Source organism: Trifolium pratense, linkage group LG7, assembly GCF_020283565.1.
Source record: "Trifolium pratense cultivar HEN17-A07 linkage group LG7, ARS_RC_1.1, whole genome shotgun sequence".
NCBI lineage: Eukaryota > Viridiplantae > Streptophyta > Magnoliopsida > Fabales > Fabaceae > Trifolium > Trifolium pratense.
The window spans coordinates 2,176,593-2,307,245 of NC_060065.1; the positions used below are offsets into that span (position 1 = coordinate 2,176,593).

Consider the following 130,653-nt stretch of genomic DNA (forward strand, 5'->3'; position numbering starts at 1 on the left):
ATATTAAAATTAAGCTTTATAATTCTTCCATATATAATGGATCTACTACGATCAGAACCTATGCAACTTGTTCAATTAATCATTCCAATTGAAGCAGCTCATCGATCCATTTCTTACCTTGGTGATCTCGGTCTTTTTCAATTCAAAGATGTATGCATCATTTTATTCTTCATAATAATGTTTTGGATTATACATTTTCAATTATGTTGAAATTTCATTTTCATTTTCATTTTTTCTGATTTAGTGTTGTTCCTTTTCTAAATTGACAAATCTATTTTAAATTAATTATGCAGCTTAATGAAAATAAAAGTCCATTCCAACAAACTTACGCTTCCCAGGTACCTATTACATCTATATTTGCATGATTATTTAGAATGTCACATTTTACATAATTGATTTACCGCACTCAATTGAAAAACTTACCATTTTACCTTTTAGGTTAAAAGATGTGGGGAAATGACTCGTACATTACGATTATTTAAGGAACAAATGATGAAGGCAGGTATATCTCCTCCAACACGGTCAACAAAGGACAGTGGTCTTGATCTAGAAAAATTGGAGGTTGCTAAATTAATGTTTATTTATTATTCGGTAAAATTGTAAAGAATGTGTTATTATGTAACAACAATTATTTTAATTAATGGGTATAGGTTAAATTAAAAGAACTTGAAGCTGAGCTACTCGAGATTAACGCAAATAACGAGAAGTTGCAACACACATACAATGAGCTTGTAGAGTATAAACTTGTTTTAGAGAAGGTATACTTTAATTTGATTTTCCCCTTTTGGGTTTCAGAAGACAATTGAATTGAATTAAATTTGTAATTAATGTCATATTCATATTTTATAATTTCAGGTTGGAGAATTTTTCTCTTCAGCACAAAACAATGCTGTAGCTCGGCAAAGAGAGCTTGAAGTTCAACCAATTGTTGAAACTTCTATTGACAGCCCATTATTAATGGAACAAGTATGCAACTTTGTAGTTTTAATTATATTCACTAGTTTTGTTCCATATTAATTACCTTGTTTATGAGATTCTTAGAAAGTTAATTTATGTTTTGTAGGATGCAACATGTCCAATAAAGCATATTAAACTGGGGTTTATAAGTGGTCTTGTCTCTAGGGAAAAATCAATTCCTTTCGAAAGAATTTTATTTCGTGCAACTAGAGGAAATGTGTTTCTAAAGCAAGCTATTGTTGATCATCATGTTCAAGATCCTTTGTCAGGAGATAAGGTGGTTACGTATTTCAAACTCTAAAATTTAAATTTTCTCATTAGTCAGTCACTAATATTTTGTTAATCTGTTTAACCTACCTTTTTACAGGTTCACAAAAATGTATTTGTTATATTTTATTCGGGAGAAAGAGTTAAAAGTAAAATTATAAAAATTTGTGATGCTTTTGGAGCAAATCGTTATCCTTTTTCAGACGAATTGGGTAAACAATTTCAGATGATGACAGAGGTAGACACATTGTCGGACTATTTGAACTTTAGCAGCCATTATACAAATATAGTTTCAATGTGGATAATAATGAACTTGTTTAGGTGTCAGGAAGAATTGCAGAATTAAAGACAACAATTGATGCAGGTTTGCTTCACCGGAGCACTTTGTTACAAAAAATTGGATATCAATTTGAGTCGTGGAACCTTCTGGTATATATGTTTTGACGATTTTAACTTTTTTCTAAATGGCATATATTTTGGTTTTTCACCACTAGTTGAATCTGGTTCGGGGGTCAGTTCTGACATCAAGTGATTCCAGCCTCTCCCGATTGCAGTTGCGGGGGATCGAACCGCGGTCCTCCCTACCAAGTTCAGCGTCAATCACCACTAAACCAACTAAATGACATATATGCATATTCTTGTTTCACTTTTTTAGTTTTACTTAGCTTTTGCAATTAATTATTATTATTTTGAATCTGACATTTTCTTTTATAAATTTTCATCTATCTATATAGTTAAAGAAGGAAAAATCCATTTATCGCATTCTAAATATGCTAAACATTAATGTGACAAAGAAATGTCTCCTTGCAGAAGGTTGGTGTCCTATATCTGCAGCAAGACAGGTTTGTGGTTGAAAAATAAAATGGATTTAATTTATCATAAGCTAAACATAATTAAATTTATGTGGTATGTGTTTTTTTACCCTATCTAAATAATTTGAATTTAACTTGCAGATTCAAAAAGTATTGTTGCAGGCAACTATGGAATGTAACTCTCAAGTGGGAACAATATTTCAGGTTTTGCAAACAAAGGAGTTACCACCCACCTATTTTTACACTAACAATTTTACTTGTTCTTTTCAAGAAATTGTAGATGCCTATGGGTAAGTTAATTACTTGTTCATATATACAACACTTTTATATTTATTAATTTCATCTTGAAAAATCAATTGTCAATTATACTTGATAGAATTGCCAAGTACCAGGAAGCAAATCCTGGTGTATACACAATCATCACGTTTCCATTCCTTTTCGCTGTAATGTTTGGTGATTGGGGTCATGGCATATGCTTACTACTAGTCACTTTGTATTTCATAATCAATGAGAAAAAAATTTCTTCTCAGGTAAGTAATTAATTCATACTAGTCTGAATATTTTACCTTTTGTACGAGCCAAGTTTATTGGATGTTCTTAATTGCAGAAACTTGGTGACATATTAGAAATGGTTTTTGGGGGAAGATATATTATTATGATGATGGCGCTCTTCTCGATTTACACCGGATTGATATATAATGAATTCTTCTCCATTCCATTTGAACTATTTGGACCAACTGCATATGGATGTCGTGATCCTTCGTGCAGGTGATTTTAATTCAATTTCTTCAACATATATATTATTGTTTTATCATGATCATATTCATGTGTCTTAGTATTTATTAATACTTTTTTTTCTTTTCTTTTAGGGATTCTACTACAATAGGTTTGATAAAAGTGCGCGACACTTATCCATTTGGTGTGGATCCTAAATGGCATGGTACTCGGAGTGAACTTCCATTTCTTAACTCTTTGAAAATGAAGATGTCAATTCTACTTGGAGTATCCCAAATGAATCTTGGAATCATATTGAGTTACTATAATGCCAAATACTTTGGAAACAACATAAATATCTGGTAATAATTAACACAAAGCAACACAACTTGAGTTGAATAATGCCCGCGCGGTACATACACCATATTTATTCATGTTTTTGTTTGATTTACCTTTGTTTCTTCAGGCACCAATTTGTTCCCCAAATGATATTCTTAAACAGCCTATTTGGCTACCTTTCACTCCTCATAATTGTAAAATGGTGCACTGGATCACAGGCTGACTTGTATCATGTGATGATATACATGTTCCTAAGTCCAACAGATGATTTAGGTGAAAACCAACTCTTTGTTGGCCAAAAGTTCTTTCAAGTAAGAATTTTTTATTTTTTATTTTTTGGATACACAACTGTTAGTTATATTATATATACTGAATCAAATCAATGTGACATTTAAATTGTCTACTATATATTTAAATGTTATTAGGTTACATTACTACTTTTGGCACTCATTGCTGTACCATGGATGTTGTTACCAAAACCCTTTCTTTTGAAGAAACAACATGAAGAAGTAAGTACACTCTAAACTATTTTTATTTTTATTTTGTTATCAAACCCCAATTCTTATTTTTATTACTTTGCTTTCTCAGAGGCATAAAGGTCAATCTTACTCTTTGCTCTACAGCGGGGAGGATCCTCTTGAATCAGAATCACATAGTATTCACCTTGATCACAAGGAGTTTGAATTCAGCGAGATTTTCGTGCACCAACTTATACACACAATTGAATTTGTGCTTGGAGCCGTGTCTAATACAGCTTCGTATCTTCGTTTATGGGCTCTCAGGTCTGATTTCATTATTTGCAGTTTTGTTTGACAATGAATGAAATTCAACCAATGATTTAAATTTTTATTGGTCTTGTTCCAGTCTAGCTCATTCGGAGTTATCAAGCGTTTTCTATGACAAAGTTCTGCTTCTCGCTTGGGGGTAAGTAAGTAGTTCTTTCTAGTTGTGTTATGCATGTAAGTGGTGAGTATATTTTGAAAGCTATTTGATGTATCAATTAAAATCTTGTTTGTTTGTGTGACTTATGTAGGTATAACAACACCATTGTTCTCATTGTTGGAATTATTGTTTTTATATGTGCAACTGTTGGTGTCTTACTAGTAATGGAAAGTCTAAGTGCTTTCTTACATGCTTTGAGACTTCACTGGGTAGAGTTCCAAAATAAATTTTATGAGGGAGATGGTTATAAGTTCTCCCCATTTTCATTTACATCGCTTACCGACGAGGATGGAATATAGTAGTTGTTAAATACTGATCAATTGTTATAGATGTAAATATATATATATCAATTTATCTCAACAATCTGTCATGTATATATATGACACTAAACTGATCCTACATACCACCTGATTTTAGTTTCAAAGATCATGTATATTTATTTATATTGTCAACTGTATATTAAATTAATAGCACATAATTAACTTCAAATTACATGTCTTTCTTGCTTGTTAGCCATTGCAACACAATGATGCTATGCGCACTGAAAAAGAAGAAAAATTAGTTCCCCATGGACTGTTCTAGTTTTCAAAAGATGAATGACATTGAATAACTTATACAACTTCACTGCTTACTTTATGCATAGTATAATATGCTTCAATTTTTTTTTATTATGAAGAAGGCAAATCGACTACTCTTCTTAATACACACTACATTTAAACCTTTAAAATTAATAAATTTCTTAAAAAGTTAAAATTTGGCTTCCTACTAAATAAATCAATCAATGGAAGAAAATGTATTCACAATACACATTATTTTTTTAAAAAAAACTCTTAGCATTTAACTAATATAATTGTTTCAATTCTATGTTTGAATTTGTTATTGGCGGAGTTGCGGTGTCAAATTTCTACGGAAGCAGATTTTCTGATGTAATATTCCACACAGTTTTCACGCAGTTTTGATTGTGGACCGTTCGATCTGTTATGTATGGTTGTGATTATTTTGATGGATTTTATAGCTAATTTGATCAGATCTGTCCGATCAAGAAGCAATGACTGAGATTGAAACTGCGTGAAACTGTGTGAGCAAATTCGGATCCAAATTTCCACTATAGATAATATGTTACTAGTATCATGTTGTTTGCAATCCTAATTTTTACGGAGCCTTCTTTGAATTTATAGTAGATATAAGTAGGGCTGGGCACAACCGATCCAATCCATCTTTAACCGATCAGTCCAAATCGAAAACACATATTCTGATTGATTTTTACGGACCCGCATGTTGAACATTTGTAAACCGTGGATATTAAAGATTCAAATAGACGGATTGCGGTTGTTAGGTTTGGGCCCAAATAAAATCGAACCCGAACCGAAATTATTACTATATTTATAATATTATATTATTATTTCTTACTGTTGGGCGAAATATGCATTATCATCAACTCAAATTCTATTTATCTGGTAATCTTCACCAAGAACTTGTATAATTTTCATTTTTGTTTATCATTTTGTGGTGATTTTATCATAATTTTTTCTTATTAATTTGTAAAATAAGTAATATATAACTTTAAAATAAGAAATATGAATATCAAAACCGTTGAACCGAACTGAAACCAAGTCAACCCGAAAACCGACCAAACCGAGTAAGTAATTGGTTCAATATTGGGTTTATATATGTCAACCGTGGGTCCGATTGGTTCGAGGATTTGAGAGTTGAACTAGTCAATAACATAAGAGTTGAACTAGTTTTTTAACAAATAAAAATGATTTAACTAGCTTATAAATATAAAAAAAAATTAATTTTTGCAATTAAAATAATAAAAAGAGAAAAAGTGATACGCCATGAGCACAAACATGCTTCAAGTAACCGAAAAATCAGCGGTGGTGCGGACAGCAATTTCTCTGTTCCCCCTAAATATTGGCCCAAACCAAAAGACAATTTTAGTTTGAACGAGTCGAGTTGAAGTCAAGTAAAATTGACTAGGAAGGATCAAATTATCGTGTTTCAGACAGAAAAGAAAAGAATTGATTAGGGCGTTAGAGAGAGAAAGAAGAAGAAAGATGGAAGAAGAAAAGAGTTACGGTGGAAGTAGTAGCGGTTCAAATTTGGAGACATCAAAGGCAGAGAGATCTGTGTGGCTTATGAAGTGTCCTGTTGCTGTTGCTAAATCATGGCAGAATCATCCTCCATCTCAACCTCTTTCTAAAGTTGTTTTTTCCATTGATCCTCTTCTTCCTGAACACGATCCTGCTCATCTACAGGTTTCTTTTCTTTCTTTTTATCTTCAATCTCTCTCTCTTTTACAATTTTACCCCTTCTTTCAATTATGATTTCATGATTTCATGCTATTTAGGTCGATTTCAACTCTATGTTTTTGTCTACTAGCTTTGTCATTAATGTTGAAGCTATTCCAAACATTGAAATTTTAAATTGATTTGCAAATAATTAAATGTTTTTTGTCTTTATTAATTAATGACTTCGAAACACGGGGATTCAGTTCTAAACCTAGTTATTCTTAGTGCTATTGCAGCCTTCAGCCACCAATTTGGATGCATCATGTTACAATGGAGATGTACTATTGTCCAGAATTGCTTACTAATTTCAAGGATTGCTTATTAGCTATTATATATGTTATGTACTATTATGCCATTTTAATTTATTGACTGTGCAAGAGTAGCGAAGAAGATTCAACTTGTAGATTCATCACCGTATGGTTAATTGCTTCTGATTAAATATTTTTGGCTTTCAGACTTTCACTGATTTATAAGTCCTTCACAATTATTTCAGTTTACAATGGAGATGTCTGGCACTGAATCTCTGAATATGCCAAAAACTTATTCTTTGAATATGTTTAAAGACTTCGTTCCTATGTGCATCTTCTCTGAGACTAACGAAGGTAAGAATTGCAATCTCTGCTTAATCTCGGTTGTAGTCCATAATCATCAATTGCAATTTCAAAATTGGGGCAAAACCACGGTTCAGACACGTTTGATGTCTAGAATCTTGTAGATGATATAATGTTTATTTTTTAATATTTGGTTAAACCAATGCAGACATGTCAAATAAAACTTGTGATGTTGCCATCAGGATTATGGTTCAAATATTGTGTTATTGCTGATTAGGCTGTGTCGATGGTCTTTAAAACTAGTCTTTTTAGTGATATATTGTTCTTTATTGTACTGATGTTTGTTCAGTTAAAGCCCGGTGTAATTAATAATTCATTTTCTTGTTTGTTTTAAACTCCAAATCTAATTTCCTTTGTCTATAGACACACTCAAGCATTCCTTCGACTCTGTCTCTAATTTCATATTCCGGTCTTCCATTTCCTTCTTTGACCTTTTCTTCCTAGTCACGCCTGTTTTTCCTCCTTACCATGCTTTAGTTATAAAACTAAACTCTGAACTGAAAAATTATTCTCTGTGGTGAAATTGATGTTTATGTTGAGAATTGACACTTGGAAAAGTAAATCTGACACATGGGAGATCCTTTATTTTAAGAATTTCAACCAATATTCTTATTTTTTTTTGGTTACAGCAACCAATGTTCTTTTATTTCTCTAGAGTTTCTGATAACTGTGAGTTGTGGTATATTTGATAATAAAAAAATGTTCAGCTTTTTTTCATTTAGTTGTCACAATAAAGCTCGGCTTCCTTGAGTTACGTAACAGTTTTTTTTCTTTATTTTAGGTGACAAGGTTGCATTGGAGGGGAAAGTAGAGCATAAGTTTGACATGAAGCCACGTCATGAAAACATTGAAGATTATGGAAAATTGTGCCGAGAGCGGACAAAGAAATCTCAGATTAAAAATCGACAAGTGCAGGTAGCATTTCATGTTTATAAATTGAATTATCGCTTAATTGTTCTTATTATATGTCTAATATAAAATAATTGATTCTTTGGTTTCTTTGATTCAACTGGAAGGTTATTACCGATGATGGTGGAGCGCACATGAGGCCAATGCCTGGAATGATTGGCTTAGTTTCATCCAATTTTAAGGTACTTATTTTGCACACATGTTATGATCCATTGCACATGTTGACTTCATATCACGGCTCTAAGTGTGATATAATAGCCACTCATAGGTGCATTCATTAGATTATACAGCGACAAAATTAATGCAAATCACAATAAAAGTTCATTGTAATTGCTCCTTGGTGAAGATTTGTTTCTTCAAATGTGCGTGCGTGGAGTAATTCTGCGGGGCTTTTTCTTATTCTTATGAAACTCTTGTAGGATAAGAAGAAGACACAGCCAGTCAAACAAACTGATACAAAGAGAACTAGAAGAGACCGTGGAGAGCTGGAGGATATAATGTTCAAGCTATTTGAAAAACAGCCTAACTGGGCCTTGAAGCAACTTGTCCAAGAGACCGATCAACCTGCGGTATGTTTTTTTGGCCTTTTTATTTAGTACCGCGTTAGAGTCCTCGCACACCCTCATCTTGTTTTATCGTGTAGATCTGACATACATACATACATATATGAATGCATTAAATGTAAGTTAGTAACATGTTGTTTCTATTGCAGCAATTCTTGAAAGAGATCCTGAATGAACTGTGTATATACAATAAACGAGGTGCCAATCAAGGAACTTACGAGCTGAAGCCAGAATACAAGAAATCTGTTGAAGACACGGGCGCTGAATAAGCGCATTGTTTTTTTACCTTGTATTGCTCTAACTTTGTGAGCCCTCGCTGAGAAGAAGATTGGAATTCAGTTTCTTTTTCTTTGTTGAGAGGGTAAGAGTCAACATGTTAAGTAAAGAAGTTGACACCATAGCAAACAATTATATGACAACAAATGACCACAAAAATGTTTAATTTCACTCTAAATAATGTGCGGTTCTTGAATGTTATATAAATGACTACAGGATATCTGAATAGAAGGCGTCATGCCTGTTTTAGTTTTTGGAGGCCATTCTTTCTCTGGGGTTACAATTTACAGCAAGTTTATGCAATCTGAAATCATTTTCACACTGTTTAGTACACATACCGAATATTAGTTTCATTTTTTCAATAACATGGTTTTTCTTTCATATACAAAGCTCTTACCTCTTGTGTTTTTTATTTCAAATTTCTACATGATTTTCAAAGTAATTTATTAGATTTATTTTCAATTACATTTCAGATAACGTGTTAATATTTTTTTTACCATTTTAACTTTCAAGATCTCCATTTTTTTCAGGTAAGCTTCAAGATCTCCATTTATTATGAAATTATATATTTATTTTTTTTAATGGAAAAGTTATATTTAATATCTAATATAAGGACCACAACCCAAACATTCTCCGAGCATGGACTTTAAGTATCCTAAAATGTTCAAAGATGATTTCTTTTGGTTTTTATATGTTCCAATTAAATTGGTTTTTATAGATCAATTCGTAAAATATCTCTACAAATATTTACGCCAAGTGTTTTTATTAGATGCATGTAGATTTTTTATTTTACAATGTCAATGTATATAAATTAAATTCAACTTTAAACTAGCCCATATTATATCTTCAAATATTCTATTCCGAAAGCTTCTCTTCCCACCCCCACGTTTCTTTTCTACTCGAATACAAATAAAATAACTAAATCCAACTCCAACAATCAAGTTTATATAGGCTAAAAAGAACCAATATTTAACTATACCAATCTCAATAAACTTAGAAACACTAAAAGACAGAAACATATGCAAAACATGTAGAGTTCTCAAACAAAGCATCGAGAACTTGAATATTAGGACGCATACATAGTTATGAAATGGTGATTTGTTCTCAATGTGATCAATTGCATGAAATCTATATTGTATCATATATCTGAAGAATTTTCTCTTCATGGAATATGACTGCCACTAGCAATGTCTAGATATATTTGCAAAGAAGATTGTAGGTAGCATATTAGTTATTCAAATATCGCAATAATTTCATCAAACAATTATGTCCACTATTTATTAGCAAAATGTTTAAATTATACTTTTTATTCTTTATTTTTATTTTAGATTACAAATTCATCTTTTTTATTTTTGGTGCTTTATTTTTGTCAGACGTTACTTACTTTGCAATCAAACTCTAGAATATCATGACTCCTTACTCCTCTAACCAAAAAGTTAATAAAAAAAAAAACTAGGAGCTAATTAGTAGCATGAGGTTTTGCCACAACGAGATTAATTAGTTGAAACCTTGTGGTAACATGTAGTGTTGAATGCATTATTATTCATATATCACAAAATTAAAAGTAGAGGGCATATACATCAAGTGAAGTTTTGAATGGGAACACTAAGCAAAGAATAAAGAGCCATTAATGTGAGGTCACACCAGCATACGTTTTTAAGTATTCAACTATATGAATCTTCTTTGTCAGCTTTAGAAGATTTTTAGGCATCCTTTTCCCTTTCAATTTAAGATTCCATTACCATCTTCTCAATGCATGAACTGTTAAGAAAAATATCAACTTCAAGTAGACCTTGCATTGCATGATGGGTGTTGGTGGGTTGGATGTCCCATTTTGGGACCCTTCTACCACCATCAGAGACCCTTTAAAGAAATGGAAAATATTTTAGGACTTTGTCACTCCCATGAACGTGGATTCCAAAAGAGACATACATACCTTACTAAACAAACAGAGAAATACATATATATAAAACACAAATTAGATGACAAATTAGGATTAAGCTTGTCAAGTCGGTCCATTTAATTCGTATTTTTTTCCTGTGAGAATTGAAATTTTGAATTCATCACTACTATTTGAACTGTCCCGCCTAACTGCTATAAAAGAAGTCAAAATGGAGAAGATCTCAACTCTTAAAAAAGGGAGGTGTGATGTAGAGATGAGTCTACCCGTCAACTGATTATTATAAAAAAATTTAAAACTTTTTTTTCCCAATTTTTTATAATAATTTTCCACTTTTTTTTATTTATTATAATTTACAACTCGTTTTTCTTATTTTTCTCCAATATTTGGCCCACAGAGTAGACAGAAGAAATTAATTTAAATATTTTGATTTGATGACTTTAGTCTAATGTTTTAATAGATTCCGTTGGCAGAACTCATCAAATTTTACATAATATTTTACCCTAATGTTTTAAAGATATTGATATTGAACATGAAGATATTGATATAAGAAGAATCTTATATAAGAGGTGACTCATTAAGATAATATCTTTATGTAGTATACATTTACATACCGACGTTGATGGATAAAAACCATACATTCCTTTGGTAAAGTATTAGTAAAGTCTAATGACCACCAAGTCAGAAAATGAGAGATATATTGATGACTTATATATGCATACCCTATTGTAAAGGCATATGCTATAGCTATATCCTATATATAATTGCTAGTGAGGTGTGCCATTCATTCAAGAGTAGTAGTTTCAAGAGGATCAACTTTGCATGCAGGGGTCCAAAAGCTGGTCTTATGACTTTTATAACTACATGTGTATATGCAAATAATGTTAATTAATATGTAATAGATAATCCCAATCAGAACTAGCTAGGACTAAATATCCCCATATATATTGAGAATGACTAAACATGAGAGACCAGTATGACCGAAATTCAAACTGATTAAAGTGCACATGATGAAATTCAATTCAAGTGGGAACTATAATTAGTTTCTCGGATTATCTCAACTGGTATATTGATTTTTATTCTATCTCCAATTCCTTCTTTTTCAACATTTTAATCATAGATGCTTATTAGCAATACTGTACCATGCAAACTTTTCAAACAAATTAACCAAATTATTCGTGCAATTTACAGTCATTGGATATTATGTGTTTGTGTTTCATAGACATTATAATTAGATGCTAATAATGTATACTACTTTTTTTTTAGCAATATAATGTGTACTACTATATTAAGTAATTGACTGCATGCTGCATCTCATTTTCATTCCTAAGCCACGCCTAACTAATTCGAAATCACAATTTACTACTAATTAATAAAGGCATAAAAACATTAGTACGTAGTAATCTGTTTATTTGGAAGAAAAAAACAGAGGGGCCCTTAATTAAGACATTACAAACGGAAAAAGAAAATGGGATTAGGTGGTGATGGAAAGTTGATTTTTTTTTTTTTTTTGTGTTAATTATTTTTTTTTTCTTTTTAAACAGACAAATGTAGTAATGAGTTGTTAATATTAATATTTTTTTTCCTTCACCGAGATTGAACCAAGATCTTTTACACCTTAACATATTTAATCCTTAGTTGAGTTATCCACCTCACCTTAATTTCTGCATTAACTTGAAATCAATGTATGATGGATGTTATTTGTTGGGTAAATGATTTATAGTTTGACCTTAAAAATTGTAGTGAACAAATTAGATGTTACACATTGACATGATGAGTAAGGCCAATATATACCGGTGTGGAACTTGTTTCCCCTTAAAGACTAAACAAGATTATGTTACAATTCTTGCAAATCTACTTACGTGTTGGTTATAAGTTGGCTGTGGGCCATGTATAAATCTATTTTTATGTGTCTTGTTTTTATTGGTTGTTGGGTAAAATAGGCAAATCACATTTTAAACAAAAAAAAAAAGGATAAAACATTGTGAATGTTTTAAAAGTTAAAAGATCAAAACGTAAAATAAAATTTACAGCAAAATAATAATAAGATAAATAACGTAAGAAGGTTTTTCTCCTAAATTGATCCATATCTACATATATATACACATTTATATGGATTATAGCATTAGTGGTGGTTTGTCTAGTCTATATGATTTATTTGTCACGGAATGTGTATAATGAAGATTTCAATAGAAGGTAGTGGTTGTCATTTTGCTTTTGTATCTTGCAGGCTATTTGGAGTTGGTTAATAATGTGTTGTAGGTTTTGTTTATTGGCTTTTTTTCTTGTTTTTTGTTTCGATGTTGCATAGCTTTTGTGATTAACTCTGTTTCTGGTGGTTATATTATGTTAGTTGTATTTCTTCTAAGCAGCAACATTTTGCATAATTTTCAACCAAACTCCAATATAACAAATAAATATGGATTAGTTTGTAAAAAAAAAACATTTTGCTCTATTTATTTCTTTCTTTAAATTTGCATCATCAAAGATTAATTTAAAGGTCTCAAATGCAGTGAACGTATGTATGACTGTAAGATTCTTATTTTACAAATCATTTTTTCTTTCTTTTTTCTTTTTCTTTTTGGGACTTAATGAATAACTTTTTACTATACTTAAGTCACGACCAAAATTTAGGTTTGTTAGATTATCTGCACATTGATTAATAATTATCCTCATGATAGATAGGATTGACCTCAAAACACCATTCATTCCGATCAACAAGAGATAGATAATCCTCTCAAGGTCTCAGGTTCGATTCCCACTGGTGTCAATTTCGGTGGGCTAAGTCCATACAGAGCAAAAAAAACTCTGGCTTTAAATGGGGCCCCCGCAAGTGGGCGGTGGGATTGGTCTCCTTGAATTAGTCGGTCCTAAGGTCGGATACCAAGTTTTCAAAAAAAAAAAAAAAAAAAAAGAGATAGATAAGATTGACCTCAAAACACTTTTAAATAAAATCAATTCATACAAAATTAATTTTTTTCTATTGCAAGAAAAATAAAATATCACCACAACATCAAACATATACTAATTAAATACTAGTATTTGATATCTACCGTGAAAGTGATCCGTAGATTCCAGACTAGGATTGTCTGTTGTGCAATGTTCACGCGTTAAATCTGAATTGTTGATTAAGATCAAACGGTCCAAACTACTTCAATAGTAAAACAATTTCAACCTTCAATTCATATCGGACGTTGACAGGCTGTCAAGTGGATACCATGAGGAGGAGGTGGTGTGAAGATCCTAGTGCACACAAAATCTTTAAGTTTAGCTGTCGGATGTGTAATTATGCGAGCAACCAAAAGTGTGAAGGAAGTTCGTTCGTGGAAATGCAATTAACATCCCAACTGGCTTGGTCTGGGTGGTATCCTACCGGTTCATGTAGGCCGGAACAGACCCACAAACTTAATCTGCTCAATCCAGCTTTTGTTAATTTGTCACATAATTCAATTACTACTGGTTTACTAGTAAAAGCTAGCATATAATTATAATGATTAATGACCGTGAAATTATATAAAATGAAAACTGGATTTATTGTTGATATTTCCAAGTGTGAGTTGAGTCTCATATTGGATGGAAAAGTAGACATTGAACATTAAATAAGTAAGAGAACTCATAAACCTAATGCCTTAAGGTTTTAGATTAAAATGACTCACTTATGTAGTTGTTCAAGACCTAATATGATAGTCCCCAGATCCCCTCATGACCCAACATATGTATACTTCTAGGATTTTGATCCTCTCCTGCCTATTCTCTCATGTTGCTCATCCTGCTTTGATCTCAGCCATTCATTCACTTTCTTTTCTCTCACTCTCTTCGTACTGCTATTCTTACTTTCTGGGTCAATCCACCATTAGATTAAGAAAAGGAGAGAAGGCTGCACAAAAATAGCTGGAGATGATCCAAATCCATACTTTTAAGGTTTGTTTGGATTAACTTATTTTTAACCTTATGAAAAATATCTTATGCAAATAAATAAGGTAATAATAACGGTAGATCTTTTAAGTTATAAGATATAAACTCTATCAAAATAATAATAATAAACTATATAAGTTAATTTATTGAGTTTTCCAAACAGAACGATAATATTATAAAAATAACTTATTCACAATCGTTTATGAAAATAAGTGAGTATGCAAAACAAATTGTTTATCCAAACCGAACTTTATAAAAATGGTGGTCGCGTTTTAAAAGAGGATGAGAGGGACATGATGTCTGTTAAAAGCAAGGAAGCCTATATTCATATAAGCACAAGTCCGCATATTATGCTTACTTTAGAAGTGGAGAGTATTTCACTAACTTCCTCACTTTAAGAAGTGGAACACTTCATTCACTTCCTTTAATCCATTAATTTCATTATAAATGAAGTGCTCACTGCCAAATTTCTGCACGCAGGTATTTATATTTGGTACGGCTTTGTGTAATTTCTTTATGTGAATAAATACTATTAAAAGAAGCTAGCACAAAACTATCTTATTGTTAGAAATGCTCAATATATGATCATATTTTAAATACAATGTAATACTTGTATATTATTGAACAAAAAGAAAGGTATAATTAGAAGACTAAGCCCGCAAATGTCTAGTAGATATATAAGGATTCAGCTCAAACAAATTTAAATACAACTTCATTGGTAATCCGTGAGTGAAGATTGAAGAATTTATACCTAGACATATAGTGTGAGCTTTGAGGTTTTCTCCGACTCCGGTGAATATGAGAAACCAAACTGTTTTGAACTAGGTTTGCGACTCATACTTGTCAAGTCCACTCGCCCAAAATTGCAAGGATTGGATTCAAATAAGAATTCACATTTCTCTATGATCGCATATAATCTTCGTCTTCCATAATGCCCTCGTGGCCGACAAATGGCTTTAATCGCCTAAAACACTTAGATGATTTATGATCTTATCTTGATCAGAGTCGACTTTGTTTAGTGTACATGGATTGGGCAAATTCGGTCAATGCGGTCAAATCCACCCAATCCAACCCAAAAAAAGTGGTTTGGGCAGGACAATTGGGTGAATATGGATTTCAAAAGTGAAAAACCGATAACAAAAATCGGGTTCTGGGTAAAACCGGACCCCACCCAAAAAACTCACTGACCCACTGGTGTTATGTTTTTTTGAAATATTTTTTATAAAAAAACTAAAGGTTTTGTCATTTGATCGTTAAATATTTTTATAGTGAAAATAAGTTATACTACTTTTTAAGAAAATAAAAAAATTAAATAATTTTTATAAAAAATATGATAATGTTTATAAGTTATACTAATTTTTATAAATATGATAATTCATTTTAATAGTGAAATAAAATCACGATATTTTTCAAGAAAATACAATGAGCGACTTATTTAACTTATTTTTATGAAAAAAATATGATGATTCTTCATTTAGATATTTAATATTAAAAAAATAGAAAAATAAATTGTGTAACCCACAACCCAACCCAATCTAACCCAGAAATTAGTGGATTTATCCAACCCGGGCCAATATTGTAACGGGTGGTTATTTTACTTGACCCAATCCAGAATATCTTATGTGGTTCGGGTTTTGGTTTTGGCCAAACTCAACCAAATCGGCCCACGTATACCCCTACCCGTGAGTGGAGAGGGGTTTTGTATCTGCAGGTGATCCGATGCTCAAGTCGGTAAAAGTGTAAAGCAAAAGTTTTATGAGTTAGAGAATAATGTACATGCTCCTTCTGCATAAGAAGACTTTTTATAGCCTCGACGCAGAGCCAAAATCATTAATGGGAGGACGGATCCAACAACCTTGCCATTAATGGTTGTTGGAAAACGGCTGGATACCATGATTGACGGTAAATGTCAATTATTCTGATGTCGGCCGTTATAGAAGGCGTAGCTTCTTTGACCGTTGAGTAGAGGAAGACACGATTGGGCTTTCAGATGATTTTGGCCGTGTTTGGCATTGGTGAGGCGATCCTTGGTGGTTGGGCTTCAGGCCCAATCCAAAACAATTTCATAAATGCCTCATCCTCATCAGTGACCGAGAAAGCTTTTGAATGTTGAAATGTTCGGAGATATATACCTCCACCAACTTTAACCTTAATGGATATCGACCGACGATTTTGATCACTAAATCATCAAAACCCATCTAAATTTTTATACTCGTGTGCGCTATCTATCAATGGCGGCTTGGCCCTGTTGCTCCTCTCGAGTATAGTATTAGTACATATACTATCATCATTAATTAATGGCGTGTCAAAGTTGCATTATGATACTTTAATTATATGGCTCGCTCTTGCTAACTAGTTAGTATCTTTTTCTGAATTAAATAATGAATTTAACGAAGTGCGGTGAGGGTTGTCATGTCAGCGAAGGAGGGTGTGGAATGAATACATCAAAGAATGTGGGAGACAACCCAAAAACATTTGAATGCTACCAATAGTTGATATAACGTCTTTTTATGGTCATTGTAGGGTCACTCTTTTCCCTCTTCACTATATTTATACCCTTACACTTCTCATCACCCTCTTCATTCACACCACTTTCATTTCCTTCTTTCCTTGTTAATCATCTTATCTTAATTAGTATTATTATCAAGTAAGTAAGTAAGTAAAATGGCTGATAATTCAGGTGGGAGAATGTGGTGCTCTATTCCAGAAAGGTTTCAACTGCATGTGGCCATGTTGGCCCTGCAGTTTGGATATGCTGGTTTCCATGTTGTCTCAAGAGCTGCACTTAATATGGGTGTTAGCAAACTTGTTTTCCCAGTTTACCGCAATATTATTGCTTTTCTTCTCCTTCTTCCTTTTGCTTACTTCTTGGAAAAGTAATTAACTATTATCTATACTCTAACAAATCAAATTAAATCCATGTACATTACATAACTTCAATACACCACTTAATCTATTGTCCTCTTTTTTTGCTGTCCAGGAAGGAGAGGCCAGCTATTACTTTAAACTTTCTTTTGCAGTTCTTTCTTCTTGCCCTCGTCGGGTATGTACAATTTTCCCCCCACATAATCGACAATTAATCAACCACTTAATTAAAAACTCTATAGAAACTATGATTTTAAATTGCAGTTGCGGTTATACTAAGCAGAATTTTATATGCCGGAATATAATATACAACAAATATGGTCAGTTGGTCACAACTGCAGTTGCAGACTACACATAAGGCATGAAATTTGCATTTTTACACATGCAGGATTACAGCCAACCAGGGTTTCTACTTGCTTGGCTTGGACAATACATCTCCAACTTTTGCATCAGCAATTCAAAACTCTGTTCCAGCCATTACATTTCTCATGGCAGTCATACTCAGGTAATTAATTCATTAAGAACTTAATTCATTTCATTACTAATTAGCTAGCTAGCTAGCACACAAATAAAAAACATAACATATATATACAATTTCAGAATAGAGCAAGTGAGGTTGAACAGAAAGGATGGAATAGGGAAAGTGGCAGGAACATTGTTCTGTGTAGCAGGGGCATCAGTGATTACACTATATAAAGGTCCAACAATATACAGTCCAGTTCCACCACTACACAACAGTGGCAGTAGCAATAGCATGGAAGAGAGTTTAGTAGTGTTTGAATCAATTTCATCAGTTTTGGGAGATGCAAAAGGAAAAAACTGGACCCTTGGATGTTTGTACCTAATAGGACATTGTTTGTCATGGTCTGGTTGGCTTGTGTTGCAAGCACCTGTCCTTAAGAAGTATCCGGCTCGTCTCTCTGTCACTTCCTATACATGTTTCTTTGGACTTATTCAATTTCTCATTATTGCTTTGATTGTTGAAAGAGATGCTCAGGCTTGGATTTTCCAATCTGGTGGTGAAGTTTTCACTATTTTGTATGCGGTACGTTACTAACTTCAATCTATATGCCACATTTTAATTATTCATATACAATTAATCTTGTGAAGCATACTCTTTATTTAGTATAACAAGATTATGTGAAATTTCATCATAATATAATATATGAAGAAGAAAACAAAACAGTCCTAATTATATGATCAGAATTAAGTTCAAGTAAAATATTTGTAATTATATTGTTTGTGTATGATTTACTTCCCTCAAAATTAATTTTACCTAGTTTGTAAAAAATAAGTACTCATAATTGAAAGATATTAATTAAAGTAGTGCCTAAAGAGAAGTTAAGCTCTCTTTTTCATATGGGTCTGAGATCACTTTTTTAATATTAAAATATTGAAATAAAAATTAATATATGTTATAAAATTATTAGTGATCATTTATTTAGTAAGCTTTTTGAGTAACTTTAGATGAAAAAATGGAGTACTTATTAATCACTATCATAAAATATTAAATGAGATCCACTTAAAAATCTCAAACTGGATTTCTTGATTGAGTATGCATGCTCTTATAGATCATACATCAGAGTTTCCAGCTTAATAAAAGCTGGCCATGCACTTTATAGTTAATATAATAAAATTTATATACAATAAAGAATTTCTCTAAAGTTGTATGTGCATGCTTTTAAGATATGATATGTATTATGAAAGTTGTTAAGCAATAATGTTCTAGAGATATAATGGTAGGTCATATGTGTCTTGTGTGTGCGCGTGTGTTGATAATGATAATCAAAATGAAATGAGAGAGAAATTAAAGTTCAATTTTGTACCAATTATAAATTATGAAAAAGAAAAAAAAAATTAATAATATATAATGTTATATAATTTGCAGGGAGTGGTGGCATCAGGAATTGCATTCGCTGTACAGATATGGTGCATTGACAGAGGAGGTCCTGTTTTTGTTGCAGTGTATCAACCTGTTCAAACTCTTGTTGTTGCTATTATGGCTTCTCTTGCTTTAGGAGAAGAATTCTACTTAGGAGGGTAAGGGTTGGTCCTAGTCCTAGCTAATACCTTATCTTAATCATTTGTTTTAGTTGTTCATTAGTCTCTTTTAATTTCATCTTATCGTTATCTAATTTGCTTCAACTCTTAAAAAAGTTAAAACACATAATAATGCATGCATGATATCTTTTGAAGGTCCACATATTTTATTATAAATTAAACTAATACTATAGTATATATTGAGTCTAAAATGACGACCAAAAGCATCAAACAGATGAATAATCGCCATTTTGAAAACGACAAATTAATTTCATTTAAAACAACAAGTAAGCTAGAGCTAAGGCACTGTTTGGTTTGTATCTTTTGGTGAGTAACACACTCACACATGCACCTAAACTAAATATTCTTAGACACACATACATATTTTTTAAAAAATTAAATATAAAAAGATTGATTAATAATAATTGTTGTGACTAAATCATTTATATTTAAAAAAATTTCTTTGATGTGTGTGCGCCTAAATAGTATTATTTGTGGTTGTGCCTCCCTTTTGGTGTGAACCGACTTAACCAACAATGGCTAGCTAACTACTTTACAAGCACATTCTTAAAAGGAAAAAAAAAATACTATTCGGGTATAAATAATGTATATGATCTAAAATTTAAATCAAATATATCAATTTTAATTATGTCTTGTCTTTAGTGATAGAAATATTAAAATTAGAAATACTAGAATTCAACTTTTTACATGTGAAATTAGAATGAACAATTTATTTTAATGATTCCACGTTCTACAGGGTCAGAAAAAAGTTTAAAAATCACCTTTTTTTTTCTTTCTTTATACCTTTGTTAGAAAAGAAAAAGAAATGGAAACCTTGTAATTGATGTAAAATTGTGATGTTATAGGATAATTGGAGCAGGATTGATAATTGTGGGGTTGTACCTAGTTTTGTGGGGTAAAAATGAAGAAAAGAAATTTGCAAGGGAGGTGGCAGCAATCACTTCATCCACTCAGCAGGAACATAGTAGTAGTAGTAGCATCATCAGATCCTCAAGCCATCATGCCAAAACATCATCACTTGCTCAACCACTTCTTCCTTCATCAACGGAAAATGTTTGATCAACAAAACTATAACTTCTAGCTGACTCATCATTTTCTTGGAAAAAGAAAGAAAAAAAGAAGAAGGATGAAGAAAATGATATACTACTATTACTACTTTATGTCAAGAGAATCTTTGTGTGTGTATGAATGGGTTTGTTTTTGGTTAATTCAAGATGCTTTCTTACTGGGATCGATCATACTATATATGTTAATGTAGAATGAGGTTTTTTTATGGGAAGATACATGTCACTTAAATTTGGGCTTAGAGAGCCTCAAATCCCATTATGCCTATATGTTAATTAATGGTTTGATTTACAAAAGGATATTATTAATTTGTTTTCTTAAGCAAAATTTATTTATGAGAACACAAATGGGACTCTAATTTATTAGTACATAACAAAGATTAAGAGTTTAGATACAAATGGTTAATGAGTTAAATTAATAACGAATCATTCATAAGAGAATTAGTCCAAATCAAGATAAAATAATTTGGGTAGGATTTATTTATCTTCGACTGAACTATAATTTATCATGCTTACTTCACCCGCAAATTGGAGGGTTAGGACCAAAAATTTACTAGATATTCAAACAAAATGTAAGTAAACAAAATCCAATTTTCTTCTTGTTCTACATGGTTTACTTCTTTTTTTTTTCTCTTTCAAAAATACCTTCCTTAGTCTCTCCTCATGCCTAAGTAGTGTCATGGATCTCACCAGACATTTATTCTCCCGACCCCGACATTTCTTTTATACCCGCCAAAAATCTCATTTTGCTCTTTGCGGTTTGAAAATTTTTTGCTAAAAAACTTCGGTTTATATTCACCGAAGCTAAATATTAGACCATTTCGGTAACTGCAAACCGAACATTAGCATTTTCGGTACCTACGAACCGAAATGTCCTAGATTTCGGTATGTTGTTATCGAAAATTTCATTGGGTCGCTGGAATTAGGCCATTTTCGGCAGAAGTTTACCGAAATAATTGTTTCAGTACCTGCAAACCGAAATATCCCAGATTTCGGTAAGTGGTTACCGAAGTTTATCAGCATGTCAAATTCCTTCGGTTCGTATAAACCGCAGTACCCCCCAAGGATAAAAACGAAAATTCAGAGGGTAGAAAAGAAATGAGGGGGGGGTCGGGAGAGAAATGATCATTTATTAGTGCCTGTTCATTCTTTACTTTAATTGGGCCTATTGGGCCTCATAAGTCTCTATTAGGTTTCTCCATAGGTGTAAGAGATTTACTTTTGTCATCCTACTAGTTACTCGTGCGCCCTACGACATTTCCATTTTATCCTACCGCTATTTAAGTAGCGGACGTTATAAAAATATTATCCGCTATTTAAGTAGTGGACTTTATAAAGGTAGGGTGTTTTTGGGGTATCCACTACCTAAGTATTGGACGGGAGTATTTTAGTAAATTCGTAGGATTCGCAAGAAAATGAATAGAGTGGCAAAAAAAAAAATCTCTAGGTGTAAACCCGAGAAAATTATCCATAAGTGGCATGATTCTCATGAAAACTTGATACATTATTAAAATTAAAAATTGTCTAATTAAGGGAGAAAGTTGTCTTTAATTACGGGGAGAATTATTTTCATGAAGTTCCTAATAACTTGCCCTTATAAATAATTTAACTTCTCTTCAAAAAAATAAATAATTTAACTTAAACCTTAGATAAAAAAAAAAGTAAATTAAACTTGTGTTAAAAAAAGGCTTTATGATTCTTATAAAAAAAAAAAACTTTATGATGGTGGTCACAGTCTCAAAGGTAATGCAAGAATCATTATAACTTTAGATGAGAATGGTAACCAACAGAGAGGACACCCATATAATATCTGAGACATGAAAACTACTTTAAATTGTTTGAAAGGCATGAGGATGAGGCCAAGCATGAAGATTTTGATAAGCATAATTGTCACTCTCAAATCATTTCGGTCGGATTTAATCAATATCTCTAATTTTTCATCATTGCACATGTTTAACGACTTTTACTTAATCAGGTGCGTCCTGATATATTAATGTCAAGCACAAAAAGTACAAAATTAACTTAACTATAGCCAAGTTGTGTTACAAAGGACAGTGTGTCTGTGTGTCATGCTTTAGCAATGGCCGACAGTATGTGATTGGTTTTCTTTTCTAGCAAGTTAATTAATTCACATTTAGCTTTTGAGTATCTTAATTATGTTACTATTAAATAGATATGTTGAATCTAATCTACCTTAATGATAGACATGTGGCTACCATACATAGTACTCCCTCTGGCCTTATTTATAGGTAAAAGTATGTTGTTTCACACATATTAAGAAATTGTTATTTTTACTAAATTGTAAATTTGATGTAAAAATATGCAGCTTATTTGGCTTACTTGTGTTTGGGTGATATGGACAGAGAGAAATCATCGTTTGTTCCAAGGCTCAACATGCACACCTCATCTTTTGTTAGACAAGATCAAGCTTTTCTCATTTAGATGGTTGAAGCCGACGAGTATTACGTTAGCTTCAAATCCTCATAGCTGGTGGTCTAGTCCATTGTTATGTTTGGGCCTTGTTTGATTTGTTATGATTGTATCTGTTTGACTCTTTTGTAACTGTTATAGTCTAACTCGGTACGTCTTGTGCTGGGGAGGCTGTTTATGTTAATATATTTCATTTTGGCTTCTTCAAAAAAAATTACATTGAGATTTGTATAAATGTCAAAAAGTGAAACAATTAATTAGGGGTGCTTTTGGAATGATAACATTTAATAAAGTTATTTTTGGTAAATTTTGCTTATATTTGAGGCCATTTTTTTTCGTTGACTTTTGTTTATAAATAATAAGTCTGAAGGAAGTATGTGTTTATAAGGGAAGAGATTCATCATTTTTTTCACCACATTATCCGGTCCACTAGACTGCCTAATCTGGCTTGGGGGTCAGTTCTGGCATCCAGTGGTTTCAGTCCCTCCGATCGCAGTTACGAGGAATCGAACTGTGGTATTCTCTGCCAAATTTAACATCAATCACCACTGAACCAACTAACGATTGGTAGAGAATCATCATTTTATAAATTCGATTTTGTAAAATTGAGTTAGATCTAATTAAAATTTTAAAATAATATCAAAAATATAATTGAAGCACCTGCTATCTCGTATAGTCGCACTCATTAAAACTCGAATATGTGTTTATAAGTGTACTAATGTATACCATTATTATTTAACTAGCAAACCCCAAAAATCAATAAAGGGTGTGAAATTATGAATCATTGGGATCCATACATGGTCCACTGTCAAGATAATCCCCATTCTTTTTAAAACTTAATTTGAACCAAAAAGTAAAAAGGCTAGTGATGACAAGAATAACCAACAAAAACATAACAAGTTAAAACAATGTACTAGTTAGAACACAATAATCCTCTCAATAATTCAAAAACATATTAGGTAAGTTGTAAGCAGTTGCAGTTGTAGTGGTTTCTATGTGGCCATGTGGGGATTGTTATGATTTAATTATTTTCCATTTAAATCTTGTGCTTAATTGGTTATCAGTTCCAATTAAGCTAGTGTAGAGTAGCACTATGGTATGCTCAGCATCAAGAAGAATAAGATTTTTCAAATGTTCCCTAAAATATCAAGCATTTTGATGCATAAGAAGGGTATGATGGACAAGTTTATGATGTTATCAATTCCAAGCATCACACATATAACTGACAAGAAATTGTTCTACTGTATATAATTTTGCATAATATAATAGATTAAGAAGAAGAAATTGTTCTATTGTCACGGTTGTGTATGTTGGCCTTGGCTTAATTCAACCATTTTCTCGTCTCTCGCAGCCAATTCTTTCCCTTTGTGACATTTAGCCACCAACAAATAAACCAAGAAATTGATAGCATTGAGACATGTTAGAATCCAATAGAACCAATCCAACCTGCTATAATTAAGATTATCACTCCTTAACCACCCTTTTTGTTGTCCCCCGGTCGCAGCTATAACAATCTTCACCAATGCAGTACTCAACCAACTTCCAATTCCAACCTCGGACAAAAACACAGCACTACTAATACTTTTTGTTCCGTCTGTTGCCTCATCGTAGAAAAACTCCAATTGTCCTACATAAGTAAAAACTTCAGCAGTACCTATTAGAAAGAATTGAGGCAACAACCAAAATACACTCATGCTGTTTGTTTCTGGATAGTGTTCGCGTCTTGTCTGTTCAACCAATGCAGCTGAAGTCATAGCGATGATTGAGATGAAAAGTCCAACTCCCATCCGTTGTAGAGATGTGATGCCGCGGTGGTGGCCAGTGAATTTTCGAAGAATTGGGATTATGATTTTTTCATAGATGGGTACAAGCATGACACCGTTGATGGAAGTAAAGACGGCAACTGAGCCTGGTGGGATTTCAAAGTGGTTTCCTAGTTTTCGGTTCATGAGTTTGGCTTGACTTAGAAAGTAGGTTGTCATTTGAGCCGCAGAAATATAAAGAGCTATGGTCGATGCCCATACCGGAAGGACATTAATGAAGGATTTGAATTCTTCAACCTGAGTAACTGTGCATACAGACCATCTGTTGCTAATTGTGTCTTTTTCTGTGATAACTGCTGCTTTATCAAAAAACCTGCAAAAATACTTTGCTCCAATATAAACTCATGTACCAAGACAAAATTAAGGTTAAAATAATTTGCTACAATAGTTTCGTCAAATGTTTCTAATATTTTTCTTTCATCGTTTTGCTAAGTCGACGTCTTATTGCTATAATGTAATGTTATGTAAGAAACATTTGACAAACTCGGGTGAAAAACTAAATAATCTAAAATTAAATAACTAACCTGTATTGTCTAGTGTGACGAAGCTTGCGTGCGCCAATAATGTCAGAGTAAGTGGTTTCAACCTCGTAGAGAGGAGTTTCATTATCTACTGAGACTCCTCTCCGATGTTTCTTGATAGAGGCTACGATAACCTGAAAAAACCTAGTGAAAGGGCTTCCCATTGGCTTTTGAAAACGATAATGCGGAACACCAGCAACTAGGACAATAATAGACAATATCGTAGTAGCTGTTGGTATTAAAAAACCCACACCCCACCCTACTTTTTCTTGTATATAAACCAATAGGGTTTTTCCAAGAACTGCACCCATGGTGATGGCAAAGAAAAACCAATTGAAGAATGCATATTTCTTTTGTAGTTCTTTTTCATCTCCCTCATCAAATTGGTCTGCACCAAAGGAGGACACACAAGGTTTTATTCCTCCTGTACCCAAGGCAATGAGGCCAAGTGCACCATACAACAATGATATTTGGTAATTGCTTGCTTCCTTGCCCGGTTGCGGGCGCAATGTGTGGAAGGAGGCCGAAATTGTGAGCAAAACCATCCCCTGAAACATCAACATTTGCATGTTAATTATGATTAAACAAATAATCTATTTTCTCATAATTCATTTTTCTTCTAGTTAGTCTCTAACATAGAGTGCAGTACAATTCGACAACAAGGGGAACTAGTCTCTAACATATAGACGGATATTGTACAAGCATGAGTCATACATAAAGCGATCGAGTCATCAGTACTCATCAATATCATCGAGCTTTATAAATAGAATTAAAGTTTAGGTTATGTTTACCACAGCATAGATGGCAGAGAAAACAACGATGGTTCTGAAGCGACCCAAGTAAGCATCTGCTAGAAAAGCTCCAAAGAGAGTGAGGACATAAGCAGCTCCAATCCAGTCAGTGACATGAGTATTAGCATCTGGAATCGTTTGATGCATTTGTTTTACCAAGTAATGCGCTATGTTCACTAGAATTGCAAAGAACGCCAACCTCTCTATCACCTCGTTCACTAAAAGTTTGTTAATAGATACCAATTATTCAAATTATGTGTAACAATATATAATACTAATACATTGTGATTATTCTATCTAATTTCATACTTATGATATACGGAGCTGCCTTCCATCCTCCTGTTGTTCGTTTATCAGCAATCTTACCATGCCTATCCACGCGATCATCGCTTACCAAGTAACTCAAATCCATTTCTATTTCTTTTCCTGTTTCATAAGATTCAGAAAAATAAGAAACATGTATGAAAAATGCATAACTATAACTATATATAATAAGGTAAATGACATGTATCATGTATATTCAAATCAAGTAAACAAGTATGCCAAGTAAACAAGTATTCAAATCCATTTCTTATTTGGTGATGTTGTTCAACTGCATAATGCATTTTTGCGGTCTTTGTACTTTTTATCGCCATTTGTATTTCTTATACAGTTTGCTATGAGGAATATCCATGGGTTGAACTTGAAGGTCTATGTTTGATTGAAGATGTATATAATGTTAGTCGGAGGAAAAGTAACACCAATTTTGCAAAAATAATTTTTTGCCAAATAGTCTAAAGGCTAGACTCAGACTCACACTTTAAGTGTGAAGAAATGAAGAATTCATTTGAACTTCAGCTCATGCAATAATATTCCTAATGACTATCAACTGAGTTATACTTAATCGTCTACAATTTATATATGTTAGCGGACTATATAAACTACTCCTACAAAATTATATGGTCCAAGTGATGTTTGGGATATAATTCTATCATTCCTTGCCATTGTAATTAATAAAATATAAATAAATTTATCTCAACGAAAAACATCAAATAAAAAAAAGATCAGAGGGTATAATGACATGATCACTTTACCTTGAAATTTATCTCGACGAAAAACATGCGGAATCAAAATAAATGGAAGATGAATACTTACCCGTGAAACGTATGGATTCTAATTCTAGTCAAAATTATCTCTTCACTTAATCTTCCTATTTCAACTTGTGAGAAGCTATTGTTCAAAATAAGTACAAAAGTTTGTGAAATACTAGTAATATTGTAGTTTACAGTGTTATATATATTTTCTTTGAATTAAGCTTTTCATTTTTTGGATAAAGCTATTTGAATTAGCTTTTTTTTTTTTTGGCAGAATTTGAATTAGCTTTTTTCTTGGGAAAAAGAATACTACAGTTATATCTATTTATTTATGCAGGACAGTGCTATTAATGAAAAATTAAATACAACGATGTTAATTTATCGCTTTTCTTTATTTCAGTTGACTTTGTTTTTTTTTCTCACTTTGGTTGATTTTTTCCGTAAATGAATCGAGTATTTAATTTCTCAAGAATTTTATCATTGTGCACATATTATTGTACTATATGTTGAAATATGTCTTGAAATCTCAGTTACAATAAGTCATAAAAATCTGGCATGAATCTGCCTACTACGCTAGGCGCAGACCATGTTTCTGTTTTCAGGAGTCAGGTTCTACCTCCTGCGCGATGCACGGGGGGTTGCGCAAGGCGCAGACGCGTGATGCAGTTTGCTGTTTTGACAGATTTTTGTGGAAAAATTAGTTTCTTGTAGAGCCTTCTGACTTGGATTTGTTTTAATTTAAAGCAGATTTGTTTCTAATATTTAGGCATATATTTTTCTATAAATAGGGAGTGTTTAGAGTTTGCCACCATATATACACTAGGTCAAATTGAGTCTTTTGACCACATGAAGTGATTCGAGACTTGGGTAGAATTAGGATTAATTCTTGTAACCTCTTGTTGGGAAATTTTTTGTAAAGTGACTCTTTGATTCTAGTGGAACGGAGGGGCTCATTGTTGGATCGAACTGGGTAATAAAATATTGAGTTCTTTCTTCTCCTTTATTGTTTTATCGGTTGTTATTATTATTATTATTGCTTATCTTCTTGATTTTGGTTGCCGTGCTTTTGCTCCACACAACAAGTATTTTATTGGTGTGATTTTTCGACGAATTCACAACACTATAGATAGAAATTGTGCATTGAAAATTGTATTTTTATTTTAGGGTCTTGCTAACGAGTGCTCCAGGGGCACGTCCCCGGGGCACTCTTTAAGCATTCTATTTAAATAAAATTTTTTATTCAAAAAGTTAAATACTACGATTTCCAATGCATTTACTTTACAAATTTTCATAAAAATTTACTTTATCTGTTCCAAAATAAATGACTTGTTTGACCACTTTTACGTTTGCCGATGTACAACTTTGATTGTTAATATCTTTAATTATTTATTATTAAAATTAAATTATAAAAATTGTATATTTTGAAAATAGCCATCGAGACAAATCAAACAACATCTCATATGTTAATATTTGCATGTATGTATTAGTAGAAAAATAGTACTCATATGAATAGTACACTAAGTAAAAAAAAAATCATTTATTTTGGGACGAATGGAGTACCATTTAAGGTCTTAAAGAGTGTCCCTAGCATTTACCTTTTTTTTTGTTTTTATTCTACAGTTGTTTTTTTAAGATACATTTTTTGTGTGTAAATCGAATATAATCTCTGCACAGAATAATCTTTCGAGTCTTGTGAGAACCAAATAAGTGGCAAAATCTCTCTAAGAGTTTTACCATTAATTTTTGCCCAAGCCAAAGATCGAACTTGTTACCTTGGTTAAGTTAGAAGAGACTCGCGACATTTTACCTAAGGGCACATTTTATAAAAAAAAAATTGATAAAATCTTGTTTTGATTATTCTGTTCATTTTTAAAAATACAAAAGAAAAAATGTAGGGACAAATTAATATATTTTTTTTTCATGTTAATTAAGTTGTCGTAATCAAATTGACATTGGGGTTAACTGGTTAATGAGCTTTCTCTAGAATAAATTGTTTGATATTAATCCTTTCGATTTATGGTAAAAATAATTATTGGTCAGACTTTATTTACCGAGCTTAACAAAAACTTTCAAATCAAGACTAAAAAATTCTTAGGGACATCAGCATTATGCAGAGCCGGGGTTTGAACCCTGGACATTCCACTTATTCATCTTTAAAATGTGAAATTTCAAGTCACTAGGCTTCGTGACAAAAAAAAACCTAAAAAATTCGGACTCAAATTACTAAGTTTGAAATTTGAACATTCATAGGCTTTAACATATTTAACGGACCGGCCCATCCTGGTTACCCAGCTATGGTTGGTTATACGTGTCACTTAATGGGAGCTACTTTTGTCACTCTACTGGTTACTCGTGCGCCTTATTTTTACAAACCAGCTACTTAAAAATCAAAAAATTTGGGGAAAAAAAACTGTCAGCTACTTAGTTTGAGTAACCGTGGCAAGACTAACTCCCTCAGTTAATTAGCTTCTCCCCACCCAGACCAGACCCCAGTTGGGAACCTTTTTCACTGTTCTTCCTTCCCTTCCTGTCCTTTTCATTTCTTTGAACGGTGGCTGCGTCCCTCACTCTCTCGCCAGCAATTCCATTCTACTGCCTTTCCTGTAGTAACTAGTATCTCCGAAGATTCACTTCAATATTCAACAACAACATGCCATTCATTTCGAATAATAGAGATAAACGGTTTCTTCATGTTCTTTTTTTCATACCCTTGGTTTATTATGAAGCGTGTTTCTGTATGGGTGGAAACACCGGTCGCGGATGTGGTCATTGCAGTTGCTTGCCACATGCATTGTTGTTGTCGCGGTGTGAAATAATTTTAAATTTTCATAAATTTATATAAAGTGGCACCAACATGTCAATACACTATTTTCCTATCATAGCATAGTCTCATTTCCTTGGTAAATATCAATTGGGACCATGGTTGAAATACACAATTTAGACATTGTTAAAAGTAAGATTTTTTATTAGCATTTGAAGTAGATTGAGATTAGAGGTTCAACAATATTAATAAGATTTGAACGAACATGGTTGAAATTGTTTGATGCTGCTACGATACGATCGTAAACGTAATTGAAGATCACACCGCAATTAAGATGGGATGTTGTTGTGGAGGCCCAGACCAGCAATATTGTAGCCGGCAATTTGAAACTGTGTTAGCAACCAATGACACTAAAGCATGTATGGTGTCCAACATGTGATTACGTTCAATTATTCAATTTTCTAGCTTATTATTGGTGCTAGTGTCGTGTTGATGTTTGTGTGTCTATACTCTATATCATTGATTCATAGATAACAACTTTTCTAAATGCAATTGGAATTGTCAAATACAGTTTGACACCAAATACTACTATGAATGAGGTTGGAATAGGGAATACTACTCGACAATTTTGGTTTAAAACTCCTCCTTACGCAAAAGGCCAGACAATGTTGTATGTGGGGGATCTCTCTTACGCAAATGACTATCCGTTTCATGAGAACACTAGGTGGGATACATAACATGGGGAAGATTCATTGAGAGAATTGCAGCTTATCAGCTATGGATTTGGACTGCAGGAAATCATGAAATTTATTTTGCTCCAGAACTTGTATGTCTTCAATACCTGACCACTATACTCACCTCTGTCTGTTTTAATATACGCTTTTTTTACTTGAGAAAAGAAACAACCCCTTGAAAACTCCTTATTACTTTATTGTTGCAGGAGCATGTATCAAATATATATTGCATATAATATTCTGCGTTTTAAAATAAACTGCACTGCTTGACTTGTCAGTAATGTAGATTCTTTTCAATGGTGCAGTATGACAGAGCCCCAGCCAAGCTACTCAGCATACCGTGAAGCCAGTTTTGGCCACGGGATCCTTGATATAAAGAATAGAACTCATGCCTATTTTGGTTGGAATCCTAGCTAATCAAGATGGATATGCAGTGGAGTCTGATTCTATATGGTTGCACAATAGATACTGGAGCTACCCAGTAGAAGAATTTTTGGCAACACATTTGGTAGAGTAATTGAGTACAACTAGTGCGGAATTCATTTGCACGGTATAAAGTACCTAGAATCTCTCTTTATTCTGGATGCATATGTGTTACTTATATGTCATGCGAATATGAATAGTGGTGAGTGTGACCATTTTGTGGTCATTCATATCAATTTCTCCATGTTAATAGTAATATTTTATATTGTAATGAATAATTGATATAAAATAGATCCTCTCCGGACATGAGATCCGGATGGTAGGGCTATTTTAGATCCTTGGTTTTGGACTGTAGGTGGTTGAATCCCGCTAGTGGTATTTGCACACACTTCGACGATCAGACCAGTAGGCACCGAAGGCGAGAGGTATTTTAGTATTAGATGTGACATATCTGGCCTAGATCATAAGGTAGACTTATATAGGTGGAGAATCAAGATTTTAGAGAGTCTAGAACATTCTATTGTACACTTGTCTTAGGGACATATATGCGCTATTGGCCGGTGCGGCATGATAGACGGTCCACGTGTCCCCAGCGAGTGATAATCATGTGCATTTTAGGGCATGTCAGTCGTATGGTATGCTCAACTAAGTGCGCTTTGGGTGACCCAGTCCAATTTGCGAATGAGTCTTGGCCAATCCATATTAGAAATCATTCATCATTATTTATACAACAAAATAAAATCCTTATATTTGAGAGTTAGATAATAGCTCGTTATATTTTGTTCATTTCTTCATTATCTCGAGTCTCATTTCCATAATAACCTAATCCAACAATACCAATCTCCCAACTTCAGATCCTCTCCAATTCATAACGTCTCAACTGATCGTAAAGCCTTCCAACCCAACGGTTGCTAGATACAGTTATCGACATGCGTCATTCATAACAACTCCTCCATCACTCCCAAAAGACTCCTCTTTGGCACCAATAAATACACCCTTTCACGAAAAATGCAAGGTAGACATTCTTTCCACCAAAAAATCTCACTCTTTGCTCTCTTAATGACTTGAACGTCGAAGTGTTTACATGTACCACCCTCAATATCCAATTCAGTGGAACACTGCTCCAACTCGGCCACCCTTCTTGATCATCGAGATCAACTATAATTTTTTTATAACCATTCAGTTCTTAGAGGAAGTGACTCTAGTAATTGGAAGTTCATCTCGTAAGTTCATCTCGATTTCTTTCATTTTCCCCTTTCTGACCTTAAGGCACACGATAGGAAGGTGTTGACTTAAAGCTTTTATTTTTGGCTTTCACAATCAGTATCCGGCCCACTGGACCGCTTAATCTGGTTAGAGGGTCAGTTCTAACATCAAGTGGTGTCAGTCCCCTCTCGCTCGCAGTTGCGGGGGTCGAACTATAATCCTTCATACCAAGTCCAGTGTCAATCACCACTGAACCAACTAACGATTTGTGGTATTGACTTAAAACTTTGTTTGAGAGTTTAGAGGGGGAAGTGAGGGGATTTAGATGAATAGTAAGAGATCACATTTTATTCTTTAGTAAATGCTAAAGTGCATCCGAGACGATGGTTAAGAAAATAAAAATGGTAATATAAATTTGAAAGTAGTGCATTTAATATCTTGGAATTTTTAAAAAACTCTTGTGTTTTTTTATTTTTTTTAACCGTTGCCTCGAAAACACTATTTAGCGGGACCTTTATTATTTAGGAAAATGTTAAACAGTGCCCTCGGGGTGGTTAAGCATATAAATAAGGAAATTCTGTCTTGGAACATGTACATTCAATATCTTGAATGTGTAAAATATTCTCTTACCAACATTAATTTTATACTTTATTTCCTTTTTGAGTATGCTTAATAAGTGTTCGGAGTACTGTTTAGCATGACCCTATTCTTTAATACGTACTCCGGAGTGTAAAATACACACGAGAGTATACTGTATGTAATGTGAGAATGAAAACCAAAAAGTCTTCTCCAATATTGTGAGTGTGACATCATAACATAGAAAATTATGTCCTTGAGTTATTACTTACGTATGAGTAATGGCTATGGAGTGAGTCAAGTCAAGGAGTCAACATTAAAAATCGGGAACCATTTAAAAGTTTGCACGTCAGTGAAAGAATGGTGAAGTATGAGTATGAGTCACCCAACCCAACATAATTGGTTCAAATTCAATTGAGTCTTCCAATTTTCACTGGGAATTGATTCACCAACTTGTAGCCAAGTAGATAATGTCATTCCAACATAATTGATCGGACTTACTAGTTACTAGTAATCGATCTGGGTTTAATAACACTATTTTTGACATTAAATATGAATATTTATCATATTTTAGAGAGAAAAAAAATGGTGAGTAGCTGGAACCATGAATTATAAATTTAATAAATGAAAAATATATAGAGAAACTGAAAGATGTTCATAAGCTCCTTTTATATATATTGCTCCAATTATATATTACATTACACGATGCAATGTTAATAAGTATATTACTAGTATTACACATTTCATATAATAATCCACAATATTAAGCGCATAATTTATTCACATATGAAACACAAACAACAAAGCTTTAGAAAGTACCCCCAAATTCTTTAAGATGGTCACATAATTTTTACATATTATATAATATAACAATAATATTTATAGAATTATATATTAAAATGAACTAAGATTGACATCTAAGTCCCTAAATGACCACTACATGCATGCACATACACATATATGTATATAGCGGATAGCAATCTGGGTGGCATGTGAATTGAAAAGAAAGATGATGGTGATGATGTAGGTTGATTGTTACTTTGTTTTGCTCCTAAGGCTGAGATAGAGATGCGATAAAGGGGGATTATCAACTTACATGCACCATGGAGTTTGCAATGAGTCCCAACCATTTCCATCTGCCATGTTTGCCTCTGTAAAAATCCCAGAATTTGCATAATTAATAGGAAAATCTATTGGCATGGCATCATCAGGCCATATGGAATCACTTAAACTCGAAAAACCACCATTCGTTGTTTCCAGAGATGGCAAAAAATCCTCAAAGGTTGGATCAATTGGATTAGGGTTGCCATCCAAGGGTAAAGAGGGTGTGCAATCATTGTTGCGTAATGGTTGAGAAGCCATCGGTATTGTAGGGTTAGGGTTGGCATTGAAATCGGAACTCGTGACCATGTCTACACTGTGATTAATTTGAGGCGGGTACGAATCTCCAGTTTTGACATTTTGAGGGTCGGGGAGAGATTGTTGACCCTGAGATTTCTTAGACATAGAGATTTCAGGTAGATTGAGCTTGGCCCTTGATCCATAAAGCTTACGTGCGGCAGCGTCATAAGCCAAGGCAGCTTCACGAGATGTTTTAAATGTTCCAAGCCAAAGACGAGCGCCACGATTGGGCTCACGGATTTCAGCAACCCATTTACCCCAAGTTCTCTGTCTCACACCCTTGTAAGGGCAACTCGCGTTTTCAGGGCCTCCTTTACCTTTCATACAACCTTTTCTAGAGTTGGCCTGTGCTGGCTTCTTCGACTTTTTTCTCTCCTCAACTTCCATGTCCGATTTCATCATTATGATATCGGGTAACACAGTTATGAGAATGCTCTGGGTTATGGAGGATTGAAATATAATAAGAGAGTTACATGGAAAAATAGCGAGGTGACGAATACAATTTATATTTCCAAAGCAAGGAAATTAATGCGAATAAATGCTAGATACATGTACCTAAAACGTGGCCGTTGTGGTGAGGTTACATTGCTACCTGGCACAATGGTCCAGACGCATCGTGTCCAACACGAGCCTCACTGTTCATTTTTCTTGTATACACTTGTCTCGGGCGTTTGTTGGCATGCAACTCAGGTGTCAAACGACTAAGTTAAACAAAACTCTCGCTTAATTTTGTTTTTTATTTTTTTTTCTTTCGTTTCTTCAAGAAATTATGTGATGGATGAAATTAATGTAAAAAATATTGCAACAAAAAATTAGGTTATTGATAAACAATTAATTTGCAATAGTTATCGACAATTGCCACCAATTTATAATTTGTTGGTGTTTAAGTTACAAGTGAATAGGTCATTGTGAGTATAACTCACATACACTGTGTTTGGTGCGGGAGAAAGAGGAAGGAAAGATTGGATATGGATGGAAAGCCCGAAAATCAAAATATGTTCTACTGTTTGTTTCAAGAGAACAATGAGAATGGAAGGAAAGTTATGTGGGACCCATATTATATGTGGGCCATATATACTATGTAAATAATATTAAATATAAAATAACCCCTTATCATAAAGGACATTTAAGTCATTTACAAAATAACTATCTTTCTTTCCTGTCACTTTCTATTCACTTTCACTCATACCAAACAATAAAAAAATCATCTCACTTTTCATTTATTTTCTATTTATTTTCATTCATTCAACATTCTTTCCTCTTAATTTCTTTCCTTCCGCTTTCTTTTCTCATCCAAACAAACCATTAGTTTTATCTATTAGTGCAATCTTTTATATTCTCTTTAACATATTGGCCCGTCTTATGTTCGGATTATTTTTTAATAAATTTTTCCGATAAAAAACATTTTTATGAGAAAGAAATATTTTGTAAGAAATCTTACAAAAAAATAAATAAATTGCAAGTCAATCAATAAACACGGTTAGGATGTATAGATGGTTGATAGTTTTTTTTTTCTTCCCTTTCACAATCAACAATCGCAGGTAGGATAATAGATATTTCTTAAAATTGAGTTTTAGGTCTAACTCATCCTTACAAAATCGGCTTGTATGGTAAGAGTTTCCCTCACTTTATAAATACATATTCAGGTCATCTTGCAACCGATGCGAGACTTCTTTAACACAACCCCCTCGCGCTCAATGCTATTGGGTTTGTGTGAATATAAATGGTAGGTGGCCCGATAGCGGATTGTCCAACGGATCTTGGAGAGACTCTGATACCATCTTAGAATTAGTTGGGCCTAACTCATCTTTACAAAATCGGCTTGTAAGGTGAGGATTGCATCTTACTTATAAACACACATTCATGTCATCTCGCAACAGATGTGGGACTTAACACACACCCTCAGCCAGCACTATTGGGCTGGTGCGTGGATAGAAACAGTGGGTGGTCTGATAGCAGAAACCTGATAATAGGTGGCCCATCGTGGATATTGGAGAGGCTCTGACACCATCTTAGAATAAGTTTTTTTACCTAACTTATTCTTACAAAACCGGCTTGTATGGTAAGGGTTGCCCTCACTTTATAAACACTTATGGGTATCATTCACCATGATCTACATCTTTCTTCTTCCCTAATTGATACCCTCACGTCATATACAGATGCCGATTGGGGAGGATGCTCAGATACTAGAAGGTCTACGTCGGGATATTGTGCTACCTTGGGGATAATTTAGTCTTTTGTTCTGCAAAACCACAATCAACCTTATCCCGCTCTAGTGCTGAAGTAGAATATCGTAGTGTTGCTAATGTTGTTGCTGAATCATGTTGGCTTCGAAACTTACTGTTAGAACTCCAATGTTCGATCATGAAAGTCATTCTTGTCTACTGTGACAACATTAGTGTTGTTTACTTGTCATGTAATCTTATTCAACATCAATGCACAAAACACATTGAAATAAATATAAAAAATACTAATAATTTATATTTGTGATTTATTTTTTTATTTTCCTTGAAGGAGATTTATATATATTTGTTTAGGTTAAGTAATTTATATTGTGATGTTGGTAAGTTGTTATTAATTTGGGCCATATAGTATAGTATTATTATATAGCACGTTGCTAGCTGAATCTGGCTCTTATCTAATTTTATCTTTAAGCAAATCAAAACTCGCTTTTCCACAAAAGCCATGAACTGTTTCACTTTTTTTTCTCTCTTTCTCCTTTTGTCGTCTCTTTCATTTTTGGTCTCTGCTTCTGAGTCTGACACTTCTAAACTCTTCCAAGACTGGTGCAAACAACATGGCAAAACATATCCTTCGGAAGAACAAAGACGTTACAGGTTTAAGGTGTTTGAAGACAATTATGCTTTTATCACACAACACAATCAAATGCAAAATTCCAGTTATACCCTCTCTCTCAACGCTTTCGCAGATCTCACTCACCATGAATTCAAAACCACTCGTCTTGGTCTTCCACCTTCTTCTTCTTCGTTGCTAAAATTCAAATTCGACCGTTTTCAAGATCATCAATCTGATGATAATGATGATGATGTTCTACAAGTTCCTTCTGAGATTGATTGGAGAAATAGTGGCGCTGTTACTTCTGTCAAAGACCAAGGAAGCTGTGGTACATGTTTTCAATTATTATTATTAAAATTGATTTTTCAGTTTTGTATATATGTTCTAAAACCTATAACTTGAATGTTAATCATACAGTGTTTTGTTTGTGAGGTGTGGTTATTAGAAATGATATTTGGATAACACAAATGATGTCTCATGTCTCACAGTATATATTTATGAAGCACGTACACAGACACTGCGGACACGACACGAACACCGACATGTCGACACTGATAATAATTTGAGCAAATGACATAATTAAGTGTAATACCGACACGTGTCCGACACGGGATATGGCTAATCTGAGGAGTGTATGTGCTTCACAGGATATAATTAATGGTTTTGTATCTTTATTTGAGTGTATTTTTATACATGTACATGTACACTGTTGGATTTGTGATTTTCAAATAACACTACTCAAATTGATTTCAACTTATGAGAGAAGCTACTTTTTTCTTTAAGCATTAGAAAACTTTATTTGAAGTAGCTCTAAACGTATGTATATTATGTAGGTGCTTGTTGGTCATTTTCGGCAACCGGTGCTATCGAAGGGATAAATAAAATTGTGACAGGTTCTCTTGTGAGCCTTTCTGAACAAGAACTGGTTGATTGTGATACCACTTATAATAGTGGTTGTGATGGTGGACTCATGGACTATGCATACAAATTTATCATTGACAACAAAGGGATTGACACCGAGGAAGATTACCCGTATCAATCTCGTCAAGTACTTTGCAAAAAGGACAAGGTATTTGCTTGCTTTTCAAACAAAAATTATTGAATAATTTTTGTAGTTTGTCGAATATTTGTAGATTGTCTTATCGTTCACTTTAACTCTTCACTGTTTATTAATTTTGTTGCTATTAGCACTTGCATTTACCTTTTACTTACATAGTTACATCTAATCCTACAGTTAAAAAGGCGTGTTGTTACTATTGATGGTTATACTGATGTGCCTTCAAACGATGAGAAAAAACTACTAAAGGCTGTTGCAGTTCAACCTGTTAGCGTAGGCATATGCGGTAGTGCAAGGGCTTTCCAATTATACTCAAAGGTTGAGCTCAATGATATTCGTAAATATTAGTAACATAGGTTCATCAATTACTTTTGCAATAAAATGTCGATCTTATTTGTATTTCAGGGTATCTTCACTGGACCATGTTCAACTTCTCTTGATCATGCGGTGTTGATTGTAGGATATGGTTCTGAAAATGGAGTAGATTATTGGATTGTGAAGAATTCCTGGGGAAAAGGTTGGGGAATAAATGGTTATATACACATGTTACGAAACACTGATAATTCTGCAGGGTTATGTGGAATAAACATGTTAGCTTCATATCCAACCAAAACCAGCCCCAATCCTCCTGTCCCACCTCCACCAGGTCCTGTAAGGTGTAATTTGTTTACTCGCTGTTCAAGCGGGGAAACTTGTTGCTGTGCCACAAAATTTCTTGGAATATGTTTTTCTTGGAAATGCTGTGGTTTAACTTCTGCTGTGTGTTGTAAAGACAAACGTAGCTGTTGCCCACAAGACTATCCGGTTTGCGATACAAGAAGGGGCCAATGTCTTAAGGTTTGTATTAATTATCTCCTTTCTAATGTTAAACAAACGGCATGATAGATTTGTCAACATATATTTTCTAAGAGGAATGATAAGGACAATCTCTCTAACACACACTCTATTAAACACTCAAACATTGGACAACACCACCACTTTTTTCAGATCGTGCAACTAGAAACTAGTTCAGCTGTTAAAAGTTAAAACTGTTACCTTTGGAAAGCGTTCTGATAACCTTCTTCCTCTCTGCCGTCTTTGTTCTATATACTGATAATCAATTTTGTGCCCATTGTCTGCAATGTTTCCCTTAAGAGACAGTGCTTGTACAAAAGAGTACTGCTCATTTTTCTGGGTGGATGCCAAAGGGTCCAATACAATTGCAACCTCAAGAATGGTACTGCTCATTAGAAAGAAGCAGCAATTGCAATTATAATTTGAATTTACTCGATGATGCTTGTCAAAAACAGTAAATTCATAAGAATGTTCTACCTGTGATATTTTTTATTATGCAAAACATATGTCCACTCTATGGGAAGACAAAAAGTTAAATATTGTGCCTTTGTTTTTCGAATCTATCACTAACAGATCCACTAAAGAGTCTCAGATCCAGCCAGAAGTGTAGCACTGAAAATTAGTAAAGATTTTGTCTTGTTACGATAAGAGGTGAACAAATAGAGTGATAGAGAAACTTAAGAAACCCATCAGCTTAGAGTGTGTCAGAGAGGTTGTCCTTATCATTCCTCATGCTGTAATCAAATCTATTTATTATTCACGAGTTTCTGGTTACCGTGTTCTTGGCTGCAGTTTTTTTATTTATGCTTACTGACTTCAGTTGATAACTTGCAGAGAATTGCAAATGGGACGACGACAACAATGCCATCTGATAAAGAAGATACTTTCCATCAGAAAAGAGACTGGAGATCTCATTGAGTATTTATCGTTTACATCATTCATTTGTATTGTTGAATCCTTCCAACTGGCATTCATTTTGTATTACTCCGAGAGTCCGAGTCATTATATTTCTAGCAGTCAAATGGGGTCCGAAAAGAAACAAATCATAGTATGGGATATTGATGGGTTAGAGAATGCTCGTATGATCCGAATGTAATACTAGGGAGGATGCATCTGTGTTTTTATATGTATTCCTCACGGTTTTATTAGTAGAGTTGTGAAACCAATACTGTATTGTGTCTCGTAGAAATAATTTGTGCTAACTTATGTTACTTCTTAAGTTAGCTTAGAGTTAAACATGCCTTGTTGTGGATTGCAAGATGGTGAATATGGGATGAATTGTATTCATTGATGACTTAATTGAACTATAGTTCGTTGTGCACCTCAATCCTGAACAACTTGAATTTCATCATCCAAAGAAATGTTTGCCATCAACTTGGTGTTCTTTTTTTTCCAAATCAATTTTAGATCAGAAACCATTGTTTTTGTTCAAATGAAGAAAATTTTGCTTCTCTGTTCCAAATCAAAGAAAACATGCAACAAGCCACTTTGTGAAATTTTGAGGTATAGTTTAATTCTACTTGGAACCTGAAGTGCTTGAAAAGAGTATATTTGTGTAGTTGAGTAGACTAATTACAAAAACAGAGGAGAAATCCATATGAATGCTCAACAGGAGCTCTAATACATGGCATAACTTAGACTACAAAATTTGATTGTTCAAATTCTTATTAAGACCATGGTTGCAATTAGTGACCACAATTTAGATAGCATAATCTCCACCAAATACCATTGTGGAATAACAAACAAAATAAAATTAGTAACTTCAAAAGCACGCCAACCAACTAAAACACAACGATTAATTCTTCAATTTTTGCACAAAGTCCTCATAAAGTGTATTTTAGAAAGAAAAAATTACTCCCTCTGTTTCAAATTACTTGTCATTTTAGAATGAAAATAAATAAATTAAGAAAGTGTATTTTTGCACCTTATTTTCCTATTATATCTTTATTTTAATTCACCAATAATTTTTTTTTTCATCAAAAAATGAAATTGTGGTGGTTCATAATTCCAATCTTAAGTTTGTTCATTCTCATAGTATTGTCATTGCCATACTCATATTCAATTAATATCTTCTTTTGTCTATTGGTATTCAACTTGGTCTTTATATGTTTAAGTGAAGGCCGTCACAATCAATCAACCAAACAATGCTCTAGCTAATCACACTCAGCAAAATTTAAGACCTAATGAATTACATGAAGAGAGTGCAATTCAATATACTAATGCAAGTAATGATTTATTGTCTACAATCGAATCAATGGAAAGGGAAAATTACATACCACATAATACAATTGAAAGGGAAAATTACATACCACATAATACAATTGAATTGTTTGCAAGATGGATAATTATTAGAACATTGCCTCCGGCTAAAAGTTTTGATGATCAAAATATTATGGATTGTCCTATTTGCTTGGAGAAATTCAAAAAAAGAGAATTTGTTCAACCTTTTAAAGTGTGCAACCATGAATTTCATACCTGGTGTTTACTCTCATGGTTACAAAAAGAAGAAAAAACTACTTGTCCGGTTTGTCGCCAAAGCTTGTATTGCTAGTTAACAGTTAAGCATTTATTACTCTTTATTAAAAGACGATTATATCATTTACTCTTTTTTATTTATGCTTAATGACTTCAGTTGATAACTTGCAGAGAATTGCAAATGGGACGATGACGACAATGCCATCTGATAAAGAAGATACTTTCCATCAGAAAAGAGACCGGAGATCTCATTGAGTATTTATCGTTTGTATCATTCATTTGTATTGTTGAGAAGTAACTTGTGTAACAAATAACTGTAAACTGTCTAACTGTCCATATAGTTAGTTATTTTCTGTTATTAGTTTGTTAACTTTCATAACTGAATGCTAGTTAGTTAGTTTCATCTTGTGTATAAATAGCTAGTTCATTCTCATTGTGCCTAAAACTTCATCTTCTCTCTTTTTTATCTTTAAGCAATCAAGATTCAACTTTCCCACAGAAAAAATCATGAACTATTTCACTTTCATTTTACGATTCTTTTCTCTCTTTCTCCTTTTGTCGTCTCTTTCATTTTTGGTCTCTGCTTCTGAGTCTGACACTTCTAAACTCTTCCAAGACTGGTGCAAACAACATGGCAAAACGTATCCTTCAGAAGAAGAAAAACGTTACAGGTTCAAGGTGTTTCAAGATAACTATGCTTTTATCACACAACATAACCAAATGCAAAATTCCAGTTATACCCTCTCCCTCAACACTTTCGCAGATCTCACTCATCATGAATTCAAAACCACTCATCTTGGTCTTCAACCTTCTTCGTTGCTAAAGTTCAAATTCAACCGTTTTCAAGATCATCAATCCGATGATAATAATGATGTTCTTCAAGTTCCTTCTGAGATTGATTGGAGAAATAGTGGTGCTGTTACTTCTGTCAAAGACCAAGGAAGATGTGGTACTTTTTTTATCTATCTACCCTTTTCAAAAATACTAGTTATTATAATATGTAGATTAAATATTTCTTGAGTTTTGAACTTAATCTGCGATTACCGATTGTTAGTTGGTCAAGTGGTAATTATCTTTTGCTATAGAATTAACTACATAAGCACTTACATATTAATTCTTGCGTTAAATAGTGTTTACCCCTTTAATGTTAGGGAATTTCGGGTTACCCCTCAATAAACATGTCATGTTATCATTGAGAGACTAAAATGAAGGAATCTTTACATTACATTGTTGAAATTGCAAAAATAATACTACAGAGTGTAAACCGAAATTCGATAACATTAGGTGGGGCAAAATACTATTTAACCCTTAATTCTTTATGTTATAAATGCTAAATTAAGTTATTTATCCAAACAGTACCTAAATCAATTTGCATTTGTTCTAAACTTATTTGAAAGATATAGCTGGTTTGATAGTATTTTAGATTCTCAAACTATAGTTTATATACATAAATAGGAAAATATATAAATGCTAATGGGAGATAGAGGAAGCTTTTAATTTGCCTCTAATGTAATATACTGTTATAGTGAGGTTTGGCTGAATCTACAATTTTGCAAGCAGATTACCTAGACGTATAAATGGTAGTTAACATTGCAATTTTTAATGGTAGTGAGCAAAGCCAAGTCAAGACTGAGCTATAAGAATTGGAAAATTTTATTCAAAGTAGCTCTAAATGTATGTATATTACACAGGTTCTTGTTGGTCATTTTCGGCAATCGGTGCTATTGAAGGGATAAATAAAATTGTGACAGGTTCTCTTGTAAGCCTTTCTGTACAAGAACTAGTAGATTGCGATACCACTTATAATAGTGGTTGTCATGGTGGATCCATGGACTATGCATACCAATTTATCATTGACAACAAAGGGATTGACACCGAGGAAGATTATCCATATTACGCTCGTCAAGTACGTTGCAAAAAGGACCAGGTATTTGCTTGTTTTTCATACAAAAAATATTGAATAGTTCTTGTAGTTTGTCGAATATTTGTAGATTGTCTTATCATTCACTTTAACTTGCATTTAACTTTTACTTACATCTAATCCTACAGTTAGAAAGGCGTGTTGTTACTATTGATGGTTATACTGAAATTCCTCCAAACGATGAGAAAAAACTACTAAAGGCTGTTGCAGTTCAACCTGTCAGCGTAGGCATATGCGCTGGTTCATGGGCTTTCCAATTTTACTCAGAGGTTTAGCTCAATGATATTCGTAAATATTACTAACATAACATAGGTTCATCGATTACCGTTGCAATAAAATGTCGATCTTATTTGTATTTCAGGGTATCTTCACTGGACCATGTTCAACTTCTATTGATCATGCAGTGTTGATTGTAGGATATGGTTCGTTAAAAGGAGAAGATTATTGGATTGTGAAGAATTCCTGGGGAACATATTGGGGAGAAAAAGGTTATGTATACATGTTACGAAACACTGATAATTCTGCAGGGTTATGTGGAATAAACACGATACCTTCATATCCAACCAAAACCAGTCCTAATCCTCCTGTCCCACCTCCGCCAGGTCCTGTATGGTGTGATGTGTTTACTTCCTGTTCACGCGGGGAAACATGTTGTTGTGCCACGGAATTTCTTGGAATATGTTTCTCTTGGAACTGCTGTGGTTTAACTTCTGCTGTCTGTTGTGAAGACAAACGTAGCTGTTGCCCACAAGAATATCCGATTTGCGACACAAGAATTGGCCAATGTCTTAAGGTTTGTATCAATTATCTCCTTTCTATACTCATCATAAGTAGATGGTCTAATGTTAAACAAATGGCGTGATAGATTTGTCAACATATATTTTCTAAGAGGAATGCTAAGAACAATATCTCTAACACACTTCATTGAACACTCTCTATTTTTACTATGCAAAACAGTAAATTCATAAGAATGTTCTACCTGTGATATTTTTTACTATGCAAAACATGTCCACTCTACATTTCTGGCTGCAGTTTTTTTATTTATGCTTACTGATTAAAGTCGATAACTTGCAGAGAATTGCAAATGGGACGACGATAACAATGCCAACTGATAAAGAAGACACTTTCTATCAGAAAAGAGACTGGAGTTCTCATTGAGTATTTAGCGTTTAAATCGTTCTTTTGTATTGTTGAATCCTTCCAACTGGAATTCAGTCTGTATTACTCTGAGTCATCATATTTCTAGCAGTCAATCATTGTATGGGATATTGATAGGTTAGGGAATGCTCGTATGATCCGAATGTTAGGGAGGATGCATCTGTGTTTTTAAATGTATTCCTCGCGGTTTTATTAGCAGAGTTGTTAAATCAATACTGTATTGTGTCTCATAGAAATAGTTTGTGCCAACTTATATTGCTTCTTAAGAGTTAGCTTAGAGTTACACATGCCGCCTTGTTGTGGACTGCAAGATAGTGAATATGGGATGAATTGTATTCCTTGATGACTTAATTGAACTATAGTTTGTTGTGCTCCTCAAACCTGAACAACTTGAATTTCATCATTAAATGAAATTTTTGCCATCAACTTAATTAGTGTTCTGTTTTTCCAAATCAATTTTAGATCCGAAACCATTATTTTTGTTCAAATAAAGAAAATTTGCTTCTCTGTTGTGCTAAAAACATGCATCAGGGTATAAATCAATCATGCTAATAAAAGAGAATAACAACCTTTTCTATAACAATAATGCAGCAAAGCCACTTTGTGAAATTTTGAGGAATAGTTTAATTCTACTTGGAACCTGAAGTGCTTGAAAAGAGTGGAGTATATTTTTGTAGTTCAGTAGACTAATAACAAAATAGAGGAGTACTGTACATATGAATGAATACTCAAACAGGATCTCCTCTAATACATGGCCTAGCTTATACTACAAAATTGATTGTTCAAATTCTTATTAAGACCATGGTTGCAATTAGTGACAGCAATTTATAGCATATTCCACCGTATACCATTGTGGAATAACAAACAAAATTAAATTAGTAACTACAGAAGCACGACAACGAATTAAAACACAACAAATAATTTTCAATTTTTGTACGAAATCCTCATAAAGTAAGCATGTATTGTCCCATGTAGAATTTTTTTGTGATATCTTACTTATGTTGGGGTCTGTTTGGAAGGGAGATTTTGGAGGACTAGTTCTATATTTTGATATATAGAAAGAATATTGTGATATATGATCATATTACAACTTAATTACAGTTCACTTGTTTTTAAAAACATTTTCTTTTATAGCCTTGATTAATTTAGTTAAGAATAATAAGTCCTCGCCTTCCCTCCTAAATCTCCCTCCCAAACAAATAAGACAGACATGGGAGATATTGCAGTAAGAATCAGCCTTAGGTCTGCCATTAAACCCTGGTCTGTCTTAAGTTAGCTTAGGGTCGCATATGCTTGGTTGTGGATTGCAATATGGTGAATATGGGATGAATCGTATTCATTGATGATTTTAGCTTAGGTTTGCATATGTTTGGTTGTAGTTTTTTTTTTTTTTTTTCCTTTTGCAAATTTGAGATCACAACACAAACCATGATTTTAGTTAAAATGAAGAATTTTTGCTTCTGTCAAGGATAAAACATGCCCGGTATAAATTGATTATGCCAATAAAAGAGAATAGCAACGTTTTCTTTAACAATAATGCATCAAGCCACTTTGTGGAATTTTACAGACTAGATTTACTTCAAGCCGATTTACAAAAATGAAGAGTACATTGTTGCAGTTCATTAGACTAATAACAAAACAGAGAAATACATATGAATGCTCAACAGGATATCTAATACAGACAACTTATAAAAGAAGAGAGCTAAAACACTAGGAGGATGGCAAGATATACAATGTTGATAGTTCAAATTCTTATAAAACCATGGCTCTGACAAATAAAATAGTATACTACACCAGAAACCATTGCAAAAGAACAAACCAAAATGAGATGTAGTAACTGCAAAAGCACGCCAACCAGCCAAAACATTGATTGATTGATTTTTCAATTTCTGTACAAAGACCTCATATGATATTTGGCAACAATCTACATATCCAACCAACCAATATAAAAAATTAGCATAGCATAGCATAACAGTGTAGAATTTCCAAATGTGTGATCCAGTGGTATGAGTGAGTTGAGAAGACAAATGAGTATTATGTAGGAGGTTCATGATTAGGTCTCCTGCTAACAAATCCATCCTCCCTCTAGTAAGTTAGTAACTCCTAACAATTAATCAATTATTTTTGTCTATAAGAAAAACATACTAGCATAAATATCAGACTTGCATCAAATTAGGAAAGAAGTTGTAGCACACCAAACAACCAACATTTATCCATCACACCATAGTATGATGCTAGGCGTGATTCTGGATCATCGTCTACTATCAAGTATCATCGTCGATGTATTGTATATGAAATAAAAAACAAAATGCATCATCATCCAAAAATTAATAACAAAGACAACATGATTAGCATATAAAAAATTACACTTAGGAGAATTTACAAGTTTTTTCCCAGTAGATAATTATATGGTTACTATTGCCTATTGTCGATGCAAACAATACCTTTCATACACCTTCCTCTAAGATGAAGAAGAAGGAGAAGATGAAGATGGAAAAACATCTTTAACAGCAGAAGCAGCAGATAAATAATTAAGCGTATTCTTCAAAGTTTCTTTCTCCCTCGCCAATCTTGCAGCAGTATCTTCCAATTCCAACAAAGCTTGTTGCTCTCTAGGTGCACCTTCAAAAGTGCTTCCAACAAAAAACGAAAACGGCGTTGGAAATAAGTTCCTTCTCAAATCACCAACTTCTTTTTCAGCTTTTCCACCTAACCGATTCGATAACCGAATAACGTCTTTCATGTAAGTTTCCACTTCATTCGCTAAACCGTCAACATCCACGTCAGCAGATGGTGAAGGTCTATCTTCCAACCACGCTACACGAGCTACAAGATAAGGTTTCTTACGAACGACTTTCGTGACACGAAAACGCTCTTGACCTTTACAGATCAAGAAGAATCTATCATCAACGAGTCGTTCGTGTTTTATGATTTCACCTACGCAACCTACTTCAGCTGTTCCTGAAACAGGATCGGTGTAGATAACGCCGAATCGGAGATCGGTATGGAGGAGTGTCTGCATCATGACGCGGTAACGAAACTCGAAGATCTGGAGAGGAAGGATTGCTCCGGGGAAGAGAACTAAAGGGAGAGGAAAGAGAGGGAGTTCCGTTACATCGTCTTCTGAGTTTGGAGAGGTGGAATGATTCTTCTCCGGGATAGACGCGGAACATCGGAGATGCGAAGTAGCTTTCCGGCGGCGAGAGTGGTGGAGAACATTAAGATACGGCGGCGGCGTAGGTGTTGAGGATGGAATTTTAGGGTTTAAGGAAAGTGGACTAAGTGGAGTGAGGTTTAACAAAGGAAAGTTGTACGGTGTTGTTGATGAAGGGATAAGCTGTGGAATTGGAAATGCCATTTTAGTACAGAGAAAGAGAATAGAGAGAATGAAATGAAATTAATCTGAGAAACTATAGGTTAATTTCTGAATATGTGGTCACTACACTTCCACTTAGTCATTTACCATTGTCAATCATATTCTAATTTGAATTATTTTTTGTATATGTAATAAATTTGTCACACTCGAACTAGCTAAGCCACTGAAATGGAAAAAATTACATACAAGAAGATGAAGATGTTGAAAAAATCCAGTGGTTTTTAGCACAAGCTAGATTTTGTGGATGAGATGATAATAATTTGGATTTAGCACGTGGTTCTGAATATTCCACGTGGGAATCTCGATATTTTATGAATGAATGAATGAATAGGGTATGATATTGAGGCCCGATTCATTTTCTTCGGCCCAACGAAACTTGTGGCCCAAACTTTAGAATTAAAAAATAACCGACCGAAAAAAATGTGATAAATCTAAAATCGGTAAAGTGTTTGTTCACATTTGACGCGTTTCTTGTTTTTTTTTTTTTTATAAGCTGACGCGTTTCTTGTTGATGCTATGACATGGGTGATGACGAGTGAAGAGTTTAACATATGAGAATGTGACACGTAGATGTTGACAACGCATAGAGCGCGTGGAAGGTTTTTTCATGAGAGAGAGTTTCTTGCGGTATATAAATAAGAGCATAGAGGGTTTTCGATTTGGGATCAGAGCAAGTTTTAAAGAAAAGAAAATTTTTGAAAGCGAAAGAAGAAGAAAGAAGAAGAAAATGGCAGCTGCTGAGGGACAGGTTATCGGAGTTCACAGTGTTGAGGCTTGGAAGGAACATATCGAGAAGGGAAAAGAGTCCAAGAAACTGGTAATTATTCTCAAACTTTTGCGTTTTTATTTTGAAATTAGTAGTAGATCGCTAGGGTTTTGGAATTCGTTGCTATGGATTGTTTTCTAACCTAATTATTATTGCTCCTTCGTAAGTAGCTCTTGATTGATTGATTATACTCTAGATTCCTTTGCTGTTGTTGTTGTTGATTTGTCAATTTGAAACTATATATTTTAACATTCCAGAGTTTGGGAATTTGGTGAAATTTTGATGGATTTTGTAGGAAATGGAGTTAGGGTTTAGTAGATGGAGAGGGTTTGAGATTTTCATTTCTGTTTCTGTTTCTGTTTGTAATATTTTGAGCAAAAGAATGTTTGAAATGGTTAATCAGTTCAGTTTGTGAAAATTCGAGTTAAGAAATTGGGATTAAATTCGAGCTAAATATTGTTGAGAGACAAATTGCTCGTTAGGGTAAATTGTTTGTTTTGTATTTATTCATTATCATAATTTGTTCCTGGCTTGATACTTAGATTAGAATTAGCAGTATTTACTTTGACACTAAATCTTCTATGATTACTGGCATGGAATCTTCAACTAACCTTATGTCAAATCTTTGATCTATGCTCGTTGAACTTTTAACTGCATATTATTTTTGTGTTTAAGCCTTGTTATTGAAGATTGTGGCATCTTGGATATTATTTGTGATTCTCTAAAATTGTCGATTTTAATTTTTGAACAAGTTCAAAGTACTAACAGGAAATCACTTTGACAGATTGTTGTTGATTTTACTGCTTCGTGGTGTGGCCCATGCCGTTTCATTGCCCCAATTTTGGCAGAGATTGCTAAAACCCTTCCACATGTCACCTTCCTTAAGGTTGATGTTGATGAATTGAAGGTGATCATGTCTAAACTTTACCCACATGACCTTATTATTGTTTTTAATCTTAAACCCAAAGTTTTATGAGGTCTATTTCTTTAACTTAGAATCCTGCAATTAACTAGTACATTAATTTCTTTTCAGACTGTTGCTGAGGAATGGGGAGTTGAAGCTATGCCAACATTCCTGTTCTTGAAAGAAGGAAAAGTTGTGGACAAGGTTGTGGGTGCTCAGAAGGAGCAGCTGCAATTGACAATATCCAAGCATGCAACTGCTGATGCTTGAATGGTCATTTGAACAAAACATTATCTATTTCGAGTCAGTTTGTGTTTTGCTATTTCAGTCAGTTTGTCTGGTTTCTGTATGGTTTGGAATTTAGAATCTGTAGAACATGGTTATGTGAATAAAATTGTTGTGTGGTAGTACTTGAAGCACTTTCTTATGTATGAACTAGCAATAATATAAGCAACTGGCTTTGCATTAGCAAGTAGTTAGCATTTATGAAGACATTTAGCTTGTGCGTTATATTTTCTTATTGCCTTGGCCTTATTATCTCTGCTTATTATCCATCCATGGAACTCATTTGATTGGGTGCCCATACTTCAATTTTCTTATATTGAACTTGAAACAAAAACTTCATGAGTGAATTATATTCAACAGATTCATCCCAGACAAATTTTTTGACGCGAACATGCTTGTGTACAACTTGTATGTCCAAGCAATTTATAAAGGAATTTCTTTTTTTGAATCGAAAATACTGGTGTGTTTTTACTCAATGTATACACACCTAACCCCTACACGAAGTTAGTGTTGTCTGTTTGGAACAATGTTGAGCAGTTATAAACACATGTTTTTAGATCTTCAAAAGCAATTCCAGTCACATCTGAAGTTTCCATCTTGTTTTCCAAAGCTACTTTGTGGATTGAAATGAATTTCACTTGAAGCAACCTTTTCTAGCTTTTATGTTCAACTGTAATTGATTCTCTAAAAAATAAATAAATGTAGTATATCAGCTTTTCCCCTTTCAAAACAAATGGCCATTTTGCAATTCTACGTTTTTGTGTCTCGCCTGCGTTTCAGTTTGCAGCTACAACACACTCTTCTCTTTGTTTCTTTTCTTTTTGTTGTAAATCTGGATCTGATTCAAGTAATAATAGGGTACAACACAATCTTACATGTCGCACAATCAAATCATTGATAAAAAAAAAAGTCAATGATATTCGAAACAAGTGATCACGTTTGTATGCATTCACATTTCACATCTTTTGTATACAACTGAAATTCTTAGAAAAATCAAAGAAAAACAATGCGGATAGTATTTTATTCTTTATAGACCACCAACTTAGAAGGGAAGAGAAGTCGACCAAGTGTGATCATAGGTTGTTCATCTAAAACTACTTCCTAGTTCCTACTATAAATAAAGTTATTTTGGTGGTGCTTCGTGTAGACTGTACATAATTGGAATGCCCTGAGCATATTTTAAACTTTGTATGAACAGACAAATTAGAAGAAAATAAATGAAAGAATGCCCCGTCTTAAGATAGTAATTTTCTCTTCCAACTAGATACAATAAAGTGACACGTCGAAAATTGTAAATTACAAATAATAATCTAGGCTTGCCTCCAAAAAAAAAATACTAATAATCTAGACTGCTTATTTTGTAAAAATCACAGTGGCTTCAGGGACACAAACCTAGCCCCTAAACGAAGTCGCATACAAACTGAATCTGATTTATTGCAAGCTATATAACTTATTATTGCTTCAAGGCTACCCTCTTTCAAGCAAAGCAAAGCAAAGCCGGAGAATTCATGAGTATCAAACAATTGGGTTCACTATTCACGAACTCCTGCAGAATGTACTGTTCTCTTCACCAAAGATATTTTCCAAGGATTTCCGCCTAATTCTTCAAACACTACTATCAAGTTCTGTGTTGGCTTTAGCCACGACCTTGGAACGTGATACCTGCGACATCATTCCATACAGAAAGTGGGGTAAATATGTCCATTCTTTCATCACTATACAATAGAATAATACTATAGGGGCATTGTACATGGCGCATTGTACCAAAAAGGTTGTGTCATTATGGAGTAAATATCTAATTTGATCCTTGAAATTGTAAAAGTGTATTAACCTAGTCTTCACATCATCAATATTCCAAAATGATATCTGAGGTTGAAAATGTTAATCAGATTTGTGTTTGTCACTTCGTTGATATTTGCAGGAACTATAATGATATTAAGTTGTTGATATAGAGGATGATCTGTTATCAAATGCATTAAGTGAATAATGTCATGGATGTATTTGATAACAGATCATAACTGAGGGACAAACTTGATTATATGTTGCAATTTCAAACATCATTTCAGAATATTAGTAATATGAGAGACTAGATTGATACGGTCCTAGAATTTTAGAAACCAACTTGCGTAATTATTACTAAATATTTTCCTAAACACACAAAGAAAAACTATACCATCGTTGAGTGGGTTGTCCACAACCAAGTTGGCACTTCGCAGGCTTGAATATCCCAGAATAGCTGCAGGAATTACAGTCAGTGTCACCCTTTGCATAAGCCATCCAATATCTTCCTATGCTCTGCCCGTTGATCCATACTTGGCCCTTTCCCATACTTCCTAGGTCCAAAGCCAATGGTTCGTTTCCCGCAGGTGTGTTAAAATATGCCTGAAAGTTTGCTAGTTTATGATCAGCTTCTATAGTTGAAGATCACAATAGATTATGCAATAAGCTAGTAAACTGCCCTTACTTTGTGCCATTTTAGTTGTGACTGGCTTCGAGAAGCTAGTGAATCTTGAACCCAGTCAACATTTGAGATCCCATTCAGTGATACCAAATTTACAGCCTCTCCTTTTAGGCCAACCTGTTAAACAACATAATGTAATCAATAATCAGTTTTTCTTCAAATTGATTGAAGTTTAAGAATGCATAAATTATATTTTGTATGTTTTTCTGTGTGCATCAGACCTGATAAGACCATTTATTATGCGTCAAATCTTTTGGGCCATGGTCGAGACCATGGAGAAAAATTGGACCAGTGATCCCTGTCTCCCATGTTTCATAGTGTCGGCCAACGTTCTCCCAAATAGAAAAATGGCAAAATCAATCAGTAACGTGTCTGACAAGAAAATGGAAACATTTGAAGCTGTGCAACCAAATGCTCAAGTTCGAATGAGAGGCAAGGTATTAAGTACTAACTGGCAATCCAACAGTGACGCTAAGAAGAGCAATTTTATTTGTTCCCGCATGTAGATTAACTGGTCCACTAAACACGCAACTTCGCTGTTTCCTTGTCCCAAAAGCCGACCCTGTAAAACAAATCAGTCATCTTCACTTAATTCATAATCAGTATGCAAATAAATCAACTACCGTGTTTAACTGAATGTCTGCATACCTGAAAATTGGCCATTAACAAACACATGGACAGCATGTCCTGCAGACTGCACATTAATGCTGGGTTTGTGTCCTCCTCGAATAAATGATTCTGATGAACTTATGTCAACACTACAGCATGCCAACCAAAAAACAGTAAGATTCCAAATGCTGATAACTGAGAAGGTTGGATAACATATTTTATGTGTAAAAGATTTTAAACTGGAAGATGTTTAAAATAGTCAAGTACAGGAATTTATTGGAAACAAAAACAAGCAAATTTCTTCTGATTGAATCTTCTAATTTTTAAAAGTGGTAAATCATTTGATGGTCTGTCTGAAAATCTAGAAATCACTCGTCTTACCTGGTTATGTACCATAGATAGTCACTGGTGTCTCTGGTAACGTTGAGGTGTTCTAAGAGTCCAACAGCTGTAATCCTCGAGCGTTCATCCAGAGAAGATAGATCTTCATCATAGGTCTCCCACGAGAACCTAGAATCGACAGGAAGCATTTTTACCACTGAATTTTGAGCTCCCACCTTCATGAAGACAAAATAAATTCAATCATCTACTTGATTAATGCAAATGACAAGGCTTAATAAGAAATAAATTCCGTCATGTTTAATCAACATAGCTTAAAAGGTCCTGCAAAATATTCTTACTTTTGCAGTATTAAATACAGAAGTTCTACAATCGGGGAGGATGCTTATGGACCACGGAGGCAAGTCATAGTGCTTATTATTGAAAATCACAGTAGCAGCAGACTGTACATGATAGTTTGCTAGAAAAGCTGCACATCCTGCAGTTCCTGCATGGAATACATGAGCCTGGAAAATCACCAAGCACAAAGAGAGAATAGGGTAATGTGTTTGTCACAATAGTATTAGTTTATCATAAACAAGCACATAACTAGAAGAGGGTTGGTTGCTTCATATCAGTGACAAATTACCTGTTGAAGTGTTCCTAAGGATGTAACCGTAGGATCCGATGAAACCAAAGCATGCTCACATCGCTTGATAGCTTTATGAAGCTCCTTCAAATGACTATATTTTGGTTGCCTAATCAAACCTAGACATAGTGAAGTGCTCAATTGTAAAAGTTCTATTTTGGGTCATGATGGAACAAGTGCATCGTTAAACTACGCAAGTCTCGAAATAATCCAAGATTTTCATAAGATCAGTAAATTATATCTATACTATTCATTCAATTGCTCAGTGAATCATGTAGCAGACAAAATAATCGAGGAAACTGCGCATAGCAAGCATGATTTTCTTACCATATTCATCAATTGGAGCATCATAGTCATAGCTTGTAGTAATGAATGGACCCCCAGCTGATCGTCCAAAGTTAGTTCCTCCATGGTACTACAATTCATCATTAAGGACAAAGGTGAAACTTAGGGTTCAAAGCAAGGCACTGCATCTTTTGTTGCAGCAAAAAGAAGAACTGAATCTCATCCCAATCGTTAAAATTACTTTCGGAAATATGAGAAATATTTCATAGGAGACCAACCATGTAGTAATTCACATATGAGCCACCCTTCTGAATGAAACGAGCAACTGCAAATGCTAGATCCTGAACTGGTCGCTGATGAATTGGGCCACCAAAATCTGTAAACCTTATGATCATGGGGAATAGAAAGTAAGAGATTAGAAGAATAAAAGGGTGAAGAAAATAGACAAGTGAATCTAACATCTATCTATAGTCATCGAACAATATATATCTTACCAGCCACTCCAAGACTCAGTCCACATGCTAGGTTTGTACGGTTTATTTGGAGAGAAGTCGTGACAGTAAAATCCATTACATGTATTAATCTGTAGTGGAGAATTGAATGGATCATATTCAACCCTTAAAAGTATGAATTTAATGAATGGTGAGCCTAAAGATAGAACATAATTTCAATTCTTGAACTCACCACAGGATCGGGGGCATCATTTTCCTTGCACATCACCCAAGGGACTCCTGTTTTCAATCCTACAGCCATATTAGCAGCCCAGTTTATGTATGCATGGCCAGCAGCTCCCGTTGCCCTACTCTCTGGTCCGTATTCGTTCTCAATCTAGATAATACAAGAGTGTAGCAAAAAAGGAAAAGGACAAGACTTCATGTTAAAGCAGTAGTTTATTGGTATGAAATGTGAATACACTTAAGCTCCATCTACTCCTAGTTTTTTCAGCATTTTCTTCAATTATGCGCACATTGAAAAAGAACCGCATACCTGAGAAAAAATTATTGGACCACCCTGAGATTGAAACAACTTTTCATTCTTCATCATTTGAACAATCTTCTGAGTAAACCCTTGCATAGCTTCCTAAAATAACCAAAAACAAAATTATATCAATCAGATTATTCAGGACTCAAGACAACAACCAGCATTGATAAACCAGGTCATGAAATCACAGAAAATTTAACCTTGAAAGGCCCATTATCTGTTCTGAAGCTTATGCCAGGAACAAACTTCAACCAAACAGGAATTCCCCTATACCATCAACTTAAATTGTTAATCACAATAAGCTTACATAAAAATAAAAAACAAAAATTGAGGCAGCAGCATGTAATATACCCAAAATTCCACTCAGCACAAACATAAGGTCCAATGCGAAGATTGGCATAAAGCCCCACTTTTTGCACTGTCTTAATAAACCTTACTAGATCATATCTTCCTTCAAAATTGTACTGCAATGCAACCCATAATCAGAAAAAACAACAAAAAAAATACCAAAAGAATACTTTTTTAAAGGGCTTCATGAGGAATAAGGGTATTATTACATTGTGAGGAGATGGTTCATGAACATCCCAGAAGACATAAGTGTCAATAACATCAAGACCACCATGTTTGGCCTTACGAATTAGATCTTCCCACATCTAAAAATCACACATTTGAAACAAATTACAAAGCAATAAGTTGAACTTAATAATCTTAACATGCAAATGCAAAATTAGAGAGTGAATGAGTTAAAGAGTGGACATACCTCAGGGGTGCTTCTAGGATAGTGAATGGAGCCAGAAATAAGGATTCTTCTTTGGCCATTGATGAGAAGAGATTTTCTATCATAAGTAACATTGCAATCACAACAAAAAAACAAAACAAAGAATGCAATTACTGCTACTAGTAGTAGTGGCTTTGAAAGTGAAGTAGTGTTCATGTCTCCTCAATTATCTACTCAAAGAAGAAGAAGAAGAAGAATGGTGAGTGAGTTAGTGAGCATTAACTGTTTTCCATTTTACACAGCACACATGATGTTAGCTTTTGCTGTCAGTAGATACCTTATTTAATTGTTTGTGTCGGAAGCAGTATTTATTTACAAAGAATTGAAATGAAAATTGCAAATTTATTAGTATTTTTTCTTAAGGAGAAGAGAACCGTTGGGTTTGGTAATTGGGGTATGCTAATGATAGAAAATAAATGACGTTGCTACTCATTTAAGATTGAAGAAGAAGAATATCATCATTATTTCCAAATAACATTCACTTTATAGATTTCTTTTGGTTAAACCTTTGTTTCCTTTGTTACATCTCCCTCAGCCCTTAATTATTATTACTCCTTAATTAAAAGTTTTGGGTTCGATCTTCAGCTCAATTGTAAATATAAAAAAATTATAAATTTAAGTCATTGGTTTTGATCTAGTGGTGACTGGTGAAGGGTTTGAGTAATATGTTATAGGTTCTGGGTTCGATTCTCAGCTCATTATAAACCAAAAAAAAAATTATAAATTCTGAATTATTTGGATTAACTTGATCATCTGTTAGTTTGTAAACATTAATTATTTTTTAGTGTAAATTAAATATATTTTCCGTGCAATGGATCAAACTCAAGACTTTAATCAAATTTCAATTTTCTAAACTATTTGTCTTAATTGAAACTCATTAATCACTTTGATCTAACCATGTTTGGTTCATTACCCACATTTAAATTAAAATAAATAAATCAACAAATATTGTTTTAACAAAATTAAGAAATATTCAAAGTTTTTTTTTATAATTTAATATGGAAAATAATATAAACATTCAAAATTAAAATGTTTCTCCGCCCATCCCAAAAAAATACTTCAATTAAAATATGAATGGAGAAAAAAAAAATGAAGTATAGTTAAAAGTTAAAACGTGCAATAAATTATAGTAGTACTATACAGTAAAATCTAAATAATAAAAGGGGAATTATCAATCATTTTCAATCTTTGTAAGAGTATTAAATAGCTACTGAACAAATGAAAACCAACAAGGGGATGTAGCTCAGATGGTAGAGCGCTCGCTTAGCATGCGAGAGGTACGGGGATCGATACCCCGCATCTCCATTTTACTTGTGTTTTTCGTGTTATTTTTATTTGTATCGTTCAGAAATGAAAAGGCCCTACTATAGAAGTGAAAGTGGCCCATATCACTGATATCCATTTCCACGTTTTTATTTTATTTTGCGTGTTCATTTTTTTTTTCCTGTTTCATTATAAAGTGATAAATTCTCTCCCCACCCTCCATATTTCTTTTTCACTCTTTGGCTTTTCGTTTTTTCCCTTGGGAAAAATTCGAGCTACATCAAATGTTTTATATTATTTCTAACATGTTCCCTTACGCAAGAGCCCACTCGGATTTGAAGCGTGGATAATGCATAGACCAACCTACCATATGCTTTCAATTCCACTTTTTAATTAGAAAGTGAGTGGAGCAAAACAGGTTACTTGTTTTTCAATTGGTGTAATAATCCTTTATGTTGTTTACAAACCATTTGATTTGAAGCTTTAAAGCTCATTTTGTATCGTAAAGTTTGAGTATTCCTCTTGCTCCTTATTAATACATTTTTGCTTATAAAAAAACAATGAAATAATTTTATCTAAAATATAATAACCAACAAATAATTTTTTAATTTATTAAAAACATCATTAATTTTATTGAATTGTGGCAGAATAATATTTTGTCCCGACATCCACTTGCTCTTAATTTCTGATTGTCGCGGAAGAACTTTAATTAGAATAATGTTGTTTAAATATTAAATAGACTCCCTAACTACGTACTCCATGCAATCTAAGCCTTAGATTTTGTATATTATTTTATTTTCAGGACCTTGAGAGCTGGGTGTTGCTAAGCTTTCACATTTGAAATTGGAACATAGTTGAGTGATTTTGACGTTATGATTATTTATATACAGCTAGCATATATAGCAGACATATACACATACACCTCCATTTTAAGCTATTATTATATAGAATTAATTAATATTTGCCAATGAATGAATATAGAAAAGAACGAGAACCTAGCTAGAAGAAAATGAGAGAATGTTGATTTGGTTAGTTTTTGGTGTTTTGCTTCGCCTATTGAACTTGGGATCAAGATTCTCTGCTGTTGATCTCAACCGTTTATTTTAGATCGGTCGGTTCATATTGCATTTTAATAAAATCAGTACAAATCAATCTTAACCATAAATATTAAATCGGACGGTCCTGATTAAAAACAACGTGAAACCGCGTGAAAACTTGACAGCAGAAAATCTTGTTCCATTACGAACAATGATAATAAATCAAGAATAATAGTTGCGGTCAATTTTTGTTTTTTAAAGGATGCAACATATTCAAATGTTAATGGTTTAAGAATTTTAAGATTGAATTATCTTTTTCTATTAAGAAAATTCTTCAAATCAATGTTTTTGTAATTAGGGAACTAAGTTTAACAAAATTTAGAAAAATATGGCATCTATAATTTCTTGAGTTTCTCTTGATTTTGAATAAAAATGTAAGTTGAAGGTGTTATCTTACTTTAGTTTCTCTTTCGGTAATATGTTATTGAAACTCGTAAAGATTAACGATTTATACATTTTTAACTCTCGTAGAAAACAAATTTTACACCGTTTTGGCCCACCCCAACATTTTTGTTTAGATCAGCCACTGTGTGTTAAGTTTTACATTTCTTTAAAAAAAATAGAGGTTGAGCACTTTATAAATAAAATGACTGATAAACCTAATGTCTTGATGTTTTGGGTTAAAAATGTGAGGCACGGGTCCGGTGGCTTGACCCACGTACCTTTCCAAATTGAAGGTGATGAGCTATCTATCCCTTCTGAGGTTCTGGTAGTTGTTGTATGTCACTATAAATTGAGAGACTTTGTATCTCAAATCAGAGACACACACAGTAATCACATTCACGCACTTTCTAATTTTCATTCTGCACACTCCCTTCTTTCTATCTCACACACTATTGTTCCTCAAGATAGATAAGAAAAAATACTCTCTCGCTAGCTCTAGCTAGCTACGTTGATTCCCTAGCTAGCAGTTATCTTTGTATATTCATTCAACTAAGAAAGTGAAGAAAGAAACAAATGTGAGGGGCTGGCTAGAGAGAAGAAAGTGATGATATAGATCGATCGAACGGAGGAATCAGGACACACACAACAAGAAAGAAAGAATCATTATCTTTCTGCAAATTGCGTACAAAATCTTTAAAGTGAAAATCTTCCTTACGTTAACACAACACAAGATTTTGTTCTTTTTGGTTTGGACCTTTCCAACATTTCATATATCTTTTTATTTTCTTTTTCTAAAAGACACATGAATTACATATGCTGCGCACATGCACGTAGTGTACATATTATAGCGGTTTCAAGAAAATAAAGAATATATCAATGGAAGCCATGAAGAACAAGCTACTCGTTATTATTCTGTTATCATTCGCCATATGCTGTTTAGTTTTAACGGTTGCATTAACGGTGGAGCCAACTTTAACGGAGATTCTCCACATAGGACTTGAAGGTGAAGTGAGTGTGGAGGCTTCGGAGTTAGAAGCAGTTTCATTCGATTTTGGAAGGTTAAGCAGCAGAGGAGAGAAGACGACGTTGGCCGTAGTTCGGCCAGCGTCGCTAGATGATGTGGTAAAAGTGGTTAAAGCGGCAAATAAGTGGCCGCCTTTTGCGGTGTCGGCCAGAGGACACGGACACTCAATAAATGGACAAGCGGATACAAGAATGAAAGGTGTGGTGGTTGAAATGGGAAAGGGAATTAAGGGTCCTAAAGTTTGGGAGAAAGAAATGTATGTGGATGTTTGGGGTGGTGAATTGTGGATAGATGTGTTGAAAGCAACAATGGAGTATGGGTTAGCACCTATGTCTTGGACTGATTACTTGTATTTGTCTGTGGGTGGTACCTTATCCAACGCTGGTATTAGTGGTCAAACCTTCAATTATGGTCCTCAAATTTCCAATGTTTTTGAACTTGATGTTGTTACAGGTAATTTAATTTCTTAATTGCTTGTTAGTGTTATTTCATCAATTATTATTTGCCATTGCTGTGACATAGTATATGTTGATTAATTATTGAGTACATATGAAGCTCTCCTTTTTTGTCTTTGGTGTAGACATGCTAATCAATTTTAGTACTATAGTGTTCTCTTATCTTATTGGTATGTCATGGTGTGTGTACTTTATTTGTGTGAAATAGGAAAGGGTGAGGTGATGACGTGTTCAGAAGAACGTAACTCAGACTTATTCCATGCTGTTCTTGGTGGTCTTGGACAGTTTGGGATAATCACAAGAGCTAGAATTGCTCTACAACCAGCTCCTCAAAGAGTATGTACATCTCTCTCCTATGTATATAGTACTTCATGATCTGATATCACGAGTAATAATTCGAAGGTATAGTATATATATACAAGTCCAAATAAATAGGTATATATATGGTGTGGCTGTGGCACATGACATGTCTTTCCTAAAAAATCTTTCTTCACATCAGCAAAAACCTAATTAGAAAGGGTCGTTTTCAAGGGCATGATGTGGTAACCACCCCTATTAATTTCTAATAGTACAAATATGGCGATTGATCTCGTTTACGTCTCATCTGCTAGCAACTGGGCCAACTAAATTTATTTATTTTCGGTTAATTAACAAACTATTGACTACAGGCTAATTAAGGAAAATTATGACAGTGATTGATGAGTTTTTTAAATTTAATAATGTAGAAGTTCTATTTATAAGTGCCCTAAGTACACCGGTTAAACATGTAAAATATCGAAATTTTGTATTGAAAATGATACTGCTGCATATGATATATCATTAATATTTTTAACTACAGGTTCGTTGGATACGAGTTTTGTACTCAAATTTTTCAACCTTTAGTAAGGACCAGGAGTTTCTTATCTCACTGCATGGGAAACCAGCAAGCCAAAGATTCGATTATGTTGAAGGTTTTGTGATAGTTGATGAAGGACTCATCAATAATTGGAGGTCCTCTTTCTTTTCACCAAGTAATCCTGTTAAAATCAGTTCGCTTAATGCTGATGGAGGTGTTTTGTACTGTTTAGAAATTACCAAAAACTACCACCAAGGAAATGCTGATTCTGTTGATGAGGTACACACCATATACCCTTGTTTGTTTGCTAGTGTGACAGTAACTGGTAACTACCATTGCTTTCGGTTGTTACTATTATTATTTAACGGTTAAATTACATGGTTATTACATATAAGAGTGTCGACAATGTTAAAAAAATATATATAAGAGTGACAAGGTGTGTTCAACTCCTCCAATGAAAAATCAAAATATATATAAAGCAAACAGACAAACATGAAGGAATGATGTTGGTTAGTATATATTAACATAATAAGTATAACTTATAGATGGAAAGCTAGTAGTATAGTAATTTTATGGTATTTAAGTTAGTTAACTATATGTGAATAATAGTACTTTTTATTAAATTAAAGTACTGGAATTACTTTCTGCCCCCCGTATGTGTTCATGACAAAACATGACAGATTTTAGTTTGAACTTTAAACTGCGCAGGCAGCCTACTAGATTATTCTCTTGCTTTTAGCTTCCCTCAATCCATGCAAAAGATAATTAAGTAATATAAAGAGGCTCATCCCAACAAAAGCAGCCGCTAACTAGCAGCTTTCATTTTCATTCATAGTTATTTAATTTGTAAGCATTTCTATTGTAAGTAGATTAGTGTGTATATCAATTAAAAAATATAGACTTATTTGTTTGTGGTTTTAAATTTTGATTGTTCTATATTGTATTTGCATTAGCTAAGACAAAGATATGTTTAATGATTTATATTGTGTGAACATCATTTTATGGTGCAGGAAATACAAGGTCTATTAAAAAAGTTAGATTTTATACCAACATCAGTGTTCACAACGGACGTGCCTTATGTGGATTTTCTGAATCGTGTACATAAGGCAGAACTCAAACTTAGATCCAAGGGTTTATGGGAAATCTCCCATCCATGGCTCAATCTTTTTGTTCCAAAATCAAGGATAGAAGATTTTGACAAGGGTGTGTTCAAGGGCATTTTGGAAAATAAGACAAGTGGGCCTATTCTCATCTACCCTATGAACAAAAACAAGTAAGTTTATTTCCTGAATGATCCATATATATTAGCTTAATAACTTGTCATTTTTCATGCTTCGACAAAAATAATAAAAATGGTATTCATGCATGTCCTAGTCATATAGATCCACTCGTCTCATAAACTACATATTTGTTGCTGACAGCTTCTCTCTAGGTGTCATTGTTAAGGTGCTTAAAATATACTATAAGTATGAAAGAGAGAAAGTAGAGGATACTGAAGTATTTTTTATCTTAGAGAGAGATTGTGCTTGTGCACCATAATATATACAACTAATAATATTGCCGATAATTTTGGTAATTAATGATAATGTGAGTGTGTGTGAAGATTCAACAAATGATAATGTATATATGGATACGTATGTGTTTGTTTGTATGTGCATTATACTAAGTGAGGTCTCAATAATTCAAGAATTAGGTGACATTTGTTTATAAAGATCATCATAGAGTGTAGTGAAGAACTATGTAGCTCACTTGATAAAAGAATAAGCTGTAGCTTGGACTAAAGAATACTTATCCAAGTGGAAATGAACAATAACAAATGCACAGCAATATGTGCATGTAGTAGGAAGAGATTAAATTAAGATACAAGTGTTGTAAAGAAAATCTGTACCAATATGCCAGCTAGGAAATGCTGCTCTTTTTCTTTCCCTTTGCTTAGACCAGAAGCAAACAAAAAACAGACGGCCATGATCATCCAAATGGGAAGATTCTGCTGTCAGAAGATCTTGGATTGGGACCTACTCCTGGAAATGGAATGGTAGGGATGTCTTCCTACTAAAACCTAGTTCCCTTGACACCACTGTATGTGCACCCAACAACCAATGTCCATGTCAGTATATGAATACATAAATCATACAGTAATTTATCTTTTTCTACATTTTGTTGTCGGCTGAGGAATTATCAAACTCCTACATTATTTAAAAACACATGTATAAAGGAAATATTCACAAGAGATTTAAATATATACACTCCCCTCTGGTGTAGTATAAAGAAATCTGAGGAAAAAAAATTCCTTTGTATAAAAAAATAAAAATAAAACATGCAGATGCCACGTTGGCCTGACAAGTCAAACCATTTGTTAACAACGTAGTGAGTAGTAAATGTACAACTACTGTCTTCTACTACCGTTTTGCATATCATTCATTGCTTGTATGAAAAGAAAAATCCAAAACATGATTTTAATGAGATAGATTTTGGTGTTTAGGTGGGACCATCGGAGCTCGGTGGTGACACCAGACGAGGAGGTGTTTTACCTGGTGGCATTTCTGAGATCAGCTTTGGATGCTGAGACACTGGAATACCTGACTAATGAGAACCGTCAGATTATGAGATTCTGCCATGATTCAGAGATGAAGGTGAAACAGTACCTGCCCCATTACACAACATTACAGGATTGGATGGACCACTTTGGAGATAAGTGGACCCAATTCAATGCCATGAAGATGCAATTCGACCCTCGCCGAATCTTAGCAACTGGCCAACGTATATTTGATTTTGTTCAACCTTCCACCGTCATCACTAAGGATGACATGTAATGAATCAATGCAGCATAGCAAACAAAACAAATTTGGAAGGACCCAAGTGTAAATAAGATAAATAAAGTGGATAATTAATTAATTAATTAATTAATTAATTATTCAGCAATAAACAGTGGTGTACAATAATGCTTAGGAATTAGAAGGATTATATATCACAGCAACAGGGTTGTTGTTTTTTTCTTCCAAAGGTGGGGTGGCATGTGCAAGAGGGTAGTTGAGGCGTTGCTATCTTGAGATTATTGGGATGGATGGACTATGGAGTTGAGTTATTGTTAATTTGTTATCAAGGTGATTGAAGAGAAACGTGGGACCTTTTTTGGAGGGAAGGGGAGATAACAATACACATGACATGTTTCAGTGTAGCACCCGTGATCCCGACCGCCCGTCTCATTTGGTTGTCTTGTCCACATACAAGCAGCTGTTTCCAGGGTCCACTTCTCTGGAATGGATGTTCATGTTTGCCAACTTCCCTGTTTACAATTTTCACCATTTAATTACACAAATGATTGCAACTTCATTGCCAAATCCAAATACCTTGTACATATATTTTCATCTGGTATATAAAGTTGTCTATCGTTTAATTTAATTTTTTGAGAAATTTTACCTCCGAAATTATTTTTAAATTCACTTTCCATACGGAAGAGATCAGGTGAGGAATGTGATGGAAAAGAATTGATGAGATAAAAATAAAGTGTATGCCTGTATGGGAAAAATATTGGAATTTATAATCTTATCTTTCAAGCAAGGGGTGCATGCAAGAACAGGTTAAATGCTAACAGGTTTGGACAACCATGTATTTACACAATATCTAATTAATAATTAAAGTGACTATGAAACAGAATGGTGTTATTTGCACAATGATGGGAACCTTTTGTATTTGAAAAACAAGGGTGTGCAAAGCAGGCTCTATGCATTTGATAAAAGAATGACTTTTGACATCATCAAGGGCCATATGTAAATAATGTTATAAAAAAAAACATTATTAGAATTTGGGAGGCCAATACTCAACCACAAAAACTAGCTTGAGAGTTGAGGTTTGCACTACACTTATAAAGGCTATATTTGCCATATTTTTAGCCAATGTGGGAAGGACTGAACAAGCTGGAACGTAGAATCAACAACAACGGGTGCCCCAAATATGGGAGGTCTCCACAACAAACAACAAATGGATCTAGGATAGGCTCTGATACAATGTGAGATTTTATATTGGGCCTAACTCATCCTTACAAAACCGGCTTGTAAGGTGAGGATTGTCACTTGCTTATAAACACTTGTCAAGGCCATCTCACAACCGATGTGGAACTTCTTAACACACCCCCTCGCGCAATCTGTCCCCCGACCGGCACGCGGCGACCCGCTCTCGCCGCGGAAGCAGCTCAAGCAGTCCACCAACAACTGACAGGTTCGAAACTGGGACCCCGTGCCCAGCCCTCAGAGCGAATCCTTTTCCCGAGGTTACGGATCTATTGTTGGGCTTCCCGGATGGTCCTCGTTTCAAGCCCATTGGGCCCGAGCGTGAGGGGGGTGTTGGAAATTCCACCTTCATTGCGGTCCGCCCCCATCCGTCTAATTGCGGCATTTGGGTTGCCTTCATTGCAGCCTCCAACATGTTCATTGTGTTGGGTGTGTAAGGGTGGATTTAGTCCCACATTGCTTAGAGATATGCCATGTGTAGAGTTTATATAGCTTGGGCAAACCTCACTTTACAAGCCGGTTTTGTAAGGATGAGTTAGGCCCAATATAAAATCTCACAAAAGTTTATCAAGGAAGGACTACAATAAGTTTAGAACCCATGCATACGAACTTGTTATATTGACGGATGTAACATTCTGCTATTTGGCTGTCGGTTATCAGACCAACTGACCAAAAGATATTCACTAAATTAATTATTGAAATTAACATTTGACATCAGCAGAAAGCAAAACAACAAAGTCTATATGCAGTTAATATAGGCTGGGCAGGTAAATAAAACATTGTTTCAAAACAATCTCATAAGTGCTCTCGCGAATATGGGGCGCGATCATAAGCTCAGTTTAAGGACTTATGATGGTTGTTTAAGCTTTTTTGCTTTTAGCTGATGTTTAGGGATGTTACCCCTAGTTTGATATCTGCTTTGTTTTTTTTTTAGACTTAGGCCCCTTCTGATAGGTTTTGCACAAACAGGATAGACGGAGAAGGCAAGTAATTACTACTATAATTCAGCCTAAATGAGTAGAGGATTAATTCATTTTTGTCACTTGATTCGCCTATATTATTCTTGATTATATGCTAAAGTAACTTATTAAAAAATTTAGTTAAGTGTAATTAATCTTCTTGATCTCATAAAAAATAAGTGCATTCTCAAAAGGGTCATTCGTGAGAATCTGTTTCATGAGTAAAAGAGTCTTAAAAAATAAAACTTATATCAATTGTGAGTATTTTATGAATGACATCCATTAAATAGAGTGAAAGTAATTAAATTTGTTTATATTTTAGACCATCGGATACAAATACTTTTTTGCTTATATTTGATATTGTGGGGAGTATTGAACAAAATTATGTATTATGTATCTTTGACATTTGAAAATGTGATTCTCATCGATAGATGAGGCAAATTGGGCAAGAAAGTTAACGCGACATATATCAATGAAGAGGCTCGAGTTGTGTCTGTGAGTAATTATCCCTCTGTATGCATTTTTATTTCATTTTGTTCTTTTAAATTTTCTATTAACATATACCGACTTAAATTACATCAGACAATTTCGGAGATCGAGAGTCAAAGGAACTACGCTAATGGCAATCTCACCAAATGACTGACTCTCAGTCAAGTGTTGGGGAAAGAACATCTGCGATGAGTACAATATGTGGGAGTGTAGTTTACTCATCTTAGGTTTTTCCTTTTTGGATTTAACAACCCAAGACTCTATGGCACTTCTTCTATTTCTACATCTCAATTGATCAAGTTAGTAGTCATTTTCGTTGTCCTATTGCCGACTGTGCCTTCAAGATCTAAACCATGGGAAGCCAAGGCAACAATGTGAATGCTGGTACACCAACCCAACCATTCATGATCAGCAGTTGTTCAACAACAGGTGGTAAAACATTCCTCTCGATGGAAGCCTGCTGTCATCCTAGTTGAAGGATTGAGCAACAGAAACTTCTACTGTTTTACATGATGCCTGTCTCTGTTAATTACAGAGTGCTTTTTGCTTTAAGGGAACAATAACTAACAAAAATTGGCATGGAAGAAATGCAACACCAGCACAGTAATATCAAACTTACCTCCGGAAGAATCTGCCACTAACTTGAATCATCTTCCACTTCAAGTTGCTTCCCAAATTTTCTTAACGCGAGTGAATATATAGTTTTTCTACTCATGGAAGTTTTTTCAGTAACCAATTTGACAGCCTAAAAACAAGCAGTCAAAATTAACAAATGCATGATAAAGTGGAAAAAATGAATTGCGACAAATTAATAAGAATGAATCGATGAAACCTAGAGATAAAATATGCTTGGTTTGCATGTTTGGAGAAGCAGGGAGAAGAGAGCTTTGAAGAGAAAGAGAGGAGGAAAGGAAGAGTAGTCTCCCATTTGCATGAGGATTTAGTTTTCTTCATTGGACTAAAACCCTAAGATACGTGGGAACTCAAAAAGTGCATTTGGGAACGACTTTGAAGATTTTGAATAAATTTCCAACACATTTTCCCTGCCTTTATAATATTCTTAAAATAAATAAACTATTACCCATATATATTCTCATCTACTTCCCTTCCCTCCAAAAACTATCTCCCAAACAAGATGAGGGATTCCACTCACAATCTCTTCCTCCCCACCCCTCCAAAGTCCTCTGTTCTCTTTCCTTCCTAACTCCCAAACTAAGTCTAAGATAATCTTAATTCTTAAGCCAATTTCCAAGTTTATTAAAATTCAATTTTAATAAAAGAAAGCAAGAGTAAAATGTAGACTGGCTGAATTTTGAAATTTGTTGAGAATGAGAATTTAATTATAGCAGAGGAATATTTCTCTTACTAGCATGAACAGGCAAAACCAACTAAGGTGAGAACAACATTCACATCGAAATGATTATTTTCCCATTATTTGATAGCAGAGCTGCATTAATCCATGTATGTTGAAATCCACATACCATCTTTTTAGCTTGAACTGGGTGAATCATGAATATCATCATATTCATAATTTGATTTATTTATTTATTTTTAATCAAATTTCTACAAGAACTACAATAGAACATGTCTATACTAGGAAGCAATTACCGTGGAAAGACTCTCGCCGTTTTCAATTAATTCTCTTAGTTCATTCTCAAGCTCGATGTCTGACGGCGGTTCAACTTTAGAATTTGCTTGCCCTTCAATCAATATAGTAAGTTCTCCCTTTGTCTGACGAATAGAAAATACTTTGGTGGCTTCATCGAGAGTACCGCGCCAAAACTACAAAAGTGAAGCGCGTTGTGTCAGTTGAAAAAAAATTGTTAAGAACAGGTGGTATCCTTGGGAACATTATGATAATAAGAACAAAGAGGTCATTTGTGTTTTGACTTCTTATATGCCCGCACTAATGAGTTATGACATGAATTAAACTAAGTTTACCATAATAGTGGTGCCTTATTATAGCCTACTTCTTTGCCAATTGCCATCATGTAACTATTTTTCATGTCAGAAAAATATTTTTGATATAGCTTTCCTCTTTAAAAACTACATAAGTGATATCCATTTCAATTAAAATAATTCAAGAGTGATGTATATTCATTGGATACACTACTAAGAAATTTCGGCGAACATAATCAATGCTATTTTCTGACTAGCATAAAGTCTCCGTGGGGTATGCCCAAGAAGTTACAAACCCAAAATCACAAATTCCCAGCTTCACTATTCTTGAGGAGAATATGCTGATTAAATTAAATCCTGAAGTGCAGTAACCATAGTTAAAGAATAAAAGATAAATTTGGTCATTTGGTCCTATAAAGCTCCCATCATGGCAGGATCCAAGAAAGAGATAGAACTATTGCATATCTATTGTAGGAAGCCCTACCTTACATTAACAAGAGAATGCTTTCACAACCTAACCCCATGACCTCCCAATCACGGAAAAAATCAAGCTGTAACAAGACATGATGGTAAAGAAGGCTATAACAAGACACCATTGCTATGATATGATTTAACTCATTCTGTTAGTATGGCCATATAAGGAGTCAAAACACTAAAAACCTCTTTGTCCTTATTCCCACTGGTTGAATGAGCAGTAGTAGTAGTAGAATCAACAGCAACCACGACAAAAATAAGATAATTAAAAAATTTAAAGCTATCTAATCATGTTTTAAACTACCAAATATTGACTTAAGTAGGATGAATACAAATATCACCTCTTCGTGAAACTTGGTCATTTCTCGAGCAATCACGCATCTCCTGCAATATCATCAAGTTGAAGAGTCAATCGATCTAGGACTTGATACAACTTCCCTAACAAACATACGTATCACAGCTGCAACTAATGTTTAAAATTCAAAGTGGGATGGAATAATAAACCAATCAAACAGATTATGATACACAATGTCAATGATTAATATTTCACAAAATAAACAAACAAATCAAAGGATTGTTCAACTGAATAATATAAAAGCGGGAGACGAGAATGATAGTGATTAAAGTAAAGATTGACAAGAGCATAGTACTTCTATTCATCAAACTAAGCATTATAAGTTATAAGTTAAAACATCACAATTACCGATTACGGGTAAAGTGAAGTCTCAGTACCTTGTATCACCAAAAATTGACGAACCCTCTTCAAGAAACTGAGAAAGCTTGTGAGGGGGGACATAAAATATTTGTGTTGCTGTCTGCTCCGCCGAAGCCATGAGCCTTTTCTTTCTTGATCCCGAATGTTTTGGAAGAAAACCAACTAGAGAAATATATGTGATAAGCAATCACTTTAGGTCCATACATGCAAAACTTCATTTATATTATAGTTCAGTCAGTTAATTACCAAATGTAAATTCATCGGTTGATAAACCCGAGGCAGAAAGAGCAGATACCAAAGCACATGGCCCAGGGATTGGAACGACAGGAACATTTTCACTAACACATAATTTGGCCTGCATTAATATCACCAAGCATAAAGTTATGAAATGAAAAGAAGCATTGATAAGAATAAACAAGCACAGAAATAGCAGCACACTGCACACTTACCAACTCCATGCCAGGATCACTGATACCCGGAGTTCCAGCGTCACTTATAAGTGCCACAATTTCACCTTGTTTCAACCTCCTGAGCACAAGTTGTTCCCTTTGTGATTCATTAAATTTGTGATAACTCATCTGAAAATCTTGAAACGAACATTAGAAAATGTAAAATGCAACTTTAAAAAGCAATATCCCAGAGTGAAAAGAAAAGGAAGAGGCTTACAAGAGGTGTTTTAATATTGTAATGATGAAGCAATTTCCCAGAGTGCCTCGTGTCTTCGGATAGTATAACATCTGCAGCGTTCAACACACGGAGAGCCCTGAACAATGACGTGAATCAAAATGAGCTAAGAGCTTTCTGGATTGAATTATTAGAAATTGTCTACTAGCATAGCAATAGTGATTATGAAAACAACTTATGATGCACATAAGGTGTTTGCAGTTTATTCCAATAAGTGATAGCTTATGAAAACAGCTTATAACTTTATATATGAAAATAGTTTGAATTTGTTATAGAAATAGAATAGCTTATCCATGGAGCTATAAATAAACAGTTAATTGAGTTATTTATACAAACATGTTGCGTACGTACGTACCTGAAGGTGATGTCTTCAAGATTTCCAATTGGTGTTCCAACGAGATAAAGACCAGGTTTCAGATGCTGCGGGCGACGATTATCTGTTTCGTGTTCCTGCAAGTGAAGACTCAAACAAAGTGAGACTGTTGCAGGAAGAAGAATGAGTTAACCCTAAGCATGGCGTGAAAATGAAATTACCTGAGGATGGTGAGTGAGATTGTTGAGTTCGGAAGTGGAGCTGCAGAAGGATAAAGGGGGGAAAGTGAGTTTGTTTGGAATGGGAGTGAAAATTCCGATGAATGAATGCAATGGAAGTGGTTTGGCAGCTGAAACCGCCATCCAGGGCAATCGCCGAAGCAACATTTTCTCCAATTCAGCAACTCAACGTGCTACTATCCATAAACCCTTCTTCGTCGTTCATTGTTATTTTTTTTATTTTATTTTTTAATTAGTTGTTTACACATTTTTGCAAGATAAACAATTTATTTATAAAGGTCAACAATTTTGGCTTTCTAGCTAAATTTTTTGAAAAAAATTATGTATAGGAATGTTGTGTCATCTATTTTATACCCGTTTATATATCACTATGAGAATTCATAAACAAATAATTGAGTTCAACAGGTGTTAATCTATATAATAAATCATTTGAAATAATTTAGTTTGGTAAATAAGTGAAACTCTAAATTACTAAATACTAGTCTCACATTCGTGCGATGCACGGGTATTATACAGTATTTTATATTATAATGTTAAAAAATTATTCGTATAAATTAAAACAATAAGTATTATGAAAATTATAATAATAACATCAACAGCAACAAAATAATAATAATAATAATAATAATAATAATAATAAAAAGTTATGTAAATATAATATAGATATTAAAGATGTGTTTATACATTTCGAAAAGACTACCATGGATCCTATTGCATCTACCAAAATAAGTTGGTAATCCATAAATTGTCATGTCACTATGAAAACGGTTTGTGGTCACACTCATACACTGTGCATTTGATTCTTAATTGGACACTATAATTCAATATATAGTATAAAAGACTAATTAGTGTGTATAACTTAGTAAAAACTATTATTATATCTTTAACTCATTCTTCAAAATAACTATGGAAATGACAACATATAATTGACCATGGAAAACAATCGATGTTGAAACATAAGTTTTTATTTATATTATAAATCTCATTGGATGATTCTGAGTTGGATAAACTACTTTATTATCTCTTACCAAAAAACTATTGTATTATCGAATTTTACATTTATATTAATTTGAAACTTATTGGAGCAAAGATAAACCAACTTAACTCATACTCAAATATCGAATATGATAAAAATCATACAGGGCATAACAACCATTAGTAAATTTTATTTTATCTAATTTTTTTTTACTAACATCAGAAAGTAGTCCTCACAATCGACCATCTCCTTATATTTACAAAGATTGGACAAAAAATTATTAGCAAAAATATTAACTTTTTTGGAAAAAAAAACAATAAAATACACAAAATAATAAAATGAACAAAAAAATTTAAAATGAATAATAACCCAAAACAATAATAATAATAATAATAATAATAATAATAATTATTACAATTAGTACCGCACATTAAATGGATGTAAGTGGATGATGTGACTAAATGAAAAGTTTTCATTGGTTTGTAGATTAGAGTTTAAATAGGCAATTCCACAACTATCTAGGATTTATATATATAAATACGATAGTTATTTTTCATACTTGTTCTTGTCTATATTATATTAAGTTAAAATTAGTATTATTTCTTCCAAAAATAAAGAAATAGTATTCATACAAATGATAATCATCATCATCATCATTTATATAATTGGTTAACGTGTAAAATGTTTTACATTGACACCAAACTAAGCACCAAAACTATACAATAATTACTTCATATGCAAGGTTCAATAATTATTCAACCACTTCATTAACTAATCTCATAAAACATTACATTCACTAATTTGATAAGGTTTTTAATACATACAATGTTAACATTTTCCTTATTAAATATTACCACTTCATTTACTTTTTTGACTAAAAAAAGTAAACTTTATTAAATATCACCACTTACAATAATTGCATCTCAACAAATGAAAAAACTAAGTACTCCGTATTTTAGTAACTTCACATCAACAACCAAAGTATGCAGCTTAAGTTACATCTTTGTTGAATTTTTCCTCAGTTGTATTGTATATTCCTTTCCAACCTCCCTTTCATCGTCTCTTACAACTTCTTGTACCGGGCCCAACACTAGGCATGGCAATATTCTCCATGTCCGCGGGTAGCTATCCGCCCTGCCCCGATTTTGATGGGGTAAAAACCAATTTGATTGAGTCCGGGTTTAGGTTTTTCCCAATTTTAAAAGATGTGGTGGGGCAGATAATGGAGACATTGACGCTCACACTGAACCCGAACTCGCCTCGCTTTTATCTAATTACATTTTATCTCTCTTGAATTATAAATGCTTAAATAAAATATTAAATTATATTCATGTGTTTTTGTTTATTTTTAAGTTGAGTATTAAATAAAATTGTTTTTACTATTTATATTCTTTGTTTAAAAAAATCTTATTGTCAAAAAAAAAAAATAGCTTTCAGCTTTTACAACTTTTTTATTAAAAAAATTACCAAAACTTAACCAATTTCATATGGAAGCGAGGCAAAATGGGATACCCGGACTCCGTTGGGTAAGGGTTTGGGTTTTACTTTCATACCTGTTGAGAATTGGGACGAGTTCGAGGAAACCCGAACTTTATGGGTTTGAGTTTGAGAAATGCAAAATCCACCCTCATCGCCATGCCTACCCAACACATGTAGAATCCGTCCATTTACACGTCGAGCTAGGCCCAATATGTTGTCGGCCCAAAGTCACACTCTTCTGCCCAATGGTAAATGAAGTCAACATTCTATAACGGCCGATATTGGAATGATTGACATTTACTGTTAATCATGGTTTTTCAGCTGTTATTCTGACGGTCATTAATGGCGAGGACGTCGTATCCGTCCTTACATTAACGGTCTTTGCTCTGCGCGAAGACTATATGAACCTTTCTCATGCACAAGACTCGCATACTTTTACTCACTCTTTAAAACATTCCCTTCACGCAAATATTATTGTCTTGAGCATCAGAATGTCTGCAGGTACGGAGCCGCTTCACCGGTACCGTATTGAAGAAGAATAGTTTCTAATCAAATAAGATCAGTATCCAAATATAAATAATTTTATCTTCATCTCAATTTTAGTCAAAATCAATTTTTTTGAGTGAATTCACTCAATTAATTTATAATTCTTCTTGTGACAGAAGAATCAAATATACAGTAAAGAATTAAGAGTAGATTGTGTATGGATGAGCACAAAACCTGCTTGCTGGTATAAGTTAACGTAGTCATCTATCCTTTGAGTTGCAGTTGTGATAAAAGACAAGAAGCATATAGGGACCAACGCGTGAATTTGTCACTTTCACCTACTCCTAATACCGAATGAAGCCAACCACAATTTGCATCAAGGAGAGAGAGATATTATTTAATGCTTAATGGTTTAAAGTTGGTGTTTAAGAACGGTTACAAGTCACAGGTCCACCAACTGGTGGTTAGTGTTTCAACCCTTTATTTCAAGCAAACAACCACCGCCTCTCAATCCACACGCCCGCCATTTTCTTATGCCGTTTACCACACGTGACAAACTCTACAATCATTGCCTCTTAATTTTACTACTAATTATTTATTCCTTTTCACCAATATATATATTGTATAGTACATTGTATTTCATGTTAAGAATCTTAACATTAAAAAATAATCTAAATTATATGACATGGTAATGATCTATGCTTAATCAGAGATTCTGAGTTCGAATTCAAGCTTTAGAATAAAAGCAGGGAGAGCTTTGTCGCTCATTTGTGCTCCTATCCAGTTCGAAATATTAATCTATGCAGTTGCACGCAAAAGATACAGTACATGTTAAAAAATTGTGGTAGTAGTTGGTGTTGGCAAGCAAGTAAGTTTTGTGATTTAATATTTAATTAATTTAATTGGTTGGTACCGTTCTTCCAATGATAAGGTGGTCGGTCATTTGTTTGTAATGAAAAACATATCTTATGTTGGGATTGCCATTTGTCTTTGCCTTCTTCTAACTCCATTTATGGATTAGTATTATTTCGTATATTTCTTCTTTTGCTCTAAACCCTCTTCACCACTGCCTATGTCTTTCACTTTGTCTTGGGTATTTCTTTCTTCTTCCTTCTTTTTAATCTTATTTGTTTTTGTATTTCATGTTCATTGATAATAATAATCATGAGGTAGTAGTTAGTATAGTATTGTAGCTTGTGTTCAATTTTATTTTTTTTCCTTTCTTCTAATTTGAGAATCAATGTAAATGAGTGAGGTACTGTAACTAGTGTTAGATTTTTCCTTATGATTATCTGTTATGTTCTGGATTGATTGGTGCTTTCTCTCTTTGAGCATTTGTATAATTAGTTTCCTTACCAGCTACAAATCATGTTTCATGAGGGAAATTGTGTGTATTGAACAAGTGGAATTGATGGTTTTCCGGCCTAGTCGTTGCTTGTCAAATTCTCCTCCCAATCTTGACAGCTGCAAAGTATTTAGCTTGATAGATAAATGTTGTGTTCGTGCAATCGAACCTAAAGATCCGCCTTCTAGGCAATGAGATAAATGCTATGCCGGGTTGAGTTCAAGAAGGTCAAGCACAAGTGAACTCGAAAACCTTTTTACGACTGTTTTAGAAAACTTCTTTTCAAACTAAAAAATCAAGACAATGATAGTACCTTGCATTTGGTGATAAGACATAAATTTTGTTCGTATATGTTAGAGAAATTTTCCGCAGGTTCAGCTGCTAAGACAGAAATCATGACCATAGCACTCCAATTCTTCATCATGTGTAAACCAATGCCTTGTATTTGATGGTTTAAATTGCATTCCCCTTTTATATGCTATGCCTTCTTTAATTTACGTGTTTGGTCGTGTTTAAAAAATTCGATAATGCTTTCAATAATAATAGTAATGAGATTTTGATTGAAAATCATTGTTGTAGGAAATTTTGCGTATTGAGCTCATCATCGCCAAGCCAATTGTTTCTCGATTCTAAGAATTGAAAGAGATATCAAGCTGAATTCAGGTTCTTGTTCCCAACAAGTACTCATCTTGTCTTGCAAATTGCAATGTATCCCAACCATTCATTCTCTTCGGGGTCCTATACGGATATGTTCACTGCGAATCCTCCTTTGGTACCTCACAACTACTACAATGAATCTGTAGCAGGACAAAATGAAGCTAAGTTTATCACAGCTATGGGTGACACAGTGACTATGCAGTCCATTGATACACATTCCAATGGTTGCAACTCTAATGTAGATTTTGAGCAAAATATGCAGTGTCAAGAGTTATCTCTTAGTCTTGGCACACTATTGCCTTCTACTGCATCTGTCCCTCCATTTCAATATCAGTATCATGACACCGGTTTTGTTTCGCTTATGAATGCTTGTCTCCCAAAGGGAACTACAATATCCAATGATGATGAGTTGAAAATGTAAGAATTTCTACTAATTCATAAACGAAATTCAACCTTAAACAGCGGAAACAAAATTGAATTTAAATAGCCGAAATACCTCCCGCCATTGCTATAACTTGTTCTTGTTGAGGATTGATCTTGCTTGAGGTTGTTGAGGCTCTTCTAAACCTTCTACAATCTCTCTTAGATGGTGTAAGTCACTGAATAGAGATATGAGGCTTAGGGAACCAAAACAAGGGTTGCACTCTATTTATAATTTTTGTCCATCACAAAATTATCTTAAGTGCAATCATAACTGCCACACTATCTTTATGGGCGGTTACTATATTTTAGGGAAAGAATAAAGACCACAATTTAGGCTTAATGGATAATTACCACAATGTGCACTTAGCAGTAATTGTCCCTTATTCAAATTAATAAATAAATAAAAGGAGATAAATCCAACATTCTCCCACTTGGTCGACATATTCTTTCACTTACAATAATAAGAAACAAGACACATGGATCATAGCGATAGGTCCTCTATAATATCGAGTATTATCTTCTATGTATCACAATGTAACGAGTCTCTAACCAAATATAACTTAATGAATAAACTCACAACATTTATGTTTATTCAGGTTCCAAACTTAAGCGATATTTCTCAAAATCAAATGTGTACGTACACTTTAGAACTTAAAACATGAGAATATATCATATATAGAGTTTCATAAAACAAAAATCGTTATTATAACGAAAATCAGATACAGGAACCAAGTCCCGTTCTTTCTACATGATCCTTAAATTTTTACGATGGCATGCCTTTAGTCAAAGGATCGACAATCATCAATTCAGTACTAATATGATTGATCAATAACAATTATTTGATCCTTAATGTGCTCTCTTACGGTTAAATACTTAATGTCGATATATTTAATTCGACTTCTATGGCTAAGTACTTAATGTCGATATACTTAATTCGACTTTCACTTTTGGTATTCTTAGCCATAAAACCGCAACTGAATTGTCACAATACATCTTTGGCGGTCAAAGATTGAATCTACAATTTTCAACCCACAATTGAAACTCTTCATTCATACACCATGTGATGTAGTCTCAAACAAAATACGAACTCAGCTTCCATTGTGGAAGTGACGGTCAAGGTCTGTTTTGCGTCTTTTCAAGAAACAACTCCACCGACTAACATGAAAATGTAATCGGATGTTTATTTTCTTAAGTCAACGCAGCCTGCAAACTCTTAAGTAGAGTAACCTTTGACCTCTAAAATTTTAGTTCGTATATACATAAGCATGTAGTCTTTAGTTCCTTGAAAGGACCTAATTACTTTATTTGCAGTTTTCCAGTGTTCCATATCTGGATTCTCTAATATTTGTTTAATATTCCAATTGCAAATGCAATGTCAGACCGTGTGCGAACCTGAGCATACATTAGGCTTCCACCGATGGAAGCATATAGAATATTAAGCATTTGTTCCCTCTCAAATCGTTATTCAGCATAGGTCCAAATAGAACCTATCACCCTTCACAATGGATGCTATACGTGGTGAACAACATTTCATCTAAAACATCTCTAAGACTTTATTGATATGAGCCTATTATGACAAATCTAGAATTCTACGAACTCTATCTCTTTGAATCTCAATGCCCAATGACATAAGAAGTGTCACTCATATCTATATATCATAACTCTTAGAGAGAATTTGTTTCACCTTATATAGCGACTTTTATCATTAGTAGCAAGTAAAATATCATCCACGAACAAAATAAGGAAATAAATTCTACTCCCACTGACCTTCTGGTATATACATTGATCCACAATGTTCTCTACAAATCCAAATGAAGAGATGACACCATGAAAATTTCAAATATCACCGAAGGGAAGCTTGTTTGAGTCCATATATGGATTTTTTAAGCTTGCATACCAAAAGCTCATCACCACCAGAAGAAATTCCTTCGGGTTATTTCATGTAAACCTTTTCTTCTAGATTTCCATTCAGAATGCAGTTTTCACATCCAAGTGAGAACGTTTCAGAATCATTTTTAGCACCAATATTATAGTCCGACATTTGTAAATATACCACATAATCACTAGCTATAGTTGACTTTATTTCTCTAGTAATCTTTCATAATGTTGGTTCAACATTTTGTTCAATAATTTCAAAAAATTCTTGAACATCTTCATTTACTAGATTATTATAAGCCGCTTGTGTAACTTTAATAACTGACTGTCTAATACCCATTTGAGCTTGAGGGGCAATACAAATGACAATCAATTGATCACTTGAAGTAGAGGGTTCAACATCAATATTACTTTTATCAGAACAAATGTCCTGGAATTGATTGCTCCCACTAATCAAGTCATCTTCAAGAAACTTTGCATTTCTTGATTCCACAATTTTAGTGCTATGAGATGGACAATATAACTTAATACCCTTTTAGATTTTTCGGCATATCTAATGAAATACCCACCTATAATCATAGGGTCTAGTTTCTTTTCTTGTGAGTTGTAAACTCTTACTTCAAACGGGCATTCCCAAATGCGTATATGACACAAACTCGGTATCCAACCTTTAAATAACTCAAAAGGTGTCTTTGGGACAACCTTAGTTGGAAGACGGTTCAATATATACACTACCGTTTTAAGAGTTTCGCTCCACAATGACGTTGAAAGTCTGAAGTTGCTACGCATACTCCTAACTATGTCCATTATCAGTATATCTATAATAATATTTTTCACCTCTATAATCTCTCACGATCTTAATTTGCTTTTCGCATTATTTTCTACTTCAGCCTTAAAACTTTATGGGCTTCCAATGCTTCATAATTATTATGAAGAAAGTAGACATACATATATCGTGAGTAATCATCAATGAAGGAGATGAAATATTTCGGACCTTGTATGTCCATGTCTGGACGTACAACATATATCTGAATGTATGATTTCTAATATTTTAGTTTTCCTCTTAGCACTTTCTTATGTGTGTTAGTCTGCTTTCTCTGAATGCAGTTTACACAAGTCTAAAAAAATTAGTGAAATTTAAAGTACTGAATTCACTAGTCTTTTAATTTTCTGAATGGAGATATATCTTAATCTCCGGTGCCACAGAATAGAGGATTCCTTATTTATAACACATCATTTAGTTTCAACTTGAACATGCATAACATTATTAGTGGCATCAATTTGAAAATTAATTGAGAAAAGAGACCATTGGATAATACATCATTTCCAAGAAATTTAGATTTATTAAACAAACTGAAAGACGTTTTATAAAAAATAATGGAATATCCCAATGGTTCAAGCCTTGAAATAGAAATTAAATTTCTAGAAAAACTTGGAATATAAATAAAAGTATTTTTCAAATTTAAAACAAAGCCACTACTGAAAAAATTAAATTGCATGTTTCAACAGCCTCTATATGTGAACGCATCTTGACTTCCTAAATAGATGCCTTGCTCACTTGGAAGCGTTTTTCTTAAGCTGATTATACATTGTAAGGTATTCGATAATCATGGATTGTAGAACCAAAATCAATCAACCATGTGTTATAAATAACATCAATCATATTAGACTCAAAGCAGACAAATGAAATTCATTTACCTTTCAGGATCATGCTATTTCCCATATTTGTCATAATAACATTTTTATCGATGTCCATCACCAATAATTCTTCTTCTTGAACACACATGGTCAAAAGTTCATTGACTGACCATTTATCCTTATGTGTGTTATAAGAAATTATGAACGGTTGATATGGGATGGAAAACTGCTCAAAATATAATGCACAAGGAAAAATTCTGACATGTTAATCTCAAGAGTCTTTAGTTGTGCTGCTATATCCCTTATTCGCATGATATGCTAACGCACACATTTTAGAACGACGGGCTTCATTGATGAAAACTTCATAATTAAGGTGATAACAAGTGTCTTATATGACATTTTAAAATATTCATCAATGACCTTAAGCAATGCTTGAACATCATTATGCTGATTAACATAACCACTAATGCTAGCAGAGATGTTGGTCTTTATGAACATCACATTGAGACGATTATCGCTCCCACATTTCATAAAGATCGACATCTTCCCGAACGCTAGCCTTTGTAATAGGGGATGGTTCGTCTTTCCGAATAGCATAATCAATATTCATCATTGATAAATGAAGAAGAACTATCTCCTTCTACACCTTATTGTTTTCATCCTTTAGTTTGGGAATTTCACACTTAAATCAGAGAAATTCATAGGCTGCATAGCTGTAAAATTAAATTTACATGCTTATAATTAAATCGAGACTACCAAACAAATAGTATCATGTTTTACCAATGTAAACCATGTTTCAAACTATGAACCTAGTAACATAAAACTTACCTGTGGGCTAAAGTTTTATTCAATTAGATTCATATAACTTAATGATAAAACTATCAAATTATGTTCCCTTTTCTAATCCCTGTGGGTAAATTAGAAAATATAATTTAATATTTTATCCTAATTAACCATACATACATAATAAAAATTCCTGTGGGATAAAATTTACTACGTTCAATATAGTCAATTACAACCAATGTCACTAACATGATTTTAAACTCTTAATATATAATTTTACTTAATTAAAGATGCTGCGGCTACTCCTTAATCAATTAAAATTATATAAATCATATTGACATTTAATTAATAATATTCAATTGCACAAAATGTAACCAATTAATCTTAATGCACATAATTTCATGATTAAAACTTAAATATCATGCTTGAGTTGGTTACAAAAATTAACCATGGAATAATAACAATTAAGTGCGTAAAATAAATGAATTAGCTGCATTGTCAAGTGTTACAGAACTTTAATCCTAAATAAATACAACATCAATGCAATTAAATTCTAAATATTATGCACAGCCAAGTGGTGAGGGAGTTTGGTAACTTGTTGGGGGCGAGGTTCCCGGTTCGAAACTGGCAGGGTCCAAAAACTCTTAGTTTTTTATTTTTAATCAAGGTTGTTTATTAAAATTGTAATTTCACAAAAAAATGGAAAAGGTGGAATAGAACCCACATCCTCTCCATAGTTGGTTAACGTATCAACCATTAGAACGCATGAATCCGTTTCGAAATTTTATACGTTATTTTATATTTATAATAACAGCTTTGATTAATATGATATACTTGTCATCTTCAACCTCCAGACGGGTCAGAACGACCCGGTTGAAGACCCACGCGACCCATAACGGGAATACACGATTTCAGGCCAAAACAACACCGAAAATTCATGTTTTAAACACAGAATCATGAATCTAAAATATTTCCATATGATTCAATATTTCTCTGCATCTAAAAACGCTCTTAATCTGAAATCGAAATTTATGAAGAATTCAAGCAAAACCCAGATTACTATAGCTTTTGATTTCATAACTATTTTTAACTCTAAATCACATGAATCGAAATTATTTCTATATGGTTTAAAAGATTCTCTGTGTATAAATTAAATAGTTACAAACATATGAAATCAAAAAATTTAGAATGGATTAAAAACGCAATAATCAGAACACGAAATTGCAAGGCAGAGGCAAATAGGGCTCTGATACCAAATGTAAGAATTTCTACTAATTCATAAACGAAATTCAACCTTAAACAGCGGAAACAAAATTGAATTTAAATAGCCGAAATACCTCCCGCCATTGCTATAACTTGTTCTTGTTGAGGATTGATCTTGCTTGAGGTTGTTGAGGCTCTTCTAAACCTTCTACAATCTCTCTTAGATGGTGTAAGTCACTGAATAGAGATATGAGGCTTAGGGAACCAAAACAAGGGTTGCACTCTATTTATAATTTTTGTCCATCACAAAATTATCTTAAGTGCAATCATAACTGCCACACTATCTTTATGGGCGGTTACTATATTTTAGGGAAAGAATAAAGACCACAATTTAGGCTTAATGGATAATTACCACAATGTGCACTTAGCAGTAATTGTCCCTTATTCAAATTAATAAATAAATAAAAGGAGATAAATCCAACAGAAAAATGTTGAATGTATGGCATCTATATCTTCTGGAGGCTTTCATGACATCACCAAAAGGGACAGTTTTCGCAACGCTGACCCCTCAAATCAATGCCTACAGGGTTCACAAGTTTTTCCTAACATTTTACTAAACTCTCAATATCTTAAAGCTACACAGGAGTTACTTGATGAGATAGTTAATGTCCGAATCCGAAAGCAGCGTGCAATGGAAAAACAAGAAAAAATATGTGACATTGGATTAGATAACTCCAAAGACACTGATGCAAAATCTACTAGTCAGTCTGTGCAAATATCTTCAGCCCCTAATGATTCTAATTCCAATCCTTCTTGCGAATTATCTCCGGCAGAAAGACAAAATTTGTTGGATAAGAAGACCAAGCTTTTGTCCATGTTGGATGAGGTAAAATGCTTAGACATTGAAAACATAGTTAGCTATGGCAAAGTTGGTGCTTATTTTCTTAGTTAAACCTTTGTTTGTGCTTATTGTAGGTAGATAGAAGATACCGACACTACTGCAATCAGATGCAGATTGTGGTGTCATCTTTGGACATGGTTGCTGGTGGTGGTGCAGCCGAGCCATATACTACACTAGCATTTCGTACAATTTCACGCCACTTTCGCTGCTTGCGCGATGCAATCAGTAGCCAAATTCAAGTAATTCAAAAGAGCCTTGGGGAACAAGAAGGATTTCCTCGTCTGCGGTATGTTGATCAACAGCTTAGAAAGCAAAAGGCACTTCAGCATCTTGGTGTCATGCGACAAGCTTGGAGACCTCAGAGAGGGCTTCCTGAGAACTCTGTCTCAATACTACGCGCTTGGCTCTTCGAACATTTTCTTAATCCGTACGTGTTACTTTTATAATAATATTAATATCCTCTAATCTTTTACTCAATTTTATTTTGTTCCATTAATGAAATGTTGTCACATTATATTACATTCATCATATTATCTATTTATGTTTATTTTAATAATTGATACCAGTTACCCCAAGGATTCGGAGAAAATAATGCTAGCTAGGCAGACTGGTTTGACAAGGAATCAGGTACAAATCTTTTATATTATAAGCTTGTATACACAAGCAAACTCTAAACCCTAATTTGTTTTCCCTGTTTCCCTCCATTTTATCTTGCAATTTTTATTAAAAAATAATACAATTTTGTCTTGACTAGGATTCGAACCCGCAACCCTTCAGTGCAAGACAATATTTGCAACCACTATGGCAAGTATACCAATTGTGATTAAAATTATGTGCAATAATTGATAAGCACCATCAATTTTAAAAGTATATCATATCAAAATTATTGTTGACTATATTATTCATCACGAAATATTTTTATGTCTTTCCTGATCAATGATTTTTTTTCTACCGTATCATAAATTTAGAGAATAATTATCATGTGAGATTTGGAAAGTTATTATCACGTGTAATTTGGAAAGTTATTATCAAACTCAATTCTGCTAAATCAATTTTTTTTGCAATACAACCAAACACAACCATAGTCATGTCACTAATCACATTCATTATTTTGATTTTAACATTGCAGATTTAATATTAACCGATGATCAATTGATACAATATGCACTAGCAGACCAATTGTGATTTAAATTATGTCCACAAAGTGTTAAGCTCCATCAACTTTCATAGGAAAGATTTCATACGACAATTAAGCACCATCAATTTTCATTGCACAATTTAAACAATTAAAAACCGACAATCTCTTGTATTATAAGCTTGCTAACATAAGCTAACCCTAAACCAAATTTTTTCCCCTCTCATTTTCTCTTTCTTTTTATTGCAGCTTTATATTAAAAAAATACAGATTTGTCATCGATCCTGCATCCCTTACTTACAATAAAACCTTTCAACCGCTAAAACATGTGCTTCAATTATGAAAGAATTTAGGAATCCTAATATGTTAACCCTGTTTTCAATAAATTTGAACGGCGGAATTAATCACAATTTTTATTTATGGATGTCTACTTAAGTTTATGTTCTTGATTATGTCTTTAATTTTTTTTAACCTTTAATTATCATCAATTTTTTAACCTTTAGTTATCAGCAATTTTTTTTTAATAAGTGAACAAAACGATGGGATTCCAAAATTATTTAAAAAATATAAAATAAGCACATAAACAAATATAGAATAATTAGTCCATGAAATTCTCTATACTACTCTTATTGAAAATGCTCTTTGAATTTTTATATTTTATTTTTTATTGTTACATATTACACCTAATTAGACCCATGCACCGCATGGGTCAAAGTTCTAGTTATAATTAATTACTTTATTTTTTATGAAGTATACTACATTATTTTCATTAATTTCTGATTAGGATAACTTAAGTACTAAGTTACAACTTACAACCAAGTTTCAACTTGTTGCTATCGCGTTATTCAGGTGGCGAATTGGTTCATTAATGCACGTGTACGTCTTTGGAAACCAATGGTTGAGGAAATATACAAAGAAGAGTTTGGTGATTCTGAAATGAACTGCAATTTTTCATCTGAAAATAATACACTCCAAGGTAAAAGAAATTATACTCAACATGAAATTGATGAAAAATCAGAAGAAGAGTCACAGGACAATGTACAAATTATTACTAGTGATAGTGTACAAGGCTATTCCACTAAAGAACAACATGTAGAAAAAAATGTGATGGATTGTGGAAGTGGAAAATTGCATTGTGATAATGAAAGATTCAGCGTGAAAAATGGCTTTTATTCAGAAATAGGTTGTGATAGTGCCACATATGATTTATCAGAGTTATGTGGTGGCCACAATGTGTCTCTTGCATTGGAGTTGAGGAACTGTGAAAGTGATGTATTAGCCATATCTGATGATACCATTCATAAAAGACATAATAATCAAATATTGGCTTCTTCTTCTTCTTCTTCTGCTTCTGATTTACAAGATTATGATTTCACAGATTCAGGAAAGCAACAACACAGGTTTGGCAATACTCATCTGTTGCATGAGTTTGTTGTATGAAATCTACCAAAGATATTTTTCATTTTTTACTACTTTGATTTTAAAGGTATCTTAATCTCTGGAAAAGGTGTACTGCCATAAAGATGAAAAGAGAAATTAAAAAGCATATACATACTGCTGTTTTTTTCTTTCTAATTCATTTGTGTGTTGCCTTCATTGTTCATAAAAGTCATGTAATTAATAAACGTACAAAATATAAAAATAGGATAGATATATACTCATTTGCTTGTAATAAATAAATAATAATGTTACAGATGATTGGTTTTATTATGATATCTGCAGGCAATTTTTTTGTAAAAAGATAAGGAAAATATCTAGTGCATTAATGTTGTATAAGAAAATAAATTTTGTGTGAAAAATGAAAATAAAAGGTAACAAGTACGTTGTGGTCCATGTACACATTTGTCACTCAATGATAACCTTGGAGACAATTATGCAAAGGATGAGAACAAATTTGAGTGAAATGTCAACTACCGTGAAATTTGTTTAATATCCTTAGTTTATGTTTCGGTATAAGGTAAATTTATTATGGAGATCATGATGGTATCGTAATTTTATTGAACTGTTAAATTAAGTGTATTTTTTGTTAAAATTGTGGTATTCACCGTAATTTAATATAATTTAACGTTAATTCAAATGTAATCTTGGAGCATGTGTTTGGTTTTGTGTTTGACCCTCTAAACTCACATGCATTAGTTGTATACTTTTGTCATAATTTTATAGAAGCTATGTAACTAAATGCACGTTTGGAATCATAATAAATTTGACACAATAATTTTGTCAAAATCACTACGAATCTAAAAATATTAAGCTTCTATATGAATGTGAAAAAATTGTCTTAATTTTGAGTTGATGCGGAAAATTTGTTGTGCTTGCCGAAAAAATATATAGCACTCCCTCAATCTCATTAATTCTCCTACTTAAGTGCATGTTTGATATCACAATGAGTTTGTCAAAATCATGGTGAGTCACAAATGATTTGACAAATGCTACACTTTTTGGCAAAAAAAAAAAATATTCAAAGTGGTTCACCGTAATATGTCAAATTCACCCTGAATCCAAACATGCACTAAGTGAAAGATGTCGATTTGAAAATCGTAAATACAAATACTTAGGTGAATATATTAGAATCATGATAAACCACATAATTATCCAAAAACTATTAATATTTTGTAGCTTTTATAAAATCTCAATTATTCACCGTATAATTTTAACATATTTATCATAAGAGTTTAAAGATGGTAAGTGGTCGGTGTATGTTTACACAGACATTCAATGAGAAACCGCCACTATTTCATGTCATATAAGTAGTTTCAAAATAACTAAACATGAATTGGGTGATGTGGCAGAAATTAAGATAAAACATTATTAGTTGTTTGTATAATATTGTTTTATTTTGTCCGCTTATATCCTTTAATCTATTATCATAATAACAAACATACAATACATATATAATATGGGACGAGAGTAAAACAACAGTTATAGCAAACGAAGAAAGCTAAATCTAGAAAATTAGTCTAAAAAATTGTATGATCATCTTTTTCAAATTCAAAACTTTTATTTTTCTCAATATAAAAATAAACTTCTATTTTTAAATATGTTAACATTTACTCTAAAGATATAGGTTAACAAGATAGCAAAATATGGGACGAGGAGTGGTATTTTAAAAATAAGTTAGGATTCTCTTCATTTTTAATTATTTCGATTTCTTTCATTACCAAAATTTTTAAATTTTTTGGGATACATAAAAGTAATTTCAATTCATTTAATAACACATTTTTGTATTTATATTTTTAAAACTATATAATAATAAATAAAAATAATTGAAAATGCGAATATTTCAACTCTTTAGTAAAAAAAAAAATATTGTTGCATTAACTAATGTCAAAATATTGTAGAAATGAGTTGATTTGATTGATGAAGGTATTTATGTAACAGAGAAGTAGATAGTGACAAGTAGAGGAGTCCTCAAATTAACAAAGATCGCAATCATTGCAATTCCATCCGATAACGATCCCAATATCATCACTCACTATCATCAGCACATTACACTAAACACAGTATTTGCAAATTTCAATGGGGTTGTGTTGTGGGAGCAACAACATCAAACTTACTTATGTTTGATCTGGTCTTGCAACCGTAGGCTCTCTTTATTTAGGAATCTTACATTAAAATGCGGAGAATTAAGAAATCTCGAGTTTGAATTTATACTCTTTATATATTAACGATTTTATAATTGTAACTATTAACCGAGTTATATTTATATAATAATGCTATTTTCTTTTTCATAAAAGTTTAACATGTGTTATAGAGCACAAATTAACACTTCATTTTATTTTAGAAAAATGCTAGGTCATTTTTTAAAGAATTTAATATAAAAATATTTATTTGAAAACTGTATAGTTGACTTTTAAAATATCTAAAAATACTTTTTTCAACATAAAACTTCTCTTTTAAATTTAGGGTACTTAGTAGTCTTATGTCTAGCGTACTGCTAACTAGTGATCTTGGACTCTAGGACACTAGTAAAATTATATTGAGAAAAGTATTTTTACACTTTTAAGAGACTTACTATATAAGTTTCAAAATACTTTTATTATATTTAAATTCATTAACTAATATCCCAACAACATTATTTAACATTTTACTATCTTTTATTCTATGTTATTTTTTAACACTAACTTTTTTATTTTTAAATCAGGCTTTTATCATGTGTTTTAGGCCACAATATAGCATTACCCTAACTTTTACCGGTAGTAGCTTTTTCACATATAAAATTGTGATAATCATGTTCCCCTATGCATATGCCTACATATTAAACCTAAAGAAAAAAAGTAAAATATTTAATCGATAATAACGCAACACTACCTCTAATCATATTATAGATCAAAGACATATGCATTAAACATTCTATGAATTTAAAAATAAAGTATTTTTTATAAAAAAAGACCTGAGGGAAGTACTGTAATTTATTTATACGGATGGATTGATTAAATATTCATTGAGAAGCTGACAATCCTAGAACTGAGAGTGTGTAAAAGATAGCCCACTTTTATCTTTGATTTTGCAGATCATCACAACACAACACAACAATACAATGAACAGAACAGTTTAACCTATGGAGGGCTCCCCATCCGCCTGTGACGAGAGAGAGTGGTATACAGTGCTTACTTTTGAGTCTCCCCAAAAAATATAAGTGCAGGGACCAAACCTACAAATTTGATGCTTTTCCCTCTTGTTTTTATAGTCACCAAAATTGGGGACCATTTTTATTTTTCTGTCATTTTCTATGTTTTCAAACATAGCCAATTAAATTTCCTTCTTTAAGAAAAAATGCCAGAACTGGCCTCATAGATAGCCTCATAGGTCTTAGTGTCTGAGAGGGTAGATAGATTATAGATAGATAGATACTAATGTTGTAGATCTGCTATAGCTAGGGGAGAAAAATTATTAGGAGTATTAATATTAATATTCATTCAATTATTTTCATCAGTGAATGGCATTTTTGCATCATTGTTGAAACTTGAAACTGCAAGGGCTATAAAGGACCTGTGGCTGCCCTTGCTTGGGTCCACTTTTACACAGTGCCTTGAATTTGTACCCTTTAAAATTTCTGGATAAATTAATTGGTCCAATGGATTTTCGGGTTGAAATCGTATTTTCACATATGTTAGAATTATGGCGAACCACTGTAATTTTATAAAAATTAGTACATTTTTGAGTTTATATAAAATCATGGTATACAAACTCATTGCTCATTAAATATACATTAAGCTTATTTTGGATAGGTGCTTTTAGGGAATTACAGTAAGAAACAAGCATTTTTTGGTTTTGTTTAGATGTGCATTTACTTGCCTATGGACGTGGAAATAAACATAACATGAAACATGTTGTTTGAAATCATGGTAAATATGAGAAAGTCACAATGTCACCATAATTTTAATCTGATTCGAAGGTCAGTTTTAATATCAAGTGATTTCAACCATTTTCCGATCATAGTTGTGAAGAATCGAACCGTTATTTCCTACCAAGTCCACGCCAATTACACTGGACAAACTAACTATTGGTATTTCCAATACAACTTTTATTTATTTATAAAAACACTTTTGAAGCTACTACTAGTAGTTTTAATTAAAAAAAAAATATATATATTTTCAGCTAACTTTAAAATATTATTTTCTTACATAAAAAACACCATTGATTCCAAACATTCTATAAAGTGTAAACTTGTTAAGCACGAAGGATCTTGTTTGCATCTTAACTGTGTCATTATAAGTAGTTTGAGTTAAATAGCTAAAAACAGTTCTGCAACCTATATCTTTGTCCTGTTTTCATGTCACTAAATACTACATACTCTTTCATAAATCAGTTCTCTTAAATCCTAACACAATCTACCAAGTAGTAATAATAAATAATAGTCTATGATTTTGGCATGTTTGTGTTCCTCCCTCCAAGTTAGTTTCACATTTTTCTTATTACTGAATACTAGATAGAGATAAAGAGTGCGCTGCTACAACAATATTGAAACATGAAACTTGGGATTTGATTGTGACCACTGATTATCCTCACCAATGAATCAATATCAATCAATAGGACTTCGTGCAACTTAGTACGGATTCACCATTTCTATGTTTATGTCTATTAAGTCATGTCTTCAGAATATATAGTACCTTTTTTGCTCAAATAGTTTCCTCAGTACGTAAAAAAACAGTGTTGATTCGATTCCCTCCTTCACTCTTCACTTTCCTCTTTTATCTTTTTCCATAACCATACACAAATCTCTCTCTTTTTTTCACATGCCTCCTCCTCATTCATATTTGAACTTGTTCATTTAATCACTTTCTCTCTCAAACATAGCTATGTCAAATTCCATGACTCATCAAAATCAATTTGAGAACCAAGAGCTACTAGGTGGTGTTGGTGTTGGTGGTGGTGGTTATGTTTCATCTTCTTTAAGGAACAACAATGCATCATCATCATATCATGAATCACTTGGAACATTTTCTAATATAACACAAGGTTCTGAGATGAGTCATACAAGACATTTAATGGATCTACTTGGAGCAGCAGCAAATGAGAACAATCACCAAACACAACATGCTCTATCACTTTCTTTAGGTTCTCACATGCTTGTTGATGAGTACAACACAAACCGTTCCTTAAATCAAGGTCTTATGATTAACCCAAGTTACTTCATGTCTGGTCAAGATCAGACACGTTCTGATCAGCCTTGTAATCAACCTGTTGTGGAGAATCTAACAAGTGATTATTTTTATAGTAGTGGTGGAAGTGGAAGTGGAAATGGAAATTTTGGTTCTGGTTCTAATAACTCAATGTTGAACCGTTCTACTTCTACTTCTTATGGAGGTGAGAGTTTTGGTTCTGTTATTGGAAACTCTAGATACCTTAAACCGGTACAATCACTTCTTCAAGATCTTGTTGATGTTGGTGGAAATGTGATTGATAGAATGAATGAAAAGTATGCTGAGAAGTTGTTTCATGGAAGTAGAACTGGTGCTAGAACACTCTCCTCTGAGCTCAAAGCAGAGTTAAGGATTCATGGACATTTATTAGCTGATAAACATGAACATCAAGTCAAAATTGCAAAGTTCATTGCTTTGTTGGATGAGGTTGGTCTCTTCTTCCTGATTCTATTTTCACTACTACTACTTGTCCTGTTTGGATAAACCCCTTAATTAAGTGTTTATAGCATAAGTGGTTATCATATAAGTTCTTTTCATAAGCTACCTTACCTTAGAGCTTATGAAAACGAACATGTCATAAGTTGTTTTCATAAACTCTTCAAAATAGTTTCACAGGTGTTTATGTCCGTACATAAGTTGTTTTCATCAGCTATCTTCGAAAATTTATGGTATTACGCTGAAAATAGTTTATGAACATGTGATAAGTTGTTTCAGAAAACTCTTAGAAATAGGTTGAAATAAGTTAAAATATACCAATTTAATTAGGCAGTTGAAATTGAGGGTAGAATCAAATTTGATGTGTTTATTATGTGTTGTGGAAAATTTTCAGGTTGAGAGTAGATATGAGAAATACTACCATCAAATGGAAGAAGTGGTGTCATCTTTTGAAATGATAGCAGGTTTAGGGGCTGCAAAGTGTTACACTGCTTTGGCACTTCAAGCAATGTCTAGACATTTCTGTAGCTTAAGAGATGCAATAATGTCACAAATAAATGTGGAAAAAAGAAAACTGTTTCAAGATGTTCCAAAAATCAACAGTGGATTGTCTCAACTGAGCTTATTTGAGAAAGATAATAATAATAATAAACAGAATAGAATGTCTCTCCAACAACTTGGAGTCATTCAAAATCAACGACAAGTGTGGAGACCCATTAGAGGATTGCCTGAAACTTCTGTAGCTATTCTTCGTGCTTGGTTATTTGAACATTTTCTTCACCCGTAAGCTTATATCAAAATTTTGTTGTTATGTCATTTTCCTGTCTTATACTATTATTAATGAAATGCTAATTTGATGTCTTAATTTTGCAGCTACCCTAATGATTCTGAGAAGTTAATGCTAGCATCCCAAACAGGCTTAACTAAAAACCAAGTAATTACTTATCCTTTTCATTTAATATGTTAATTTAGCCTCTAGTATGTATCAACATCTCTTTAAAGTATATGCAAATATTAAGTACTAGTAATTCATAAGGTATATGAAATTTGTAATTTTAGTCTTAATTTTTTTTTATAAGCGTCTTAAAATATGTTACAATTTGTCCATTTAGACTCTAGTGGTATAATAGTAGAGATTAAAGTGTTGAATTTTATATACTATTTCTTTTATGAGTTCCTCAGTATTTCAGAATTTACAACACTCGCACATACTGCACACTAATTACTTGCGCTAGTTTTATGTGGAAAATTACATATGCGTTTTTTTTACCGTAAAGAACATTTTACCCCTAGGTATTTATGATGATAATGTTAATGTATTGACTGTTTGGTCAGGTGTCAAATTGGTTCATAAATGCAAGGGTACGTCTATGGAAACCAATGATAGAAGAAATGTACAAAGAAGAGTTTGGAGAGTCTTCTGAAGATTCCAACCCAGCAGCTAACAATTACATGTCAAGGGAAGATGCAACTGACTGTGTGGAGGATTAATTAAGATTGAAAATATAATTAATTATGTAACATTGCAAGATGATGAGCCAAGAATTTATATAGTTTTTGAGTAGTGATATGATGTTGTTTAGATTAGTAACCAGACCAGAACAGACCAGACACACGTACTGGAGTATTAAGGATTTGGTTGTAGTCATGTCATGTTTGATATCCATTCATAACATAAGCTGTTGATAGGAAACAAAAAAGCAATGGATTAACAGAGTGGCTTTACTTGTTCTACTACAGTAACAAATTCTATTGCTATCAGTTACATCCAGTAACTGTCACGTACAAGCATGTCATGTTTCATGTTCTCATAAATGAGATAGCGATTTCAACCCACATGGATTCACATCATGCAAATGCGTGACACATCTTTTTCAAACAGATATATATATATATATATATACTCACTAATTACTAGTTCCTATTAGTACTATTTTTCCTCCTTCTAAGTCAATTAACCCTTAATTGTTAATTAGTTGCAACGTGAGACATTAGAGTGTTTTTCTGTGAAGATCCTAAGTTCGAATTTTTCATTCACTTTAAAAAAAAAAAAAGTCCAAATTCTTCCATAGTCATACTTTTGTGTTAAATCGATAAAAGGTGAAATTATTATCCTTCAAAAAAGTCGATAAATTAAGAAATATAATTAATTTCGCATAGAATAGAAAAGAGAAATTATAAGTTATTTTACAAACAAAATTTATTTTTATAAATTTACACCGAGTTAAATGAAGTTGAAGGTCGTAGATTCAACTCTAGAAAAAATAAAATATTAATCTAATAAATTAATATGCTTGTTTAAAAAAATTATGACAATGAATTTTTAGTTTGAGGCATATCATTAGTGTGAAGATTTAAGTTCTTTATTAGATGTTAACCCTCGTAAGAGAAAGGAACTCTAATCATTTGGAATTATGGCCTGTTTGGATTAATTTATCAGTAGTGTTTAAAAGGGTTGATTTTGTCATCCAAAAAGGGTAGCGACGCAGCTTGTTGTCCGTTTTCCTTCCATTTAAGTGTAATTATTTTACTTATATATTTTTATTTAGTTAAAAAAAAAATTCACTGACGAAAATTGTATTTTTATAAGTTACTTTTTCCATAAACTAACTTAAAAAATTTATAATAATACACAAAAACTTACTATTTATTTGCAATAAGTTGTTTTTGCATAAGCTCAAAAATAAGTTAATTCAAACGGACCCTTACTGTGGCCAAAAAATTGTTTCACCCGGAGGATTTAGATTTTTTGTTACCGGAAGATTTAGATTTTTGTTTTTTTACGAAAGAAGATCTAGTTTTTTTTTCTGGTTACTAGGGGAAGGGGGACCTAGTAGTCTAGAGTTATGGGCGAGTTCTGACAAGTGGTTTCAATCCCCTCCCAAATACAGTTGCAGGGATCGGATCGTGGTCCTCCCTACCAAACCAAAGAAGATTTAGATTTTTGTTAAACTAAAAACCTTACTTTGGACCGAACGCTTTAGATTTAGGCCCATACACTCTTTCGCTCGATCACGCTGTCTTGAGTGGAGACAGTTCATTTGTTTGTAATCTCTCTCTCTCTCAATTAGCGATCTGGAATTGTAACTCTGACTCAACCAGTTCTGCAACAACAACAATTCGAATGAGCGAAAACCCTAAAAAATAAAACAGAATGCGAAATTAGAAATTGGTAAAGGTGATTGGTTACAACAATGGCGAAACATTCAGTAGTAATGGCGAAGAAAAAATGGCCATTAATGTTACTCGCTTTCTTATCCATCTCAACAGTTATGGTTCTCTTCCTGAGACCTAACAATTCATGCAACAATATTAAGAGCTTTGAACAACAACAACAACAAGATCAGATTCTCGCTTCCTCTACCTCCTCCGTCAACCCCTTAGATTTCATGAAGTCTAAGTTAGTTCTTATGGTTTCCCACGAGCTTTCTCTTTCTGGTGGACCTTTACTTTTGATGGAATTGGCGTTTCTGTTAAGAGCCGTTGGTTCTGATGTTGTTTGGGTTACTAATCAGTATCCTGCTGAACATGATCAGGTTATTTATAGTTTGGAAAGTAAAATGTTGGATAGAGGAGTTCAGGTAGTGTTCTCTTTCTCTTTATCTTTAATTCGTGTAAATGTAGAAATATTTTCTTCGTAATCGTGTATTCAATACCCTGAAAATGAATGTGTTGAGTGGAAATATTTTAAGAGGATTTAGTAGCTTAGGCTTTTCCATGTTTGAAATTATGTAGAAAACTGGTAGGTCTTGAAATAGGGATTTGAATCAAATGGTTGATCTTCATATTATGTGCGCGTATAGCAAATATTGGTCGTATTGAAATATCAAATGTTGTTTGAGTTTAAGGAGTGTTCCTAATATAAGGAACCGTTGCTTATTATTGAAAGATTATTTTCTAACTCCATTCTCAAACACAATCAACTTAGTTTTAAAATTTGTGTATCCAATCCATTTATCAACTTTTTAAAGTTGCGCCATTGGAATTGAAAGTTGCTTAAAGCACAATTAACCTAGTCCACTTACTAGTGAGATCCATTTAGTGAACTTAGTTCACATGTCGCATGGTAGAACCCATAAAAATATGAGTTAAGCAACTCCAATGATTTGCACCATTAGAGATGCTCTAAGCCAGTTGAAATATATTTCCATGTAATCAATTTGGCATTTATTTTCTTCTATGTCTTGATTGAGTTGGATAATAGTAGTAGTGCCAATCTGTAAGAAATGCCTAGACCTGCATTTCATTTCCTGCGTTATTGAATTTCTAAGTACAACTTTTTTTTTCATGTGTTTTGCTTCTGATAGGTCCTGCCTGCAAGAGGTGAAAAGGCTGTAGATACAGCTCTTAAAGCTGATCTAGTCATTCTAAATACTGCGGTAGCCGGAAAGTGGCTGGATGCCGTCTTGAAGGAAAAAGTTAACCTCGTTCTTCCTAAGGTTTTATGGTGGATTCATGAAATGAGAGGGCATTATTTCAAAGTGGAATATGTTAAGCACCTCCCTTTTGTTGCAGGTGCCATGATTGATTCACATACAACTGCACAGTACTGGAAGAATAGGACTAGAGAGCGTTTAGGGTATTTTTCCGGCTTTATTTGATAAATTTTTACTGATGTGTGTTCTGTGTGACCGTAATTTAAGTCATGTTTCTAACTGTATGCTTTTGCCTGACTTTGTAGAATTAAAATGCCTGAAACTTATGTTGTACATCTTGGAAATAGCAAGGAGCTTATGGATGTTGCCGAAGATAGTGTAGCAAAGAGGGTTCTTCGTGAGCATGTTCGGGAATCTCTTGGAGTAAGAAATGATGATCTACTTTTTGCCATCATAAATAGTATGTCACTACCTATACTCATTTTATATTTATTTTTGTTCATTGCATTAGTTTCATCCAATGTATGGTAGTACAAGATATGCTTGCATGGTTATATTACCTTTACCGAATTAACATTGTTTAGCTTGTAGTTTCTCTTTTTCTTTAATTCTCCCCCTGTATAGTGTATGTTTTACCCTCTGTTCATTTCTTACAATCCTTTTGCTAGTCTGTTTCTGAGCTCCAGGGTTTTTTAAGTGCAGGTGTTTCACGTGGTAAAGGGCAAGATCTATTTCTTCATGCCTTTCATGAAAGTTTGCAGCTCATTCAGGAGAAGAAACTCAAGTTGCCATCTTTGCATGCTATAGTTGTAGGAAGTGATATGAATGCTCAGACAAAGTTTGAAATGGAACTGCGCAAATTTGTAATAGAGAAAAAAATTCAGGACCGCGTTCACTTTGTTAACAAAACCCTGGCAGTGGCTCCTTACCTGGCTTCTATTGATGTTCTTGTTCAGAATTCTCAGGTATCTTTTGATAATATACACTGCCAAGTTGATTATGGAACAGAGCATATATTACAATATATTGATTTGCAAAACGAGAGTTGCTATATCCACACTGTAGTGTATGGGCCATGATGACTCTCAAACTCTTCACATTCTGATGGCAACCCTTAAATTTGTTTGTTTGCTTCAATATTTTTTTCAATTTCCAAAACATATTACACACTAACAACCATATTGATTCAGTTCTACCATCCTGATTGGTGGCCTTTCTTGTCATATTAAGATTCTTGCATGTAAATTGATTTGTTTGACTTCCATGATGTATGAAGACAAATTTCACTAGTTAGAAGGGACCTGAAGTTAGACATTTGTGTTGTATTTAAATTGTGTATGAAGTACTTGGTTTTTGGGCTTTTGTTCACCAATGTGCTTCTCTTCATATCAGGCACGGGGAGAGTGTTTTGGAAGGATAACCATAGAAGCAATGGCATTTCGCCTGCCTGTACTGGTATCTCCTTCACTATATATTTGAGTTGTCATGTCGTTTTGACCTTTCCTTTTATATATATTCATGTGTTCAATTACCACTACCTGTCCAATTTAATCATTATCTCATTTTACGTATCATAATGTGCTTTATTTATTCATCTTTAATCTCTTCTATGTTCCTGTCTATCTTATTATTATTTTGGTTTCATAATTCATATCACCATGACCCCTATCCAAAAAAAGACAAAATAAAAAAGAAAGTTATTTCACTTTTGTATTAACATAGCACTGAATTGCCTTTTTGCTTACTAACATCACAATAATAATTAATTTTGTTCGTCTAAATGTCGTTTCCTTCATATGCATGCACATTGGCTATGTTGGTGTTTTGATTGGCTACATTTTGCAAAAGCCAACCAGCCAGATGCTGGATTACGATGCTGTAGCATTATAGTACAGCATCCTGATGCTCTGTTTTCAGTACAGAATTTTTATTTCAAATCTGAGCCAAGATTTGCTTCAATTATATATTCAGGCACGTGCGTCTGGGCAAAACGAGCCTTGCTCAGTAAGTTTTATTGAAGTCGGTCAAAGGAAAGTGATTTAAAACAAAAATATAATCATATTATATTTTTGGCGTTTTTTTTTGTTTGGCACAACATGAAACAAACAAATTATATTTTTGAAATTAATTTAGGGTTGGGCCGCAATTCTCACAGCTGTACAAGACTGAAGACCTAACTTGGACATCAAGACAATTGAAGACTATAAATATGTGAAGCCTCAAAGCTATTTAGCTCATGTATTCTAAACCGTGTTCTTTACAAAGTGTGAGTTTTTAGGGTTTAGAGTTTGTGTCTTTTGTCAGCCTTTCTTGTGTCAATTTGATGCAAGTTTAGGACTGTGTTTTGGTTGTTAATTGTAAGCTACTCCTAAGCTTTGAAGCACGGAGTTAGCGTGTGTGATTCACTCAAGAGCTTTTAAGCAAGAGTGTGGTCTAGTTTCTAGGAGAGTGTCTCCATCTTGATTATTATTATTGACAGCAACATGGTACGTGTTGTTAGAGGGAATTTGGGACGGGGTCTCATTATCTAAGAGGTTCTTAGGTAGGATTGCACGGGTAGTGTCTAGGTGATAAGTCAAGTACCGGGTGTTGGTCGAGGGCTTTGAACTAGAGCTATTATAGTGGATTCATTCCTGGATTGGTATCCCCCAGAGTAGGTGACGTTGCACTGAACTGGGTTAACAATTATCTGCGTTATTTATTGTTCTGCAATTTATTTATTTATTTACTGTGTTCTGCGACTGTCTTGCTGCAACGTGTGCTATAGCATCTTGTGCAGCATTGTGTTCACTGCGTGCCAGATTTCAATTGGCATCAGAGCAGGCACCCTTTCTGGTTATAGGGTGAGCTCCAGGGAAAATGTCTGGCAACATTGAAAAGGAAGGAGGGCTTGTAAGCAGACCACCGCTTCTAGTTGGTGTCTCCAACTATGATTATTGGAAATCACGCATGATTGCTTTCCTAAAATCTATGGATAGCAAAACATGGAAGGCTGTTCTGAAAGGATGGGACCCCCCTGTGGTCATGGACAAGGATGGAAAGCCAACACTTGAACTAAAAGCTGAGGAGGACTGGTCTAAAGAAGAGGATGAGCTTGCTTTGGGAAACTCAAAAGCATTATATGCATTATACAATGGGGTAGACAAACACATCTTCAAACTAATCAAAAAATGTGTCTCAGCAAAGGAAGCTTGGAAGATTCTTGAAACTGTTCATGAAGGTACTCCTCAGGTAAAAATGTCTAAATTACAGATTCTTACTACTCAGTTTGAAAATTTACGTATGAAGGAGGAGGAAACAATTCAAGATTTTCATATGACTATTCTAGACTATGATAATCAATTTGATGCTTTGGGGGAGAAAATTCCCGAAGAAAAGTTAGTAAGAAAAATGCTTAGATCACTTCCAAAGAAATTTGATATGAAAGTCACAGCTATGGAAGAAGCCAAAAACATATCTCAGATGAAGCTGGATGAACTGGTTGGATCACTCCAAACTTATGAAAGTGTTGTAAATGGAAGAAGTGAAAAGAAAAATAAGAGCATTGCTTTTTCATCCAAAAATGATGAAGAAGATCTAGAAGAGGATGAAGAATCTAATGAAAGTATCTCTGAAGCTATGGAGTTGCTGGGAAAACAGTTCAACAAAGTTCTAAAACAAATGGACAAAAGACCCAGACCAAATTCTAAGAATGATGCTCCAGGCACTATGCGCAGCATTGTGAATCAAGGAAAACCTAAGAGTGATGAAAGGTCAAGCTTAAACAAGAATATTCAATGTCACGAATGCGAGGGATATGGTCACATCAGACCTGAATGTCCAACATATCAGAAAAGAACGAAGAAAGGACTAACTGTCAGTTGGTCTGATGATGATGACTCAGAAGATGATACAGCATCTGTGACTGCCAAACATATCTCAGTCTTAACAGGTACTATTACATCTGATACAGAATCTTGTGATGGAGAGGTAACCTACGAAGAACTTGCTGATTCTTACAGAGAACTCTGCCTCAAGAGTGGAGAAATATGCAAAGTCATTGAGAAACAAAAGGTAACCATCAATCAATTGAAGGCAGAAAAAGTTGAAAATATATCAAAGATGGATGAGCTCCAGAAGAAGGTAAATTATCTATCCTCTGATCTTGATGAAGCTAAGGAAGTCATTGAAAAATTAAATGCTGACATTTGGCGTTTGAGAAAATTCTCTGACATGTTGTATAAAGATGATGATCATCTTGATAAACTTCATAAAGCTGATGGTCAACTAGAAGAAATCTTAGAGAAAAATGTTCTAAAGCCTAAACATATTGGGCTTAGTTATGAGAATGTCAACAAACACAAAGGTTACAGCCCAGATCTCACGTACATGCATCCAAAAGAAACTCATAAGCGAAAGATGCCTCAACAGATGCTACAACATCATAAGCAGCATCCCTTGTCAAAGAACAAAAGAAAACATCACTCTTGGATATGTCACTACTGTGGTAGAAAAGGGCATATAAGACCTTTTTGTTACAAATTGTTTGGATACCCTAACAGGCATCATCAGCCTAAACCAGTTTCCACAACTGCCTCCACTCAACAAGAATGGAAACCTAAAGGTAAGAATGTGAAGACCAGTGATGATACTCAACTTGAGAAGAAGATTACTGCTCTGATTGCTCACACATCACTTAGAGCTTCATCAAGGGAAGACTGGTATTTTGATAGTGGTTGTTCAAGACACATGACCGGAATTGAAAAATTTCTTGTTGATTTAAAGTCTTACTCAACTAGTTTTGTAACTTGTGGTAATGGTACTAAAGGAGAAATTGTTGGTATAGGGGAGCTCAACAGTAATAGCTTGCCTAAACTAAGCAATGTGTTGTTAGTAAAAGGATTGACTGCAAATTTAATAAGCATCAGTCAATTATGCGACCAAGGGATGAAGGTAAACTTCACCAAGTCTGAATGTTTGGTTACAAATGATGAGGGTGAAATTTTGATGAGGGGCGTCAGATCAAAAGACAACTGCTACTTATGGGTTCCACAAGAAGAGGCAAATGTGTCGACATGCTTAATCACGAAAGAAGATGAAATAAAATTGTGGCACCAAAAACCTGGTCATCTAAACCTAAGAAGCATGAAGAAAGCTATACCTGAAGAAGCCATCAAGGGCTTGCCAAATCTCAAGATCGAAGAAGGAAGCATTTGTGGTGAATGTCAAATTGGAAAACAAACCAAGAAGCCACATCCAAAGCTGCAGCATCTTACCACTACCAGAGTTCTTGAGCTTCTACACATGGATTTGATGGAACCTATGCAAACTGAAAGCTTAGGAGGAAAAAGGTATGCCTATGTTGTTGTAAATGATTTCTCTAGATATACCTGGATAAATTTTATTGGAAAGAAATCAGAGACCTTTGACGTATTCAAAGATCTATGTATTCTACTTCAAAGAGAGAAAAACAATGTTGTGTTAAGGATCAGAAGTGATCATGGAAAGGAGTTTGAAAACTCTAGATTCTCTGACTTTTATGCCTCTGAAGGCATCATCCATGAATTTTCATCTCTCATTACACCACAACAAAATGGTGTAGTAGAAAGAAAGAATAGAATTATACAAGAGTCTGCAAGAGTAATGTTACATGCAAAGAAACTCTCTCATGGTTTTTGGGCAGAAGCTATGAACACTGCTTGTCATATTCATAATCGTGCCACCTTGAGATCTGGAACTACATCTACTCTGTATGAATTGTGGAAAGGTAGAAAACCTACTGTTAAGTACTTTCATGTGTTTGGAAGTAAATGTTATATCTTTTCTGATAGAGAACCAAGAACTAAAATGGATCCTAAAAGTGATGAAGACATATTCTTGGGATACTCAACAAGTAGCAGAGCCTACAGAGTATATAACTACAGAACCAAAACCATGATGGAATCTATAAATGTAGTAATAGATGATATTTCAAGTGAAGTTGTGAAAGATGATACAGAAGATGCTACAGCATCTATCCCAGGTAGTATAGATTCTGAAACTATTGAGGAATTCAAGAATGATACAGAGATTACTACACCTGAACCAATCTTTTCTACTTCAAAGAAAGGGTCATCCATTCGTACTCAAAAGAATCATCCTACAGATCTGATTATTGGTAATCCTAATCATGGAATTACTACTAGAAGGACACTTGACTTAGTTCCTAATGCTTGTTTTGTTTCTAAGTTTGAACCCAAAAATGTGATGGAAGCCCTCACTGATGAGTTTTGGATAAATGCTATGCAAGAAGAGCTAAATCAGTTCAAGAAGAATGAAGTTTGGGACTTAGTTCCTAGACCAGAAACTACTAATGTGATTGGTACCAAGTGGGTCTACAAGAACAAGTCTATGCTAGAGGGGTATTGTGATGCTGATTGGGCAGGTTGTGCAGATGATAGAAAAGGCACCTCAGGAGCTTGTTTCTTTTTAGGCAACAATCTAATATCTTGGTTCAGCAAGAAACAGAACTGTGTGTCTTTATCTACAGCTGAAGCTGAGTACATAGCTGCTGGTAGTAGCTGCTCCCAACTATTATGGATGAAACAAATGTTGCTGGAGTACAATGTGGTACAAGATGCTATGGCATTGTACTGTGACAATCTTAGTGCCATCAATATTTCAAAGAATCCTATCCAACATAGCAGGACGAAGCATATTGATATTAGGCACCATTTCATCAGAGATCTTGTTGAAGAAGGTATTATAACTCTTGAGCATATTGCCACTGAAGAACAACTGGCTGATATTTTTACTAAGGCTCTAGATGCGGTCCAATTTGAAAAATTGCGAGGCAAACTTGGGATTTGCCTATCTGAAGAGTTATAGCAATTATTGCAAGTGTGGCGTGCAGTTTTCTCTTCAACTTATTTAGTAATGCACGCTGTTATGGGTAATGTTGAAACATCTGAAGATTTGGTAAGAATTGTGTGTTTGTTGATGATAAGGATGTTTCTTGTGGTGAGAAAGTATGTGTCAGAGAAAGTTATGTGGTGTTCTTCCCTATTGTATTTAACAAATTCTAAGGAAGGAGCTGGAAAAGAAGAAGATGTTACTATTGGTGAAGATATTGACTTTATGTTGGAACATGTAAAGAAGAGTGTTCCTGAGAAGGATGCTGCACATGATGCTACAACATCTGCAGCACAGGAAAATTTGGAGAACATAATTGTACCTCAATCTCCAGATAATGTTATTATCCCTGATAAAGGGAAGTATTCTGATAGTAACACTGCTGTGATCTCTCAGTCTGATGAGAGTTTGAATACTTTGAATGTTGATGAATCTGCTGAGAAAGATTCAAATGTTATTTATGTGGACAATCTCAACCTTACTGAGAGGACTCCTGCTTCTAGTACTAGGAAGTTAAGGAGCAATGCTGGTAAAGGTGTAGTTGTTTCTAATGTTCTTGTCAAGATTACCAAGGAAATGAAAATCTATGGTCTTAAGAGGCAGTGGAGTAAAGTTACTGGACCTTCTGAGCCAAAGAAGAAAATTTTGAAAAGGAAGGTTGTTTTCTCTAGTGGTTCAAAATTTGAGGAAGACCAATATTCTACAGCATCTCCTGAAGCATCCTCAAAGAAATCTGTGAAGAAAAAGATGATCCCTCAAGATGTATCCCCTGTACCCATTGACAACATTTCCTTTCATCGTTTTGAAAATGTTGACAGGTGGAAATTTGTGTTAAAAAAAAAAAAAAAAAAAGGCTTGCTGTGGAAAGGAATTTAAGTGAAGTTTTTTTACAATGCCAAAAGCTTGTTGATTTGATTAATGCAGCTAGATTGATGAAAACTGCAACTGGGCTCCAACTACTCATTCCAATACTGTGGCTACAGGTTTGGCTCGGTTTATAAATGTTGTAGGGACCAGATCACCTCTTGACCTTGGTTTCCATATTCTTGATGAAACTGTTCTGCATGGTAAGTCATGTGCTGTGAAAATGCCTATAGTTTTCCCTACACTGATGTGTGATTTTATTCTAGCTCAACATCCTGGCATTTGTACTGAGGCTGGTGTTTCTAGTAAGAGATGTTGTGATTTATCTTTTGATTTTAGACTGTTTGAGGGTACACATGCTGCAGACTGTGCTACATCATCTGTCAACCAGTCAAACTGATGTTTTGCCTAGGAAGCAAATGAATGTTGACCTCAAGGTGTTTTTCAATGTCAATCCTGGTGTTCTTAATGATATTGCAGGTGGTGATACTGAGGTAGAGGAGGAGGACTCTGACGCAAGTCCTTCTATGTGACCTGCTTATGCTTTATTTGCATGTCCTTTGATGCTCTCTGGATTGTAACATGCATAATCCATGTCTTTGGGTCCGATACTCCAAGTTTTCTATGCCCTGATGGTTTGTATATGCACTTTATGAGTTCTTATGCTCTGATTCTCTCTGCACTCTATGTTTCTCTATGATCTGATAACTCTGTGGAAGTTCTACTCCTACTATGTGATACTGACTTTATTTGTCAGAATTTATGGCTAAAAAGGGGGAGTAATATGTTGTGCATGATGTGATGCATAATGCTATAGCATCTAGTATAGCATGTCTGTTCTATGTGATATGCAAGTATTGAGGGGGAGTGAAGTTTATGCATGTTTTGAGGAGGAGTGAATTTACGCATGTATTGAGGGGGAGTAGAATTTATTTTTCTACTACTTATGATATGCATGTCTGAAGTATTCATATAGGAATTTATTTTTCCTATTCTCTGTGGCGTTGCTTAAATTTTAAGGAGTTTATTTCTCCGATCTTGAATCCACTATGTGAGAGTTTATTTCTCTCTGTCTGTACTTTGAGGCTAAGATGTGTTATGTTCCGCTGTTGCATGCCTCTGATGCTTACATGCTAGCTACCTTTTCATCTGATGAAATTTTACTTTCTTTCCTAGTTGTGTGCTTATGTTGACTCGAAGGAAAGTTTAAATAGCTTAGCATTGTTCTACTTTCTTTCCTAGTTGTGTGTTTATGTTGACTCGAAGGAAAGTCTAGACTGTATCTCTCTATGCACTGGCCTAAGGTTGTTTTAGCCAAAATTTGCCAAAGGGGGAGATTGTTGGTGTTTTGATTGGCTACATTTTGCAAAAGCCAACCAGCCAGATGCTGGATTACGATGCTGTAGCATTATAGTACAGCATCCTGATGCTCTGTTTTCAGTACAGAATTTTTATTTCAAATCTGAGCCAAGATTTGCTTCAATTATATATTCAGGCACGTGCGTCTGGGCAAAACGAGCCTTGCTCAGTAAGTTTTATTGAAGTCGGTCAAAGGAAAGTGATTTAAAACAAAAATATAATCATATTATATTTTTGGCGTTTTTTTTTGTTTGGCACAACATGAAACAAACAAATTATATTTTTGAAATTAATTTAGGGTTGGGCCGCAATTCTCACAGCTGTACAAGACTGAAGACCTAACTTGGACATCAAGACAATTGAAGACTATAAATATGTGAAGCCTCAAAGCTATTTAGCTCATGTATTCTAAACCGTGTTCTTTACAAAGTGTGAGTTTTTAGGGTTTAGAGTTTGTGTCTTTTGTCAGCCTTTCTTGTGTCAATTTGATGCAAGTTTAGGACTGTGTTTTGGTTGTTAATTGTAAGCTACTCCTAAGCTTTGAAGCACGGAGTTAGCGTGTGTGATTCACTCAAGAGCTTTTAAGCAAGAGTGTGGTCTAGTTTCTAGGAGAGTGTCTCCATCTTGATTATTATTATTGACAGCAACATGGTACGTGTTGTTAGAGGGAATTTGGGACGGGGTCTCATTATCTAAGAGGTTCTTAGGTAGGATTGCACGGGTAGTGTCTAGGTGATAAGTCAAGTACCGGGTGTTGGTCGAGGGCTTTGAACTAGAGCTATTATAGTGGATTCATTCCTGGATTGGTATCCCCCAGAGTAGGTGACGTTGCACTGAACTGGGTTAACAATTATCTGCGTTATTTATTGTTCTGCAATTTATTTATTTATTTACTGTGTTCTGCGACTGTCTTGCTGCAACGTGTGCTATAGCATCTTGTGCAGCATTGTGTTCACTGCGTGCCAGATTTCAGGCTACATACACATCCTTGTGTAACTAGTTCTTAATTAACTAGTTTTTCTTGGTGGTTTATTTTTTAAAGAAAAGAAATGATGATAACTGATCAGCAACTTAAATTTCATGTTTGCAATTTGCATTGTTCTGTTGTTTGAATATGTCATCGTCGATTCACTAATTTTCCTTCCCACTTGCTCATTCCTCCACCTTCCCCTTCTAGTTATCTAAGTTGTTCTAAAGATATGCTTCCATGATCATAGAAATCATGGGAGAGATGTATGTTTGGGTTTTTGCAAGTCTGTTTTTCAAGTATCAAATAATTATTTTGTGGAAGTTATAGTAATATATAACCAATGTTATGTTAATGTGAATGACAAAGAGAATAATGTTATACAGTTGACAGTCAGATGATACAACTTCCATTCACTTTCTTGAGGTTTCAACTTGGTTACTGCAATTTGGAAATATATTCATATTTTGTATACCTGTCTACTTTTACTTTTTTTCATGTTTTAATTTTGTTTCCATTAAATTGTTTTGCAGGGCACTGCAGCTGGAGGCACTGTGGAGATCGTGGAGAATGGGACAACTGGTTTACTGCATCCTGTTGGCAAGGTAGGCGTAACACCTCTTGCGCGTAACATTGTGACACTGGCAACTCATGTTGAGAAGAGGCTAACTATGGGAAAGAAAGGTTCTGAGAGAGTGAAAGATAGGTTTCTCGAGCACCATATGTCCGAAAGAATTGCATTGGTTCTCAAGGATGTTTTACGGAAGGCAAGTCACAATTAAATTAACCAGCTTAGGTGTATCCTGTTAAATTGTAAATTGATTTCAAAAAGGGAGAATGGTTCAGTGAGAAATGAATGAATTGTATATCCCACTTCCTCTGTTCTGTATGGTATGGGTATTGGGTCGATGTATAGGATTCTGATAGTAACTCTTAAATAACCGATTATCCCAAAAGCTTAAGCTGTTAGGATAGAGCCATATAAATGGTTTTATATTATTTCTAACACGCCCCCTCACGCAAGAGCCTACTTGGGCTTGAAACGTGGATAATGCATAGGTCCACCTACCATATGCGTAAATTCCACTTTTTAATTAGAAAGTGAGGGGAGCGGGGATCGAACTCTAGACCACTTAGTCATAGAGGCTGTGATACCATCTTAGAAATGGATATTGGGCCTAACTCATCCTTACAAAACCGGCTTGTAAGGTGAGGATTGCCTCTAGTATATAAACACTTAGTCAAGCCATATCTCAACCGATGTGGGACTCTTAACACACCCCCTCACGCCCAGCACTATTGGGCTTAGTGCGTGGATATAAACGGTAGGTGGCCCGATAGCGGAAACCTGATAACAGGTGGCCCAACAGATCGGGGAGAGGCTCTGATACCATCTTAAATAACCGATTATCCCAAAAGCTTAAGCTGTTAGGATAGAGCCATATAAATGGTTTTATATTATTTCTAACAGAAACAAAATTGGTCAATGAATCAAACATGTCTGAAATTCTACACTACACTCCCTTTTTTTAGAAGAAAATATTTATTATACATTGGTCCATTTTTACTTACTATAAACGATTTTGAATCAACAACCTAAACATTATTTCACCAAGTAGTGTCGACTACATGAACTAAATAACAGTGACACCATAATGTTTAATGTATATCACATGTTTATCGAACTAATTAGTCTCTAAATCTTTATTAATAATTTTTTTAGGTCTTCTTCGGCCTCTAGTAATTTGACTTATCTGATTTCCTGTCCTTACAAACATAATCTACAACATTTTTTCTACACGACCAAACCACCTAAGTCGAGTTTTCATCATCTGTTCTACACGACCAACCCATATAAGTCTAGTTTTTTTTTTTTGCTTTCACCACCAGTTTAATCTGGTTTGAGGATCAGTTCTGACATCAAGTGGTTCCGGTCCTCTCCCGATCGCAGTTGGGAGGGATCAAACCATGGTCCTCCCTACCAAGTTCAGCGTCAATCACTACTGAACTAACTAACGATTGATATAAGAAAGAAGATTTTTAGTTATGATGGTTACTTGATCTACATCTATATAAATAATTATTGATTTTAATTTGTATGGAATAATAATATTCTAATTTTACTTATCTTTTTACGAATTCGCCAAATCACATATCAATGTGTAATGTTGGGAAAAACCTCGCATTGGTTGAGTGAAATGTATTGTTGATGCTGCTTTTTATTGTTGAAGTCAGGGTAACAATGATGAGACCCTGTTTTCAGTACCATGTTGGTAACTTTGTGGCTAGCTTCACGCAAAGACAACAGGTCACCCTGTCAATGGTGGAAAGCGAGGCTTGGGCGCTCTTGCAGGCCACGAGAGAAGCCAATCATAGAGGTTTGGATAGGAATCAATTTGAAAGCGACTCACAGGTGTTGACTGAAGCTAATCGAACTAGGCGTGGTGGTAACTCGAAATTTAATTTAATTGTTGCTGACATTATCAAAATTATATTATCGTGTATAAACTTTGAAGTGAAATTTGTTATGAGACAAGCGAATATGATTGTTCATACTCTTGCTCGGGTTTTTTTTGGTTAGTTTCCGTAGATTTGAGATTATTTCCTTATATATTGAACGTTTACTAGTTAATGAAATACAATAAGTTGGTTTGATTAAGAAAAAAGTAATAAAGATATTTTAGGTTTTTATAATTAATTTAGGTTTTTTTTTAAACGAAAAGATAATTTAGATTTTAGGTTTCCTTATATATTATTTTTTTTTTAAATGAAATTATAATAATTTAATTGTAATAACGATAACGATTTACTACCTTTAATGTATGAAATTATTATTGTATTATTAGATGTAAAATTGTAAATTATGTCCCAATGGAAAATTTGCAACAATTTTTTAAGCCATGTCAAACTTTTACTTGGAAACTTTATTTTTTTTACGCAACTTGGAACCTCTTTAAAATTGACTTATTTAAATTTACTTACCATATATAAATTTTGTGAAACTGTTTAAAACTTACGAACATAATTTTTTTTATATAGCTTATAAAAATAATTTTGCGTCAAAGAAAATAATTTATGACATCATGAACTTTTTAAATTTATTTTCATAAATTATTTCTTATAATTTATAAAAAAAAGTTCATAATATATATAAATTTCAAAGACTTAAGGGGAGTTTGTTTTTCTATAGTCGGTCCTTAGTTTTTTTTATATTCCTTATCTTATAAAAAAAAAAAAAAATCGGATACTATATAAATAACGTATCTTTATTTTTCTTTAAAAAAAAAAACTATCTTTATTTATTTTTTTACATAAAAAAACTCACACATATCTTTTTTTTACTTAAAAACTCACATATCTTTTTTTTTTTTGTTGATAAATTAAATAACTTGTTTATCGAAACAGAGCAACATAATAAGCTTTCATAGTCCACAAACCACTCTATTCTTTCTTCACTTCACCGTTCGATTCGATTCTCTGCGACCTAACTTCACCTCTTCCAACTTTCCGATTTCGTAACCATGACGGACACAGAAGATGCCGTACGACGCCGTAATGCTGTCGCCGAATATCGGAAGAAACTTCTTCAACACAAGGAATTGGAATCCAGAGTTCGATCCGGTTTGTCTCTTTTTTTTCTTTCATCGATTTTCCCCCTTTCAATTTTTGCTTATTCTCCAAATTCACAGTATTAGGGTTTGTGATTTTTGATTTTTTTTAGTTATTGATTTGATTGGCATCGGAAAACCCTATCAATTTCTTAAATTAGGTTTTTTTAGTCTTTGTTGATTAAAAACAAGGTTTTTTTAGTCTTCCTGAGAAAAAAAAATCCGTTTTTTCGTTGAGAATCTGACCTAGGAGAATTGTGCTTTTGAAGATTTTACATGTATATCGTGAAATTAGGGTAAGATTATTAATTGGATCTATTGTTAAAATTAGTTTGATATCTCATTTAGATTCTTCTGATGAATCAAGTAAATTCCCATTCCCTGTTAAGTAATTGAATCTTAATACAATTCTTAATCAAAGACATGGGGGCATAACAATCTGTTTTTAGGATGCTCAGTTTCTATTCAAATATGGAAACTTTTGCCAGCTCCTTCTTTAGCTTATGCTTTTACAATAGGGAACAGTTTCATTGAGTTACACTTCTTTCTTTCTTTCTTTCTTTTTCGTGTGATGTTGGACTTTAATATTTATGGATGAGATTAGCGACTTTGGTTTCAAATCTGAAATTGCAGTGAGGGAGAATTTGCGAGCTGCAAAGAAAGAGTTCAACAAAACAGAAGATGATTTGAAGTCTCTTCAAAGCGTCGGGCAGATAATTGGAGAAGTTCTCAGGCCACTTGACAATGAACGATGTAATTGTTCTTTCCCTTTTCATATTATTATTTAAAGTTAAATAATATTTCATGATATCTTGTCCTCCAACTTCATTCTTATTATCTCTATATCTATATTTAGGTTGTTTCTTTTGATAATTTTTGTTACCCACAAGTTTTGATATGATAAACCTGGATTGTTTGCACGAAGATCTTTTGCCCTCGATCAATTTTTTTTTCCTTACGAAATATAAAACATGTCTATCTCAATGATTCTAAAATCCTTTTTTCTTCTTATTTTAGTGATTGTTAAAGCAAGCAGCGGTCCTAGATATGTGGTTGGTTGCCGCAGTAAAGTCGATAAGGAAAAGCTCACTTCAGGGACTAGAGTGGTTCTTGATATGACAACACTAACCATAATGCGCGCTCTTCCTCGTGAAGTATGCTATCAGAATTTATTCTCTTCCTGTTTTTATTTGATGAAATGTGTTTGTGCCTTTTTAGGCTCTCTAATTTGGTTTTCTTTTTTCTAAAAATCATGGGTGCTTTTCCGTGATTATATGTCTCTAACTTCTATCAATTGGGTTGCCAGGTTGATCCAGTTGTGTACAATATGCTGCATGAAGATCCTGGTAATATTAGTTACTCTGCTGTTGGTGGTTTATCTGATCAGATCAGGGAATTGAGAGAATCAATTGAATTACCTCTAATGAATCCCGAGCTCTTTCTTAGAGTTGGGATTAAACCTCCCAAGGTAATCAATTTTTCACTGCACTTTCTAGTATCTGACCTGTATCAATGTGAATGTATGTTTTTAGCAATGCAGTGCTCTGAATCTCTACTTTTTTGGTGGATGTGTATTTTGCATGAAGAAACATTTTTTGTTTTTACCTTTATTTACAACAATTCCACATTTTTTGTTCTATCCTTGATTTCAAAGATTTGTATAGGAATTTGTATTGTTTTTCATCATTTGCCGTAAAATCCTTGAAGGCAATCGACATTGATAATAATATGGAATTTTATTTAGTGGACGCAAAAAGCATAAATAGAAAATGTTCTTGCAAACCAGGCAGACCCTTATATAGACATACTTTTAACTATTACATTTGACACTTCTTCTAATCCTTGTTTTTCAGGGTGTTCTCCTTTATGGTCCTCCCGGTACAGGTAAAACATTGTTAGCTAGGGCTATTGCCAGCAATATTGATGCTAACTTCCTAAAGGTCAGATTGCATATCTTCTATCAATTCTGTTTTTTTTAATGTCCCTTCACTGCAATATGTATTTACCTTCCCTTTTCTCTAATATAGGTTGTTTCAAGTGCCATAATTGATAAGTACATTGGAGAAAGTGCCAGATTAATTAGAGAGATGTTTGGGTATGCACGTGATCACCAGGTAAAATCCTTGTGTTTAGTTGTTTGTCTTCCTATAGGTTTATTTAATCAGATTGAAAGAAGTTCTGAATTTCCACTGTTTGCTTAGCCCTGCATCATTTTTATGGATGAGATCGACGCCATTGGTGGTCGCCGTTTCAGTGAGGGAACAAGTGCAGATCGTGAGATTCAGAGAACGTTAATGGAGCTGCTTAACCAACTTGATGGTTTTGATCAACTTGGAAAGGTATATTTTATTTTTCTACTCCGTTTGACGTGATTTAAAAAATAACCACCAAGTTTGTCTTTTGAAAATAACTACAAGTCTACAGTACAATTAAATTTCACATCGTATACTTTCAGATGGTGACTTGCACTTATTCGTGCATTTTTTTTTTTTGTCTTTGAACAATCAAAGATGCATTTGCTGTCGATAATGTTAAGTGACTTTTGTGCTCAGCTTTTACCAAACAAATGAGTTGCTAATTCATGACCCTTTTCTTCATTATATTATTATGTACCACAAATGACTATGATGTCGTCTTATTCCTATGGCTATGGTGATTGATGTTTTTGATCAAATGACAGTTCTGCTAAACTATTGATGGTTGAGTGATAATGATTTTGCCCTGCTATTGCAGGTTAAAATGATCATGGCAACAAACCGACCTGATGTACTTGATCCTGCTCTTCTACGTCCTGGGAGATTGGATAGAAAGATAGAAATTCCATTGCCAAATGAACAATCAAGGATGGAAATTCTTAAAATCCATGCTGCTGGAATTGCTAAGCATGGTGAAATAGACTATGAAGCAGTTGTGAAGCTTGCAGAGGTAAGTCCAGGTGGCTTGGATTACTTTAACTGACATTTGGTAAATGTATAATGTATTATCTGTTGCAAAATTGCCAGGGTTTTAATGGAGCTGATCTCCGCAATGTGTGCACTGAAGCTGGAATGTCAGCAATTCGTGCAGAGCGTGACTATGTGATCCATGAAGATTTTATGAAGGTGAGTTCTTTGTTCAGGAAGCAAGTTTTCCTTTGTTTTGCTTTCTCTAGGAAGGGTTTTGCTCACTGTATCTCTTTATTTGGGTTCCAGGCTGTTAGGAAATTGAACGAGGCAAAGAAACTTGAATCTAGCGCACACTACAATGCTGATTTTGGAAAAGAATAAAATCTATTGCAAAATTCTCAGAGCCATGGATATTTATGGCAGTGCATGTTTTGAGCCGGAAATACCTCGTACAAGTTTGTCAAATCATTGAGTTAAACATTATGGCTGCCACCTGAGCAATGGCATGTACTCCGGTTCTAATTTTAATATGAGAACTTGTCGAACGGTAAAGGGGTGTTTAATTGAATATTTGTTCGAACTGGATTGTATTGCTTGTGTTTCTTCTGTTTTTTATTGTAGAAGTTTGATTATACTAGTGATGCTAGTTTTACATTAATTATTTAATTTAATAGAGTTTACAATGTCTTCTTGTTTTTAGAATTTAGAATTTCTATTTAGTTGATTGTTTGAGAAAAGGAATATACATCAAGTAATAACTAGCTCTAGTTCTAAAAAAAATTCATATTAAACCTTTTAATCTTGTTTTTGCCAACGTTAAAATTAATTCTTGAAAAATTCTGGTTCATGAAAAGCTTTTTCCAACAAGAACAGCGGATATAAGGACCAAACAATAAAGATGAAAAATCAACTTTTTTAAATAAAACAAAATTATGAACTCTATAACATGTAAAAAAATAATTAGACTAAAGAGTAGATTACATGAGCCAAAATTATTTAAACGGACTAATAATCTCTAGAATACAGAAAAACTCCTATAAACGCAAAGGCATGTAGAAAAATAAGCAATTGTCATAATTTGAGACTAGCTAAGTTGTGTGTCGGTTGGATGGTAGTATCAAAATACAGGTCAACTCAGCATCACTAAATACATCCAGTTGTGATGTCTTTTGGCATGTTTACAAATTTACAATAATTCCCCAAAGCATATATTTACATGATTATCATCTTAATCACTTATATTACCCACTTCCAAAATACTACACATTTTGAGTTTATAGCTTATACCAACTTATAAGTTTATATAACAAAAAAGCTCTCATTTGGTAATATTTTTTTCTCAAGAGCTTAGAGTCAGCTACTGATAATCATATTGTTGAGTTCATGTATATTTTTCACTTTCTAGCTTATCTAGTCTACAATAAGGATACACAACATAACCATCTCGGTATCTTAATAGTCTGTTTTACACTTCCAGGAAATTATTGAATCTCCAGAACAGATAGTATAACGCAAGCGTGATTCTAATGTAGTAAAAAGTAACTACATAGGTGAAGCATTTTAAAATACCATACAAGATACATGCGTATTTGTTTCCTTTGCCTTCACTCATTCATCGGCGACATCAAAATATCATGATGCAAGTAAAAAATATAATGAAAATAAATCTATAATTATTAGTGAAGCTAGTCAACATAGTAATAGTAAATCCTAACTTGCTGGTGTTACAAATATAATTAGAGAGCTGCAGCAACTACAGCTATGGCTAAGGAATCTCAATCTTTCCGATATCTCGCCCAAAAACCCTTCTTCCTGGCAGAATCATTCTCAGACAGGGATCGATTCCACTTTGATCCCAGTGAAAAATGCCTCTTCAAGAAGGGTTTTCTTAATGAACTCCTTGAACTGGAGCTAGCCTCCAATTTCGAAACTATGTTTTTTTGACGATCATAAACATCTAATCCACCATCAAAGTAGCTATCAACTACACGGTTTCGGGCTATCTTGTAGTTCTTGGCCTTCATTTCTGATTCTGCCCTAAGACTTTTTCTGGACAACATTGACAAGTGCTTCTCTCCAACCATGCAAATTGGACAAGCTGGATCATAACTATCTGCTTCGGATGTCATGGTCTCCAAGCATTCCGCATGATATGCATGACCACAGACCAATACAGCAACAACCGAGAGGTCGTTGTTGGAAATAAATTTCTGGCTGCTCCATGCAGTTTTCTCAGTCAATAGCTTGGCACAGGCCCCACAAGATTGTAAATCCATGGAGGGAGAATATGAGAACCTACTACTAGTTCCACTTATCTTGTGTCGACCTGAACCAAAATGCTCGCTATCAAACGACCACCTCTCCTTTTGAGATGAGGCCACCAGTTCAGAAAAGGTGCGCATAGACCAGCCATCAGATGACCCACATTGGGATCCAGTTATCATTTCATTGCTGCAAGTGGACAGTACAAATGATGGCCTTCCCTCAGAAATTGAGTTGTCAGGTGATTTCAGATTCAGGATTCGACTATCAGAAATTTGTCTCAAAAGTGGGTGTCCTGGAGATCGATGAGCCCATCTAGATGGTGTTGAACTAGGAAGATTGTGATGATTAAGATTACGACTTATAGGTGTTGAGAAAGAAGAAGGTATCGAGAAAGAAATATTCGGTATTGAAGATTCTGCGATATCTGGTGATTCTGTCGGATTCTTCACCTAATGATAAACATAATAAGAGATGGGTTAGAGCTCCATATTGGGAAACTATTGTAATCAATTTCAGCAGTACATAAGAATAAAAACTCACCGCTGTAGAACAATTACTTGACATGGATAGATCTGCAACAAGCAAAAAGAGGAAGAAGGAAGATAAATCAATGTCTAAACAGAAAGGGAAAAAAAAATCATGTTTTAATAGAACATCATCATTTTAATCCAGGAAACTGTATATATGATCATTCAAGCCATGAGCTAAGATTGGAAAATCATGTTTTTCATTTTTTTTTTTTGAAGAAAACAGATCTAAAACGAGCAATGATAAAGGAGCTCTAATCCCTTATATTGGTTTTTGAGTGGACATCCATCAATGAAAATGAAGAACAAGGGGCCTATTAATGGTCAAGCCACCCTTAGACTAATCCTTTGCCGCCTTGTGACATAGAGGGTGAAGTTACTATAACAAGTCTAAAAAGCCAGAATAATGTCTAGACACTACTTCATATTCACATTAACGAGTACAGTGACAGATACACAACAGGATAATGTGTCAGTACATTCAACAAAAGGATAATGAAGTTAACATTTACCTGAAGATAGATTCATCCGACTTGCACCTAATTGCTCATGAATAGGGGACTTCTGAGACATAGGTGTTACAGAATTCTCCATGGTGCTTCCCACATCTGATAAATTACCTCTGTCAGAACTTAACGACCCCTTTAACTCCATGCTGACACTTCTGCTAACTCTATGAGGCGTGCGAAAGGAAAGATCATCAATTTCACTAGCGACACGGCTCCATCTATCCCATTGAAAACTCAATGATGGTGAACATACGGGGTTTCTGTGAAAACTTTCACTTCCAGTTCTATTGGGAATAGTTTGATCCTTTGCAGCAACACAACAAACTGATCCCATGATAACTGCTTACATACACAACAGTCAATCTAATTTGCACATACAAAGACTCAGTACGAAGTACTGTATAGGTAACTAAAAACTGCTGAAATGAAGAAAACACATTAAATCATATACCAGCAAAAATACAGTATAAAAATCAAAACCCACCTGAATGTTCCAACGAGAAAACTTAATTGTACCTTCGACTGAAAAATAAACAAAAAGAGAGTTGATTAAATTCAGATTACTACTATGTTTAAAAACCATCCAGAGAGCAATAAAAGAAACATACTCTATTATCTCATTTATATCCAACCAAATAACTAGTTCGTGTTATCAATGATCAAGTGTCACAACACTTTCTAAAATTTGGGTTGGGCCTAACTGAACTCTATAAAACCGACTTATAGGTTGAAGGATGCCTTCCACTTGCATTTCCAGGCCCCATCAAATTAATGTGAAACTTTCAACAATAATCAACCATTAAAAAGCACTTCTGGTTCTACTACATGAGTGACCTAACGATTACAAAGCAAATATCAAGACCTTCCTCTCATCCTGAATTTGTAGCCATGGTAGTTGAATGTTTACACAAACCCAGTTGAAAGCACAGCACAGAAATATGCTCAAGACCCACTACAAAATATTACTAGCTTCTGGCTCATTCTCATCACAAATCCATGAAACATTCAATCAAAACTAAAAAAAATAAAAAAATCTTTTTTTTCCTCAATAAATCATAAAAAAAAGAAGTAAATTTTAATAAAAATACAGAAAAGGGATGCAAAATCATCCAGCAATGAATAAAAGGAAACAGTATTATTGACATTAAGACATGTAAGAATAATTATTGAAAAGAAATAATTAAAAAAAGGACAAGTTAGGGTTTTAAAGCATTGGAAAGACAAGTTCATTAAAGATAAAAGCTAAAAATAGAAAAAGAATAATAATAAAAAAAAATAAAAGATGATTGATACATGAAGCAGTGAGAATCAAAGAAGCAGAAAGTGTTACCTGTTGAATTGAAAATAAAATGGACAAAGTTTGATTTTTTGAGAGAAAAATGAGGAAATTATTTGGAAGTGGTCATGTTTTGTGTAAGTCTTGTTCTTTCTTTCTTTGTTCTTCTTCGTTTTGACGCAGGTCATGCGCGAATACAATGTTGTTTTATGTACTAACGTCGTTTGTTTGGACTTATTGACTTTTGGTGTAACCGTTATAACGGAGTTAGGTTACAATAGTGGAAACTGAAAAGGGGAATGAAGCTGAAATATCAAGTCCCCATTCATAAATGTACTACGCATACATCAAGGCCGACACGACATCTAAAACAAAACTATTTTTCTTTTATTTTTTTATTACTATTAAAGTGTTTGAATATTTTTTTAAAAATGGAGATGATCATAACTCGTTACTGGAGTAAGAATTTTATTTGTTTGTCTTTTATTGACCTTAAAACAAGAGTTGATAAAAAAATATGAGGGTTTTCAAAGTATAAATTAAATGGAAATCAAATTTAGTAGCGTCGTCCTTTTTTTTTTGAAAATAATAAGCCATTTTCTTCAAGTTAAGAGCAACATTAATTTCTTTCTAGTTAGAGCATCTCCAATAAGGATATCTAAGGGTGTGATTGGTTGAGAGAAGAAATTGTGAAGAGAAAAATAAGTGAGAGAGAATATAAGAAGAGAGAAAAATGTGAGAAATATAGTAGATTTGATGTGTTGATTGATATAAGAGAGAAAAAAAAGAAATAGAGAAGAAAGAAGTCTTGTTTATTTATGAAAATACAAGAATGCCCTTATATTTAAAAGTTAATAACAAAATTAATTTCATTTTAATTTTAAATCATTAATTAATTTTTTAAAACATACAATTTACGTGTTATCAATTAACTAATATTTTAAGTTTTATTAAATGATTTAAGATGATTAATTTAATTATTAATCAGGTTTTATTATTTTAAATTTTAAATCACTAATGTTATTATTTTCAAATTATATATATGAACATTTTTTAGTTTGTTGTAGTTACCAAAGCAAGGGCATTTTGGGAAAAAAAACTCAAAAATAGAGCTTCTTCTCTATTTCTTCGCAAGATTGGAGAGAAAAGAAAACATGTGGGCCCCACTCTATTCTGGTCTCTCTCCCCTATTTCTATTGCGTGTCAATGAAGAGAAAAATTGCATTTCTCCTCTTACTCTTTCTTCCCTTACTCTCTCTTTGCTAATTCTCTTCAACCAAACAAAGGTTAAGAGAGTTGCATAGACTAATGATACGATACCTTAATTTTTTTATCATTGGAGTTCCATGACGTGGCATAGAGAGTACCAAAATTGATGATACTGGTACCTTATTTAAGGTACTGGTATCATCAATTTAATGTTATTATTATTTTTAATTTTGGTATATAAATCCAATTTAATAGATTCCATATATGTCAAAACATTATCGTTTGTCATTAATGTATGATACTCAAAAAGTGATATCACCATTGGAGTAAAATATGTACGAATTGCATAAATATTACATGGCATTATATGGACCATTTGTTAGTAATGTATGATACCCAAAGTGGTATCACCATTGGAGATGCTCTTACAAATCATATACTACTCAATAGCATATAAGAGTCCTGCTATTTATTCAAAGCAAACAAAGAGACCTGCATGGGCCATTTCTCCATTTTTTTCTTTTTCAAAAAATATTAGACACTATTGGGACTAACAAAAAGAACCCCGAAGAAAACAATATTAAGAGCATAACTCTCCATTTGCAATAACAGATTCAGGATGGTAATGAACCATTTCCTTCCACATCAACTCCCTTATTACCTCTTCCCCTAGATCATCATTGATGTCAAGATCAATTGGAACGATGGCAGGAGGGTCACAATTAGGATCATAGAGAGAAGCCATGAATGGGTGTTGAAGCGCTTCTGCGACACCAATCCTCTTTGTGGGATCAAAAACAAGCATTTTTGCTAATAGATCAATTGCCAATGGATGTGCATTGGGGTAAAGTTTAGAAAAGGAGGTTCCGGGAGAATATGAAAGTGATTTAATGTACCCTTTTGCCCTGGGATTATCAATAAATTCAATATCCTCATCCCTTTGACTACCAAGGATATTGATAATAAGTTTTAGTTGGTTAAGGCTCTCTAAACCGGGGAAAATGGGTTTTCGTCCAAGAAGTTCGGCAAGGATGCATCCCATTGACCATATATCAATAGATGTCCCATAGTTATCACAACAAAGTAGGAGTTCTGGTGCCCTATACCACCTAGTGACAACATACTCTGTCATGAATTGGTTCTTGCTACAATTGGTGCGTGCTAACCCAAAATCACATATTTTTAGGTCACAATTTGCATTAATTAGAAGATTCCCAGGTTTCAAGTCACGATGAAGAATGTTAGCTGAGTGAAGATATTTCAAGCCCCGAAGCAACTGCAACAAATAACTTTTGATTGGTAAATCTAATAACCATTTAAGAACCACAAATGATTGTAGTTTATAAATTCAAATATGCACTACAAATTTGCTGCTAGAAGGCTAAACGAGCAGTAGGGTAAAATCCAATATGCAACAAAAATACAATTATTTCAAAGCATGGTATGTGAACTTTTGCCACATTGAATCAGATTTCACCAAATACCTTGGCCAAGATTATCACAAACTAATAAATGAGTTACCCAAGTGTGGTTCCTATAGTGTTAACTCGAAAATAATAAACACACATTGCATACATGGATAACAATATGAAAACCATAATGTGAATGATAGGAAAAATTACATATTTTATGTAATATAATACTATGTTATCATAAAAATAATTCATACCTGAAAGAGGAAATATTGGATGTGATCATTAGACAATGATTGAGAAGACTTAATAATCTGATGTAAATCAGTGTCCATGAGTTCATAAACAAGATAAACATCTTTAAAACTATTCTTATGAATGGGCATCATGATGTCTTTTAAAACAATAACATTCCCATGGTGAAGATGTCGAAGAAGTTTTAGTTCACGCAAAGTTCTAATTGCATCAACGCGATTCTGAAACGCGTTCTGTATCTTCTTGATGGCAACTTTCTCGTTGGTTTCTTTATTGACAGAAGAACAAACAACCCCATACGTTCCTCGACCAATTGGCTTAATCGGCACATATTTTGTATCAATCTCAAAAAGGGTTTGCCAAATGGAAAAATAGTGCTTCCCTTCTGCTCTAATCCCATTTGGTGGCTCAACCGGAGTCGCCATTCCCTACAAATCAACAACAGCAACAAAGAATATCATTCACAATCATATAGTTTTAATTTATGTGTTAAGTGCAATGTGAAAGAGAAACATTAGTGTTGTTAATACATAATTAACATAAATCATTATTACAAAAGAAAAAAACTACATAATTTATGTATTAAGTCATGTGACAAATTTTTCTCAGCGATCAATCGATTCGAACATGAAACAAAGAAATATTTTTTATTATTTGGATTTTGTCTCAATGGATATTTGGATTAGATATATGTATGTATCTCTCTCTTCTTCTTTGAATACACAAAAGAGAACAAACAAAGGCACATACACGCCCGCGTTTTCCTGCGATAGCTGAACCTAGCCTCTTTCTATCCTATGAATTAGTATTTTTTTTATTTTCTGTTTGTATTTTGCATCATTTTTTTTATACTTCTTCTTATCTTCACTACTATGCTATTTTAATCGATAAATAAATAAAGTAGTTTATATAAAATAATTATTGGTACGGATTTTCAGTGTTTTACACATGTACCTAATAATTTCACATTAAAATGCCACATTTTTTTTTTAAAAAAAGTTTATAGATTTTTTCTTAAAATATCTCCACAAATATTTATATGACATAATTTGATTTGATGCATGTATAATTTTTTTTTATAATATCGGTGTATACAAATTAAATCCATAATTATTTAATGATTTATACAAAAAAACATTATTTAATGCAATAATGATTATAAATTGTTTAGTTTTTTTGACGCATTATAATTTGTTTGTTGAACTAATTGGTTTTGGTAAAATCTATTAATAATACTAGTTTAGAGTCGGACATTGTAGGTTGATGTACCAGACAAATGGATGTGGCATCATGATCCTGATACAGGGTACTCAGTTCAAGGAGCCCACGAGGATGTCATTTGGAACAAGACTGTCTCGCTCATGGTATCCCTATTTTCTTGAAGACTGTTGAATAATAGATTACCATCAAAGGGCAATTTGGTGCGACGTGGAACAATTCTCCATGATTCGTTATTGTGTACATGTGGTTACGAAGTCGCTGAAACCTCCAATCACTTGTTTTTAGATAGAATTGGTACGGAGTAATATTTTAAGTTGGTTAGGTGTCTTTAGTCCTTTAGCCAATGTTGTTGGGGATCATGCTTTGCAATTTTGCAATTTCTATGTTTTTGCTAAGGATGCCCTATTCGGTTTAGGAACGAGTTGGTTGGCATGTTGTTGAAAGAACTTTCGGCAAGTATGTTTCAAATATCGTATCCACAGGGACTAGTGTGATATCAATTGTAAATACACAAATTCCATGATTCTAAGTGCGGGTTTGTTTTGATTTGGTTTCGTAACATAAAATTGCGATAAAAGTGCGTAATAAACTTTTGAGGTAAAAACTTGTTAGAATTGGATTTCATCAAATCATTCACATGTATCAGTTAACTATTGATATATATATATCATTTACTAATCAATATCGTTACGTATTACTCGTTGATCATATCCGTGTCCGGAATATGTCTTGAAATCTATTGTATCTATTAACTTTCCGATGTCTCGAATCATTAATCGATAAAATAGCATTAAGCTCTAATACTTTAAGTGACTATTAAATCTCAAAATCTATGTCTAAACTTTGAACTTTAACAAGTGATTATCCTACCTTTGATTCAAATAACATATGTCTATATCATTTAAATCTTTTAATAAAAGCATGAAAACAAGGACATCACTAATATTGATTGATAAATAAAACACATATAGCAAAATTAAACTAGATTCATGATCATAATTCAATTACATCCAACCCCAACAAAAGAGATTTAGCTATGAATAGCCATGATAAACTTACAAAAGAGTGAAGATGAGAAGGATTGAAAGACCATAGGGCTTGATTTCTCAAGTTGTGTGGAATCCACCTTCAAAACCTTACTAAACAGGATCTATCTATGAAAATCGTATTTTTCTATCTGATATTAGCTAACTATATATTTTACAAAATGATCTAAAATGCTATTTATAGACTTCTGAAATGGGCCTGTTCGCTAAGCGAATCCTTGTTCGCTAAGCGAAGAAGTTGCTTAGTTGAAGAGGTTTGCTGACACGTGTATTTAGCTGTGACTCATCCTTTGCTCGCTAGGTGTTCGCTGCAGCGAGCTTATTCGCTGCATGCTCGCTGGGTGTTCGCCAAGTACCCTGGACTCCCTGCCTTTGTTCGCTGAGGCCTCGCTGTAGCGAGCTTGTTCGCTGCAAGTTCGCTGGGTGCTCGCCAAGTACCCTGAACTCCCTGCCTTTGTTCGCTGCATGCTCGCTGATGCTTCGCTGCAGGTTCGCTGGGTGCTCGCCAAGTACCCTGAACTCCCTGCCTTTGTTCGCTGCATGCTCGCTGATGCTTCGCTGCAGCGAATACTTCAGAATTTTGTTTCTTTTCTTAATATCAGCATGAACCTAACAAAATGGTTGGATTTGATAATTCTTGCACAATTTCTTAGTACATACTATATTTACATCAAAAGTGATTTATATTCCAAGGATTTGTTATCACAATTCATTCAATAAGTGCTTTTTAAACATGTATTTTAACCAATATTTAGCACTTATCAAATCTCCCCAACTTAGGACTTTGTTTGTCCTCAAACAAAAGGTATTTTAACTAGCTCACAATTCATTCAAAAGAGTGGGTTTGTAATCAATCAAAGTTTTCAAAATCTCAGAGCACAAGTAAAGCAATGTCATCTCAAAGACTAGTTCCCAAAACATTCAAAGAAAACAAAGCATGATCATGAAATGATTCCTATGCCTAAGCAAAATTCTCAACATTTTTATCAAACAATCAAGACTCAAGTGTTATCTCAAATTTCTCACAATTATTTCTCTCAAGGGTAAGTGTTTAACTCAATCCAAGCAATGTGCATGCAACAATTCAATTCAAACATTTATCCAAGCAAAATCACAAAACATGCTATCAGTTGTGGATCACTAAGGACTTTATCAAGCTTGTAATGGGGCTGGGCTACAAAAATTCATTGTTTTTCTATGGATTCAAAAAGCCTCAAGGATAAGAGAGCACAAAATCTGCAAAATTCATCTCATGATTCATTCACTCCCTTTCTTTTTCCCCCTATTTCCATTTGTGGTGATTCTTTTGTTTTGACACTTTTCACAAAATTTTGTTTTCTTTTCTCATTTCCTTTTGACTTTCAATTGTGTCAAGCAACTCTTTTATTTTTTTCACATACTTTCTTTTCTTTTTCAATCACCATAACACTACTTTTTTTTCAACCAATTTATTTATTTATCTTTCAACCTACTTCTCCCCAACTTGAATCTTGACATAACCCTTAAAAAAAAAATACACTTGCTCTCCTATCCTAAGACAAGGGTAGAGTAGTTGTTTTTCTTTTCTTTCGGTTTCAGGGTTTATAAAACAAACAATTTTCAAAATTTAAGGCTCAAATGGGGACACAAAAGATCACTATCTCACAGGGTAGGTAAAATTTGGCTAAGTGGTTATCACTCAAAAAGAAACAAGGCCTTGATCATATCCACAACATCAAACACATTAGTGACAGCAAGATTAAGCTAAAATCAAATGAGCATACACAATTGCCGGCACTCTCATAATTATGTAAACAATGGAAAGTTCACACATTCTCACCCAGCTAGATTGGATAACACAAGTTTCAATCATGTTCAACAAAAATAGTGAGAATCATCTTAGGACAAGTAACACATTTCAAAAACATGTTAAGTTTCTAAGCCTATTTTGAACACTAATCAAAGAAGATTGACATATATCTCTACAAATCGACTATCATGCTCAATACATTGATTTATCACAAACCTATCTTTCAATTTCAAACATATGTGAGCTTGTTCTTCAAAATGCTATTCACAATATTTCACATTACTAGACTACCATACTACTATATTAAATTACTAATTATCATGCATTAAACTTCAAACATTTATCATATGTTCACAACAAAACACAAAACAAGTGACAGACATTCATACTTCCACATGTTCCACATAGTCAACACAAAAGATAAACTACTTAAACTTAAACATTAAATGACTGAAAGCTTTTTTTTTAAAAATCACTCATTTTGGCGAGCTTTTCAGCCATCTCCTTGCTTGCTTTACTCGGATTCAGAACCGGTTTCTCCTTCACTTTCATCTTCCTCTTGCATAGATGCATCCGAACCAGCTTCTCCTTCACTTTCATTGTCTCCTTCATCAGTAGCTTCAGCATCTGCTACATTATCCCCTCCAAGTAAAGTAGGCCTGACCTCAGGCCATGCAACATAGGCTTGGAAATCTTGCGGTGTCATCACTGACTGCCCGGTGTGCTGATTATAGAAGGACTGCTGCATTGCACTCATGGCTCTATACCCTGCATCATTCTGATCATACAAATAAGTAAAATGGTTATAAAAATTCTGATCATGAACAGCAGAGGTGGAGGCCTGGGGTGGTGGGGGTGGTGGTGATTGTTGTGCAGCTCTTCTCTTCTTCGGTTTGCAGTACCGATCCACATAATCATCATTAATCGTCCCAATCTCCTCACGTCCAATTTCAGGAATGTGTATCCTATTAGCTGCACACAATCCCATAATTAAGGACGGGAAACCCAAAGGACAGTCGGATCTCACAGCAGTGGACTTAAGGTTTTTGTCAGGGTGGCCACACAAGGTAATCTCTTTCATCCAACCAGAGATGATACCGGCCAAATCCACTTCAAGGCCTTCATTTAAGTAATGAATGAGGCCAAGTATATTCATGACAGCATCAGAAGTGTGAGAATTAGGTTGGATGTTATACAAAACAAGCAGGAAAAGGAGTTGGGTGAAGGTGCGCATATCAACTCGAAGGGCTCTCAAAGGTTTGTTGGTGGTGCCATATACGAAGTCATGGTTAGGCCTAAGAAGTTTCCTTCGCATGGTGTCAATGTCCCAAGTCTTACGGGCTCTTTGCTTCTGAAAATCACACAAGGTTTCATGGGCGGGTAGGGTGAAAGGGTTGCCAAGATACTCATTGATGGCATTGCGGTCAAAACGGATGGTTTTTCCGCGTACCATGGTGGTGAAAGAGAATGGCTCACCCTGAGATGGGTAAGCATTTGCATAAAATTCTCTCACAAAAGTGGTGTTGAAATATTTTGGTGGGTCAATAATTCTACCCCAACGCCTATCATTGATGATTGTTGCAAACTTCTCATAGCTTCCATGCTCAAAAATGTCAAATTTCCTTTCATTCCAAATCGTTTTCCTTTCAAGTGTTTGGTAACGCTCAAACTGTTCTGGTCCACGAAACCTGCTGGGGTCAAAAGCTGTTTGCGATGAACTTGCCCCAGTCTTTTGCTTCTTCCCGGTGCTAGCTGCTGGTCTTTTTGGTGCCATTCCTGAAATTACTTCTAAAAACACATAAGTCTTTAAAGAGCATGAATTCCAACTTTTCACAGTTCAATTTATCGAAAATTTTCGGGTTTTTGAAGTAATATATAACACAAGGATTTACATTGTGGCAAACCACAACTATGCACACACAAAGGGTTGGAGTTAGGGTTGACAAATTCAATCTCTTGAAACAAATTTGTAGCATGTGTGAACAAATTTACAAAATTCAAAAGCAACTTATTTATTCACAATTGTTCACAATTTGTCAAAAAGAAATTCAACATGAAGAGATTTAAATTTGTGTACCCTAATTCATTGAAGAACATACATGACTACCCACAATTTCATCAAAATTTTCAAACTATTTTTACAATCATGCATCTTTCTACCCACAATATCATGCATCTTTCACTATGAACAAAAATGATAAAAATTGGAAATTGAAGTTAAAATTCTGCATACCTGAGTGATGGAGATGCACAAACTGAAAGTAGAAATGAATGGGGTAGTGGGTGTTGTCTTAGATTTGAAATTTTGAAGGATGGAGATGGTGGTTTTGAGAATTTTTGTGAGAAGAGGGAGTTAGAAGAGTGGAATTAGGGTTGAAAAGGGTGAGATTCGTACTCCCCTCTGATTTTGTGGAAGTGGGGTGTGAGGTGGCATATGAGGTGGCCAAAAATGGCCAGCTGTCACTTAATTATAAAACTGCAGATTTCGCACTGTTCGCTTAGCGAATGGATTATTCGCTTAGCGAACACACACCAGAAAAAAAAATCTGCATAATTGGCCTGCTGTGTCTGGCCAACTTGCTTCCTTCATAACAAAAGTGTTCAATGCATGCTAAAACTCAAAAATACTTACAAAATTGGGTTGCCTCCCAACAAGCGCTTGTTTTACGTCATTAGCTCGACGTTCTTCTTGGAGTTTCAAGGATCGGAAAGTGGGATTTTGGTAGTGACACGATCAAATTCACCACCAAAATAGAGCTTCAATCTTTGACCATTCACAGTCCATGTGTCATTGGTAGCTGGATCTTCCAACACAACTGCACCATATGGTTTTACTTCACGGATTTTGAAAGGACCGGACCATTTGGATTTAAGCTTTCCCGGAAATAACTTCAATCTTGAGTTGAAAAGCAAAACCATTTGGCCTGGCCTAAATTCTTTGTTGACAAGCCGTTTATCATGATAGCTTTTGACCTTCTCTTTGTACAGCTTAGAAGATTCATAAGCTTGGCATCTCAATTCATCCAACTGTTGTAGCTGAACTTTTCTTTTCTCTCCGGCTTGGCTTTCATCAAAATTCAAAAATTTCAAAGCCCAATAGGCTTTATGTTCAAGCTCGACCGGAAGATGACATGCCTTACCATATACCATCTGAAAAGGTGTAAGGCCTATTGGTGCTTTGAAAGCAGTTCGATATGCCCATAATGCCTCGTCTAACTTCAATGACCAATCTTTTCTTGATGCAGACACAGTTTTTTCAAGAATTTTCTTTATTTCACGATTCGAAACTTCTGCTTGTCCGTTGGTCTGAGGATGGTATGGTGATGCTACTTTATGCTTGACTCCATAATGTTCAAGTGCTTTGGCTAGTGGAGAATTGCAAAAATGTGACCCTCCATCACTGATAAGCACACGAGGAGTTCTAAAACGAGTGAAAATGTTTCTTTTTAGAAATTTTATCACCGTTTTGCCATCGGCTTTTGGTGACGCAATTGCTTCCACCCACTTAGACACATAATCTACTGCCACAAGAATGTATTCATTTGAAAATGATGATGGAAAAGGGCCAACGAAATCAATACCCCAGCAATCAAATACTTCAACAACATGCATGTTTTGAAGTGGCATTTCATTGCGCCTTGAAATTCCACCAATTCTTTGACAGTTATCACATCTCCGAGCATGTTCATAAGTGTCTTTGAACAAACTCGGCCAAAAGAATCCTGACTGCAAAATTTTTGCTGCTGTTCTCTCTCCATTATAGTGACCTCCATATGGTGAGTTATGACAATGCCACATGATGCTTGTGGCTTCCTCTTTGGTAACACATCTCCTCAACAGGTTATCAGCTCCAATCTTAAACAAATAAGGATCATCCCAAACATATTGATTTGCTTCACGGAGGAACTTTTTCTTTTGGTGCCAATTGAAATCATCCGGTATTAATCCGGATGCTTTGAAATTAGCCATATCAGCAAACCATGGCCTTTCTTGCACCATAAGCAGTTTTTCATCGGGGAATTCTTCAAGAACCTCCCGTTCATGTTTGGTCACCTCATTATTTACAAGTCTTGATAAGTGATCAGCTACCAAGTTTTATGTTCCCTTTTTATCTTTTATCTCAAGATCAAACTCTTGTAGTAAGAGCATCCACCGAATGAGTCTCGGCTTAGAATCAGCTTTTGTAATCAAATACTTGATAGCTGCATGGTCAGTGTACACAACAATCTTTGAACCAATCAAATAAGAACGAAATTTCTCAAGTGCATACACTATAGCAAGCAATTCTTTCTCGGTTGTTGCATAGTTAACTTGTGCATCATTTAATACTTTGCTTGCATAGTGTATAGCATGAAAATTTTTGTTCTTTCTTTGTCCAAGGACTGCACCAACTGCATAATCACTAGCATCACACATCAATTCAAATTCGAGTTTCCAATCGGGTGCTATGATTATGGGTGCAGTCACCAATCTTTCTTTCAATTCATTAAAAGCAATTAAACATTCATCATCAAATTTAAAAGACGTACCTTTGTTAAGCAAATTGCTTAATGGTTTGGCAATTTTGGAGAAATCCTTGATGAATCTTCGGTAGAAACCGGCATGACCTAGAAAACTTCTGATTCCTTTGACATTTACTGGAGGAGGAAGCTTTTCAATGACCTCCACCTTTGCTCTATCCACCTCAATACCTTTGGAAGAGATCTTGTGACCAAGAACAATGCCTTCGGTCACCATAAAATGACACTTCTCCCAATTAAGAACCAGGTTTGTTTCAACACACCGCTTCAGTACGGTGTCCAAATTCTTCAAGCAATGTTGGAATGACGGACCGAACACGGAGAAATCATCCATAAACACCTCAATGCACTTCTCTATCAAGTCAGCAAAGATTGCTTGCATACACCGTTGAAATGTTGCTGGTGCATTACACAATCCGAAAGGCATTCTTCTATAAGCAAAAACACCGAAAGGACATGTGAAAGCTGTTTTTTCATGATCTTCGGGGTTGACTGAAATTTGATTGTACCCCGAATATCCATCTAGAAAGCAATAGAACTTCTGACCGGATAATCTCTCAAGCATTTGATCCATAAATGGTAATGGAAAATGATCTTTTCTGGTTGCTTTGTTGAGTCTCCGGTAATCTATACACATCCGCCACCCGGTGACGGTTCTTGATGGAATTAATTCATTTTTGTCATTCGCAATCACTGTCATCCCTCCTTTCTTTGGAACCACCTGGACTGGACTAACCCAAGCACTGTCGGAAATCGGATAGATCATACCAGCTTCAAGTAACTTTACCACTTCTTTTCTTACAACCTCCTTCATTGTTGGATTTAATCGACGTTGAGGCTGTGCAACTGGCTTATAATCATCCTCCATCATAATACTATGCATACAATAAGATGGACTAATACCTTTTAAGTCGGATAATGCCCATCCTATTGCTTCTTTGTTGTTCTTTAGCACTTGGATCAGACTTTCTTCTTCACCTTTTGATAGAGAATTACTGATTATTACTGGTTTTTGATCATCATCTCCAAGGAAAACATACTTGAGGTGCGATGGTAGTGTCTTCAGCTCAAGTTTGACTTCTACCGGCTTTCCATCCTTCTTTAACTCTTCAATCTCAACTTCAGGTTGAGGTACTTCTTTAAAAGCATCAAGTTGCTTCAAGAAGTCCTCAATCTCTTCTTCTTTCTCAGGGTCTAGTGTTTCAAAAGCATCGGTCAAGGCTTGTTCAAGAGATGAAGGCCTATGTGCTTGCTTCCTCACATCTAATATGGCTTCTTCAGTTGCATCAAGTTTGAAGCACATATCTTTCTCATGTGGATGCTTCATAGCTTCCCACAAATTAAAACTGACTTCCTCATCTTGAACTCGAACTTTCATCACCCCGTCATCAATATCAATCATCATACGAGCAGTTTTCATGAATGGCCTTCCAAGAATTAACGGAACATCATCATCCTCTTCAATATCCATCACCACAAAGTCTATAGGGAACATAAACTTATCAACTTTTACAAGAACATCTTCAGCCATTCCCGATGGACGAGTGATGGATTTATCAGCAAGTTGCAACGTCATTCTTGTACGGGTGATGTCAAGACCACCAACCCGTTGAATCACCGATAGAGGAATAAGATTGATGCTTGACCCTAAATCAATAAGGGCTTTTCCAACATTCACATTACCAATGGTGACCGGCAACGTGACTCTCCCCGGATCTTTTTCTTTTGTCGGAAGAGTTCGTTGAATAATGGCACTACAGCTTGCGTCAAGTTGAATAACTTCATCATCATTGTACCTTCTCTTCTTGGTAAGGATTTCTTTCATGAATTTTGCATATGTTGGCATCTGCTCCAAGGCTTCGGAAAATGGAATGTTGATTTGCAATCTTTTAAAGATATCCATAAACCTTGCATACTGCCTTTCTTTATCCTTCTTTGATGGAGCATGTGGATATGGCAGATGTTGAGGTAAACTACTCTTTTCTTTTCTCACTTCAACCTCCTTCTCTCCCTTCTCTGCAATTTTTTCATTTTTTTCTGTTTTTTCATTTTTTTCTTTTTCAACTAATTCTTCCTTTTTATTCTTTTCTGCTTCATTCTCACTTTCTCCTTCCTCCTCTTCATCTGCTCGTCTCATAACCTCCTCTTCCTTCCTCAAATTATCACCTATTCCTTTGCCAACTTCCTTACCGCTTCTTGTTGTAATTGACTTGCATTGTTCTTTTGGATTCGGTTCGGTGTTGGCTGCAAATGATCCTCCTTGATTTTTGTTATTGGCCATTTCTTTTGCTATTTGACCAATCTGAGTCTCAAGATTTCTTAACACCGCATCATTGCCTCTTTGGTAGACTTGAGTTTCTTGCACAAACTGATTTTGTTGTTGATTCATCAAATTTTGTTGTTGATTCTGTTTGGTCTGCGTCTCTATGAATGATCTCAAAGCTTCTTCCAAATTTGAATTTTGAGTTTGTTGTACCGGTGGTTGACTGTAGCTTTCATATTGTCTTTGCCTATTTGATGAGCCAACATCTTGTCTCCAACCTTGACCATAGTTTGAGTTGTTTCCCCTTTGATAGCCAGCATTATTCGGATACTGACTCTGTCTTTGTTGATTTGCCATGAAGTTCACCTCTTCATGAGATGGAGGACAATGACCAGTTGGATGATCTCCGGTGCATAATTCACAAGATGCTACTTGCTTTGCTTTCCCCGATCCTTCTTGAAGAGTCATCAACTTTGACATTTGTTTGGATAACTCCTCCACCGTGTTGGTAAGAAGCTTATTTTGAGCCAATACAGCATCTGATGGATCAAGTTCAAGAATCCCAGGCTTCTTTTGAGTTTTGCTGCGTTCACTTTGTCGATCACTAAGTGACATTTTTTCAATGATAGTCGTAGCATCTGCAGCACTTAATGATAAAAGAGAACCACCTGCTGTTGCATCTAAAAGAAGCTTTGAATCCTGCAAAAGACCATTTCTAAAAATATGAATTTGGG

General features: G+C 34.0%; 18 protein-coding genes, 1 long non-coding RNA gene and 1 other non-coding gene across 29 annotated transcripts; 12 read left to right on the forward strand and 8 right to left on the reverse strand.

The window, feature by feature from the left end:
• Positions 1 to 36: 36 nt before the first annotated feature.
• On the forward strand, positions 37 to 4,338 carry LOC123898739 (V-type proton ATPase subunit a2-like). The gene is made up of 18 exons (XM_045949752.1): positions 37 to 150; positions 294 to 338; positions 439 to 561; positions 651 to 758; positions 856 to 966; positions 1,064 to 1,234; positions 1,325 to 1,462; positions 1,546 to 1,653; positions 1,959 to 2,066; positions 2,178 to 2,326; positions 2,413 to 2,566; positions 2,644 to 2,804; positions 2,906 to 3,112; positions 3,217 to 3,400; positions 3,515 to 3,598; positions 3,678 to 3,871; positions 3,954 to 4,013; positions 4,123 to 4,338. The coding sequence occupies exons 1-18, from the start codon at positions 37 to 39 to the stop codon at positions 4,328 to 4,330; spliced, it is 2,427 nt and encodes an 808-aa protein (XP_045805708.1). The 3' UTR covers positions 4,331 to 4,338.
• A 1,533-nt stretch (positions 4,339 to 5,871) lies between these two features.
• On the forward strand, positions 5,872 to 8,944 carry LOC123898458 (transcription initiation factor IIF subunit beta). The gene is made up of 6 exons (XM_045949422.1): positions 5,872 to 6,289; positions 6,816 to 6,924; positions 7,715 to 7,848; positions 7,950 to 8,024; positions 8,262 to 8,411; positions 8,555 to 8,944. The coding sequence occupies exons 1-6, from the start codon at positions 6,089 to 6,091 to the stop codon at positions 8,672 to 8,674; spliced, it is 789 nt and encodes a 262-aa protein (XP_045805378.1). The 5' UTR covers positions 5,872 to 6,088; the 3' UTR covers positions 8,675 to 8,944.
• Positions 8,945 to 16,715: 7,771 nt separating this feature from the next.
• On the forward strand, positions 16,716 to 20,808 carry LOC123895540 (protein WALLS ARE THIN 1-like). Its single transcript, XM_045945950.1, has 6 exons — positions 16,716 to 17,372; positions 17,477 to 17,539; positions 17,750 to 17,866; positions 17,962 to 18,406; positions 19,250 to 19,401; positions 20,268 to 20,808. Exons 1-6 carry the CDS (start codon positions 17,161 to 17,163, stop codon positions 20,479 to 20,481), a joined length of 1,203 nt encoding a protein of 400 aa, XP_045801906.1. The 5' UTR covers positions 16,716 to 17,160; the 3' UTR covers positions 20,482 to 20,808.
• A 3,219-nt stretch (positions 20,809 to 24,027) lies between these two features.
• On the reverse strand, positions 24,028 to 27,420 carry LOC123897774 (protein NRT1/ PTR FAMILY 8.2-like). 2 transcript variants are annotated; one of them, XM_045948553.1, is made up of 5 exons: positions 27,186 to 27,420; positions 26,361 to 26,477; positions 26,052 to 26,254; positions 25,264 to 25,808; positions 24,028 to 25,052 (listed from the first exon to the last, which is right to left on the reverse strand). In XM_045948553.1, exons 2-5 carry the CDS (start codon positions 26,461 to 26,463, stop codon positions 24,212 to 24,214), a joined length of 1,692 nt encoding a protein of 563 aa, XP_045804509.1. In that variant the 5' UTR covers positions 26,464 to 26,477; positions 27,186 to 27,420; the 3' UTR covers positions 24,028 to 24,211. The 2 variants fall into 2 exon arrangements, with proteins under 2 accessions (XP_045804509.1, XP_045804508.1); XM_045948552.1 differs by having other exon boundaries at positions 24,030 to 25,052; positions 26,052 to 26,269.
• Positions 27,421 to 33,916: 6,496 nt separating this feature from the next.
• On the reverse strand, positions 33,917 to 34,612 carry LOC123900117 (dehydration-responsive element-binding protein 2E-like). The gene has a single exon (XM_045951441.1). The coding sequence runs from the start codon at positions 34,610 to 34,612 to the stop codon at positions 33,917 to 33,919; it is 696 nt and encodes a 231-aa protein (XP_045807397.1).
• Positions 34,613 to 36,781: 2,169 nt separating this feature from the next.
• On the forward strand, positions 36,782 to 40,239 carry LOC123897637 (low-temperature-induced cysteine proteinase-like). Its single transcript, XM_045948353.1, has 5 exons — positions 36,782 to 37,349; positions 37,855 to 38,090; positions 38,256 to 38,396; positions 38,484 to 38,915; positions 39,747 to 40,239. The coding sequence occupies exons 1-5, from the start codon at positions 36,911 to 36,913 to the stop codon at positions 39,828 to 39,830; spliced, it is 1,332 nt and encodes a 443-aa protein (XP_045804309.1). The 5' UTR covers positions 36,782 to 36,910; the 3' UTR covers positions 39,831 to 40,239.
• Positions 40,240 to 41,842: 1,603 nt separating this feature from the next.
• On the forward strand, positions 41,843 to 44,963 carry LOC123897636 (low-temperature-induced cysteine proteinase-like). The gene is made up of 5 exons (XM_045948351.1): positions 41,843 to 42,336; positions 43,079 to 43,314; positions 43,437 to 43,577; positions 43,670 to 44,101; positions 44,383 to 44,963. Exons 1-5 carry the CDS (start codon positions 41,895 to 41,897, stop codon positions 44,464 to 44,466), a joined length of 1,335 nt encoding a protein of 444 aa, XP_045804307.1. The 5' UTR covers positions 41,843 to 41,894; the 3' UTR covers positions 44,467 to 44,963.
• Positions 44,964 to 46,793: 1,830 nt separating this feature from the next.
• LOC123894620 (lon protease 2-like) lies at positions 46,794 to 47,824 on the reverse strand. The gene has a single exon (XM_045944672.1). It carries the CDS (start codon positions 47,822 to 47,824, stop codon positions 46,928 to 46,930), a length of 897 nt encoding a protein of 298 aa, XP_045800628.1. The 3' UTR covers positions 46,794 to 46,927.
• A 625-nt stretch (positions 47,825 to 48,449) lies between these two features.
• Positions 48,450 to 50,022, forward strand: LOC123894621 (thioredoxin H-type-like). Its single transcript, XM_045944673.1, has 3 exons — positions 48,450 to 48,659; positions 49,393 to 49,515; positions 49,642 to 50,022. The coding sequence occupies exons 1-3, from the start codon at positions 48,450 to 48,452 to the stop codon at positions 49,780 to 49,782; spliced, it is 474 nt and encodes a 157-aa protein (XP_045800629.1). The 3' UTR covers positions 49,783 to 50,022.
• Positions 50,023 to 50,946: 924 nt separating this feature from the next.
• On the reverse strand, positions 50,947 to 56,330 carry LOC123894619 (beta-galactosidase 3-like). The gene is made up of 18 exons (XM_045944671.1): positions 55,861 to 56,330; positions 55,658 to 55,753; positions 55,452 to 55,564; positions 55,301 to 55,367; positions 55,107 to 55,199; positions 54,804 to 54,947; positions 54,614 to 54,702; positions 54,398 to 54,503; positions 54,162 to 54,249; positions 53,835 to 53,953; positions 53,548 to 53,712; positions 53,249 to 53,424; positions 52,907 to 53,016; positions 52,711 to 52,820; positions 52,480 to 52,590; positions 52,262 to 52,375; positions 51,971 to 52,179; positions 50,947 to 51,459 (listed from the first exon to the last, which is right to left on the reverse strand). The coding sequence occupies exons 1-18, from the start codon at positions 56,032 to 56,034 to the stop codon at positions 51,330 to 51,332; spliced, it is 2,214 nt and encodes a 737-aa protein (XP_045800627.1). The 5' UTR covers positions 56,035 to 56,330; the 3' UTR covers positions 50,947 to 51,329.
• A 780-nt stretch (positions 56,331 to 57,110) lies between these two features.
• TRNAA-AGC lies at positions 57,111 to 57,183 on the forward strand. The gene has a single exon. It is a non-coding gene; the product is annotated as a tRNA-Ala (tRNA).
• A 1,799-nt stretch (positions 57,184 to 58,982) lies between these two features.
• Positions 58,983 to 64,338, forward strand: LOC123897134 (cytokinin dehydrogenase 5). The gene is made up of 5 exons (XM_045947635.1): positions 58,983 to 60,099; positions 60,310 to 60,437; positions 60,940 to 61,215; positions 61,947 to 62,209; positions 63,419 to 64,338. Exons 1-5 carry the CDS (start codon positions 59,499 to 59,501, stop codon positions 63,747 to 63,749), a joined length of 1,599 nt encoding a protein of 532 aa, XP_045803591.1. The 5' UTR covers positions 58,983 to 59,498; the 3' UTR covers positions 63,750 to 64,338.
• On the reverse strand, positions 62,666 to 71,100 carry LOC123897135 (ribosomal RNA small subunit methyltransferase I). 7 transcript variants are annotated; one of them, XR_006804834.1, is made up of 11 exons: positions 70,701 to 70,957; positions 70,522 to 70,616; positions 70,149 to 70,245; positions 69,932 to 70,060; positions 69,729 to 69,837; positions 69,500 to 69,644; positions 69,109 to 69,151; positions 68,003 to 68,176; positions 67,014 to 67,139; positions 63,468 to 64,222; positions 62,666 to 63,122 (listed from the first exon to the last, which is right to left on the reverse strand). XR_006804834.1 is itself a non-coding variant. In XM_045947639.1 (10 exons), exons 1-9 carry the CDS (start codon positions 70,863 to 70,865, stop codon positions 67,032 to 67,034), a joined length of 1,065 nt encoding a protein of 354 aa, XP_045803595.1. In that variant the 5' UTR covers positions 70,866 to 71,068; the 3' UTR covers positions 62,666 to 64,222; positions 67,014 to 67,031. The 7 variants fall into 7 exon arrangements, 6 of the variants coding, with proteins under 6 accessions (XP_045803595.1, XP_045803593.1, XP_045803592.1 ...); XM_045947639.1 differs by having other exon boundaries at positions 62,666 to 64,222; positions 70,701 to 71,068; XM_045947637.1 differs by lacking the exon at positions 63,468 to 64,222 and having other exon boundaries at positions 62,666 to 63,013; positions 70,701 to 70,962.
• Positions 71,101 to 74,313: 3,213 nt separating this feature from the next.
• Positions 74,314 to 85,395, forward strand: LOC123898580 (BEL1-like homeodomain protein 7). 2 transcript variants are annotated; one of them, XM_045949570.1, is made up of 6 exons: positions 74,314 to 74,527; positions 75,584 to 76,076; positions 82,071 to 82,469; positions 82,559 to 82,911; positions 83,051 to 83,111; positions 84,469 to 85,395. In XM_045949570.1, the coding sequence occupies exons 2-6, from the start codon at positions 75,711 to 75,713 to the stop codon at positions 85,057 to 85,059; spliced, it is 1,770 nt and encodes a 589-aa protein (XP_045805526.1). In that variant the 5' UTR covers positions 74,314 to 74,527; positions 75,584 to 75,710; the 3' UTR covers positions 85,060 to 85,395. The 2 variants fall into 2 exon arrangements, with proteins under 2 accessions (XP_045805526.1, XP_045805525.1); XM_045949569.1 differs by lacking the exon at positions 74,314 to 74,527 and adding an exon at positions 74,579 to 74,752.
• Positions 85,396 to 89,255: 3,860 nt separating this feature from the next.
• LOC123893532 (BEL1-like homeodomain protein 11) lies at positions 89,256 to 92,346 on the forward strand. Its single transcript, XM_045943252.1, has 4 exons — positions 89,256 to 90,689; positions 91,093 to 91,481; positions 91,572 to 91,632; positions 92,034 to 92,346. The coding sequence occupies exons 1-4, from the start codon at positions 89,919 to 89,921 to the stop codon at positions 92,187 to 92,189; spliced, it is 1,377 nt and encodes a 458-aa protein (XP_045799208.1). The 5' UTR covers positions 89,256 to 89,918; the 3' UTR covers positions 92,190 to 92,346.
• Positions 92,347 to 93,661: 1,315 nt separating this feature from the next.
• On the forward strand, positions 93,662 to 105,987 carry LOC123898357. The gene is made up of 6 exons (XM_045949295.1): positions 93,662 to 94,279; positions 95,006 to 95,277; positions 95,380 to 95,534; positions 95,777 to 96,039; positions 96,467 to 96,529; positions 105,668 to 105,987. Exons 1-6 carry the CDS (start codon positions 93,893 to 93,895, stop codon positions 105,914 to 105,916), a joined length of 1,389 nt encoding a protein of 462 aa, XP_045805251.1. The 5' UTR covers positions 93,662 to 93,892; the 3' UTR covers positions 105,917 to 105,987.
• LOC123898358 lies at positions 96,540 to 105,368 on the reverse strand. The gene is made up of 3 exons (XR_006805305.1): positions 105,146 to 105,368; positions 104,506 to 104,509; positions 96,540 to 96,885 (listed from the first exon to the last, which is right to left on the reverse strand). It is a non-coding gene; the product is annotated as an uncharacterized LOC123898358 (long non-coding RNA).
• A 2,523-nt stretch (positions 105,988 to 108,510) lies between the features above and the next one.
• On the forward strand, positions 108,511 to 112,310 carry LOC123897461 (26S proteasome regulatory subunit 10B homolog A). The gene is made up of 10 exons (XM_045948114.1): positions 108,511 to 108,755; positions 109,376 to 109,495; positions 109,760 to 109,896; positions 110,049 to 110,210; positions 110,596 to 110,682; positions 110,770 to 110,856; positions 110,944 to 111,081; positions 111,476 to 111,667; positions 111,745 to 111,843; positions 111,934 to 112,310. Exons 1-10 carry the CDS (start codon positions 108,656 to 108,658, stop codon positions 112,006 to 112,008), a joined length of 1,197 nt encoding a protein of 398 aa, XP_045804070.1. The 5' UTR covers positions 108,511 to 108,655; the 3' UTR covers positions 112,009 to 112,310.
• A 970-nt stretch (positions 112,311 to 113,280) lies between these two features.
• LOC123898621 lies at positions 113,281 to 116,542 on the reverse strand. Of its 2 annotated transcripts, none has more exons than XM_045949629.1 (5): positions 116,259 to 116,542; positions 115,413 to 115,450; positions 114,932 to 115,267; positions 114,433 to 114,464; positions 113,281 to 114,341 (listed from the first exon to the last, which is right to left on the reverse strand). In XM_045949629.1, exons 3-5 carry the CDS (start codon positions 115,260 to 115,262, stop codon positions 113,403 to 113,405), a joined length of 1,302 nt encoding a protein of 433 aa, XP_045805585.1. In that variant the 5' UTR covers positions 115,263 to 115,267; positions 115,413 to 115,450; positions 116,259 to 116,542; the 3' UTR covers positions 113,281 to 113,402. The 2 variants fall into 2 exon arrangements, with proteins under 2 accessions (XP_045805585.1, XP_045805586.1); XM_045949630.1 differs by having other exon boundaries at positions 115,537 to 116,268.
• Positions 116,543 to 117,993: 1,451 nt separating this feature from the next.
• On the reverse strand, positions 117,994 to 119,505 carry LOC123898528 (mitogen-activated protein kinase homolog NTF3-like). Its single transcript, XM_045949511.1, has 2 exons — positions 119,083 to 119,505; positions 117,994 to 118,689 (listed from the first exon to the last, which is right to left on the reverse strand). Exons 1-2 carry the CDS (start codon positions 119,503 to 119,505, stop codon positions 117,994 to 117,996), a joined length of 1,119 nt encoding a protein of 372 aa, XP_045805467.1.
• Positions 119,506 to 130,653: the final 11,148 nt, after the last annotated feature.

Excerpts from the sequence above, each read along its gene's own strand:
- LOC123893532 (XM_045943252.1), top strand. The coding sequence starts at position 89,919 with ATGTCAAATTCCATGACTCATCAAAATCAATTTGAGAACCAAGAGCTA. Across the intron at positions 90,690-91,092 it reads TCATTGCTTTGTTGGATGAG|GTTGAGAGTAGATATGAGAA; the intron begins GTTGGTCTCTTC and ends GAAAATTTTCAG. Across the intron at positions 91,482-91,571 it reads TTTGAACATTTTCTTCACCC|CTACCCTAATGATTCTGAGA; the intron begins GTAAGCTTATAT and ends TTAATTTTGCAG.
- LOC123894621 (XM_045944673.1), top strand. The coding sequence starts at position 48,450 with ATGAGAGAGAGTTTCTTGCGGTATATAAATAAGAGCATAGAGGGTTTT. Across the intron at positions 48,660-49,392 it reads GAAAAGAGTCCAAGAAACTG|ATTGTTGTTGATTTTACTGC; the intron begins GTAATTATTCTC and ends TCACTTTGACAG. Across the intron at positions 49,516-49,641 it reads TTGATGTTGATGAATTGAAG|ACTGTTGCTGAGGAATGGGG; the intron begins GTGATCATGTCT and ends ATTTCTTTTCAG.
- LOC123898357 (XM_045949295.1), top strand. The coding sequence starts at position 93,893 with ATGGCGAAACATTCAGTAGTAATGGCGAAGAAAAAATGGCCATTAATG. Across the intron at positions 94,280-95,005 it reads TGTTGGATAGAGGAGTTCAG|GTCCTGCCTGCAAGAGGTGA; the intron begins GTAGTGTTCTCT and ends TGCTTCTGATAG. Across the intron at positions 96,530-105,667 it reads CATTTCGCCTGCCTGTACTG|GGCACTGCAGCTGGAGGCAC; the intron begins GTATCTCCTTCA and ends ATTGTTTTGCAG.
- LOC123898621 (XM_045949629.1), bottom strand. The coding sequence starts at position 115,262 with ATGGGATCAGTTTGTTGTGTTGCTGCAAAGGATCAAACTATTCCCAAT. Across the intron at positions 114,465-114,931 it reads TCGGATGAATCTATCTTCAG|ATCTATCCATGTCAAGTAAT; the intron begins GTAAATGTTAAC and ends TGCTTGTTGCAG. Across the intron at positions 114,342-114,432 it reads CAAGTAATTGTTCTACAGCG|GTGAAGAATCCGACAGAATC; the intron begins GTGAGTTTTTAT and ends GTTTATCATTAG.
- LOC123898739 (XM_045949752.1), top strand. The coding sequence starts at position 37 with ATGGATCTACTACGATCAGAACCTATGCAACTTGTTCAATTAATCATT. Across the intron at positions 339-438 it reads AACAAACTTACGCTTCCCAG|GTTAAAAGATGTGGGGAAAT; the intron begins GTACCTATTACA and ends TTTACCTTTTAG. Across the intron at positions 1,235-1,324 it reads ATCCTTTGTCAGGAGATAAG|GTTCACAAAAATGTATTTGT; the intron begins GTGGTTACGTAT and ends ACCTTTTTACAG.
- LOC123897134 (XM_045947635.1), top strand. The coding sequence starts at position 59,499 with ATGGAAGCCATGAAGAACAAGCTACTCGTTATTATTCTGTTATCATTC. Across the intron at positions 61,216-61,946 it reads ATGCTGATTCTGTTGATGAG|GAAATACAAGGTCTATTAAA; the intron begins GTACACACCATA and ends TTTATGGTGCAG. Across the intron at positions 62,210-63,418 it reads TACCCTATGAACAAAAACAA|GTGGGACCATCGGAGCTCGG; the intron begins GTAAGTTTATTT and ends TTTGGTGTTTAG.
- LOC123900117 (XM_045951441.1), bottom strand. The coding sequence starts at position 34,612 with ATGGAAGTTGAGGAGAGAAAAAAGTCGAAGAAGCCAGCACAGGCCAAC.
- LOC123894620 (XM_045944672.1), bottom strand. The coding sequence starts at position 47,824 with ATGGCATTTCCAATTCCACAGCTTATCCCTTCATCAACAACACCGTAC.
- LOC123895540 (XM_045945950.1), top strand. The coding sequence starts at position 17,161 with ATGGCTGATAATTCAGGTGGGAGAATGTGGTGCTCTATTCCAGAAAGG. Across the intron at positions 17,540-17,749 it reads TTTCTTCTTGCCCTCGTCGG|GATTACAGCCAACCAGGGTT; the intron begins GTATGTACAATT and ends TTACACATGCAG. Across the intron at positions 17,867-17,961 it reads CTCATGGCAGTCATACTCAG|AATAGAGCAAGTGAGGTTGA; the intron begins GTAATTAATTCA and ends ATACAATTTCAG.
- LOC123894619 (XM_045944671.1), bottom strand. The coding sequence starts at position 56,034 with ATGAACACTACTTCACTTTCAAAGCCACTACTACTAGTAGCAGTAATT. Across the intron at positions 54,948-55,106 it reads GTCCAATAATTTTTTCTCAG|ATTGAGAACGAATACGGACC; the intron begins GTATGCGGTTCT and ends TGTATTATCTAG. Across the intron at positions 52,180-52,261 it reads CACAACTAAAATGGCACAAA|GCATATTTTAACACACCTGC; the intron begins GTAAGGGCAGTT and ends GCAAACTTTCAG.
- LOC123897135 (XM_045947639.1), bottom strand. The coding sequence starts at position 70,865 with ATGTTGCTTCGGCGATTGCCCTGGATGGCGGTTTCAGCTGCCAAACCA. Across the intron at positions 70,246-70,521 it reads CTTGAAGACATCACCTTCAG|GGCTCTCCGTGTGTTGAACG; the intron begins GTACGTACGTAC and ends GTCATTGTTCAG. Across the intron at positions 69,152-69,499 it reads TCAATTTTTGGTGATACAAG|GAGATGCGTGATTGCTCGAG; the intron begins GTACTGAGACTT and ends ATGATATTGCAG.
- LOC123897636 (XM_045948351.1), top strand. The coding sequence starts at position 41,895 with ATGAACTATTTCACTTTCATTTTACGATTCTTTTCTCTCTTTCTCCTT. Across the intron at positions 42,337-43,078 it reads CAAAGACCAAGGAAGATGTG|GTTCTTGTTGGTCATTTTCG; the intron begins GTACTTTTTTTA and ends TATATTACACAG. Across the intron at positions 43,578-43,669 it reads CTTTCCAATTTTACTCAGAG|GGTATCTTCACTGGACCATG; the intron begins GTTTAGCTCAAT and ends TTTGTATTTCAG.
- LOC123898528 (XM_045949511.1), bottom strand. The coding sequence starts at position 119,505 with ATGGCGACTCCGGTTGAGCCACCAAATGGGATTAGAGCAGAAGGGAAG. Across the intron at positions 118,690-119,082 it reads TCCAATATTTCCTCTTTCAG|TTGCTTCGGGGCTTGAAATA; the intron begins GTATGAATTATT and ends TATTTGTTGCAG.
- LOC123898458 (XM_045949422.1), top strand. The coding sequence starts at position 6,089 with ATGGAAGAAGAAAAGAGTTACGGTGGAAGTAGTAGCGGTTCAAATTTG. Across the intron at positions 7,849-7,949 it reads TTAAAAATCGACAAGTGCAG|GTTATTACCGATGATGGTGG; the intron begins GTAGCATTTCAT and ends TTCAACTGGAAG. Across the intron at positions 8,412-8,554 it reads AAGAGACCGATCAACCTGCG|CAATTCTTGAAAGAGATCCT; the intron begins GTATGTTTTTTT and ends TTTCTATTGCAG.
- LOC123897461 (XM_045948114.1), top strand. The coding sequence starts at position 108,656 with ATGACGGACACAGAAGATGCCGTACGACGCCGTAATGCTGTCGCCGAA. Across the intron at positions 111,082-111,475 it reads GTTTTGATCAACTTGGAAAG|GTTAAAATGATCATGGCAAC; the intron begins GTATATTTTATT and ends CTGCTATTGCAG. Across the intron at positions 111,844-111,933 it reads TCCATGAAGATTTTATGAAG|GCTGTTAGGAAATTGAACGA; the intron begins GTGAGTTCTTTG and ends TTTGGGTTCCAG.
- LOC123897637 (XM_045948353.1), top strand. The coding sequence starts at position 36,911 with ATGAACTGTTTCACTTTTTTTTCTCTCTTTCTCCTTTTGTCGTCTCTT. Across the intron at positions 38,397-38,483 it reads CTTTCCAATTATACTCAAAG|GGTATCTTCACTGGACCATG; the intron begins GTTGAGCTCAAT and ends TTTGTATTTCAG. Across the intron at positions 38,916-39,746 it reads GAAGGGGCCAATGTCTTAAG|AGAATTGCAAATGGGACGAC; the intron begins GTTTGTATTAAT and ends GATAACTTGCAG.
- LOC123898580 (XM_045949570.1), top strand. The coding sequence starts at position 75,711 with ATGTATCCCAACCATTCATTCTCTTCGGGGTCCTATACGGATATGTTC. Across the intron at positions 76,077-82,070 it reads CCAATGATGATGAGTTGAAA|AATGTTGAATGTATGGCATC; the intron begins ATGTAAGAATTT and ends ATCCAACAGAAA. Across the intron at positions 82,912-83,050 it reads TTCGAACATTTTCTTAATCC|TTACCCCAAGGATTCGGAGA; the intron begins GTACGTGTTACT and ends AATTGATACCAG.
- LOC123897774 (XM_045948552.1), bottom strand. The coding sequence starts at position 26,463 with ATGGATTTGAGTTACTTGGTAAGCGATGATCGCGTGGATAGGCATGGT. Across the intron at positions 26,270-26,360 it reads GGCAGCTCCGTATATCATAA|TGAACGAGGTGATAGAGAGG; the intron begins GTATGAAATTAG and ends ACAAACTTTTAG. Across the intron at positions 25,053-25,263 it reads CGTCACACTAGACAATACAG|GTTTTTTGATAAAGCAGCAG; the intron begins GTTAGTTATTTA and ends GTATTTTTGCAG.